Source organism: Momordica charantia, assembly GCF_013281855.1.
Source record: "Momordica charantia cultivar OHB3-1 chromosome 8 unlocalized genomic scaffold, Mcharantia_2.0 BLBB01000008.1, whole genome shotgun sequence".
NCBI lineage: Eukaryota > Viridiplantae > Streptophyta > Magnoliopsida > Cucurbitales > Cucurbitaceae > Momordica > Momordica charantia.
The window spans coordinates 34,312,461-34,424,917 of NW_028275166.1; the positions used below are offsets into that span (position 1 = coordinate 34,312,461).

Below are 112,457 nucleotides of genomic sequence, written 5' to 3' on the forward strand. Positions count from 1 at the left end.
AGTATATCACTGAATTATGCCATGTTGGCACATAAATAAAATTGACATAAACCCTATAGTTTTAGACAAAATAGATGTAGTAAATTCAAGCTCTTCCTCTCTATCCAATAGCTTCCTTGTTCACACTGCCAATTTGGCCAACAGATGGGCAGCTCCATTCCTTGCTTTTTTGCACATGGAGATACTCTTTCATGTTGCTATATTGTTGGACAGTTTATAATGCCATATATTTATGTTATGTTAACAAGTTTTTTTTCTAAGATATACTATATATGTAATCTAGTTAGGAATTACAACAACTTGGAACTAATAATAATAATTTGGACAAATCAATGAATAAGGGATTACATTGTCCGCTTTGAACATAATCCCCACGACTTTGCTTTTGAGATCTCTCTCTACTTGAATGTTGAAAAGAAAAATTACAATTTGTACACTAATGGTAAATTTCAAACACATCAAAGAAAACATGAAAAAAGAAAGCTATTCCTATTTTCTTTTAAAACTTCCTGTAGAAGTATTTTCTAAACATGGCTTAATAAAATGAATGTCCAGCCAATCGATTAAGATCTACAATTTGTTTTGAGACCTCAAAGAAATAATTCGGAATGCAAAAAAATTAGAATATCAATTTAAATGAAAGAAATCCAAGTCACTCTTCCAGCTAAACTTACCAATGTGACAATATTTTGAGCATAAATTGGATTAGCAATGCCATCAAACTAATGATACCTCTGACCCAGCTTGTTTATTGGGTTAAAAAGAGGCTTGCATTAAAGCCAATAATAATCTCACTTTTTGATCCCATTCCACTAGCACCAAAACAGTGCCCTGCCAACAAAGTTTCAGAAACCCCAACTTATTCACATCCAAATTGACAATGACAATTCAGACGTAGAGAAAGGAAAATTTTCTTTTACTTTTTCTCGATTCCCAAACAGAGGTTAAAGATAATATACAAGCCATACCTACTTCAGAGTAAACTTTTTTTTTTTTGTTCCAAGTTTAAAAATGAACACTTAAGTCGTGGAAAATAACATGCTAATTAGACTTCGATGGCAGGACAAATTTATATTAGGGAGCAAAAATATATTAATAATTATTGTTGTTGAATGAATTCCTGACGTGGCTATCTCCTTCATCTCCCTCCCTCCTTTCTCTTTTTTCCTTCCTATTCTCTCCTCCAACAAACATTGCCACCCGCTCTCTGGGAGAACTAGATTTGGGACGAAAGTATCAGTTCCAAATCCATAAGACACAAAGGTGACTAGGAGCAGAACCTGTTGTGCACAACAGGGGCAAGCAATGACAACGTTTGCCGAAGACGAGGAATGAGATAGCCACGTCAACGATCCAACAAAAATAACATAAAATATATTTTTGCTACATCATCAAAGTCAAAGTCCACTATGCTAGTCTCTAAAACATATTCATTTTGAAACTTTAGATAGTCGCAAACTTAAACCTGAGAGAGCAAGTAAATCCAGAAACCAAAACTTACGCACATTGAAATTGACGATGACAATTCAAGGTCAGAAAAAAAGAAAAATTTTCCTTTCCTTTTTCTCATCTTCCAACCAAAAGTTACAGAAAATGCAAAAAAGATATACAAATCTTAACCGTTGGAGTAAAATTTTTTCCATCAATTTCCAAACAAATTAAATATTTTCCGATCTGCTCTGAGACAAGAAGAGCCAGCAGCGCGTGATTGCAGAGTAACCGACCAGGCTGAGAAAGCATGCACAATATATAGTATAGCATTCTCGGGCAGAGGAAGCATAATAGATAGGGGCTAATTACAATCAGATGAACTTTTTTTCTTTCCATGTTTCTTAATTAGTAGAAGGGAATGAGAGAACATATGTATAGACATATATATCTGATATTTGAAAGCAGAGTTTGGCACAAACCATGGACATAGCCGGAAGCATATGCTGAGACGTTTGGCTTGGCAGCTTATATGCTATGATCAGCTGAAATATGGTCCAGAATCCTAAAGTTGCTGCCAATTTTGGGCCTCCACTCTGTTCTTCCTCTCACAATCTCAGCCCCATTCTCGAATCGAAGCAAGTGACTGCACTCGACATCGCCAGCAGTTGCCAAAGTGCCAACATCCGTGCCAGTGACAGCGGTTAGGGACTGAATCACACTGTCCTTCCCGCATTCCCTCCGGTACTCCAAAGTGATGGAAGAAAGTTCGTGACTCTCTAAAATTGGCGGTGGAGCACTCTTTTGACCACAAGTTTAGAGATAACCAAGCTTTAGAAGAATAGTTGCAGCAAAAAAAATTTGGAGAAATATACTAGAGAAGATAAAAATACAAATGTGAAAAAGATAAACATTAATTTTGCCCACGGTAATAGATGAGAGGAAACTACGGATCATAGTAACTCAAAAGCCAAAGATAAAGAAATGTTAGTTAATCTACCTCAAGGATCCAGCCAATGTACTTCACATTATTAACATGCTGGTTGACATCTAAATCACTCCATTTTGGCTGCAGGTTAGAAATGAAAGTACCATGAGATGCAACTTCTAAGCAGATATAAGAACCACAAAAATTATAATTGAACCAAATGATAAGCATAACAACCAAACCCGCAGAATCATCCAGTGACACCTTTATTTTCTCAAACGTTTTAAAGCGAAAATGAAATAACTTACGGTCAAACCCATTCGAGCATTATCAGCTGTATCATCATCAACTTTTGAAAGTTTCCTGCCATCTTCCTCAATAACAGGAGGAGAATTCATAAAATAAGGCTCTATTTCTCTTCTCACTTCCTCAGGAATCTTTGACAACTTTCTTGTCTGTTTATTCATCATAACCCAGATACTTCATATTGCAAAGAGAAACTATATCAGTCAAATATGGTCAATAAATATGTTGTGACTTATAATAGAAAAAAGATTGCATGATCCACAACAGGTACGGGGAAAAAGGAAACCATATATTTCATCAGAAAAGGGGGAAACCTACCTGGAAGCTCTAGTCAAAGTGTCCCCAGTTTTGCAATCATACACAAGCCAATCTCGGCGCATACCATTCTTTCCCGAAGCACTGACCCAAGTGTCTACTTGAACAGCATCACCCCTATAAGCATAACAATCTCCAACATCTCATCCATGTAGTCAATAAAAGACATAAACAGAGGTCAGCTAGAACAGAAGGCACACAACTTGCCAGGCTTCAAGAATTTCAACATCAAAAAGAAAAAAGAAAAAAAAAAATTGGATAAGAAACCTTTTATAGAACATCAAAAAGAAAAATGTAAATCAAAGACCACTTCAGTGACTTGTTGAATTGTGAAAAGTCAAATATTTTTTTTATTACTTATTGTTGGAAGTGGGTAAATTTGAGGTGGATAGGTTATGTAGTTGCAACAAACAGTGTAAATACCACAAAAGTAACTTCAGGGGATAAGACAGAAAATGTAAAGTATTGAATTAAATTAAATAATGATCTCATTCTGCAAAGTAGAATCATAGGTGTTATAATGAATTCCTCTTTAAAAGAGTTTACCAAGTAGGGTAACGGTCTACCATAATCTGCATCTTGGTAACTACCCATATCAGGTTCTTTTTGCACATTTCTGGCGTAGAACCAAATCCATCACCTAGTAGCCCGGCAGTCTTAACATGATTAAGGGCAGTTTCCTGCAGTCAAATCCATAGAGTGGAAGGACTTAACTCAGTTTCATAAGCATACATAGTATTACAACTCATAGTTATTCACAGTAACAAAAGAATCCACCTCCAAAATCTTATAGTACCTGTAAATGATTCATTAAAGTCTCTATAGAAGCTGTACGATCAGCACCTATTTCGTATGATCTAATAGAGAAATTCTGGGTAAACACAAGACCATCCTGAACAATCCTTCCTAAACCAAATGGATCCATAAGCATGTCAGGCCGCCTAGGTTTCCAGTCGAGCATCATCCATTGCTTCTCCGCAGCTAAAAAGATAGTGGTAATAGCAGCAAGAAGCATGCTCCAATCAGGCAGCTGGTTAATAAAAGTTCGTGGGTGAGATGATGAGAGGTCATCCCCAGCCTTGACACCACCTACCGGTGTTGACAAACCAGCGGAACTTCCATTTATTTTGGGAGGGGCTTGGGCATTTGTCTTCACCTGAAGACTTCCAGAAGACAAAGGTTTTGACTTGATCCCCCCCAAATTCCCAGAGCCACCTCCAATTTTGGTGTTCTTTGCTCCAGAGTCAGAAGATGGAGAAGCAGTAGGATAAAATGCGGACGTAGCAGCAGTTGCTACCATTGTGAACTTCAAACAACAAAATCAGACATTTCAGTAACCAATAAATAGCTTGCACGCAATATTCACTGCTTATCAATGAAAGATTAAAAACAACAGAACCGAATTGCAGATCTTCAGCTTCAGTGTAATATAACATACAGAAAATATACCAAGTGAAAATAGCACCTAATCAGAAAAATTGAAGTGTAACAAAATACAGGACCAATTAAAAGTCCTTATGATTGAAAGATCCAGAAAATGGGCCAATTGCAAGAAGACTACATAAATGAACCGTGCCCTAAATTTGTAAACCTACTCTGTACAACTAATTTACCAAAGAAGGCAAATAAAAGCAGAAAAAAGTCATTCCAAGTGAAGAATAGTACAAAAGTTACTAGAACGAACAAAGACATGAAATAAATCATTTCATCAGAACCATGTGAGAATCTTACAGTGACTTATAAATGTAACTTCACTCTAGAGAAAATAAACTATACCTAAATACGTCGACAATAATTAAATAGTTTCAGTTGCAGCAAAAGTACGCCAGAAAAGGTTTGGAGCAGATGTTGAAAACAAAATTTTAAACCACAACACGATCATAGCCAAGAATTCCAATACACTCGTACCATCCCACTTCGCCCACTAATCCCGCGAAAAATACAACGAATACAAAGTAAATCAGCGACGAATGAAGACAAAATGAACAGATATTGCCGAAAATGAAGACACAGCGAGAACAAATTCAACTAAAAAACCAAAAGAAAAAACAACAGAAACATCACAATTCCAGAATATATCCAGTTCCATGACGACATTACTCAAAACCAAATGAACGCTACGCCACATCCTTGCATTTTATCATCCAAACAATAGAAGAAGATGCGAGTCCGTACCTGGAACAAGACGAGCAAATACTCAAAGCGATGCTCGTAACGGTGGCGGTGGAATCCAAACCAAATCCACAGCAACGCAACGCAACAAAAGAATGCAGGAAAACGACTACTGCAACATCCCGGATCCGCAAACAAACCGCTCTCCGTCGTCGATTTTAGGGTTTGCGATCGTTTTGGTCTCCGCGTGCTCCGCCGCTTTTCCCTCTTTTGAGGAGCTCCGATATTCGTTTTCCGAAAAGCAAAAATACGATTCCAGAGAGATGGTGTGTGCGACCGTATTGGCTGAGCCCAGGTCCCGCGACTTGATATATAGCAACCACCTGTCCTGGTCCCGCCCCGCCATTCTTTCAAATTTCCGAATTCGGCCACCTAGTTTCTCTTATTTACCATTTTGCCCCCCTCCTTCGTCCTTTTCCTTCAACGTTCCTTCCCGCATCCTCCAGCTCCCATCCTTCATTATTATTATTATTATTGCGCTCGCATTTATCGTTGCAAATTCCAAATTGGAAACATTTCTCTCTTTCCACGTATACCTATACTAGTAACGTACAATATTCACATAAATATATTTCTAACGTAAATACAAATAATTACCATTTATGACTAATTTAACCCATCAAATAAATTACAAATTTAGTTGGGTCAACTTTTATGTTCTTATCTAATATCTCTCAGGTAAAATATATTTTTGGTCTTTTGTTTTTTATTTGATCTTTAAAATTTAAATTTAATTTCTATTTGATCCTTGATATTTAACTTTTGAGCATTGAAGAAGTTCTTAAACTTCAGGGTGTCTAATAGATTTTTGAACTTTTAATTTTAGGCCTAATAGCATATTTGGTATTTTTAAATTAATCGATATGAATTGTATTACTCTTCAACATCAACACACACAGTGAGAGAAATCTCTAAAGAAGTTTGGACCCTGTTCAATGAGAAATTTCAACTAATTACTAAATGTCACGTCACAAAATTAAAATTACATTTAGGACTAACGATAAAATTACACGTATCCTAAATCAATTTTATAATCGACGAATCTAATCATGTCACGTGTCTCTCCTATAGCCGTCCGATGAAATCAACTAATTGATCAAAACCCATAAAGAGATTGGGCCCAAACCCACGGCCCATAAAAGTCCATGGCCCATACAAGACCCACCAAACTCTATAAATAGAGGGTCACCTATCATTTTCAATAGAAAGAGTTTTCTCTTAAATTTAATTATGATGCAACGTGGTTTGATGTTAGAAATCTGAGTGGCCTTGAATTGATTCTTCGTGATTCAAATGGAGGTGAACAATTGTGTGAGAATCAAGAGAACAAAAGGAGTTGGGAAGCAATAGTGATACTCTCCAGCCTTAAAAATATTCAAAATCCAGAGGAAAAAGTTGTTTACGTCGAATCTAATCCATGACGGTGAAGAAAATGTTGAAGGATGAAGAAGCAAACATTACTAAAATTAAATTTGTTGGATTGTGGATGAAATTCGGGCTCTTATGCATCAGAAATCGGTGGTCTCCGTCTGATTTATCAAGCGAGAAGCAAATTTGCTAGGTGACGAAATTGCACAGCGGATGGGGAAGATTTTTGTTGGGGTCACGGTTCTTCGAAGATCCCCGGTTGCAAACTTCAGTTTATTTCAGTGAAGTTTCTTTTCGTTTCAAAAAAAAAAAATCTGAATTTTATTTCTAAAAATATTTTCAATTTTCAATTTTGTATCTAATAAATTCATGAATATTAAAAAATATCCATCAGGTCAATTACTCTATTACATAAAAAATTAAACCTATTAACACAAAATTTGTAAGTTTGTAACCTGTTAGACATTTTTTTTAAGTTTAGATATTTATTATACATTTTTTTAAATTTTGGGTTGAGGAATCTATTTCACACAAATTTAAAATTTCATATACTAAACATATAATTTAACTAAAGAATATTTATTCATCAATTTTTTTTATTAACTTTCTTCTTTTCACCATTCTTGTAAAAATATTTAATATCTTCTCAACAATTCTATAAAAGTATTTTTTTTTTCGAAACACTATAAAAGTACTTATGTGTGTTTGTGAATGGTGATTGGGATATTTTATTATAAATCCAATTTTGTGTCGTGCCATTTAATATCTTAAAAAATCTACTTTATGTAGTGTAACAATTTGGGCATTATTTCACAACTATTTTTTTTTATTTTATATTTTTAAAACTATCTGTATTTACTCACAATTTTTTTGGATATGCTTTGGAAAAATATATTTTAGTTCAAAGTCAAACTTAAAATTTAAAAAAAAAATTAAATATATATATATATATATATATATATATTATTTTTAAGTTTTCAAAAATTTTATTATTTTGAAAACATTTAAAAAACTAGATAATAAAATAATTAAACACATTAGTGTAAGTAGAGTTTATAAACTTAATTTTAAAAAAAACATAATATCGAACAAAAAAAAATAAACAATTAAGGTCGATTATTAAGTCAAGTGATGATTATAAGTTAATAGAGTGTAACCTACTCACGTGAAAGTTTAATAAGACGTGTCATGTTATCTTTTTCATTAATTTTTGGGCAAAAAATTTTAAGATGTAAAAAATATAATAATAATAAAAATAAAAAAGAAACATCCTTTGCCAATCAAGTATTTAAATCCTTAAAAGAAAACTTATTTCAAATAACATTTTTCGTTCTTTTGTTTGTAAGTGAGAATTCTTTATGATAAGTTTCAATTATTAGTAAAGTAATGGCCAAAACCAACCACTATTTTTAATTCATATAAAAAAAATACCTACTTCTTTCATTTTCGGAAGGAAACCATCAACTATTTTTATTAATTTATTATATTTTAATTATGTGTCTCCGACAGTTAGAAACTACTTTTATTTTTTTAGGCAAGAAACTACTTTTATTAAATCTGTATCATTAACATTATTAATTTTGAAATGCTGACGCAGCGTGTTCATTATCAATATAATTGTTTTACTGTAAACCACATTAGCTTAAATTTATCCTTCTAATTAGATATGCTCCACCAACGTTCTATTACTAATGTATACCATATAAGTTAAAAGAAATGTAACCCAAAATTTAGAGACACACTTAAAATATTTTAAACGTTAAAAATCACATTTTGTCCCTGTACTTTAACTAAAGTAACGATTTAGTCCCCAAACTTTCAAAAGTAACAATTTAATCCTTGAACTTTAAGATTAGTTACAATTTAGTCCTTGTCGTTAGGTATTAGGTTAAATTTAACAGAACTTTGAGATTGCTGTCATTTATGGGTCGGTTTAAGATTGGTTTGGTTTAATTTGGGTTGGTTTAAGAATTAAAAAGAAAGGAAAAAATTAAACCCCTTCCCCACCATTTTACACGCCTCTCTACAGAATTTCAGGAACTTTCTTGCCGAATTTCAGAGGGTCGGGAACGACAAAAAGAAAACTGAACAGGATCGAGAGTTCTTTCAAAGTGTAATGAGGACCGACTCGATTTTTCTTCCATCTTCACCATCTTCCTCTTCGACTCCACAGATGGAGCTTGTTTATGCAAAGATGTGCACAACAGTGTGTTCCAGATTGCAGCTCGAACTCGGCCTCCGGACCGACCTGAACGCTTGGGCGGACCTGCACAAAAAGGTGAGCACTCCGACGATCAAGTCAGTATGGGTCGGATTCCCAGTTTAGTTCGAGGCCAGAAATCATCGTACCTGATCGTGGAGTGAAGTCCTCTACTTATGGGTGGTAGTCCCGCTAATCTTGCGACGGTTACATTCGGTAATCTCGGGGCCGTCGGTTACACCCGGTAATCTCGGGACCGACGGTTACGCCCGATAAGCACGCCGCAGATAGTTGCTCACATCGGCCCCTACCGAGCTCCCCGGTAGGTCAGACCTGGGCCAGGTTCACCTCGGCCCTCATACTTAACATTTGTCGACGTTTAGTGGTGGCCATCTCGGCTATCCGAGCTGGGCATGACTCATGAGCCATCTTGGAGCACCAATAGAGGTCCTCCACGTGTCCAGGGTATTCCCTTCCCCAAACATTGGCCCCCTCTGTCTGGTCCGATCTCGACCTGGCAGAGAAGTTCATTCGACTTGCTTTGGACACGTGGCGACTTCCTATTCGTGGGAAAATACAACCGTCGCGGAAGATTTATCGTCGGAATATTCAAATATTCCGACGCTTCGGATCTCAGGGAGGATCCTAGCCGCTCGTGGACTACACGTGTACGGTGGGGAAATTCTTCCGACGGGCTATAAATGCCCCCAATCCTTCAGGTCATACCTTACGTTCCCTGAATTCTTGGAGTTCGATCTGAAGGCAGCTCGAACCCTTGATAGGTCGGTCTCTTCCCTCTCTCTTTCGAACGTAGTTGCCATGTCGTCCTCTTTTAGCAGCAACTTAGGATTCGATTTAGCTCGTAGGTTAGAGTCCGAGCTCGAGGAGGTAGAAAACTTTAGACTCTCCGATGACGGGGAAGATAGTGACGCCTCCACTTCAGGTCATGGTTTGGAATACCCTTCTAGGATACCTGAGCACTACCTCGGATCCCTTCGTAGGGGGTTCGCTATCCCTGAGAACATCCTCCTCAGGCTTCCGGAGGAGGGGGAGAGAGCTGACAATCCTCCAGAGGGATGGGTCACTCTCTACTTCAAAGTGTTTGAGTACGGCCTCAGACTTCCCCTTCACCCTTTTGTCCAAGAATTTCTCTTCCGGACTGGGTTGGCTCCGGCTCAAGTGGCCCCCAATGGGTGGGGTGTCATTTTCGCTTTGGCCATCCTCTTTTGGCTACGAGCTCGGGATAGTGAGGAGGCCGAGCTGTTGGACGTAAACCAGCTTCTCGCGTGCTTCGAAGCGAAAAGGATAGCTAAGAAGCCTGGTCGGTTCTATATGTGCGCAAGGAAAGGCGCAGGCGGTATAGTTAAGGGACCGACCTCCATCAAGGGATGGGTGAGGAAGTGGTTCTACGCTTCCGGGGAATGGCTCGCAAAGGACGAGTCAGATCGTTCCTTCTTTGACGTCCCCACTAGGTTTGGGAACCTAGGTACGGAGTAGTTCTTGCTTTTCGTAATTTTCTTTTCTGTCATTCAGGTCTAACTCGGATTTTGCCTTCGTGCAGTTTCAATCCGACTAGTCCCCGAGCTTACGCAAGCCTCCTTCGACACGCTGAAATATTACAAGGAGCGCTTTCCGAGGGGTAGGAAGGTCGGAACCCTGGTGACCGACGAGCTGCTGCTTGAGTCCGGGCTGCTAGATTACAACCCCGCAGTTCGTCTCATTGAATCCTCAAGGCCGAACTCTGAACTTGGTATGCCGAGCTTGCCTCACCCCTTTTTCCTCTAACCTTGTGATGACCCCCACTTTTATTTTGCAGTCATGGTTTGCGGGTTTGCAAGCAGCGTGAAGCGCAAGTCCAAGGGCCGAGCCCATGCTCTTGAGGCCGCCCAGAGTTCGAAACCTGCCACCCCTGCCGTGGCAGGGCCTGCCTCGGAAGATGCAGCCCCAGTGATCGAGCTGGAGTCTTCTGGGGTCCCTCGAGGGAGAAGCGCCCCAGGGATCAGACCGAGGCGGTGGACGCCCAGACCGAGGCGGTGGACGCCACGCTTTTGGGCGAGGAGGTGAGGGAGGAAGCCCCTCTGAAGCGAAGAAGGAAGAAAAAGAAGGCGATCTCCCCCTCGGAGGTCGGAGCTTGCTGGGTCTTGCCTGCAGTTTTGCAGATCGGGTGGACGATCCTGCGGCCAGGATGGGCGGGACGTCCGACGTGACGGCACGGTTCAGAGTTGAGCCGTCAAGTTCCGGAGTGAGGGACCAGGTGTCCCGCATCTCAGCTGCAAGTTTGGACCGCTGCCTAAGGAGGGCGTCCAAATTTGTGAGCGACCCTGGGTCCGTTCTGCAGAGGACCATCGATTACGCCGCCGAGGTAAGACTAGTGTCCCCATTTTTTGCTTAATTTCGCCCAACAGGTAGTTCGGTCTAACTTTTTCCTTGTACCGTTTCTCAGGCGTTCGTTGCTTCCATTCAATCGGCCCTGGCTGTAAAGGCCGAGCTGGATGGGAGGGAAGTTCTGGCAGCGAGGGAGAAAGAAGAGTTCTCTGCTGCCTTGGAGGATGCTTCCTCCACCATAAAGGATGAGCTGCTGAAGGCTCACTCTGAGGTGGAGACTTTGAAGGTCGAGGTGGAGTCTCAGGCCGAGCTGCTGAAGAAGGAAGAGGACAGGCGCAAGGCCCAACTCCGAGCTGCCCACGCTATCACCAGGGGCTTGGAGAAGGAGAAGGACGACATGCTCCAGGCGCTTGAAGCGAAGGATAAGGAGCTGGAGCATGCGACTGCCGAGCTGGAGACGGCGAAGGAGCGCCTCAGCAATGGAGTCCTATTGGAGGAATCGTTTAGGCAACATCCTGACTTCGATGGATTTGCCAAAGACTTTTCTGACGCGGGCTTCAAGTTCCTCATGAAGGGCATTGCTTCCGACATGCCCGACCTTCAGATCGATCTCAGCAGTCTGAAAAGGAGGTATGCCGAGAAGTGGGCGTCTGGGCCTGGCGGCACCCCTGGCCCCCAAGCGTTGGTGGATCAGTATGTCAGGGATCTGGACTCTGACTACTCCGATCCCGAAGAGGACCAGGTCGGCTCCACTCAAGAGGGCGCTCTTCAAGCAGGCTCTTAGGCGGCCACCCTTCACAAGGCTTTTCGCTGTTCTTCCTCCCTTTTCTTTTTTTTTTGTAAGTGTCAGGGCAGAGCTGCAAAGTCTATAAGCCTTGGCTCTGTTCTTCATTCAATAAAGAGGCTCCTATTTGTTTCTACTTTGTTGTTGGCAACCTCTTTTCTTTGCTTTTCCTTTGAACTGCAGCTAATGTCACCTCGCACCTCTTACTTTTGAGGTCGCGCCTTCAGTTAAAATAGTTGTAAGTTTGAGTTTGAATCTCTTAATGTTCAATACATTGCACCAACTCTTTAACATTTCACCCTTAACTTAAAAAAGGTTAAAAGGCTAAAATCCTAAGTCCGTAGCTATTCTTCATATCGTTCCTCGTACCTCCAAGTTCGGAGACTTGATCATTTCGAACTTTTCACATCGCCCCTTTGCCTTGAAGGTTCGAATTTTAAGTTCGTCAGTGGTTTTGGCATCGCACCTCGTACCCTTAGGCTTCAGAGGATTGAATTTGAACCAACTGCTGGAATGTGATCGCGTGGGAGTCCGTGGCCCCCATTTAATTTCTGGTCGAACTCGGAAGCATGAAATTAAATCATCACATTTATTTATTCCGATCATAATTCTTTTGGAACAGTCGTTACAGATTCATTGAAAATCCTTTTGGCATTTCAAGGATAATAACGCTTCAGGTGTTCCGCGTTCCACGGGTGCGCGAGGACATCTCCTTTCAGATCGGCCAATGTGTACGTCTCAGGTCGGACTATGCCCTTGATCTCAAATGGGCCCTCCCAGGCCGGATCAAGGGCACCCACATGCGTTTGGACCCTCCTTAAGACCAGATGTCCGACATGAAAGGCCCGAGGTCGAACGCGGGCATTGTAATGTCTGGCCATTCTGCCCTGATATTCCGCCAGGCGTAGCTGGGCCATTGCTCTTCTTTCTTCCAACAAGTCGAGGTTGAGGAGTAGTTCATCCTCATTTGTCGTAGGCTCGTAATGCTCTACTCTGTCGGATGGCATGTCGATCTCAACCGGGACTACAGCTTCGGAGCCGAAGGCCAGGGAGAACGGGGTCTCACCCGTCGACTCTCGTTGGGTGGTCCGGTACGACCATAGAACCTCTGGTATCTCCTCGGCCCACCTGCCTTTCTTGGAGTCCAGTCTAAGTTTGATGCCTCGGTTGATGATCTTGTTGACTGCCTCCACCTGCCCATTTGCTTGCGGATGTGCGGGGGACGAGCTAAGATGACTTATGCCAAGTTTGCCGCAAAAGTCTTTGAACTTGGCGTTGTCAAACTGCTTCCCATTGTCTGTCACTATGGCCTGCGGTATACCAAAGCGACATATGATATTCGTCCATACGAAGGACGTGACCCTGGATTCCGTTATATGGGAGAGCGCTTCGGCCTCGGCCCACTTGGTGAAGTAATCCACAGCAACCACAGCGAACTTGGTCTGGCCCTTGCCCAAAGGGAAAGGACCAATGATATCTACCTCCCACTGCGCGAATGGCCACGAGGCCGAGATGGGGGTGAGCAGCTTGGGAGGTTGGTGGATTATGGTTCCGTAGCGTTGGCAATTGTCGCAAGTTATAACGAACTTCTTGGCGTCCTGGCTGAGGGTCGGCCAATAGTATCCTTGTCGGATCACTTTGGCTGACAGCGACCGGGCGCCTGAGTGATTGCCGCATACTCCTTCGTGGATCTCTCTGAGGACGTACAGGCCCTCTTCAGGGGTTAGGCATCTCAATAGAGGCAGGGAAAAGCCACGTCGGTACAATGCCCCATCTCGGACCACGAACCGAGCTGCCCGCCTTGCCAACTTTATGCGCTCCTTGGGATCTTGTGGTGAGTCGCCCCTAATGAAGTCCGCGATCGGGTCCATCCATGAGGATTCTGGAGCGCCGATCTCCATCAGATCTGGCTCTAAGATCGAGGGATTATCTGGGATCTCGACGGGGACCGACCTAGCCAGGTCGGTCTCGTACGCCGATGCTAACTTGGCCAAGGCGTCAGCATTAGAATTTTCTGCCCGCGGAATCCGGCTTACTTCGTTAGTTCGAAACTGGGCGAGGTACGATCTGACCTTGCCCAAATACTTCTCCATTCGGGTTTCTTTGGCTTGGTACTCGTCCTTGATCTGGCTCACAACCAGCTGGGAGTCACTGAAGACCTTAACACAAGAGGCCCCCAATGCTCGAGCGATTCGCAGGCCGGCAATAAATGCTTCATACTCAGCCTCGTTGTTAGAAGTCCGGAAGCCGAACCGCAAGGCATACTCAAATCGCTCGCCCCCTGGTCCGAGCAAGAGGACCCCGGCTCCGCACCCCTTCTCATTGGAGGATCCGTCGACATAGACTGTCCAAGGTAGGTCGGACTCGCTCAGCTCGGAAGGTGGTGTGAGCTCGGCTATGAAATCTGTCGCTGCTTGTCCTTTCAACGCAGTTCTGGGTTCGAACTGGATGTCGTACTCACTTAGCTCTATCGCCCACTTCATTAGGCGTCCAGAAGCTTCCGGCTTATGGAAGATGCTTTTTAGGGGCAAGTTAGTGAGCACCACCACCGTATGGGCTCGAAAGTATGGTCTGAGCCGTCGGGCCGAGGTGACCAAAGCGAGAGCCAACTTCTCCATCTGAGGGTACCTAGTCTCGGCTTCGGTCATAGCCTTGCTTGTGTAGTAGACCGGGTTTTGCCGCGCTTCCTCTTGCCTGATTAGGGCCGAGATGACGGCACTGTCAGACACTGCTAAGTACAATTGGAGCTTGTCCCCCGGCATGGGCTTGGCGAGCAGAGGTGCCGAACAGAGGTAGCTCTTCAATTGCTGAAACGCTTGCTCGCACTCCGCTGTCCATTCAAACGGCCCTTTCTTTCGTAAGACTTTGAAGAAATGAAGGCACTTATCTGTCGACCTTGAAACAAACCGGTTCAGGGCCGCAATCCTGCCATTGAGGCACTGAAGCTGCTTCAGCGTTTTAGGTGCCTCCATCTCGATCACGGCTTTAATCTTTTCGGGGTTGGCCTCGATTCCCCGGTTGTTCACCATGAAGCCAAGGAATTTTCCCGAAGAGACTCCAAAGGCACATTTAGCCGGGTTGAGCTTCATTTGATATGCCCTCAAGACCTCGAAGGCTTCGGCCAGGTCGGAGAGATGCGACTTAGACTGCTTGCTCTTGACAAGTATGTCGTCCACATACACTTCCATATTCCGGCCGATCTGCTTGGCGAACATTTTGTTCACCATTCTCTGGTAGGTCGCTCCTGCGTTCTTTAACCCGAAGGGCATGACCTTGTAGCAGTACAGACCTTGGTCTGTTATGAAAGCGGTATGACCTTCATCTGGGACATGCATCTTGATTTGGTTGTACCCAGAGTAGGCGTCCATGAAGGTGAGCAGTTCGTGCCCGGCTGTGGCGTCTACGAGCTGATCAATCCTCGGCAGTGGGAAGCAATCTTTCGGGCATGCCTTATTTAAGTTCGTAAAATCTACGCACATTCTCCACTTGCCGTTAGATTTTTTAACTAATACAACATTGGAGAGCCACTCGGATACGAAATTTCTCTTATGTATTCAGCTTTCAAAAGTTTATTAACTTCCTCAACAATTACATCACTCCTCTCCTTGTTTATAGGTCTTCTCTTTTGTTTCACAGGTCGGAATGATGGATCTATGCTGAGGCGATGCGTCATAATTCGCGGGTCAATGCCAGGCATGTCCTCATGGGACCACGCAAAGACGTCCGAGTTGGATATGAGGAAGTGGATTAGCTCCTCCCTGTCGGTGGCCCCCAGCTTGGTTCCTATGCTTACCTGCTTCTCGGGACTAAGGAAAGGAACAAGCTCGAGCTCCTCAGTGGGTGCGGCAAACTCCTTCCTCGGCAGGTCGGCCTCGAACTCGAGCGGCCCATCCCTGCCGGCGAGAGTTTCGAGGGCGCAGACCGATGAGCATTTGAGTGCGGAGGCATAACACTCCCTCGAAGCGACCTGTTCTCCTCGGACCGTGCCCACGCCATTGGGGGTGGGATACTTCAAAACTTGATGAAGTGTTGAGGGAATGGCCCGAAATGAGTGGATGATGGGTCGCCCAAAGATGGCGTTATAGGCCGATCTACCGTCAATTACCACGAACTCGGCCATTTGAGTGACCCGAGTTTGGTCCTGCCCCAGCGTGACCGGCAAGTCGATGCAACCCTCTGGGATGACCGATTCTCCAGAGAACCCAACCAGCGGTGTCGGGCTTCTTTTCAATTGCGACCTCGTCCATCCCAAGGCGAGGTAGGTCGGTAAGGACAGGATGTTAGCGGATGCGCCCCCGTCTACCAGCACTCTCCTGACCACCACATGATCAATCAAGGGAGCAATCACAAGTGCATCATTGTGGGGCAGGTGGACCTCCTCCAAGTCTGCACCGTCGAAGGTGATTGGGCAGGTCGGCCCCTGCTCCCTGATGATGCACACCTCGCGCCTGGCTGCACGGGCTAACTCCTTTCTTTTATATCCGGACTGACCCCCGCTTGGCCCTCCAAAAATGGTATTGATGACCGCAGGTCGGTCGGTGCGCCGGGGTGGCGTCCTTGAACGCTTTCGCTCTTTCTTTTTCTCTGCTGAGCTGGTCCTGGGCTTTCCCACAAACTTCTTGAAGTAGCCGTCTTGAATTAGATCCTCAATTTGGCGCTTCAACTCCCAGCAGTCCGACGTGTTGTGGCCGTGCTCCCGATGGAAGCGGCAATACTTGTCCTTGCTGCGCCTCTCCGGGGCTCCCCGAAGTTTCTCAGGACGCTTGAGTAGTTTTTCCATTCCAGACTCCTCGATGTTCATTAGGATCTCGGAAATTGGAATCGTGGTCGGGGTGAAGCGCTCGTAAGGTCGGCTCCTGGTAGGTCCGTTCTCCGCCCTTCGAGACTCAGCTCGGCCGCTGGAAAAAGATCCCTTGTCCTTGGACTTGGGATCTGCCCTTTCTATATCTTTTCCACTTCTGCCCCGGCCGATCTTTCGCTCTGGTCGATCGGTTTTGGTTCGGAGGAGCTCCTGTCCATCGATGACTTTCTTCGCCTTCTGAAGCACCTCGGCGAAGGTGGTCGGGGCCTCCTCTCCAAGTTTCACCGTGAGGGCTTCGTCGGCTAGACCGGTGAGGAAATAGCACATGGCCGAGTCATCGGAGCAGTGTGCAACCTTCAACTGCTCCTCCTGGAATCTGGTGACATACTCCCGCAGCGTCTCACCCTCCTTTTGCCTGATGGTGGCGAGATGGGTCGCTGTATTTTTGTCATAGTGCCGAGAAGAGAACTGGGCGAGGAACTCCCTTCTCAGCTGAGAGTAGGTCGAGATCGACCTGGCTGGCAGTCTCCGATACCACAATCGCGCGCTGCCAGTAAGCGCGATCTGAAAGGCGCGGCATTTGATTGCGTCTGATGCCGCTTGGAAGTCCATGAGGCCTTCAAAGACCTCAACATAGTCCTTGGGGTCCTTCGTCCCATCATAAGGCTTCACGGTAGGAGCTTTGAACTTCGGAGGGATTGGTGCTTCCAAAACGTCCGAGGTGAAAGGCGATTCTCCCAAGTCGCCATCGTTCAGTGAATCGTCTTTCTGCTCACATTTGGCCTTTAAGGCCTCCACCTGAGCATCGAGCTCCCCCCTCAGCTGGTCGAACTCCTCCCTTGTGATTATCCCTGCGGGATCGTGAGAGGATTCAGCCTGCTGGTTGGAGCTCCTGTGTGAGCGGGATGGTGACTGCCCTTTTCGGAGAGACGAGCCTCTCTTTCTGTTGAGATGCTCACGGAGGTCTCCCCTCTGGCGAGTGTACCCCTCGCTCTCGTTGTCTTCGGGACGTTCCTCCTCGGCTGGGCCGAGGTGGGAACCCCTTTGCTCGCGTACGTCCACGCGCGTCACTCGATTTTCAGATTGGGACCCTGCGCCTGCAGCTAGCATCATTTCGTTATACATTTCCTCCATGGAGCGCATTTGTGTGCGCATTGCCTCCATCTCTCTCTTGAGCGCATCAAAGTTCTCGCTTGTTGGAGCCGGGACTGGACCCCGGGCGCCCTTCTTAGAGGTCCCACCTCGGCCACGGGTGGCCTTGGACGTTCTCGGGTGCGCAGGCGGTAGGGCAGGCGCGGTGATCCGTGCCGACCTGCGGAGGGGTTCCGCTGCTAGGCCGTCGTGACCTTGCCCCTCTACCGCTGCTGCTCCGACCTCCCTCTGGTGGGCATCGCTGGCAGCTAGAGTCCTTCGATCTGTCGTATTGGTCGAGTTCGCTGGTTGAACCATGTTCGCTCGCGTGTTGGTTTAAAAGAATTAGGATGACTTAGATTGGCGTCTCCCCACAGACGGCGCCAAATGTTTATGCAAAGATGTGCACAACAGTGTGTTCTAGATTGCAGCTCGAACTCGGCCTCCGGACCGACCTGAACGCTTGGGCGGACCTGCACAAAAAGGTGAGCACTCCGACGATCAAGTCAGTATGGGTCGAATTCCCAGTTTAGTTCGAGGCCAGAAATCATCGTACCTGATCGTGGAGTGAAGTCCTCTACTTATGGGTGGTAGTCCCGCTAATCTCGCGACGGTTACATTCGGTAATCTCGGGGCCGTCGGTTACACCCGGTAATCTCGGGACCGACGGTTACGCCCGATAAGCACGCCGCAGATAGTTGCTCACATCGGCCCCTACCGAGCTCCCCGGTAGGTCAGACCTGGGCCAGGTTCACCTCGGCCCTCATACTTAACATTTGTCGACGTTTAGTGGCGGCCATCCCGGCTATCCGAGCTGGGCATGACTCATGAGCCATCTTGGAGCACCAATAGGGGTCCTCCACGTGTCCAGAGTATTCCCTTCCCCAAACAGAGCTTTTGCTCATTTTCCTCCTCCGTAACTTGGGATTCAGCAATTGCGGTGACTCTTCCACTGGCTGATGCCAGTGTTCCAAGAAAAGGTCCTCTCTCTCATTGATTTTAATTATAAAAAAAATTGTTTTAAAAATAAAATAAAATCATAACTGAAGGTAATTTGGGCTCTGGAACTTTGGGGGAACCGTCTTCTTTCCCATCTCTACCTTCATCGTTGAACTCCATAACTTGAACCAATTTCAAGGGCCAGAGACACATCAACAGGCCATCAATAGAGGTAAAACCGTACCACTACAAATGATACAGAAATTGGGGAAAGAACCTCAATTTGTATAATTCAACTGAAAAGCTAAAATAGCAAGGGAAAAAACCCCAAAACTCAAAAACCCAATGGGGGAAATGAACAATTTCTTTGACAGAGATGAGAAAACGATAAAAGGCTAAGGATGGTGGGTCAAAGAAGCAAAATCCTGAAAGAGGAAAGGGGAAAAGGGAAGCAAAAGAATCCATTTTAAATTGACTGTGAGAGTCCTGAAATTTTGCGGAGAGGCGTCGAAAATGGTGGGGAAGGGGTCTAATTTTCCATTTCTTTTTTAATTCTTAAACCAACTCAAATTTAAACCAAACCAATCTTAAACCAACCCATAAATGACAGCAATCTCAAAGTTCTGTTAAATTTAACCTAATAGTTAACGACAATGACTAAATTGTAACCAATTTTAAAGTTCAGGGACTAAATTGTTACTTTTGAAAGTTGAAGGACTAAATTGTTACTTTAGTTAAAGTACAGGGACCATATTTAATTTATAACTTAATCAATAATTTACTACTATGAGTAATTATCCACAAAATTATTAACCTTGAAAGATACATAAACGATTTTTTAGCCACAAGAGCAACCAGCTTAAATTTTAAATTTATCTTTATATCTTATGAGATCAAAATTTGGTATTGGTCATTATATTTATCACTTTGATTCTTATACTTTGACATTAATTTTAGTCTGACATTAAATAGTTACGAAAGTTGATATGATATGATGTCATATTCATTTTAATGTGTATATAAATTTTGGACATGGTGCCCATGTTAAGGGAGAGGTTGACATTGTATTGTATATATGCATTAAAATTTGGTCCATAGCTCATAATTTGCACACCATCACCCTTCAACTACTATATATTGAAATGGGACACATAAGCCATTGTAATTAGTTTAAAAAACTATTTAACTAGACCGCATCTTTAGTTATTTATATATAAGTTCAAACGAGACAGATTTATCACAGACACCAAAGAAATATATCATGTTATTAGTTAATGATTCATCTTGATGTGGTGGTGCATGTTGCTTAAGGCATCTCAAGCTTGAATTTGAGTCTTGTTAAAATATTTTTTTTATAGAATTAATTTGCTAAATATATAAAGAAAAAGTTATTTAAAGTAAATTTATTATATTTTTCTTTAAAGAATCATATTGTATACAAAATGTGAAATAATAAGTAATATTATATATTATATATATTTTTCTTAATTTTTATTTAAATTTAATTTTCAATTTAAAATATAAATTGTAATTAATAAAAATAGTTTTAAATTTTAATAATTGTTTTCTAAAATACTGATCGCATGAAAAGAAATCGTAATTCTTTTTATTGTATATTTATTTGAAAAATTAGTCATGCACAAGCCCTCTTATATAAAGTTATAGACATCTGCAACAATTTTCTAACAAAAAAAAAATTGTAGATGAGAATTATGGTGTATAAATTAATAATTTAATTAATTTATGAATTTTGAGATGACCAACTTTTAAATTATTACTACTAAATTTTAAGTGGAGCCCTCCTAAATGAATTCTCGACCCCACCATGAATTTTAGACTTAATTCGAGAATTTAAGATTTAAGAAATAATTTAATTCGAGATCTCTAAATTTATAGTTATTCTTTCAGAAGAAAAAAATTAAATTTAAGTTTGACACCAGTATTTGCAATCATGCAGTTCGATAAATTAAAGGAGGAGCAATTATAAATATGACAAAAAAATTTTAGTAAAATTAACAAAATAACGACTATATTTAGTTGTTTGAAAATATAGCACTTTTAAAAAAATGGAGGTCCAATTTTAAAGTGACAACTTTACTGATATACATTTGTAGTATATCTGTAATGTATCTAATTATTGATATATATATGATATATTGTTGATATGAATCTAATATATTACTGATATGAATGTCTCTGCAATATATATCTGATATACATCTAACATACTATTCATATGAGTGTCTACTACTGGTATACTACTGACTTGAGTATTTGATATACTACTGATATAAATCAAAATTTTTACTATATTTGAAAATTAAAAAAACGTGTGACATATTTTGAAATACATACAAGATTTTTACTGCAGATTACAATTTTTCTTTAAAGAATACACCCATGTCATCATCTTGACGCGACATCTACCTAATATAGAGGAAAAAGTAGGTAAAAAATTAAGATAACAAATAAATATCAATTTTTTATTCTTTTTTTGAGTACTAATAAATGCCAAGTTAATTAGCTAGGAAAAGTACTTACATTAATTGTAGAGAGAGGTGGTTCAATTTTACCATTTATGAGAACCATTTTAATGTAATTAATTATTTATAGGTATTCGCTAATAAATTAGGTTTGTACAAGTTGAGATTAAGAAATTAAGCATATGTTTTATTAGTAGATGTTTTTATTATCCCGACCTAAATTATCGATTTGATGACTCGTATTTTATATTGCATATTATCTATTATTGATTATAAACTAAATATTGAATATCTAACTTAAATATATGCAACTCAATTTTTACCAATCACATAATACATATTCTCATATTTTGTCGATCTTCCACTCCATATTTATTGAACTAAAAATTATCTTTATATTCAAAATTTCCAACATTATAGAATTAGATTGGTACATAATTTAGAGTTAAGAAATTGAATCTAGGTAGATTTGCTTATTTCAAACCATGAATTTGTTAATCCACTCGCTACGACATTAACTCAAACTCATGACCTGATTTTATACTATATATTAGCTTGTACAAAATTCTGAACCAACCTTTTTTTTTTTCACCAAACTGAGTTATATATATTGCCGTTTTTCATGACTCTTTTTCAAAATAATTATAAATATTATTTTTCAGATTTTCCCCGACCTCTCAAGTCTGCGTAACTTGAGGTTGAGAAGTTGAGCATGTTTTATATGTGAGTTTGTTTATACAAAACTCCTAATTTATTTGTTATTCATCCACAGGTTAGTGTAACTTAACATTTTGGATTGAATATTAATTTTTGCTGATTATAATATTAAATTAAACAAATGAAGGTGTTTAAATACAAACTATATAAACATTGATATCTCAAACCCAAGCTTATTAGAATTGTGAGCTAAAACCTTTAAAATAACTAATTATAGCATTCTCCCTAACATACTCAAGATAATGATACATGTGTCCTCCATAGGTTATTATTTTTTCTCTCTTGGATATTTCAATTCGAATTGAACCTTTTTTTTTTTCTGGTTCTTTTTTAGTATAAATCATCATGAGTTGGTTCATTTGTTAAAGAAAGTTCATGAGAATTTAGAGGGAATGCGTTTAAACCTTATGATAGCTTGTCTTTGCAACTAACTTTGGCTATTAATTATTTCCCTTTTTTTCCTAAAGAAACATATATATAACTTTTAAGGCAAAACTATAAGGTAGGTCGAATTAATAATCTCTCTTAATTTTGAGACCTTACATAAGTTTTTAGGTTACGTTTTTGTTGAATCTTTAAACCACCAAAAAAAATACAACCACCAAAAAACAAAAAACCCAATGTCTCTATGTTTAAGCTATAAATGAACAATAACAAAGGGAGGTTCAAGTTTGAAAATTTTATTCCTGTTTTAAAAATTAAAATTATCATTCTTTGAGATTAACCAAGAATTGAATCTTTGTCACTTGTGTAAAAAAATATAACATTTGAGAGATTAAATTTACTAACTTGATGTTTAGTTTAAACCGACTAAAATTCATCATTAAATAAAAACTAACCTTTTTAAAAAATAATATGATATTACAAATGTGAAAATGGAGTTTTGAATTTTCTGACCTAAAAAAAATTATTAATAGGTGTTTGGCAAAATAAAAAAGTTGGGCCATAAATATTGGTCACCAATTTGGGAGGCGACCTGTTATTTGTTATGTATTGAAAGCAAACCAACACAACCAGTTATAACGGTTTGTCTTGATGAAATTATGAAAATGAAATGACCATGAAATTATATATTTGTTTTTCTTTGTTTTCCTTAATTCTTCTCTTTGGGATTTTGCCTTCTATATATGTAATCATTCAAATGGAAAAATGCTTTTGCTTAGTATTGGAAACTTGTGGTGGAGCATACTTTTCTAGTCAATATCCAAATAGATGTGATTGTGAATGATTGATCTAGAATATTTGACTTTTTATTGTTGTTTTATTTTATTTTTATTTTTAAGTTCAATGAGGTGAAGAAACTTCGAATTTTTTACCTTTTGATTAAAGATATATATGTCTTGATTAGTTGAGAATATGACTTGATTTTTGTACTTATAATAACAATTTTAACTTGTAAAGTTGATTTTTCTATGAGTTTACATCTTTCTACTCGTTTACATATCAAAAAACAGGATGAATGATATACTGTGTTATATCTATTTTCTATTTTCATTATTTAATGAACTTACAAGCTTGTTCTACTTTCGTCATGATACTTTTTAATAGATGTAAAAGTTTATTTTGATTTTTATTCCGGATTGCATTTAAGGAAAATTGCGTATCAAATGACTTATGTTCTAAGATAGATATGTCTAGGGATGTGAATACCGTTAATTAGAAGCTGATAAGTATGTATATATATATAAAAAAAAGAATATCATATGAAAATTAAGTTTTTTTCATAACACAAAACAAAAATCAGTGTGAAAGTTGATAAACCAAAAGATTTTAATCTAATATCATACCTAACAAGCAAATTGGCAAGAGAAGAGTTTTGTCATAATCCAAGAGGATAATACCCCATATTGCAATGTACACAAAACATTGAGAAACTTGATGAGCAACTTGAGTCTTTAACCAATTGCTCCTCTTTCCCAAAAGTCACAAAAATCATTCTCAAATCATTCCAGAAACAAAAAAAGAAACCAGCAATCCCATTATAACAGCAACCAAAAGATCTAGAAATCTTTCATCTACCAGAAATGGAGAAGAAGAAGAAGAAGTATAATCAATCATAACTGGGAACTGGCAGTTCCCATAAGAAGGATCCTCTTCAGTCACCACAGCCAAACCAGAAAAATCACAGTTCCAACTCTTCTGGCTGTTCACTTGATAGTACATATTAAAGGCATAAGAAGCATTCCCTTGGGCAGTTAGTTGATTGCAAGAAGAACCATATTCCAATGCAGTGCAATCTGATAGACTACAAGCATAATCTACATTATCAGCCAATCCTTCCCAATCATTCAAATTTGGGTTCAAAACACACCATCTTTTAACCATATACCTCACTCCTTCTACTGCTACTAACCCCTTTTCTTGCTCTGTTCCTGAGAGATCTAGTTCGTATTTCGGCTTACCGTCAAACTCGAATAGCCCCCAATGCCTCTCAAAGCTCCCTGGTTCTATGCTTTTGGCATTTTCATCAATCAGGCTGAAGAGATAGATGTCAATAATGCCTACTCTTGCTGGGGTTCCCTCTCCGCTTAGAGCGTGTCTCAATAATCCCTGGTTGAACCGTTTCGCATATTGGATGTTGGCATGTTTGTCGCCATCAGTTGGCCACCCGACTTCCCCGACTATGATCTTCATCTCAGGGTATCCTGCTTTGGTTAGTGCCGAAACAAGGGTGTCGAAATTTGCATCGAAGACATTGGTGTAAGCTAGATCTCCGTCTCTGATGGGCTTGTAGGTTCCATCAAAGAATGCAAAGTCAAGCGGAAAGTAGTCGTTGCTGTAGAGGGAAAGGAAGGGGTAGATATTGACAGTGAAAGGTGCATTGTTTGTGGATAGGAAATGTAGGATCTCGATCGTCAAGTCTCGGACGTCGGAGCGGAATTCGCCTGCAGATGGAACCGGGTTTGAGTCCGGGGAGTTGTAAATATCAGCATTGAAAGGAATAGTAGCTTTGACCTTTGATCCAAGCCCTGCATCATTTAAGGCTTGCTGGATATTCCTCAGGGCTGGCAGTGTGAACTGAAGATAGGTGCCATTGTAGGACTTAAGGAAGGGCTCATTGCCTACAGCAACATACCTGCAAAATCAGTTTTCAAGGGAATTTTATCGGAGAAATCCAATATGATTGTTAAGCTAATTTAACGTTCATAAAAATCTAATGTTTGAACTTTTCGAAATGCATTAACAAACAAATCTAAACTAAGAGTAGCATTTTGTTACTTCCTCATGGTTTTGGATTCTCATTTTCAGAATAAAAGAGATAAATTACTTGCATTGAAACTAGTAACCATCAAGAAAAGACCCATAATCAAATATTCATGGTTCATCCTAGAGTGGTCAATAAACTAAGAGTGAATTTGACAAAAACTTTCGAAAAGAGTGAGAAGTGTTTTTAGCTAATGAAAAATACTTTTCAAAAGTTTCATGTTTAGTTACATACTCAAAAGTGCTCCACCTAAAAACACCTATAGAAGTAACACATGGTGGTTTCTTCTAAAAAGTGCTTGGTAAAAACCCAATTTCACTTAAAAAGTATTGTCTTCAAAAGTCATCTCAATTCACCTAAATGCACCATTTAGAAGTGTGAAAGCACATGGTAGTTTCTTCTAAAGAGTGCTTGTAAAAAACCCAATTTCACTTGAAAAAGGTAAAATCCTCAAAAGTCACACCCGTCAGGAATAGTCCAAACGTAGGGAACTAAACAAAAGGGAAGAAAGAAACAGATTGGTATTTCCATGGGATTGAAAGAACAAATTTCCAGATAGAAATAGAAAATGGAAGCATCAGCAGCAGCTCGAAAAGAACATATTCTTCAAAACAGAGAAACCAATGAAGTGGGAAAAATCATTAGAAAATAAAAATGATGCAAAGTTAATGAGGATCCAAAAATCTTCAATACTCAACTTGATATTCACACCACCATGATAAGAGTAAGTGGTGACATTGGAATCCACCCAAGAAGCTGCAGCCTCAGGATCTTCACTCATAATCTGCAACATTGAATTGGGAATGGCCAACATAACCTCTATATCACTTCCAATTAGGGCTTCCAAAATCCTATCCTCAGCTTCAAAAAGCTTCAGTTTACGAAACCCATTTTCTTGCAGCATTTTAACCACTTTCTCTGGCGGGAGCTGGTGAGTCGCCATAGTTCCCCAGTTCACTCCAACACTTTCCCCATTGGGGAAAATCGTCGAATACAATAAAATCAATGCTGTGAATATACAGTCCCTGTGGATTTGCAATCCAGATTTTGACATTTTCCCCTCTTTTTAACTGCTCCAATCTCTGATGGGTCTCAGTCTTTTTAGAATCAGAATCTTCTGATAAAGAAGAAATCAAGAAAGAAGAAGTAGAAAATGAGAGGGGGCGAGGAAATGGACTGGTTTTGGCTTTAGAGAAGCCTAAAGGGGAAGAGGGAAAATGGGGTTTTACAGAGGAAAAAAGAAGGAATGGAAGAAGATTCGTTACTTAATTCAGTTATTCAGTTATGGTGCGCACAGCTGCAATCCCACGTTGGCTCCTTTTTATTTCTTTGAAGCTGCTTCATACGAAGAAATTCAAATACTTAAAAAAATTGGAACACAAATGTGGGTTGAACTTACGTTATCACCATTTTCGTTACTATACCCTATGCTTTGAGATTTATTTATTCATTTATTGCTTACCATTGTCTTGAATTTTTTAGTTTTTAATACTATAAATGAGGGTGAAGATTTGAACCTATAATTTTTAAAAGGGGTTACGATACTTTAATTAATGAAGATATGTTCAAGTCTAATATTTTTTTAGTTCAATGATGTAGGCAACTCAAAGGAACGTCTTAAGGATATATAAACCACCACTCAATCTAAAAACTTAAGCTATTAGGTCGGATAAATTTAATTCATTTATATGGATATATAACACGACTGAAGTTTGACGCAGAATTTTTTAGTTGTTAAGTTATAGCAGCAGCAACATATCCAACCGCTTCAATTTTACTAGTTTCTACTAAAGCGTCTCAAGTAGTCCTCAAAGAATCTGTTTATTCTCTCTTTCTTTACTGTCAAAGATATATTGATTGTAGGTACTTACCATTAGATACTGGACAGTTGTCTAAGAATGGAGATCAAACCATCTTAGTATATTCGAATTAGCAAGTTGGAATATAGTTTTGAGTAAAAAGGAAAAAAGAATGTTATTTGACAGAAAGGGTATCCAAAAAGCTCTTTACAAAGTGGAAATAAAGGTGTGGTTTTTAGGCTAATGCCAGAGATATATTCATTCTTCATTACAAAAGATGGCAGAATCTTTGGAATATTTATTGACATTCATTTCCATCTCATGAGCTTTTGAATTGAATTATATAAAGAAGTTGGTTATAATATAACTCATGCTAGCTCCACGACTAATAACAAATCACACATTTCCTTACAAACCTAGTCTAAACTTTAAAAAATGTAAATTGATTTTGATTCTAATATCATAATTAAATGATAAAATGACATGTTTATTTGATAAACTATTGGCATGATACGATATAAAGAAATGGACAACTAGACAATATCAACTTTCCAACTTTCTTCTATGGTGAAGATATTTAAAATTATTTCAAAAAGCATATCTTTGATTACGTTTTAAAAGAAAAAGCATATGTTTGATGATTATCTCGTTACGTGGTTTCCAAGCTATGTTCGATGTTTGAAGCGATTTTCAAGATTCAAGTTGGGGTGAAACATTTTTTTTGAAGTGATCATAATGCAAATTCTGTTGATAAAATGTGGAAAAGGAAGTACTTTTTAAAGATCTCAATGAGGACCTCATTGACTGCTTTTTGGAGAGGGAGTTGAAAAAGAAGGCTTCAAATTGGCAACTTTCCAGCCAAAGTCTACGTGTAATGTTTTCATCTAATCTCTCGTGCTTTCTTTCTGTTGGTCTCTTTCCCAAAGTTCGTCTCTTTATCGTTGAAAAAAGAGGCAGAACAACAATAGTGCAATCTGAATATAAAGGAAAATAATGGATATATCAAAACCGAAAAGAGATTGCTATCTTCTCAAAAAGTTAAGCCATAGCAAAATTTATTAGAAAAATATTATTTCTTCCAAAAGAGGGAAATATATTGCTCTCTCAAGAGACGTGATTGACTAAAGTTGACGCCTCACAGTTAAAAAAACATGACACATTTATGCAAAACAAACATGACTATCTATCTAATCAAGCATAGGAAGATGTCAATTATCTATATTATTGAAGAAAAAAAAACGTCCCTCAAGACAATGTTTTTAACTCTTTTATGAATAGTACCATATTTTCCTTGTATCATGCGATTGAGAGTAACTATTTTTCAGCGGATTAAGACAGATCCCCCTTCTCACAATGTTTCCGAACTTGCTAAAGAATCAAAGTGTGAATGGCACTGTTTTGTTTAGTTAGGATTGACAATTGCCAAATATTTATGTTAGAATCTCAAAAGTCTTCGAATGATACTCCATCATATTCTATCATGCCAACTTTTGTTACAGTTTAATTCGACAACATTGGAGACTGAATCGATATATTCACAAATGTACAAGACGAAACAAATACGAATACGAAGATGAAACCTTTGAATTGTAATCTAACAAAAAATCAAAAGGATTGGTAGATCTTGACCTTTTCTTACCTGGATATAAAGTTCTCAGTGAAAGATTACAAATCTTCCGCTTCAGGTAACAGAATTTTTCTCGACCAGCAAAAAAGTTGGGCAAACATTTTGATACTAAAGAAGAATGGAAAAGCACTTTTTGCAAAATAAGACTAGAGATTCTCTTCATCATGGCACATGCTACACATTTTAAGGGGCATATTGTTACAGCTTATGGCATTAGACATTGCTTTTTCTACAAAATCAAGTGATCACTAATGAATTGTACCAAGCCAATCTGGGAGATTTTCCAAGCATATTTCACAGCCAAACACCAATCTCAACAGTAAAACCGAGACACCTAGAAGCAGACCTACTGTATCATATAGCTAGCTTGTACATCTCACGAACGACTATGAATTACAATGTCAGAACTAAGAAAACTCTGCATGAACGAATTGGAAAAATTAGGTTTTGCTCAGTAAGAACCGCTGCAACAGATATCGTTTTACTTGACTCAGCTAGTCATGTCTCGTTGAAGCATTGTTCTGGGAGCCTAAAGCTTAAACAATACATCGCCTGCCCAAACAAACAGACAGACAAAAAAAGCCACGGCGTTAAGAACAAATTATGGCCATGTGTGATACCCCCAACCCCCAAAACAGCAAAAACACAGAGAGAGCTAATACCTTGTTTGGTGCAACATCTCTGACCCTATGAAAAACTGGGTCTTGTATTTTACCATTCAAGGCAGACTCAGCCTCCTGGATTAAACAGTTAAAAGATACCATGAGAAAAAACATGACTTTGCGAGACAAATATCGAAGTAGATGAGTGGAGAAGATTGAAAGACAATTACAAAAAAGAAGACTAAGAGCACAGACAAATACAATATGGAAATAGATACATCTAAAAGACGATGGTGTTATCTGATTCTAAAGTATGAACGTACCGAAATGATAAAATCTTGATTCTCATTTGCTCGCATGAAGCAATAGCAGTGAATCCAAGGAAGGGAGCCCTTCCAGTACTTCCTCCGAATTGAGCCCCTAAATGCATCTGGCAAGCAAATACCAAAATATACTTCAGTGATTAAGCAAACAAATTATAGTTACGGATGCTGAACGAGAGCATGAAATGTAGAAAAGGGCAGCTTATCAATATAAGTTCTCAATCCTTTAAATTTCCACCCATGCACTCTCTTCTTATATATACCTAATATCTCTATCCCCATCCCTTTCCTTTCTTTTCTGTTTTTTTCCCCTTGTAGAGAAATATTCTTAAACAACCGCAATAAGGGAAATGGAATAAACAAAAAAGTGTCCATACCGAGAAATTGTAAAGCAGAGGCAGGGAGGTTCATAATCACATGATCAACATGCTCCCATGTCCTAGCATGACATATATTGGACCCCTTCATCCTCTTGTTAGCGTTTCTTTTTTTCCTACCAGCTACAGAGATGGAAGCATCATCAACAATTCCATCGTCTGCAAAGCAAATTATAGGAAGAAATGGTCTTTTATTGTTCAATCACAAGATATGGTGATGAGCAACATGCTACAAATTATCAACGTTCAGTTTCTTTATACCTTCCGACTTCCTTAATTACATTAAGAAATTTATGTATCTCGCTCCACCAGAAATATGTGGATATATATAATAAAAACATAAGAAAGCCGTATTCAGTTCCTACAATTGATTTTTTTCAGAGCCTCCTGCTTGGCTGTGATCAGTATGTTACCTTTCTCACAACTTTCTGAGGATCTTTTAAGAACAGAAACGGATATATCGGCACTCCTTGAATGTTCTACAGTTTCATCACTAATTTTACTATTTTCTTGGACTTCTTCCACCTGAACTGAAGCAAGAAAGAAAATTAAGATCATCTCACACAATCTCTTAAAGAAGATATGAAAACTTCTTTCAATGATAAAACCAGTCAGCATACCATTTGCCGATGGTGATTCTTGATTGGACCCTCCAATGCCTTTATCGCAAGCTTTTAGTACTGAGGTGACAGATTCTGAATTACTTTCATTATCCGGAACTATCATCAATTGAGAGATGAACTTCCTAGCATCCAAATTATATACATGAACACGATCACTAACTTTATTGATTTCTGCATTAACCTTCAGATATTGAACACTGTCCGGATTCAAGTCATTGCCATATACTATACATTCTTTCTGAGCAGCTGGAATAGCAAAAGGACCAATACCGGCAAACATGTCACAAATGATCTCTCCTGGTTGAAACAATGAAACCAGCCGTACGTGTTCATGTTCCAATCTTGAGTTCCAGTAGACCAAACCATAGTCAAGCTTAAAAGTTGCTCCATATTGCTTCACTTCTGTTACCATATCATGCTCTCCCATCAGAATTTCAAACTTTGGAACCCGAAACTTGTTTGTTATGGTCCCCACTTTATTTACCACTGTTTTAATTCTCGGATAATTTTTCTGCAATTGGATTCAAAAAGGAAATAGTTACAGAAGAGTTACTTTAGGGAAAATGGGGGGAAAGGACGAAAAATGGCACACAGAAATCCAATTCTTGTTAAACTGAAGTCCTAAAAAATTGAGATACCCGAAAAAGGTGCCCCCCAACACTACACAAGGAAAAGAGAGAAAAAGTAGGATAAAATTATGCACAAAATGAAATAACAGTGATCATCATATCACAATTTACTTTTCGAAGTCATTGGAAAAATGAGTAAATGGATATTGATGACATACATCATAAATAACCTTCGCAATGACATCCTTATAAGGAAGCAATTCATCATGTATATTCAGGTGAGCAATGTGACCTGTAAAATCACATAACAAAATTACCTCACTGTCAATAGTTATACAAGATCAAACAAGGTTAGGAGCACATGCACATAAAACCTATATAGAGCAACAAACGAATGCACATAAAAGCCATATAGAGCATAAAGAAATGTAAGGTAAAAAGGAAAAAAGTAGGTGAAAAATGTCAGTCTAGAGTACTTAACTATTGTTTCAAAAGATGAAGGCACTTCCACTCTAGGAGGCAGAATCTGCTTCAGTATATGATCTACAGAGGAACCACACAGTAAGTTAGTCGAATATGCAAAATGAAAACATCAAATAACAGGTAAAAGCACCATAATAGTTTAAACCATCTTTCAGAAATTGAACATCGCACATATTATAGCAATTGCCGAAAGTAGACAGGTGACAGGTCACATGTATTTCTCAGATATCAAATAGGAGTAAAAGACAACCGAGTCCATCAGTCCATGTACAATCACTATGTAGACAATCATTGGAACATAACTCCCATTAGTGTAGACAAAAAAAATAAAATGGATGATGTACTAATGGAGTCCAGCACAAACATATAAGGACAGTACATTATTATCAACGATGTATTGAACTCTCACCCTTCTCCTGTTTGTAAACACAACACAACACAACATTCTGCCTCCACATACTTTAATACTCAGTGCATACTTGAATACTGAGATCATTTCATGTGGTCCTAGAAATACCTTACCAAATATTATCACTTGTAATTTTGCAAATGTATTCATAAAATTAAAAGCCAGAATAAGTAATAGTCTACGTTCAACAGGAATACTGAGATTAAGTAAAATGTGCACAATGTGTGAAATAAAAGATAAAACTATTGAAAATACCTGCTCCCCAATAAGAATATCCAAGAGTTAGTGAATAGGGAACTAGTTCAATCTCGCATAAACCTTTCAATTCTTCAAGCTTGGCCTCTGGAATTTGAGATAACTCTGAGCCATTCAAAAAATCAAATCAAAAGATAGAAAAAGGTGTCATCAAAGGACGTGATCAAGGAAAATTCCATCTGGAAAATAAGACAAAAAAAAAGGGAACCTAGTTACTCAGGGTTACTGAGTTGCTTTTACGCCCATGTTCAGGTACTTTTTATCTGGATTTTAAGTGATACATTGGTCCGTTTGGGAAAATCTTTTTTTGGACGAATGGAAGCAATAAAGGACTAAATCTCAGTAGATCGTGGCAAATAATTTTATCAGTCATTCAAGTTAACAGTTAAACCTAATAAAAGTAAAACTTTGGGATTAAAAATCTCAGTGGATCGTGGAAGGGTGGACAAGGTTAGGAACTTTGAAGAGCTTGTATGAATAACATGAAATTGTCATCTAACTATATAATGAACTCAAAAAATCAAGACAGTAAACATATCATCTACTTCCACATCACAAATGCAACGACAGAGATTGTTACCAGGAGCTTGAACTTTTTCAGATAATATAACATAACGATTCTTATCACATGTTGGATCTTCTGTCACGGGTTTGACACGGGCCCTATCAATTAAGTACCTAGAAATTTTGTAAAAGAAACCATTTGATGAAATACAGAAGATCGAACTCGGATAAGTAAGATGAACAGTTCAACAAGAATAATGTAAGAGTAATACTAATACTAAATTCTAAACCCAAATGATTGGGACATTGAAGTCGAACACAATTATCACAAAGCATAATTAAGAAACAAAACAACACAAAAAACACCGCGTACCCGTTCAGTATTTTAATGGCGGCTTTGCAAAGTTCCCTGGGAATTCGCAGCGCCCAGAGCTTCAAATGCACATCGAATTTGCTTTCGTCCAACATTGGTCGATTTAAAAGTTCGATTATCCTCAATATTCGATAACAGAACAAAAATTACAACAAGCTGAATAAAAAATTCAACTCAGAAGAAAATAATTATCACAGCCCAGGCAATAAAAGATTGAAAAAAAAAAAAAAGATGAAACGGCTCGAAAATTTTCACTGCGAAGTATTAAAAATCATGCGCGAAGTTCATTAGAATTAGTGGAAGACTGATAACGAGAACCAGTCGCCGGCGACTGAGTGAACACCGGCGGTGACAGGACTAGGGTTTAAGATTAAACGATGAGTCCTCTACATCATTACACGACGTCGTTTATAACTAAAATAACATTGGGCTGGGCTGCGGATTCCCGATAGCAGTTAAGTTGGGTTGGGCTAATCAGGGTTAAGCTAAATATATGTATGTTTTTTTCGATATAATTTTTTTTTCTTATTTTCTCCTTTTGTTTTTGTTCTTTTAGCATATCGTAAAATATCTATGATGATACAAAGAAAAAAAAAATGAACACCGTGCTGCAAATAAATTGAAAAAGTTTGATTTTATGTGTTTTTTTTTTTTAATATTTGAGTCACCAAGTTTTAATTTTGTAGGGTATTAAATTATTTATGTTTTCTATGAAGTTTCTAGTTTATATTAAAATATTATATTATTAATAACATACTTGCAAAATATTAAATGCATAATAGTAAAGGATACTCTCATTTAATTTCTCGTGAATACCTAAACAAGAAATTTTAATTCGTTTAATTTCTCGTGAATATCCAAACAAGAAATTTTAATTTCAATGATTTATAATCGATTTGGTTCCAAGTGTAATTAGGAATTCAAAATCATTTCTTCCCCTAAAAAAATTCAAAATAATTTCAATTATTTAAAATCTTGTAATTTAAAATCATTTCTTACCCATTCTAAATCAGCCAAAGCTTAAACCACTTATACATTCATTGAAAATCAATTATCGTAAAAAAAAGAAGTAATAATAATAATAATAATATTATTATTATTATTATTATTATTATGTCAATAAAAAATTACCGCCAGTTAATACAATTAAGTTTATGGACTTATAATTTAACGTTGAAATTCTTACACGAAGACTCTCATACCACATGATTCAATTTGTTAAAATGTTATTCTAAAAAATGGTTAGAATGTTAAAAAGCTTAAAAAGTAAGAACCACAAATTTCAATTTCCACCCTGGTCCCTACAAGATTAATGGTGCACCCTAGATTGTGGTGCAACTAATGCTTAATTAATATTTTCTGTTAAATTATAAATTTTGTCTTTGAGTTTTTAGTGCTTCTGTACTAATTTTGTAAATTTTTAATTGGGTTTAATAAGTATTCGACATATTCAACAATTTTATTAATTCAGAAATTAATGGTTTTCTGGTTCGGTTTTCAATCCACCAGAGTAGATTCAGATGGGACAGGGCATCCCAAAGTTCATAATTTATACCATAAATCGAATTCCAATTGCAAATAATACAGATCTTCAACAACAAAAATCCCAATGCAGCAAATTGTAAATTTCTAATCATATTTCTATTTTCTACTATCGAACATTTTTTCTTGCACGGTTTCAATTCTGTATCTAATCGTCAAACAAAACAGAAATTATAATTCTGATATTTACAAACCAAACCGATCAAAGAACTAAGCTCTTGATTATATGTTTCAACGATGCCTCTTCATTGGATGAAATCAAACTCACAAATAAAATTCAATTCATCATTCTTGAAGCCAGAACCAAATTGAAAGAGAGAAGGGAAAAAAAAAAAAAAAAAGTAAACCTAATTTGATCAATAGTTTATATACATGTATCCCGATTCAAGATTCCAGTATACATTTGTTAAACGAAAAAATTGAAAGTCTAAAGAGACCTCGCTATTATTGCCTTCCCTGCCGAGGAGAAATCTGCTCCGGCGGACGAACCACAGCGCTACCGCCGGTGAGAAACCGTACCTCCAATCCTACCATACCTAAAAATTCCTCCAATCCGTCCAGAATCGGAGGTCGATTCCGATCGGAGGCTGTCGCGGACGAATCAGGAAGTTGATCTGTCGCGCTCGGAGGGGAAAAACAACGATCGACGGTGGATTTAAGCGGATTAATCGGTGATATCGTGGTCGTGCCAGCAGAGGAGCATGGAGATGCAACGTCCGAGGATGTAGAATCTGGTTTTCTGCTGCTTGATCATCCGCAAGCACCGCTTCCGAAAACTGATTTTCCGGCGAGTTCTGAGGCGGAGTTGCGCTGACTGAGAAGAGTGAGCGGCGGGCATTAGGGCGGAGACCGATCGCCGGAGGAAGCAGAGGAGAGAGAGAGAGAGAGAGAGAAAATCAATTTGTGAAGGAAGACGGAATTGGGGGAATTGAAGGCTGTGGGAATGGCCAATGGCGTATATATAGAGTAGCCATTTGGGCCAGAAGTTTCCGTTGTCGCCACTCGTTCCATTTAATTGCCTTTTTACTTAATGTAGTCCCCATATTGACGTCACCTTGTGGACTGAAATAGTGTTCGCTAATTTACATTATTACCCTTCTTTTTTTATTCTTTTTAATTTCATTATTTTTAGCACTGTTAAATTATGGATAAATTACCATACACGCACTATAAATGGTAACAAAATGACTTCTAATTCATTTATTAAATAGTATCATCTCTAATATTTGTGACAAAATGACTTCTAATTTAAAATAATAAAATCAAAAAGGGAAAAAAGGTGGCATCATATTAGAGGATTTTTTTAATATTACTAAAATTAAAACAAAATTTTTAAAATATTCTAAAATCCAAATTATTTCGCTTTTGAAAATCTCCCCTATATTTTGCCTCACTCTCTCTTTTGACTGCAACAATGACAGAAAATTGAAACTCTTATCTTCATCTCATCAGCTGTTTTATTTTAAAAATATTCTAAAACTTAAATTATTTTCAAAAGTAATGCATCTAAAATATCCCGTACCCCATCCTTTCTTCGACAACAATGACAAAAAATACAAAATATTTATCTTCTCATCCATTGCAAGATAATAAACTCACTAAGAGTTTCAAATTCCTTTCTCTGATTGATCTATCACTTTGATTCTCAAATTATAGGTACAAAAATTAACTTCATCCTTTTTTATTGTAATTTTGATCTTGTTTTGTTTTCCTCAAATTGAAATTGAATTATGGATTCAAAATAATATGATCAGATACATTAAAAACTGGTCTAGAATTAAAGCAACAACCAACTTAAAATGCATTGCTAAATCTATGATCTATAAAGCAACAATAAAGGCAATTTTATCATAGCACCCCTTTCATTACTTCTTTCATGAACAGAGAACCACGTTTGCATCACACTTTCGAGTAGAAAGTTTCTAAACCTCATTTTAAGAAATACAATTGATATCATAATCAACTGGAGAAGAGTTGAGAGGTAGCAACTCCTCTCCCGAAAGAGAGCAAAAATTTGCTAAAGACTTAAAAAGTTGAGAATATCATGTGAAGGAAATTTGAGTTCTGTAATCTAGGGAGTAGATTTTTTTTTTTTTTTAACTTTGAAATCATAATAATTATAGCCGCTTTTGAGAGATGGCATCTTCTCCAAAGTTTGATAAAATAAAGGTGCATTCGCATCTAATAAGTTGTAGTTGAATAAATTATTTGAAATATGTGAAACGAAAGACCAAAAAAGGAAGGAAGAATAAGCCAAAATGCAGGCTCTATCTTGCCAATAGACATGTGGAGAAACTTTAAAAGCATAATTAATTTTTAATAATATATATTCTTTGAAAAAAAAGCTTCATTTTGGAGAGCAAAGGGGCAATTTGGACCTAAGGAGAACAAAAAGTGTGGTAAAAAAGGAACCAGAAAAAGGAACCGTGTAGGAAGGTAACATCGAGAAGTGGGGCCCATCTCAGAAGCTTTTCGCTATCATCCGACGTGGCACTTGACTTTATAAAACCACGTGGGTTTTCTTCTACTCTGTTGTCGGCTTCTAAGTTCTAAGTGCCGCCTTCACTACAAGAAAAGAAATGCAGATTCGTCGCCGGTAAATGCATCGCTTATGCTTATCCCCTCGCAGCTGGGTGGGTCGAATCAGCGTGGGGTCACAAACCAAGAGTTGTCAAAAACTCTCTTTCCTTGCCCCTGCCCTCTATATATATATTTTTAAATATCTACGAGTGTTTAATTTATATCAATTTATTCACATCTTAATTTTTTAGATCAAATAATAATTCGACCTTATAATATTTGACTGTAGAAAAATCACAAAATGTTCATATCTTTATGAATAAATACTCAAAGCAAACTCAAAAGAATGTAGAAAATAAGACCAAATCTCACTTGGATTAAATAAGGAGAAGATTGTAGATACATAAGTATGAGACGATATCTCTATTGGTCTAAAATCTCTTAGGTAAAATCAAAAGCAAAACTAGGTTCGATAGTATTTTGTTAGAGTGAAGGATTGTTGAAAATGCGACCAAAGTCTCACGCTAGATAAAGAAAAGATCATGAGCATATAAAGATAAGATAATATCTCTATTTGTACGAAGACTTTTGTGTACAAACAAAAACCATAAGAATTATGTCGAAATCAAAAAATATTATACTATTGTAAAATGCCGAAGGTCCATTGTCTCTAATAAATAAGGAAGGTTGACTTTATGTTTATGAGATAAATAAAAACGATTTAGTTTACCTCCTTCATCTTTTAAACTTAAATTTTTTGTATATATACAGAGTTAAAAATATAAAATTGCGCTACTCAATAAATATTATGTGGCCACCTTAGTCCTAATGTTAAAAATGAAATTGAAATGTACTCAAAAATAAATAAATAAATAAAAATTAATTTGAAATTACTTCTACAAGTATTATTTTATCTTAAAAAAATATTAATCGAGTATTTACTCCTAAGTTATGAGGACTTAAAAGTGACACTAACTTTTTTTTTTAATTTTACTTTTAGAAAAAGTCTAAAGGTATTTTATGAGTACCATTTTAAATTTTAATCCCTAAGGTTTCAAAAAATATTTTTATTCAATTCTTAAGTTTTGAAATCTTGAAATGTAAAGAAACAAAGAGGACCTAACAAATATGCTATAAATTATTTCTTCCACATCACATAAAAAGAAAAGAAATATAAAATTGGTAAATCAATATCACATAAATTTAAAATAGTATAAAATTAATTATAAAGACCACATGTCAGCTTTCTAATACTATAGCTAATAAAAAAGATTTAACAATATAAACTATTTTAAAAGCCTCAAAGCTTATATAGTGAGATTTTGGGATTTAAAAACAGAAGGAAAATTTTATAATATCTTAAAAAAAGAAAAAGAAAAGGACCACTTGGGGTTGGGGTTGGGGTTAAAGTTGCCCCCACAAATTCCAAAGGGATGGAGGAAATTCTCTCCCACCTCAAGCTGCAAGGGGTTGATGATATGACTGCTAGTCAAATTTTTTCTTTTCTTTTTTTTTTTGTAAATTTAGTCAAATCTATTCACCCACATTTCTAACAACCATCCACCATCAACATCAAGCAGTCCCTCAATGTTTGTTGGGCCCACACTGATTATGTGAAGAGATACCACTTTAAATCACCATATCATATGATGGGACTTTGTACAGATCATAAATGATTTCTCCAAATGTGATGCTATCCAATTTAATTATTTAACGCATTCATATTTCAACTAAAATAAGAATATTTTGTTTTATTAAACTCAAAATCTTTAAATTTAAGAAATCCCCTTATTTGTAAGGGTAGGATGAAATTTTCCCTGGACCTAAGCAGAGACAGAGATGAAAGTGTTCTCCACTTCTGCTATTTATTTATTATTATATAAACATAAACATTTGTATGTAAAATTTACAAGATATTATTGTGATGTTTACCTTTTTAATTGTGAAATTTAAATTTTAAAATATTGCTTTTTTAATAAACTATGTGACATTCTTAAGAAATTTAAGATGGTTCCTTTTAAATGGAAATTCCAATGAAATTTTGACAATTTGGATGACCACAAAGCATTTAACATTTAATTGATAATCTATTTAAAAAATAATAATAATAAACGATTGAACTAAAAATAAATTAAAAAGAATAAAAAAAAAGAATAATTCTCTATGAAGAACCCTATCCCTACAAGTTCCCCATAAGAAATCCTTGCTCCAATTTTCACAAAACTTCGTAGAAGATGGGGAATGAAATACGGAGCCAGTTTTTCTTATACTCTACCTCCTTTAATTTTTAGATTGAAAATATTGTAGTAATATAAAAAAATATATAGAAGGTAATTTTGTCTCCCATATAAATTTTGTAATTCCAATTTTTACTCTAATGTCATGTAAAATTATTATTAAATAAAAAAAATTTTAAGCTAACGAATTAGGAAATATTTTATCCTTGAAAATTATTCTTAACAATTTCATAAAATTCTAACCAAAAAAAAAAAAAAGGCTGTGGTTGAGCATTCTAGAAGAAGCCAAAAAGTCTTATATTTAAAATTCCAAACAAAAGGGTTTTGTCCTGTCTAAGCTTGGCGGCTAACGGATTAGGTTGGGAGTTTAATATGATTTTGCCTTTTTCTTCGATTTTATATTCCTCATTCTGTCGTCAATTATCAGCCTACATATCTTGAAAGGGAGTTCTCTCTCTCTCTCTCTCTCTCTCTCTCTCTCTCTCTCTCTCTCTCTCTCTCTCTCTCTCTTATATTAAAAAAAACGTGCAGAAACATATTTTATTATTATTTATATTTACGTTTTAAAATTGAAAGGAAATTAAAAATGTGGGGTACCTTCACAATAACAGCTGCTGAAAAGAGAAACAGAAGCACTGTGGTTCCCTATGGCTTCAGGTGGTAATATTTGTCGAGCAGTTTTTCAGAGTACTCTCCAAATGTTAGGGCACAATTTGAGGCTATTATCTGTGAGAAAAAGACAGAAAATTAGATTAAAAGTTGAAATCAAACTTGAACTCAAATATTATAAAACACATGAAGAAAAGTCAATTTAATGCTTTATTTAAAAAAAAATAGAACTTTGTGGTATTTAAAGATATAGTTTTTAAATTTGTGCAATATAGTATAATTTCTCAAACAGAAGATAGTGAAAGAAAATGCATAGATAGAAAGATACAAAGCAAAGAAGGTGTGGAGGGAGAGGTTAATGAGAGCATATAAGTAGGAGAAAGTGTGTACAAGAAAAAAATAATAAATCTCAACAATCAAAATATAAATGTGAGAATATATTTTAGAAGAAATGGAGATGAGAAAATTTATGTAAAAAAAAAATTCAAGTATTTATGCTTTTTTTAATATTTGAAAATTATTTATACCCAACCATAAATATTTTCCTATCATTTGAGGGTTTGATATGATCGGTCAAGTAACTTTAAACAATCTTTTGAATCCCAAAGGAACTGAAAATTTGTGACTTTAGAGTTTGAACAATATACCTCTTTATGAATATGAACCTCCTCGGGAAAATTGAGCTTCTGATCCCTGGAAAACAAAGAAAAGGGAGGATAAACAGAGCAAACCCGCAATATAGCTAATTCTCCTGTAATTTTTATAACTATCAGAGAAAATTAACAAATTTTAAGTTTTTAACATGGTTCGTTTCATCTTTGATTCTTGAGTAAGAAATCATACCAATCAGGTTGCATGAACAGTGCAAATGTGGATCGTTCAAGATTAAAAGCCTCCTCCCCTTGAGGTGCCTAACAGAATAGGAACAAAAAAAAAAAACCATCGAAATTTACATTTATTAGCAAAGGTGAATTTGAATTTTGCAAATTCTTTCATTTAAAATCATTTCTCGTTTGAAAGTTTTTGGAAGAAACGCTAATTAAGCGCTTTAATGTTTCTATAATTTTAAAAATCATATTTATCGAACTAAAGGCACTTTTAACCCTTTCAAAAATTATCTCAAACTCCCTCTGAATAGCTTAGATCATGAAGAAAAATTATGCCCCATGAGAAACGTTGATTGACAAACAAAGCAGAAAGAACCAAAACGAGTAAATACAAGAACAATAATCTACCTTGCAAAAGTTGAACAAAAATAATTACTATATTGAGAAAAAATAAACAAGTATTTTATGATGCAAAAGCTCATCCAACTATAGAATAAATGGCTAGGTAGAGATTAGAGAATACCCGAACACAATGTGGTGTTGCACACAGATAACCTCTGGACAGAATCTCAGTAGTTTCACCAATTTGATATGCTATTTCATCCTCTCCATAAGAAACCTACAAACAATAATGTGAAAACATTATGAAATGATTAAAAGAAAATGACAGATGGTATACCACAATTTTTAGTTTTGTTCTATATAATTTTCATGTCTTAGTCTGTTATGTAAATACCTCTATACTCTTCCTTATAGTTCACAACTTATATAAAAAAACCCATAACAAGTAACTTAATGCAAGGAAAATAAGTATTTTAGACTCCTAAATACTTGCACTAAAATGCCCCTCCAATGCCAAGGCAGTTGAAATTTAGGTCAAAGGAAAGTATGCATTTAATTTGACTGATGAATGTGAGTGAAAATGCCTATTCATATTGATAATGACATGCCAGCAAAGACAGAACGATATTTTACTTTAACAATTTCATCAGCTCTTGTCCTAATGTAAAGGCCAGCAGCACTATCAGGGCAAGGTATCTCCACACCGTCTCTTGTAAACATTGCACAGGTCAGGCCTGCAAATAGAATTGAAGAAAAATTAAGGTATAGATAAAAATAGTAACACAATGGTAAAAGACCGAACTGCCACTGCCTCTCTCTTCTCTCCCAATATGTGGTTTTACAACTTATTGAGGATTTCTTCCAAGATGTTTTTGATAAGACATACATATAATGTATAACATACTAAAAAGATAAGCAACTAAAACCAACTACCTGTTAGTGAACCATGATCTGTATGCCATCCACACCAAGAAGACAGATTATTCCTATCTTCAGCACAAGTGCTGCAAGTCATACTTCAAAAGGTAAGTTATAAGGTAAGGAATTTCCAAGCAAAATTATTTTATCCAGAACCCATTTTTACCACTATGTTCCTATATTTGTATGCAGTGGGTTGGGGTTCTTCAAATACCACCAATGTATAAAACTAGTCAGTTAGCAAGCAAATTTTAGATTTACATCTTCACAGATATTGATAGCTTGGAGAACAGCCGACATAATTAGTAACGGGTAGTTTGTAACATGAAAATAACATTGATGGTATATAACCTCTGCTGTGCTGGAAAATAGTAAAGCAAACGCCCTTTATGACACCGGGAGTTAAGAAGCGTCTTTTCAAGGGCTTCATCCTCATGCAGTTTCATCATTTTAGAAGCTGCCCAACAACACATCAGAGATGGAAAGTGTAACTGCAAAGATCATACTAAGTACAGATAGCAATCTTTTGCAGCGATTTTAATAACGTTTGTGCAAGGTGGTACAAACCGAAGGCCTCGAGCTACACGGCTAGGATCAAGTTAAAAATAACTCTTTAGATGAAACCTTATACTCCAAGATTTCTTTTTATTTAAGGCGTTGATATTTTACTACAAAAGAAGTAACATATAAACATAATGGAGCATATCTTTCTCAAACAAAATACAGGGAATGAAACTACTTCCATCTGGATTACCCATCCAGTTAATCATGAAGAAGCCTCTTAAAATTTAAGGAACTATGCAATTGGCTGTTATGGGGAAAAATTATGCTTCAGAAAACAACTGCATTCAATTGAATAGTTCCTTTGTTCGAGAATCTAAATTTTCAAAGAGAGAATGTACCATATTGGTCGCAATGATAGGCCAACATCAAACCAACATCAAGAATCAGCTTTCCAAGAGCTTTGAAGGCTACAAATAAATTGTCAATCCTCAGTGATTAATAAAATTCAATACATCTCAACACAACAATTGAACAATAATTAAAATTTAATGAGCTTTGCTGGTATGTTCCGATTGAATCCCGGTCATGGATTTCAAATTTAAACATGCCTTTTTCAATTGAAATGTACTTAAAAACAAGTGGATAAAGCAACAATTTCCAGAAGTATTCACACTGCATAAAACAACAGCATATCCTAAAATCAACTTTTATCACCTAATATATGGCTATAACAACTGAAACATCATGTGTTATATTAGTATAGACACGAGTGTACACAAAATCAGAAATCAAATAGATGATAATCTGTACTCAAATTGTACAAAATCATATAAAGACCACGGAATTTTCTTATAATAAATCCAGAATAATAGCATAGAGGCAAGGTCAAGCAACCAATTAAATGTGTCCATGTTACACAACAAATAAGTCTCGATTTTAAAGCAAATAAATTCATATAATTTATTTAGTACATACCTAATTCAAGTTCTGGAAGTTCTCTAGAAGGCCAAATATTTGAACCACAATATGATGGATACCTGAAGAAGTAGATGGTGAATGATAATATACTAATATTTATAAAATCAAATCTGTATCTAGATGATTCAGTTTTGCCCAGAAAAAATGAAAAAAGAGTAGTAAAATCTGTGGAGATATTAGCCATTACAAGGTCATCAATATAATATACAAATATTTTCGTTTACCACTACCACTTTTGAGCTAAATGTCAACAAAGACAGTAAATAGGATTCAAATTTGGCAATGAAGAAATAGAGATTAAATCAAGGCAAGAAAATGATGTACAAAAATGGGCTTAACTATAAAAGCTACTTTTACCTTTTAATTAAAGATGCATCTGTTGTTGGACTATCCAATGTTGGATTAGCATAGAATGAGCCTTTCAACAAATCTGCACAATTGAAACACGAATTACAGATAAATTTTACACAGGGTCAGCTCAATCTAGTTGTAAAATTAAGCTGTACGAAAGTGAAGGTTCATATTCTCAAATATAATACACATAAACTACCAGTATACCATCAATCATATAATACAATCTCGGCAATGTTCTTCTCCCCTAGTTACCAACACCTCTAGTGCAAATTTAAGATGCAATGTGGACAAAACGGGATAAACAATGTAGCTATGATATTAAAAGCTTTCCAGAACCATAATTACTGCTTGTCGCTGGCTTAGACAGTGTATAGAGACAGATAAAAGTTATATACCAGGCTTCCCAGATTCAAGTTTCTCTTTCCCATGACTCCATCCAAAATTATACCTTGACAAAAATGAAGAGAAATAGAAGGTCACGGCAGATTAAAATAAATTGTGACAATACATCATCAAAAGTTTCTTTGACACAATATCTCCTATGTATAAATGTTCACCGGGTTAAAAGAAATTCATAGAGCCTTAATACTATGGGTTGTGGATTCTTGAGCAGTAAATACATAATAATGCATTGCCACCAGAAATATGACATATGTTGGACTCTAAACAATTCTAAACACTCGATTAGGGATTCACTAAATTTACTAAAATTTACAATGAAGGATTTGGTAGGATGGGCAAATTTTCTAATAATCATACCCATCATTAAGTGGATTAAACTTCAAAGCATATCAAAGTGATTGATAATAAACAAATTGAATTTTTTTAGAGATGAGTTGCTTCAAAAGCATCATAAGAACTACCTACTATGAGGGTCTTCGAGCTCCTTCTTCGTCTCTTCTGGTAGCCTCGCTAATCTAAAATTTCACAAGAGGATGCATAAACTATTAGCTAAATTACAATAAATTGTAAAGCGATCAAGGATAGCTTGCAGTTCCAGTTACCAACTTATACCTCGATGAAAGACGTAGAAGATCATGCCGCAACGATGGAAATCCAGGGACCTACAATTTTATACCCATCATAAGACAAAACTCCGAAAGTTATTCATTACGTTAGAAGAATAAATCGTATGATCAATTACTTCTTGAAAACATATATTTCCAAAGGAAAATAGCAAAAGATTCCAGTTAACTTGGGAGAATAGAGGGGTAAACACAATGATAAATAAAATTATAGGGAAAGTAAAATTACATAATATAGTATCAGAAAGAAGAATAAAAAGATCAAGGACAATAAAATAAATAGAAACAGACAATAGATGACTGCGTACGAGTAACATACATCAGTAACCGATAGAATTCCGAGCCCCTTGGGTCCAAACCCTTCTTCAATCTTCGTCGACAAGTCAACACTCCTGTCCTGTGTTCATAAAATTCCACCAAAAACAGAAAACATTTGAATATTACTTGTTACGAATTTGTATAGGATCGCCATAACAAACAAACCACTCATCTAGAATCCTACATCTAATTAAACCACGTTTATGCCAATAAAATAGCAATAAGAACTGAAAATGATGCGTGAAAGTGAACTTCAATGACACTGTCTAATTTTCTCGATTAGCAAACGGTGCCTGAGATTGACTTACTTGGAGCTCCGAGTACGATATTGTGACGGTTCTGATCGCCGGAAAAGGGGACTGAAACGGGGAAGACATTTTTTTGTGGAGGAAATCCGGCGGGAAAAAGGATAATTGATGAACGACGGAGAAGGAAGAAGAAGCGGGAGGAAATGAAATTTGGCAGGTCGTCGCCTTTTATAGGAAAACGGAGCCTACGAGGTGGGAATTTGTGCGCGTGATCAGCCAATTTAAAATTTTAAAATTATACGGGACAAATGAAATGGATATATGTTTCAAAAAAAAAAAAGAATGGAATGAAACGCAAATTCAACTTATTGAATGTGGATAGAAATATCAACAAAAATATATTTATAAAAATTATTAAAATTAATAAGTATTTTACCTAAATGTTTAGTTATTAATATTTTGTTGATATTTTGAGTTAAAATTATTAAAATTGATTAAAATTTAATAACTTAGAATAATGTAAATAGAAATTGAAGTTTTTCCATTACACAAATTGAGTAGTCTATTTATTTTTACAAGTTCGAGAGGTCAATAAATTTGATATTAAAAAATCGTAGTTTTTAATATGGATTGCTTCTACTACGTTGGCTATTGGGTTATTTATTCATCTACCATTGCAGTTTTTTATTTTTTATTTTTTACTTGTTTTCTAAACGTAAAATATGTTGTCAATGCTCTTTTAAAAAAAAATACTTAATTTAAATCGTTTTACAACATATTTCTAGATTTATTGACTAAGCAAAATTGCCCATATCTTACTTTTCGAAGTTGTAAACTTTTATTTTACTCTATGTATCGAGGACAACACTAACAACATTAAACTAAAAAGGAAAATTTAGGATAAATTGGAAAAATGTCTCTCACACTCTAACTCGCGTGCAAATCTCAAGCCAGCCTATAACGTCACCAAAATTGATACCCGAATACTGAGGTTTGATCACCACAATTATCTCCCTTTTTTAATCATCATTAATAGTGTATATACTAAGGAAACCATAGTCCCATCTACATTTTATTTCCACGCCTATAACTTTATTCCAAAAAGAAAAAGAAGTTTTTAAAAGGGGGCCCAGAAAAAGGTAAAAATATTCAAAGAGAAGTCGTGGGAACTTATTCGCACGTTCAAATATTTATCAAATTCTACAAATTCTCCAATAATTTTCGTGGACAGTTAAGTACACAAGTAATAAAGAACCTGCACGGTTTTTTGCTGCTCCCTGCAATTCCATAAACATCTTCTTCTTCATCTTCATCTACGGTTCTTGCCAAAGTTCTGGCAGTTATTGATTGAAACTGGTTTTTCTTTTATGTAATTCACACTTCCAATTCAGCCACTGGACTTAGTGGTTCGTAGAGGGAGTCTACTTCTCTGTCATCAACATCCTCCAAGTTTGAAGGATTCCACTTCGGATTCTGCCAGATCGAAAGATCAAATAGATTATAAATGCAAATTTAAGTTCTAAAAATACGAGATTATTCGCTATTGATCAATAATCTTTAATGACAGAGCCTAGAGTGGGAAGATTTGGACTCCGGGAGGGAGCACTTGAACTTCTAATTATTAGAAACGTTAGAGGTTGTTTCTAAACTGTTTTTTCAAAGATTTATTTTTGTTTCTTAGAGAAAAAATTTGGTGAAAATTTGTAATGATAATTGTTCAGTGAAATTAAAGTATGATAATTCTCAGTTGTGTTCTAATAGGTATCTTTTAACTCTAAACAGTTTATAATATCTCTGAACTTTGTTGTTGTGTTTAATAGATCAACTTTAATCGGTATCTAATAGGTCCTTAAAACCCCAATTCTATAGACACAAAATTGAAAAGTCGGGACTTGTTAGACAATGTTAAGTTCAACCTCGTAGATTTATTAGACCTTTTAAAGTGTAGGGTTTTATTAGACATTTTTAAAGTTTGAGAGGAGATTGAAGAGAGCCTAACCTGATCCTTGTCCACCAAAACTGCTCGAACTCCCTCTGCAAAATCATGGCGCAGGGAAGACCTCAAGGCAATGCGATACTCGGTTCTCATAACACCATTAAGCTGCAAACCGTCCAGATAGAAAGGAAGTGCATTACTATGGAAACTCTGTCGAGGTATTCGAGCAATTTTCACGAAAGAATACAAAAGCGTGCGAACTAAAAATCTTCCAGCTCACCGTGGATAGTTCGTCGTTACTCTTTCCATGTGCTGCAGCAACTTTGGAGAAATACTTTTGTGTCAATGCTAGTGAAAATGGAGCGCCTTTTCCAATTCCTTGAAGAGACTCTTTAGCCCACTCCACCACTGCATGTAGAAAATATGGCCTATTAGTGAGCATTCCTCAGTTTGCCTTAGATTGTGTGTGTGTGTGTTTCAAAAGGTTAGAATGAAAGTATTCCTCGTCCAGTTTCTAGTTTCTAAGGAGTATGCAATGATTTCTATAAATTTCATTATCATAATTAGAGTGAGTTTAGGATCACTTTTGGAAGGATAAAATTACTTTTTTAAAAGCCCTTTCAAATTTTCTACTATTTGGTTTGATAATCAAAATAGATTTTGAAAACTTTAAAAATACTACAAAACACATAGTGCTTGGACACTTAACTAGTACTTCTTCCAGAAAGTGCAATAAAAGAAGCGGTTTCACTTGCAAACAAGTTTTTAAGAAGCCACGTACCTGAAGAATTTGTATCAAGTTGGTGCTTCTTTAGTTCTTCAACCGTCTCCTTAACAGGCTTGTTGGCGCCAAAAGATGAAGTTATCTGAGGTAAGAGCGATTTCAATGATGGTGGAGACTCAGGGTCACTACCGTATTTTGCCAGGAGAGTTTTGATATCCTGATGAGGATCCTCGGAACTGCAAGAAAAGAAAACCTACTACTTCAATCAACAGTCACAGACCATTACTTCAGAAGACAGAATTTCTTCTACTTGAAAAACATTGATTAACAGAATGGAAAACCAAAAGTTAAAGAAGAACAGAAATTGCACAGTTAGAATATGAAGAGGCTAACATAATATGGCTATAATAATGAGAAAAATTCGATAGAGAGAAGTTTGGGAGTTTACAAGTTTGCGGTCAAGAGCCCCTCTTTCAGTGAACCTAAGTTCCCAGATGGAACGTAATGTGTTCCAAGACCAAGATATAGCGCATCAGATGGCGTCGAAATTCTTTTACCAGTGAGTCCAAGGTATGCACCTACCAAGTGATCGAGAATTAAAGATGCAGGAACGTTAAATTCTTCCTAATCTCAAGGAAGTTTTGCCTACACCAAAGCCAACTTTAGGAAACAACTTGCTTTTTAAAGCCTCGTTTAATAACTATTTCGTTTTTGGTTTTCTATTTTAAAAAGTAAGCTTGTAAACGTACTTTCACCTCTGTATTTTTTTGCTTTGCATATGCTTTATGAAAACTAAAAAAGCCGTTTTCAAAAACTTGATACTGACTTTGAAATTTGGCTGAGAGTTCAAAATGTGTTTTCAAGAAAGGTTAAAACATACTAAGAAATTGTGAGCAAAAAAAACATAATTTTCAAAAACTAAAAATCAAATTGTTATCAAATGGGTGGTTGGACCCGAGATTTTGAAGACAGGGTTATAGGGGGCGCTTTAGCCCATGATCTTTAGCATGAAGTGGCTTTTTATCACTGTGCTCAACCTTCAGTGACCAGAATAAGAAGAGAAAAAAAGGCTTAAGATAAAGAACGCATACCGACTGATCCTTCTCCTGGACCTTGTGCTGCTATGAATGAAAACCCAACATCTGGGAACAAACCAATTCCATTTTCTGGCATCGCAAGAAGGGTCCTCTGAATTACAACTGAATCATATCAGCATATAATAAGAAAAGACACGTGTCAGCATAACAGGGAAGATATCATATATATATACCTCTGTGATGATCCTGTAACGGCCATGACCCGATAGGCCTATACCGAAACCCATTGTTATGCCATCCATGAAGGACAAGTAGGGTTTCTTGTAACCATAAATTTTGCATATTAAAGAATACTCTGCTGTAAATACCTGACAGAGACAAAAATCATAGTAATTTCAAATGCATCAAAGTTGATTGCCACAAAATCAGAAAGAAAAAGAAAAAATTACATTTTATTCGAATGACAAATTTATAGTCATCATTTGCACTCAAAACAAATGATAAATTAAAGAGATTGTTTGCTTTCGATGCAGACTTCTAACTTGGAAAAGCATAAAACTATCCAAAAGTTGGAGGACATAAAATTGGCAACAAGGTTCACTCAGAAAGTAATATTTCTCCATCATATTATAGCTAGAAGCTGCCCCTCGTCATTTCAAATTTCAGCAAAAGCATTAACATGAAAGGCAAGAAAATGAAAACACATAAAACATGTAAATACTAGTGCGGAAATATAAGACTATCAAAATATGGCATGGAGTTTGGAGCAATCAATTTTTATTTTATTTTGTTACAATTGTGGGAGCCCGAGTAGCTATTATGCAGCTAAGCTAATCTCATAGTAAAACCGTCCTAATTCTTCAACATTTGGGATTAGCAATTAGCAAATGTTTGGTAATCAAAATATTATTTTACTAATAGTGAGCATAAGAGGGTGCCAAAGCACCTTATAGGCACAGCCGCACAGCCTAGCAAATTCGAGAGCGCTAGCTACACTCCTCACTCAATCCTCAACAAAATACACTACCTCTTGTGCATGTACTAACTAAATCTTAGGGGAGAAATTTTCCTTTTTTCCCCTCCTAGAATATACATTTACTATAACTGCAAGCTCAGACGATATCCTAGATAGGTGGATGCCATTGTCTTCCATTATTAACAAAATAATTTCAAAAAGCATGAAAGCACAAAGAAGACCTCAATCATATCTGGTAATTTGTTTTTGGTCGTGATCTGCTTCACATCACCACCTGTGAATAAACTAATACTTAAGTAATTAATAACCAATGCTTCAACTAACTAATCGTACAATGCAACACGAAAGTGAAACAGAGAAACCAAAGAACCACAGAGAGAAACCAAATGTCAATAGAGAATTCAGTAAATTACAAAGATGACCAGTACATAACTAAGAATCAAACTAGCAAAGAACTCTTTTAATACAAAACAAGAATCATACGAAAGAAAACAAATAAAATATAATAAATAATAATAAACCTTCTGCACAAGAGTAGTGTTTTTGTCCTTTTGAATTTCAGCAACAACCCCTTTAATATCCATTCCTGCATTGGTGATAAATGGCCACCCTCATAACCTTACCAATCACCCCAAAATGAAAAAAGAGACCCAAATGTGATAGAACTTAATCGGGCTACAATGTTTTAAAAACCCTTTTAGGCCTACACCGTCAGGCTCGCCTTCGGTGAGGCTTAATTTGTAGCCCCAAAGTTTGTGCCTTCTTTGAACACACAAAGCCTTTTGAAGACATTACACCTCGTGCGAAGGTTGGAAGAATAATATTGATTTGCTATCTATTCTTCAAAAATATGAAAGCTTGAGGTGATTTAATCCATTGCTACTTTGACCACCAAAGGTTAAAAAACATTTAAGATTAAAAATAAAATTAGAAAACTTATTCCAATATTTATCAAATAAAAAGTGACATTCGATGTAGGTAAACTTTTTCTTGTACTTCTATAAACACCATGCTAGGCAATACCTGATCATATGTTTTCATGGTTTTAATTTAAATCAAGGCGTAGGCCTCATACCGCCTAAAATCTTTAAGAAAAAAAGCTTTGGGGGCTGTTTTTAGCCTTTTAAAACATTGTTAGGCTTGATCCCTCGTGAATTTGAAAGACCTTTTTTATAATCTCTTACCTGCACAAAAGGCACGAGATGAGCTGCTCTCAACAAGGACGCATTTGACCTTTGGATCTTGCTCCCATTCGTCAAGATACCTTTTGTACTGTATGTCCATATCTGCATCATTGAGAAACTTTACAACAGAAAGCAAAGCATAAACATACCAAACCTATTGAACTGTATGTCCAAAATCAAACCAAACCAACACGATATCAGACTACTATCAGGAAACAAATTCCAAATCTTGAAGTTAATTCAAAAGCTACCCAATAAGGCATCAATTATCATCCCAAAGTTCGATGATTCCCACCAACAATTGTTGAATTCAAATAAAATAAAATAAGATCTCCATAAAACTCATGCTTATAAGTTTGGCATGATTTTCGAAATAGTGAATATAGCAGCCAATTAAAAAGTACTTATCAAAGTAAAATTATATTTATAATTCGTTACATGGTAAAAATGATTTTGAAATTTTTTTAAATACTTAAGTTTAGTAAAAAGGCTTAGCCCATTAGAAGAATCACTCAATCACTTAATTAATGTTATAGAAAAGTACTCCAATTAGAAGCACTACCTTCAAAATCATCCAAACTCAGTACTCAATAGTTAAATACAAATACTCCCAAAATCGACACAAACTCACTATTAATAGTTAATCCAACTATTCTCAAAATCACCCAATAGTTAATACAACCAGATACGTTGATTTATGTTCTGGAAACTTTTAAAAACATAACATACTAATTCCACAACAACTACAGAGTAAATCTTAACCTCAACTCGAATCGGCATAAATTATTAGAACGAATCGACATTGTGTCCCAAATTTCACACTAAAGGTAAACAAACTAGAGTCACACTGATATGTTACTCAACTTGATCGCTAAATTCACAAACATTCAGAGGCAATAGGATAAAATTATGAAAGAAATGAACCTAAGTTCATGGCATTGAGAGCTCGGGGGCGATCAAGAGTGATGACGGCTAGGCCATTCGGATGAACGCTGCCCTTAACAAACTCGTCTGCGCCAGCCATGGCCACAAAACTTCGGCCGGAGACGGGGAGCTGAGAGGAATTGATCTGGAAGAAGCTGAGTGAAGGAAGGGTCCGAGAGAGAGAAATCGTGGAGGAATTGATCAGGACCTGTGAAGCTCTGAATCCGAGCAAAGTCTGCATGTTTTTATTGCTCTTTTTACCCATTGGCGGGTGGGTGAGCGGACGAAAGAGACCAGTACAGGGGAGAACTGAGAAGGAGCAGGCCTTCTGGATGACCGTCAAAACGACGACGTTTTCTTCTTAAGATTGGAAATAGGATTGGTAGTGTGATCAAGATGAACGATTGGAAACTTGGAAGCAAACAAAATTAAATCAGAAAACTTTAGTGTCTTTTTTTTTTTTAAAGTCTTTATCTTTTTAGTTGAATAAAAAGTAATGAAATTAAATTATCACTAACTTGATGATATTTCTTTCAGCGTTAACCATTTCAAAATGGCACTTGTTTTTTTATATATAATTTTCACCTATACCTGTATATTAGATACTCATATTAATAGTACATCAAATATATATATATATATATATTTTGTTAAACGGGTCTAATTTTTATTGAGATAATTACAAGAATAATACAAAAGTAAAAATAAAATTTATATTTTTATATATTCACATTAAGTTTAAAATTTTACAAAAGTAGACGGTGAGAACTAGAACTCAACCTTATGACATTAAAAAAAAGTAATAATATTTTTATAAGTACAATACTCATTTTATGCAATTTAGTACAATTTTCCTTTTTTTTTGTTGAATAAAAAGTAATGAAATTAATTATCACTCACGTGATGATATTCTTTTAAATTTACTTAATTACATATCATTTAGTTGAAATTTAATAATTTTTATAAAATTATTTGAGTATAATTGAAAGTTTATGCTCTCTCAATTTGAGTTTTATAAAGTCCATTGAATAAGAGAATTTGTTATTTTACAATTAATGCAAACAAGTCTATAGAACATCAAAATAATCGAACTGGAACAAAATTATTGTCCGATATTTTAGAGCCTAATATTTTGGTTTATTCTTCTCCCACGAATCAACCCAATCATTTCCAACTAAAAAATAATATATCAAATCATATCAACCATGGTAAAAAGAAATTATTGGTACTACAAGTAGCTCATTGTACAGATATCTAAAAACGAGTTCATCGCAGAAAAATCCATGAATGTCAATATCTAAGTTTATTTGGAAAAGAAATCGCCAGAAGTAAAAAATCAAGTCTATGTTAAATTGTGAAGTCATATGTGAACATAATTAATAAAAATAAATTTTTGGTACTACAAAATAATACCAATAGATTTATTAATCTCAATTTTTTTAAAAAATTGCAGATGACAAAGAATAGATTAAGAGCACGCCATAGATCATAGAAGAGCTCTGCATTTTCTTCAACCTTCGATCAACAAAACTTATACCATGCAGTCGACCAACAAATTGACTCTGAGAACCAACACATCATTTTATCAACAAAAAATGATCAACAAATCGACTCTCGGAGGGAGTCATAGCTAATTGAATAAATTCCAATGCTGTAATTTTATGGTAAATAAAAGAAATAATTTTAAAATTAAAAATAAATTCAGATAGATATACTTCAACCCAAATTTATTTCAAGTGAACCTTTGACACACTCAATTAATAAAATCTTTATTTATTTAAACCAAAGTTAAACTCAAACAAGTTTATAATCCAATTCAAATTGTATGAGTTAGATTGGATTCATCGAGACATCGAGTTTTGTTTTTTTTAACAGGATAGAGAGACAGGCAGAGATTGACAATTGCATTGAGGAAGAAACAGAGAAAGATATTGACAATGAATAGAGAAAGAAACAGAGAACAAAAGCTGCCATGTGGTAGAATCAAGATCACTATTATGTACTCCCTTGAATTAAAGGCAACGATCAAACAGATTGTAAATAATATATATATCCTCCATGATTAAATTATAATGTTTCAAATGCAATTGGAGTCTTTGAGAAATAAACAAATGCCTCCAAGCATTACCTCCAATCACCTGGATCGCTTCTACGAATGCCGATCGATGCAATCGGAGAATTTTCCCACGGCATAATCCCATAGGGAGAAAAATACCTGCACAAGAATGGCAAACAATAGGAGGTCAATGTAAATTGAGAAACTTTTACAATGTGGCCAACAGCAATCATCTACGTTAGAAGGCGATGCGCTTATTCCGTCCCTACTAGAATACTTCTGCAGAATCAGCTTCGCAGCCTCTTGCAGGAAATGATATCAGAAAATGAATCCACCAACTGTCCAGCCAGGCTGCTAGGATCGTCGATGAGAGTTTGAATGAAGGAGTTAACTACGCGTCGTTCGCGCTCGGTTGATCTTAAGCTGTACCAAGTTAGCAATTTCAACCTGAATTCCTGCTTTATGTAGCCTTCACATTCTAGCCATCGGATTATCTTTACACAATATTCAAAATTCTCATCCAAGCAACAAGAACCATTGGAATTTCGGAATGGAGATCCATTTATCAGAGTGCTATCACAGTCATGAATCTCTTCATTTGAGCTGGTACCCCTTTTTCTGCACAATGCCACCCCAGAATCGACAGCAGACGCATCCCCTCTTCTCCCGCCCGTCCACGTTTGAGAGTCGCCGCTACCATGTGATCTCACCAAACCATCCTTCTCCTTGTCATGGGAAGCAGCATCATCATCTGCCTCAACAACCTGCTGCAGAGTGCATCCATCATCCTCATCCCTCGACGACTCGAACGGAGGAGTTACTTCTTCATTTAAGTCAGGCACCGAGACCACGTTCAAGTCAAGATTGCGTGAAAGATGAGGCAACTGTTCTTCTGGGGTTTCAGGTTTGATCACCTTGCCTACTCCACAGCATTTTTCTGCATCAGCACTGCAAAACCCTTCATTATAGCCCTGATCTTGATCACAAGGAAGATGCAGGATCTTTTCAAGATCTCGAACCTTGAACTGAGATGGCGAACCAACAACTTTGGTGTTGTCAGGCCCCATTTTGCTACAAGAACTTCCTTCAATGTGAGGATGCTCTCGTTTGCAATTTGAACTGGCTGCCAAATTCGAATTTTTGGGAATTATCTCCACACTCTTAGTAAAGCACCTTGCTTCAGAGTGACCCAAGTCGCCATTATCAGTATATGAGATAATTCTAAAGGTGTATTCTGTGCATGGTTTCAGATTGGATATCATGATTCGGCGTTGCGATCTTGGAAATACACAAATGGGGTCTTTCGAGTGCGTCTCTTCTCTAGTTTTTCCATACCAAAGTTTGTATCCTTTAACATTGTTTGATGATGCACTAGACAGCTCAACAAGAATAATTACAACTGATGAAGATGTTGTCTCTTCAAACAAAAACTTGCAAGCAGCCGGAAGAGAGTCCTCTGCCGAAATGAACACAAAAAACTGTTAATTAGAGGTCTAAACAGATTAGCAGAAAAGAAATAGAAGTTAAGTATATGAGTTAACCTCTGTAATTAGGATTCACATTAGAAGCAGTGGCCAGCCATTTATCTGCCTTTTCAATCGCCAGTGAGCAAAGTGATTGTACATCGCCCGCCACCGAGAGTCTACTGACTATACCACGGGCCATCTTGGCTGAAATTCCATTCAACGGACCAACTTCCGCTTCTAATCTGGTTTTTGCATCCTTTATAACTTCGTGCATTTCTTTGAACCTTGAAGTCTCATCGAGGAGCCTGTAACTCATGTAGATCCTATAGCAAAGTACGTCTACCCGACGGGCATCCCTTGCTATTGTCAGCTGCTTCTTCCAACATCTGTTGCCATTGCATTCATATTAGCATAAACCACAGAGCAATTGTTATATATAAAGCCATGATGAATGATGAGAAAAAAAGAAGCTAAAACCAAAAGTAACAAAAATGACTGCAAAAAGGAGACCTTCATGGTTCCCCAGTTGCATCAACCAACGATGGGTTCAATATAAGCAGCTTTCTTAGGAATCAACTAATATTTGAAGTAACAAAAAAGAAAAATGTGGATTGAAAGGCAAGGAAATGGAACCTTACGTACCCAAGTATCCCGGTGACTTTACCACAAGAAGCACAACAATAACTGCCATCAAGTTGCATCAATTGCCCAAGATCAACAACCCCAACCTTTTCACGTTGAATGGCACACTCAATGTGACAAGATAACCCACATGAATCTCCTTCACCAGATTCAGTCGTGCATACCAGCCATAGACTAGGGTCCTTGTTGTCGTCGTACAAGTGACAGATACAGCAAGAGCATCTCTTGCAAAAAGTGTCATCAATTGAAAGAACAGCTTTGCAAGCAGAATTCTTACAGATCCAGGAATTAGGATGCCCAGAATCCGAAGACTGGTCGGTAACTATTGGTAGACGAGAAGGATTTTCTGCCTTTCTGAGTTGCTTTCTAGATGAAGACTGATTGTTGAGGCTAGATGCAGCCTTTTTCGTATCTTGCTTCTTAATTGTCTTATTATTTATCCTCCGAAGTTCAGTCATTTTGTTTTTCGCGGATACCAAAATTTTCTTCTCTTTGTCAGCAAGGGTTCGAAGAAGCTCCTTTTTGGGACACGATTTCAGGAACTCTTGGAGAAGTTCTGGACTTCTAGTAACATCATCGGAATGCCCATTTTTCTCCGGAGTGCTTTGCACGCTTGAAGAAAGGCTTTGAACACCAGAAACTGAACAAAAACGACAGGACATCACAACTATAAACGTGGTAGGACCAAATCAAGTTGAATACTCAAGTAGAGAGCGGTAACCAGAAACGGGCAGAGAAAAAATCGTGATATACATGCATGCATACATAACACATTATACATGTGCATGGCAATCGAAGCAAGCTACTTGGTTTTTGCAGTGAGCAAATTCTTTTTTTCTGCTCACTTTGTCAATTCACCATAGAAAAATCTGTCAGTACTCCAACAAGCACTTGAATACACGTCACTTTCAGCTACCCTTCAACCCTTCTAACTTACAGCTAAACAATCTCAGAATCTTAATCCAGCAAATATATTCCTGAATTACCATCTCAAGGTGAATAGGGATTTTTTTTTCACCACACGAAAATATCCGCAGATATATGCTTCTGTTATAAATTAATTCAAAATAAGAAATTATATTACCTCATTAACTTGTTGGATTAGGACTTGTTCACCCTTAAATAAATTAATCACATTACTTGAATCTTCCCAGTTTGAAAGAGAGAAAGTGGAGATGGAATCTATAAGGTTGAGCTACGGGTGAGAGCCACCATTGAAAGAAGCACCTTTGCACAAGATGTTCCGGTAACCTCTGAAACTTTGACGAGCATTGAAAAAAAAAACAGAAATATAGTAAGAAGGTAGACATGCATTACAAATCGAAGAAATACTACTCAAACCCAGAGAAAAGCCAAATTGAGCAATCGGCAGCAACCAAACAAGCATGAAAAGGAAGGAAGAGGATCCTTTAGGTATTAATCATCAAATAATCATAATTGCAAGAAAACCTAGGGAAAAATTACACCAATAGGGCTCAAAAAATAAATTCTCATATCTCATCCGTATCCTTATCACTTTGATTCTTTTTGGAACTTTGTTCTCTACTTGGTGCTGAAACCATAGGAAATTATTTTGTAACTACAATTTAACAATCTCTCCTGAATTAGGTCTTTGGGACGGGTTCCCTAGAGGATGTTCTGGTCTTTTATGATTAATACATACTAGTTTCTTATTAAAAAAAACATAAATGTAATCCCTTGTTACCAAGAAATGTAACAAGCTCGTTAAGCACGATATATCACAATTTACGTCATGATGATTTTAATAAAATATGAAACTCAAGCAAATTTGACATTTCCACCCCACGTGCAACTTTTATAAAAGTCAAATCGGATGGGATCCCAACTAAAAACGTCATAATCAAGTAATCTTGCTCTCCCATTCTTATTAAAATGCCATGAGAAGAGACGCTCGAACAACAGAAACATGAAGGCACAAATCTTTCTTAACTGAAAGGAAACTAGGCGATAAGAAATATTATATACCTCTAGCCGTAAACTTTTCTTCTAAATCCATATTTCACAATTCAAAGTCACATACAAGAAGTGAAATTCTACGCCCTGTAACAACAAAAATGTGAAATTCAGGATTGACACAGAATTCGAAAACATTGGTGACCGGGAGTGAAATTCATTAGTTTCCATTTGCATGAAACTGCTCTTTTTCATGAAGAAAATGATGAGAGGAGGTCAATTCTGGGACAGATGAAGGGGAAGGCACTACGATACTAACTTAGCTTTCGACTCTTCAGCTGGCACAAAATCACTGAGGACCATAGATTGAATCCGTTCAGTTTTTCTCTTACATTTTGAATGAAAGCTCGACTCTTAGCTAATCTTTTCAATTGTCTCGTTTACTTTCTATCTATCAATATTTCATCCATAAATAGCTAAAGAAAACACGAAAGAACAACAATGTAGCATCTCAGAGCTCTCAAATCAAACATTTCATTGAAAAAAAAATCATATTTCCGGAGAAAAGCAAAACTTCGCCTGGAAAAGAAAAGAAAGCTGAAACTTCAAAGATTAAACAACCCGTCAAAGAATTGAAAGCAAGAGATTTCGGATGCAGAAATTTTCAACAGAGAGAAACAGAAGAACTTCCAGAAATTCCGAACAAACAAAAACGTAAACAAGGAAGATAGCGGGTGAAGAACAAGATAATGCTGGAAAGCAAAACCGAGAGCGGATCTGGGGGCAGAAACGTGCCAAGACTAGAAAAACAATACAACTGTTCGTAGAACACCGAGATTTATCTCAAAGAAAAACCAGAGAGAAATGGCGACAAACCTAGGGTTTTGAGATACCGAAGCCGAAGTTCTTCAGAGAAAGGCGCGAGCGCGAATCCGAAGAGAGAGAGAGAGAGAGAGAAGCTGTTCGTAGTTGTTAGTTAATATTGTGAGAAAAAATGATTCCGCGGAGTTGCTCCGCGTTTCAGAGACGGAGGAGCCGATGCAACACACGCGCGAGGAAGGCGCGTGAGCGTAGACTGTTCTGCTTCGATGTGGGGTTGGTTCTGACTCCTGAGAGAAGAGCAGAATGTGTCCAGGAACCAAGAATTGTACTCCCATTGGTCCGTTTGATTCACACGTGCCGTACGCGCGTGGAATGTTCTTTCTTTTTTTTTTTTTAATAAATCTCGAATTTAAGTTCAGAACAATTGACCATCAAGCAATCGCAGTCCCACAGAGCCGTAGTATCTAATGAGATAACGTACGAATCTAAACCGTCCGATCAAATTTTGTGAATCTTTAATTCCGAAATTATTGCCGTATTTTTCAAAACGATTAAAAAAAGATAGTGACTGATAGTGGTACTGACTATATATATGATATATATTCTTTTTAAATCAAAATTTTAAAAATAAATTAAGAATATTTTATCCACTACTCGCATTCAAAAGTAGATATTTCTTAATTACTGAGCCACACATATTAACAGAACATTAAATTTAGGATTTTTTTAGTTTAGTAAAATTGAAGACACGAGATAGAACTTCTAACATCTACAAAAGTTAACAAAATGTCTTAACTGTAAAATTAAGTTCATTGAAAAAAGTTAATTTAATTAAACTATGTTTCCACCAACGTTAAATTTAAATCATTTTCTATTTTTTCATTAATTTTAAAAATCTTAATTCTAATCCTCAAAATTTTTGTATAATCCATGTTGTAAATTTGATAATGTGTTTTGTATTTTGATAGTGAATAATGGTGACTCGTTATTTACATTGGAAAAAATATAGGATAATAGATAGTAAATGAATAATAGAGTAAGAATAAAATTGTCAAAATATAAGGTGAATGAGTGGACAAATTATTTTTCTAAAAAATAATCAGTGATAATATAAAAGTAGATATAAATTCATGGACCAATACCAAATTTTAATTTTTAATATTTTTGTTTCTATATTTTGACAGGTAAAGCTATGTACCTTTTATGGAATGGAATGGGGATTGCGCGTAAAAATATAAATAGATAAATGAATATGAGACAATAAAAAGCATGAAAGGAAAGTTAGACAATAGGTATATTCTAAATTGATTTGGGTGGTGATTTTTTGCTTTGTAATTGACGCAAAATCAACTCCAAAATTTTATCCTAATATTATTATTTTGTAAGATACCAAAATTGTCCCCTTGATTTAAGAGGATAAAATGAAATTTTACCAACCAAATAAATAGAGTCTATTTAGTAACGAGAAATATATTTATAATTGCGTATCGACACTCATGAATTATAAGGCTATATTTTTATTTATATTTTGGAACAAATAGCAAACAAAAACAAAAAAATTAAGAAGCTTGTTTTGGTTCTTTCCAAAATTTATGTATAATTTTTATAAAAAAAACAAGAAACAATTAAAATAAATAGTTGTTAACTAATCAGGTCTCTTAATAAATTTGAAAACAATAAACAATATAAACGATAACATTGTCAAATAGATCCATAAAACTTAATAAATTATGGTTGCTTCATATTCTTTATGTAAATAAACTATGTCATGTCTCTTTTTAAGGAGGAAAATTTTATCTCAATTATGTTGTATTCACCTCATTTGAGATTAACAAATAAATAAACTTCAAGAACCAAGAGTGTAAATTGTCTTTAATTTGGATTTTGACATTTTTCGATGTTTTTAGTATTATGTGCTTTTTCTTCGTGAAAACGCTCATTTCGTACTCAACGTTTGATTAGCGAACAAATAAATATACATGTCGAGAAATGTTACAATGAGTTTATTTATAAGTTCAAGGTCGTACAGTACTAATTATTAGATTACAATATTGTAAATCATTTGCAACCTAATTAGCATAATTTATTTGTTAAACTATCTTTACTTGTAAGTTCTAAACTCTATCTTTGTGATGTTATATAAGTTATTGTCAACATAAATTTATCATTTCTTTATGAGGTAATATCTGTTGTTGTTTCATAAATGCACACGTGGTACTTTTAATTTGTTACTATTTTGTGCAACGCCACGTGGCACTTTTTTTTTTTAATTAATGTGGTGCTTTAACGTAGAATTGCACTTTCATTGTTCACCGACCCATTGGTTGGAAATGGCCGTGACATTGACCCATCTGTACGCGGCCTCAGAAAAAACAACAGTTCTAATTCAATTATGGTTGAAAATAGTCACTTTTCTCAACTTTGAATAAAAGCTCTTTTGAAATAGAATAATCTTATAAATATACATTTTTTGTTTTATTTTCTAACATGTAAAAGAATGGCGTGCATTAAACATTAAAATTCATGCCATTTAAATAAAATAACTCCAAATCTGAAACAACAACCAAATAAATAAATACCTTATGTTTATATTATATTCTTTCAGTCCAACCATGGATTATAGACCATTGTTATCATAGTATTCATCAATTTTAACGTATTATCCTAATTCGATGATACATGTTAGTGTATACATTTAAAACTAATTTAATGTTAGGTCGCTCTTATTTTATTAAATTAACATAATTCAACCCTTATATGAAAAAAAAACATTTAAAAGAGATGGGGTAAAATCAACATGAAAAAGTTGGGAACATAATTATTTATTTTTATTTTTTTAATAACTAATTAAATTATTTAAAATGCATAAATTAAATAGACCCATTATGAAAACTGAAACACTATATCGTAATTTAAAAATGTAAAATAATAATAAATTTGTCCATTTCCCAAAGAAACAGAAATGGGCGGGATATGATTCTGTGTGGCACGCTTACGTCCAATCGGCTACAAGAAAAAGGCAACGTGCTGCCCAATCATCCACTTCTCGACCTTTCAGCGCCCCTGAAAAGTGCACAACTTTTCGCCCTTTACTTTGCTGCCCAATTAATCCAACTTTAAAAATTATATATATTGATATATATATCCGATTAATATATATATAATGATTGCTTTTTACGAAATTTTGCACGTAGCCAATCAGAGTGGGCAAAGAAATATCAATAATTTGAAATTGGATAATTTCAGATTTTACCATGATAGTATTTCAAATTTCGACCTTTTTCTTTTTACAAGGAAAACATAAACAAAACACAATTAAAATAAAACATACAGTCAAAGCATCCGAGATTTTCGATGGCCATTCTTTCATACAAATATGCCGTTCTTCACGTTGAAGGGCTCTTCGCGCCAAAAGGTGAGCCACCTTATTTCCGCTTCTCTTCGTGAATTTGAACATTGCATGCAAACCTTCAGGTTGTTTTTACCTAGGAAATAATCGAACCAGTTTCTGACAGATCTTCCTCCTCATTTCTTAGTAGATTGAACACCCGAAGCGAATCAATTTCAACTTTTTTTTTTAAATATAGGAGTGTTTAGACCCGAGTTTCTTACTTGAAAAAACAAAGATAAGATAGATATAGGAATATGAGAATTCAAGATGTCTTTCTAGATCTATGCAATTTTTTTTTGTTTTTGTTGTGTATCCTTAAATTATAACAAATATATCTGCCAAAGCGAGTATAGTTCAGCGGTAATTGACATATACGAATAAGAATTGTATATTTATATATAAAAAAGAATAAAACGAAATAGCGGACTAAAATTTCCTAAACCCTGCCAAAACTCACAAAATCTATTATCCTATTTTTTCTTAATTACGTTGCACTATTAGAATATTAAGTGTGAGACTTGAAAGATTGGTAAAGTCTAGATGGCAGTAAGAGTCAACATAGGTATAATTTAACATTAAAAACATATGTTTACTATTGTAAGATAGGAAGTTCAAATTTACCCCAATAAAACATTGATTGTATAATAAAGCTCCAGTGATATGCAAGGAAAATTTTAATCAAATAGCATTCAAGAAAGAACAAAAAAGTTTAATAATTGAAGTTTATGCATAAAATAAATGACAAAATCGAATATTAACCCCACGCATGGTACTAAAAAATGTAGTAGGGAAAAATAAATTAAAATTGGAAATAACTCATTAATAAAAAAATTATATAGATAAAGTAAAAACAACGAATGGGAGACGACAGACAAGGGTAATGGTCCGGTCCCCATTTGGCATTTGTAAACAATAGGTCAACTTGATTGTATAAATACAATTTAATATGCTTTTTTTCTTTTTTTAAACTACAATTTAACATGCCTTGAAATGGGAATTTATTTATTATTGTTATTATTATTATTATTTTGAACTTTAATCTGGAAAAATAACTGTTTCAGGATTCCAATAACTCTGCACTTTTCACTTTAGAAATGCTCTGCAGAACTTCAAAAGGAAACACATCTCCAGTAACAACCACCATCCTCCTTTCCAAATCCACCTTATAAGACTCCACACCTGAAATAGTATAATAAAAAGAGAAAAACAATAAATATAAACTTTATATTATTATTATTTTATATTTTTTTAGAATATGTATTATTGATTTAATTTAATTTATATTTTGGTTAAATTATACAAAATGTTCCTAAATTGACTATAATTTATAAAATGTTTAAAGTTATAGTTTTGTCAAACTGCCAAATTTATTTTATTTTTACTTTGATGAATAAACTTTTAAAATAAAATACATATTTTAATTCACAAACAAAATAATATTTTTATCCTTCTCATTATTTTAATATCAATCCGCCTCAGCTAGGCCTAACTATGTAGTTTCAACAAGTATTTAAAACAACAATACATATCGTCATTAAATTGTTAGCAGTCAAAATAGAGAAACCAAGTAGTTATCGTCATCAAATCACTTTTTGTCATTGTCAAAATCACTCTCATGTCACTTATATGTTTGACAAATTAAAATTATTTGATTTTATGAAAGTTTAAAATCACCCTATATTGATTTTTAAGATATTTCTTGGACAATGATTTTGAAAAATCAATTATACTTTAATATTTTTATTTTTAAAATCACTCTTTCTACCCTCATTTTCAAACCTCACCCTTACTTTTGTTTTTAATTTAAAAACTTTAATATGTGCCAAGAACACAACTCAACTAGATCATCAAAAGATCTCATACGTCCGATTTCATCTCTACACGTGGTTGTACCGAAGAAAAGTAAAATATAGATTAAAAAAAATAAAAATAGGAGTGAAGAGCTGGAAACTTTAAATTCAACGAACGCATTTAAGAAAAAAGAAAAATGACAAGTTTTTAAAAAGTAAATAAATATTCTATAATAAAGGAGGGGGAGGTGAGAGCTGACCTTGGGGGTGAAATGAAGAGGGAGTTGATGATCGTGGAGTGTGAGAAGGTGAGATAATTTTGTTGTTTGTTTTGGTATTAATAATGGCTGTTTTTTCTGATCAGAAGTGTCTTCAATTTTGAGGCAGAAGCACGATCTGGAACCTCTCCTATTTGAGAAGCACGAAAAAGCTTTCCCAATGCTCACCAGCTTTCCCATTCCCAACGCTCTCTCTCCCTCCCTCCGCTGTCTTCTGTCCTTCAGAGAGACAAACAATATTCACAAGCCAACCAGTAATACCGAGACAGAGAGAGAGTGTATAACAACGAATAGAGTTTATATTTGATAATATGAGAGAGCGAGACTAAGTAGATGTATAGCTATATATAGTGAGAGTGAGAGTGAGACTGAGAGAGTGAGACTGAGAGAGTGATATACAATGACGTGAGAAAAATAATGGACAAAATTAAAGAATAACAATGAATATATATATATATATAAGCGCTCGATTATGATCTATCTTAAGAATGGTACACAGATCTGGTATGGTTGAGCTATTCGAAGCTAGTTATGTGAGAAAATAGTTGCATAAAGGAAACAAATATATACTACGACGTTAAAGTTAGTAAGGTTTGATCTAAGCTCTCAAGCAGATAAATCATATTTCGTACTTGAATTGAGAATGATGATTCTATTTATATGGTAAGAGGTAGAAGAGTCACACATAACGGTTATACATTACGGAGTTTGTTACACAATTACATACACTTTGGCATTTGGCATCTTAGTACCTTGGCATTTGGATTTTCTCTTAGCCAATAGTAGTTTGACGTATGAGGCATCAAATCATTGTTGATCGAGCTACAGGTTGGCAACTAAATGTTTTCGAGATAGTGAGAAAGGGTCTGGTCATCTAACCCTTCCTAACTCTCTCCACGTGGCATATCGTATTTTTTCTTCCAACAATATATATGAAAAATACTTAGATGTTTGTTGGTCCGTCTTGTGACAACTACTATTAAGTTTTTTCTTTATTTTTCAAAAAAAATTGTCAAATTTTTATTAACAGACCGTACGAAAATAAATACTGACCGATAAACACCTCAACAACGTTAAATATGTATTTAGTGTAAGAGAGAAAAATAGTACAAGCAGGTAGGGTGGAGTTGGAGACGTACTTTTTTGTATCCTCATCTCTACGATGGTTTTTTAATCTCTAACCTTGTCCTATCATTTCAATTGGGAACTCAAACTTAGATAAAATAAATAAATATGAGGAAAATAATTTATTTATTTGTTCTATATCGAAAAAAAAAAGATGAAGCTTTTTTTTTATATACAATATATTGGGAGATTCGAACTCACAACCTTGTGGTTTGAGGTATATGTCAATTATCGTTGAACTATGTTCAATTTGACCGAAAAAAGGAAAGAAAGAATATCCTTTCACGCGAATACACGATGATAATATTAATTAATAATCAAAGGAACTCAATTAGGATTAAGAATATTAAATTTGATTTATTTGAAAAACTTAGATCATTGATGAAATCACATGCTAGTTTTGAGTTGACAGATCAAGTATTAAAAACTTGGAAGACTACATAACATATTTAATGCATCGCTTGATCCAATAAATGTCGGCTCTAGCTTAATGTTAAATCTGATTTGCATAATTATGATAATTTTAAAGTTTCTTCATAAATAATAATACCACTTAAAAAATAATAGTAATAATACCACTTTAAAATAAAATATTTACATCTTAAACCAGTCAAGTATAAACAATTACATATTTCGAATAATTATTCTTGGATAAATTAAATGGAAATCGTATTTTTATATGTGTAATTATTCTTTGTAGTCGATAAGTGTCTAGGATTAATAATCAACATGTTTCCCTCCAATCAATAAGTCGTGAGTTCGAATCCTCCCCGTATTTACTCAAAAGAAGAAAAGAAGTGTTTTAAGATTAATAAAAATAACCAATAACATTTCTACTATATTGTATTTATTATATGAATAACAAAACTTTAAGTACGAGTATTAATATACTTGTATAGACTTAAAAAAAACTAGTGCATATATATATTATTACTAACTATAGAAATTATTCATTGAGAATATTACTGTTTGATTAGTATAATATGAGGTAGAAATTCAAGCTCACGATTTTTTTATTGGAGAGTAATACCTCAACCAATTGAGTTATATTCAAATTAATAAAATTTTTATAATGAAATAATATCATAAATTGAATTAACAACTTTAAAGTTGAACTAAAATAATTATTTTTTAACATTTTAAAGTTTTTACATAAACCAAATGGCCCCTTGAAATGATTGTGGGGAGTTGACAAATTTACTCCAAAAACTAGCCAGAAAGATTACGGATAAAATGGTAAAAACAAGTAGTGGGGTCCAGAATTCTTTGGTTTCCCGTAACCATTGGAAGGCCGGGCCCACACCGTGTTTTGAAAGTTCATTGGAAGATTCAAAATTCCTCATTAAAAAAAAAATTATATATATATTTTTGTTGGAAGAGCAGCCAGGTTGGTCCATGTGCCAATAATATAATAATTCGAAGTCTTTACCATTTAAAAAAAATAATAAAATATTTTGGCAAGCCGTGACCCGAGAGCTTTCAAAATATTTTGGTTTACATGCCGTGTTAGTACACGTGCTGCTCACGTGAGGATAATTGCCATGCAGAGCACCATCTGAAGCTTGGTTTCATTAGCTTGAACTTGTTTAGGACAAATTTTGCACACTAGAATTTAACAATTGTATTTGGCTGGACCTCGTACTGAATATGTACAAAATATTCTTATTTGTAAATCCTTCCTCAGCTGTTCATAAAAAAAAATCCTTCAAGAAACATTTTAAATTGTGAAATAAATTTTCATTTTTATTGTGCATGTAAAAGTATATGAAGCCAATATAAATTTAGCCTGGTGATAATTGACACACGTATCTGACCAATAAATCATTAGTTCGAATACTCAAAATACATACAGTTAGTATGCACTTTCAAAATAATCATAACATCATAAATAAACGTGCAAATCAAAAATGGGGAAAGTCTAAAAATTATATACACATCTAACTTACTCCAATATATTAATGCATAGATTTTTATAGATCATTCTAACGAGTAGTTAAAGTATAATCTCTTATTATATAAGTGACTACGTGTGCAACAACACCAAATATGGGTGATGGATTTTAGAGTTTTATAAACAAGTTTGTAATCAAATTTTTTTTATAGAGAGCGATTATTTTGAGGTGGAATAAAGTCGAAGCGATTACACGATAATTAATATATATTTATTTATAACTAAAATATTGTGAGTTTGATTCTCCACCCCACGTGTTATATTAAAAAATGACGATCTAGTAGATAAAGTTCAATTCATTGAAGCTTTAAATGTAACACAAGGAAAAATACAAATAAAACGTTCAAACAAATTTATCATTTCAATTACACAAGTACCAAAATTACCTCCATCTTAATTTACTTTATGCATGCTCGATGATCAATAATAGATCTCACTTTCCATCTTTGAAATTCTCCACTAAATTTTGCGGAGATCGGATTCTCCAGGACAAAGTTTTCTTCATTTATTTTGTATGTTTTAAATTATTTGTCAATAAATATTTTTTTAAATAAATTTTTATTTAAAAAAAAAATTGTTACAAGATTTGTCCAAATCCTATATTTTTTGTATTAAATAAATTTAACCGTTTCGCATTCTTCATAAATGCCGCCCCTCAAAACAATTAAGTTGTCTCGCTCATTTACCATAAGAATAGATGACCACATGCCCATAATAGGTCATTTAATAATTTTATTCCATATAAATATAATAATAACAAATTTACTACTATATTTAAAATACTATGATATAACAATTATAGAAGATGCCAAACCGAGCTCAAATGGTTAAGGCACCTATCTCTGACCAGAAGGTCATGAGTTTGAACCCCACCCCCACAATGTTTTTTGATAGAAGATATCTTCAAAAAAAATTAAAAAACAAAAAAAAAAAACAATTATAGAAGAAACTTATTTTTTTTAATCTATAATTTTCAAACATTATTACAATATTTATAAAAAAAAACACTATTACAAGAAAAAAAATTCTATAAGCAGTGTTTAATTCTTAGGGATGTTCTCGAATTTAAATTTTATATATCCAAAAAAAGTACTAAAACTGAATTAAATGGGAAGTGGGATGGGAACAGAGAAGCCTTCTCCGTCCTCACCCCGTTCCAATCTGCACCATATAATGTACCATTTTAAAAATGACTTTCAATAAGCTAAAAGGTAATTTTCACAATTGAAAAAGTCGCTCAAATATTAAAATATTTTCGACAGAAATGTTTAAAACGACCTTAGGTACATGAACTGCCGATGCCTTTCTCAAGTATGTTCTCAGATCTCGGGTTCACTTGCACTACCGAGCTCAAGTAAACTTTGCAAAAAAATATTTATTATTATTATTATTATTATTTTTTTTTTGAGATAATACATATTGGATAGAGAAATAACTTATTTTGCTTTGTTTTTTTAGTTTAATGAATAACTTTCGAACAAGTGTACAAATGAAATCAATCACCCGAGAGGACGAGTTAGAGCGATGCTATTCTTGAAACAAGCTAAACCACCCGACCCGAGCCCACGCTTAATGGGCTTCAAGTGTCAGGCATTTGGGCCTGAAGTTTCATACTGGGCCTCAGTTTCCCCTCAACCAGACACTCAGCCGACTTGTAGGCTTAAAACTATTCCGACAAGTCGACTCGTTAAGTCTCCTTCTTTCTTTAATTTAGGAATCAGAGAGCTAAAAGCGCCGCACTAATGGCTAATATCGTAATTAAAGCAGAAATGGAGGGGCAAATAATGAGACGACAGTTGCCAATGGGATGACCGAGAGCGAGGAAAGCCGTGGACTGTCACAGCAAAACTTCGGAAAAAAAAAAGGAAAAGAAAAAGAAAAAAGAGACCAACAGTCCAAGCGCCATCGAACTCGGGCGTGCGACGAATGCTGGGACAGGATAATTACGGTGCGCCCGAGAACAGCGTAAAATATCCCAGATCCATCCCCTCTCTCTCTCTCTAAAAAATTTGTAGGCAAAAGCAGGAGTTTGGTTAAGCTCTTAGCTGTACAATACAAAGGCCGTAGTTACCGATACTGAAGAAGAAAAAGATCTGCAACTCTCTCTCTCTCTCTCTCTCTCTCTCTCTCTTCTTCTTCTTCTTCTTTTTTTTTCTCTGTTTCTCAGTCGCGCACGAAGCTCTTCGCTGGTGGATCGCTTGAGCTTTTTTTGTCAGTTTGGAAGGCTGCTCAGCAAGAAGTCATCGCGTTTCGTCTGCTGATTTCGGTCCGTTTCGGTTTTCGTTTCAATTCCTCTACTTATCTAGGGTTCTACGGACGTTTCTTTTTCATTCTACTCGCGTTCTTCAACTTAGGAGAGGTTTTTCTTCTTCAGATCCGCTGTTTGGATTCTTGGACTTTTTTTCGTTTGTTAAATTGAGGTTTTGTTTGATTGCTGAAAGGAAATGTGCGGACGATGTATAATTGAGATCTTTGATTGTTGACTTCTTCAACTGTGTATTGGAATTTCCACTAGTTTCTTTTCGACGTATTATACTAGCAATTGGTTCATCTCTTGAAGTGAACAGTGGATAGAACGTCGTGTTCATGTTTTATTTACATGTTTCGTGAAGCTTATTGGATGGATAGACAATAATTTTGATGTTGATATTCCATTTGAGCTTATCTGTTCGGAGTTTATCGTTGCTTAGTTTCGCATAACATTGATCTTCATTGAAGTAGGTTGGCATACATGGCGAGTCGAGTGAAGGAGGATGAGAAGAACGAACGGATTATTCGCGGTCTTCTGAAACTTCAGGAGAATCGCCGGTGCATCAACTGCAACAGTCTGGTACACTATTACTACCTTTCTTGCTGTGTCATGTTTCTTTTCGTCGAATTTGCTTGAACTACATATCATTCAGTTGAATTAAATGAAGTTTAGCATTCATTTTGCTACAAAGAATTCCGTTCATTCATATTTGACCACTTCTAGATTTTGTTTCTTGAAATCGTGAATCCATGAGAAGAAGTTAGAATGATCATTAGAAGTTACAAGGCCTTTAGTTTTTATTTTCACGTGAAATTCAATCAGTTTTCTTGGAACACATGCAGGGACCACAGTACGTTTGCACAAATTTCTGGACGTTTGTTTGCACAACCTGTAGTGGAATACAGTAAGTGTGGATCGTTCTTGTATTTGTTTAATCTCTCTTATATTTTCTACTTTTTGATAGACACGCAAATCAATGGTCACATGGTTGCATTAGTCATACTGGAGCAATACTTTCCTGTATACTGTTCATTTTAATTGATGGAACTTCTTTGATTTGACCAATCAAACAGCCGTGAGTTCACACACCGGGTAAAATCTATATCAATGGCCAAATTTACTTCTCAAGAAGTCAGCGCTCTTCAAGAAGGGGGAAATCAGGTAGGCTTCACATGCATGCATGCCTTTGCTTCTTAGGGACTCGCCTTTCCACCGCTAAGAATCATGATTTTCTTCAATTCACTTTTTCTTTGTTCATCCCTTTCCATGTTTATAGCGTGCAAAGGACATTTACTTCAAAGAGTTGGATCCACAGCGTCATTCTTTCCCTGACAGCAGGTCATTTTATTTTACTGTTTCTCCCATACTGTATTGTTATGTTAGTCCAAACGGATTTTGTTCTGAGACAAAATTTTCTTTCCAGTAATGTTATGAGACTCAGAGACTTTATTAAGCATGTTTATGTGGATAGAAGATATAGTGGTGATAGGAACTTTGACAAGCCGCCTAGGGGAAAAACAGTGAGATGCCACAAACTCTTATTATCTTGCTTGAATTTTTAAGTTCAGTAATGTTTCATTTTCTTGTGGTTTTGCACAACCGAATCTTAATAGAATACCCGTGTGATGCCCTTTACAGGGTGAGAAAGAGGAATCTTATGAAACCAGGAGAACAGATACATATCAAGGCGGTTCTAGAAGCCCACCATATGAAGACCGCCGTTACAATGAAAAGTCTAGTCCTGGTGGCAGAAGCTTTGTTGATGAGCGAAGAAGTCCAGGATCCGATCAAGAAAATCGGCAGTATGGTGATTTTAGGAGGAGTCCTGCTCGTCCTGAGGTTGTGAATGATTGGCGTCGAGAAGATAGATTTGGAAATGGAAAAAGAGTCGAAGATGGAAGATTATCTGATGGAGATTCAAAAATTGGAGGCAGGTCACCAGAGCGACCAAATGATTTGGATTCTTCCAGTCCTCCCACAATTCGACCTGTTAGGGATATTCTGGGAGAGAGCATATCTCCTCTATGTGTAATTGAACCGCCAAAAAGCAGTGGTAGCAAGGTTACTGATAGCTCCGTGCATAAACAGGTGGGGTTTTCTTTCACGAGCTTTTATATTCATAGCAGTTTTATGGATGCTTCAATTGATATCCTTGTCCAGTTACCCCTTCTCCTCTTGCACGTGTATCAACAATTCCCTTGTTAATACCCTTATCTGGTATTTGTCCATTTTTTTTAGCTGCCGCGTTTTGAAATTTATCTCATTTAGTATGTTTCTTGTTGTCTTAGCAAGAGCCATATTTATGACTAGTTGTGAAGTTCATATGTTGATATATCTATCATTAAAATCTGATTAAAATATTTGACTTGGTTGTAATGTTCCCAGGTTGAAATATGATTAAATCTGCGAGATTTAAGTTTACTATCTTACAAAGAATAGTAGAATGGTTTGAGATTTATGCTTAATAAATCAATTCCCATGGAGATAATTCTGATTGGCTCATCCTTTTGTGAAAATGATTTATATTTATCCTCACACAGTCGGTTTCATGTGAGAAAGCTCTATGACTAGCCACTAATCCTCATTATCTATTGCAGCATGCTTGTTCTATATCTTATTCTTTAGCTCTTTGTTGTTAACCACCAGCCTTCATTACTTATCAATAGCAGTCTTGAAACGCTCTCTATTATCCACCCCCCCACCCCCCTCATAATGTTGAGCTACTTGTGAACCTATTGGTGTTACCACATCAATTTGCCATTCTATCTTTGAGTAATTTTTACTATTACTATTTTCCATTGAGATTACTATTGCGTTTTTCCATTGTTCCCGGAGACAATCATTTGTGAATTGACAATATGTATTAATTCAATTTCAGAGAACCGCTTCTTCCAGTAGCTTAGGATCCATCAGTGAGAATATCGTGGAAACTAAAGTGGAGCCTGCCGGAAGTTTAATTGATTTTGATGCGGAGCCTGAACCTATTGCTTCAGCAGTTCCACAGCCACCCCAAAGTTCTGCTCCGCAATCTGTAACAGACACAGTGACCACTAATAACGACAACAATTGGGCCTCATTTGATGTCACCCCGCAGGCGCCTCCTGCTCCTGCTAATGTTGGCACATTTGAGTCTGTGCTTTCCCAATTATCAGTTTCAGCTTCTGTACCTGGTGTTTCTGGATCACATGGTGCTACTGGTGCTGTACCTGCTGCACCTGTAGGCAACATGACAACGTTACCAACAGGTTTTGATCCCAATTTTGGATCAGGAGGGAACACCCATATGCCTCCTCCCTTTGCTGGTGGAGCACCTTCACATGCACCAGTGAGTGGCTTATCAACATTTCCTCCATCAGGTGCTTCAGCAGCTGGCCCTTGATTTATACTAATGTTATCAGTCCATATTGCTAACTGACTTCTCATATTTTATGGTTCAGGGCAATGGCCTAACATGCAGTCACAGGTGCATTCTTTATTTCCTGGTGGTAATTCTCAGCCTGTGGCTCAACAATTTCCATCATCGAATGACAGATCCATCAATCAGGTGGTTCATTATTGTAGACTTGCTTGCCTTTCTATTTTTTATGGTATATTGTTTAAAGAAAACTTATTCATCTTGTTTTTGCTGGTGATTTCTGGTAGCCGTGGAATGCTTCACTTCCTGCTAATTCCCAAGGACCTCTAAGTAATCCAGCTGCACATGCACCCCAAGATTTTTCAAGTCACGCGCAGCCAATAGCTTCTGGTGTGTCACATACTCCTGCACCAGAAGTAAAGTCGAGTGGGAGAACAGAACTGCCAGCTGTAATTACTTCCCATCTTCTCTTTTGTGTCCCATTATGTAATTGTCTTTGGCTTGTGTTGATCTTCCTGCATTTTATTACAATCAACAAGTTTTCCGATCATCTGCAGGATCTTTTTGCTCTTAATTACTCATCCTTCCCTGCACCAGTTCCAGGGTGGCAAACTGTTCCACCACGTGCCATGGGATATATAATGCCATATAATTCCACAATGGTACTTTTTCTCCCTGAAACTGTTAGTTTGTTGTTTGGATATTTTCACACAGATTTTCACTATCAATTGAGATATCTCTCAACCTTCCTTCACTCTACAGCCCGTGCCAAGTTTTCCACAATCTGCAACATCTACAAACCCATTTGATCTGAGCAGCGAACAATCTCAAGTATGTTGTGGTTAATTTTGACATTTGGCCTTTTGTAATTTACCAAGTTGGTTGTGTAATCATGCCATAACTGACTTAGAATGTTGAAATGCTCATTGTGCATGAATTCACAACTTTCATGATTTCTTCTGAAATGTGTCCTTTTAATTAGTTAATCCATAGAAGTGTGCTCGATTATTCTTGGTTTACTCATATTTGGTAATATATGTGCGTATTGTATATGCTCTGAGTTAATATTAAGTTGATATAATGTATCTATCCTGTTATTTATTTTCTGAATTTCTTCAACAATTTTTTCCTTCTGCTTCATAAATGTTACCCATCCATAAACGCATTCTCTTTCTACGCAGTTTCCTTCCATGGCACCGTTGCAAAATGCTTTACCAAGTGGGCAACCTACATCAAATTTAATGCATTCTTCCGGCTATGGTAATCCTACATCAACATGGATGCCACTCCAGCCACCGTCTAACTTATCGCAATTGCCTCCTCAGGCACCGTATCCATCTACAATGCCTTCAAGTAAAATAACCCTATTCTTTTCTGCTTTATATTGCTATAAAACCTTACTCCGCAGCCCGCACGGCATGCTTCTAAAATATATAGTGCTTGATGTGCTAAAATTATGCTTTTGTCTCTCAGCGCCATACATGGGACAGCAAGTAGCCAGCAATGTACAACCTTATAGGTATTATTTTTATCATAATTTATGCGTTTTCGAAAATTTATAGCATCTGAAAGGAACTTAATAGTTTCACTATAGGTAGCTTAATATTGATTTGTCTGCATCCAAACCCTTCCTGAAAAAGTGAGAATTTAGTCCCCATCAATGGGCTAGGATGGTCAAATTTCCAGCTAAATAATCCCATCATAAGTTTTTGTTGATTTCTCCATTGGAAAACTTTAGATGTTAAATTATCACAATTCATGGAGTGCAAATAATTTTGATATGTTCTATGATATATGGTTACCTAGTTTTCACCTCATGGGGCATTAAAATTTATTCCAGGCATCCTGGACTTGGCAACTATGGTAACCAGGGGGCCGCTCATGGGTACACTGATATGGGTCAGCAGACAGCCAGTAGATTCACGGCACCTGCTACTCCGAACCCCTTCTCGTCCATGGGAGGTAACCCATTTGGATAATGAGAGAATGGAAATGATGTCCCTCACCCAGTTAGCCCTGGCATTGTCTTATTGCTCACCACCAAATCCCTCGGTGAAGAGGTTTTGGTTATATACCATCCATTGCAAATGCTTATCATATTCTGTTTTATCAGTGAGATTGAAGAGTCAAATTATCTGGTTGGCACTGTACATTTTGTTTGATGGTCCGGTCCGGGGGGAGGTCTAAAGAGAGAAGTCAGAATTATAGGTTCAACCAAGATTTGCTTCAATGGAGGCGTAGATTATTTTTCTAGGCCACGGTGGTGAATTTAGGAGTTAGTAAAGAGTTCCATCGGGTTTATTTGTGCGTTCATTTGCCTTTTCCTCTTAAAGTTGTATCATTTGTTTCTGTTTGTATCTTTTTTACTCTCTTTTTGCCAATTACATAATTTGTTTATTGTTGTGAGTTATTATTATATATTGTTATCTCGTCTGAAAAAATTTGTAGCAGACAGATCAAATTTGCAGGCTTTGCAGCAACGGTTCAGTGAAACTCTGTTTGCATACTAAAGATGTTGAAAAAAATCATGTATGATCTCTCTCTCTCTTACCTGAACCTTCTTAATCTTTTAGGTATATTCCTTAATTCTTGTATAACCCGAGCATAATGGTTTTAGATCCAGATGCTTAAATCTTGTATATATTTATCTGAGCAAATTGATTTTAGATGCCATGGAAATCAGTCAGATCTAACAAAAGCGTAATTGGTAAGCTTAGACTTTCAAGCGTCCTACTATTTTGAATCTTCTATTTTTTTGTAATAATAATTTGGGTCCTGAAGGTTGATAAGCTACGTATTTACAGATGGGGCAATGCCTTTTTTTGTGGCATTAAGAAATGGAACAAATCCAATAATCAAAACTAAATAAATAGGCTTTTGGAAATTACATGAGCTGAATTTTGCAGTGGCTCCAGATCGCATCAGCAAAGAATAGAATATTGGAGGAATTTGGAGCCGCTCGTTGAATGAATGTTTTGAGGTGTTACTGCTCAGCTCTCATACTGATCCTACCATCTGCCTGTTCTTCCATATCACTGGAGCCATCAGCATCCATACTGCAACACACACAGATCCTCTTTCAGAAGTATTTTCTATTTCTTGGGGGTGTTTGGACATAGCCTTCAAAATGGTTTTCCATTCTTGAAAAAAAAGTCGGGTCTTTTTAGGATAATTTTTAAAAGCAAAAATAGAAAATAGAGTCTTCGTATGTTTCCTAAAGTCTGCTAAAGTACTGCTTAAATGTTTTTGATAAACTGCGTTTAAGTTTTCAGTGTTTGGAAAATACATGTAGACATGTTTTCCTGTTCTCTCAAAATTTTAAAATTATATATTTTAAACTTTATCATTCATTTATATTTACAAAATATTAGAGATAGAGGGAAAAAAATATATAAAAGAGTAAAATTTAGAGTATTTTTTAAAAATATAATCTTCAAATGACTTTCGAAAAATAGACATTTGATTTTTTGAGAGAAAATAGTTTATTTGGGGTTTAACATGAATTACGACATAAAAGCATTTTTTTTTTAAAAATGAAAATGGAATGAATGGTAGCATAATTAGTTTAGGTTTTTTCTTTACAAAAAGCAAAAGTTGGTTTTTGAAAAATAGAAAATGTTTTCTGTTTCTTTTATGAAAAACAATATTTGAGAAGAAAATTTTTACAAAAATCAAATATGTATTTTAAAATTTCATAAGTATGTTATATTTTAAAACTTTTTTATTAAAATTTATATTTAAAAATTATTAATTATTGGAGAGGGGAAGAAAGTTAATAAAGAGAACGTTAGAAGACGGAGAATTAGAGAAAAGGGAGGGTAGAAAGAGAAAATTTAAAAAGGAGTAAAGGGAGATATTAGAGAGAAAAGTTAGAGATAAGTTGGACAGATGGGAGAATTATTTGTAAATTGTAAAGATGAAAAATAGACCTTAAAATATCTTGAAAAATAGACCAAAATTTGATCATTATATCATTTTTAAAATTAGGCCTTCAATTTTTTTTGTTTTTTTGAAAAAAATAAATTCAATTTTTTTGGTTAGGGAAAATATAAAAACGTATATTTTTTCTTTTCACTTTTTAGTTTTAATAAAAAACGACTGGCAATTTTCTAAATTGAAAACATAGATTATTAAAAAAAAAAGAAATAATCATCCAATGACACCTATATTTTTTAGGAAATAAATTTGCAGAAGCAATTTTTAAAAACAAAACTGCACTAAGAAATGGTAGTAGAGGATAAAGCACTTGTTACCATTCAAAAAATAGATGATAAGAAACTTGTAAACTTACAGTAAACACAGACAGCGAGCCATTCATTCACAATCCGAACCCAAGTGCTTGTCCATCCGACGTCAATTGTCCACCTGCAGAGTTTTAAAGCAACCGACCATTAGACAAAAATCAAATCAAATCAAATCAACTTTTGATATTCCTCATTCCTCAGCATAAAACCATAATAAAATCCAGAATTATAGCAATTGATTAATCTGTTTGTTGGAATCTGAGACGATGTCGAGTCTAAAAGGATCGAGTCAAAGGTAAAGAGATGGAACTTGAACAGACAGATTCCAGAACTCAATTTCTAGTTATGAAATCAGAAAGATTTGGCTTCCCCAATTTTAAAGTTGGGTTTGGTCATGAAAGCATTAAATATACAGACGTGACTTAGTGGATTCTGTGTCAGTTTATAGTCACCTTCTTACAATCTTTTAAATATCCTGGTTAGAGAATATTTGTTTGATAAAGTTATTTTAAAGAATGATAAGTTCTCGTGCTAGCCATTAATAAAACTATGACATAGTTTTTTTTTTTAAAAAAATATTTCTCTATATTTCTTTTTGATACTTGTAAAAAATTTAATTGACCAACAAACACCTAAATATTTTTATATTCTAAACCATCAAATACATCCTAAAGATAGTTTATATTTTATATATTCAATTATTTTTTATCAAAATTTTAAAAGTTGTACGCTTGTTAAACAACTCCTCTTGACCAGTTGAAGTATTCTCAGTTGTTGTTGAGGAGCACTTATTAGGATAAAGTAAAAAAATTTCACAGACAGTTTTATAAAGTGATCCTGACAATTAAAAAGTGACAAGAAATAAAATTGAAACTGACGATTTAGATTTTTTTTAATATTTTAATAAAACCATTTCTTAAAACAAACAATTCTATTGAAAAAGTATTATATTTTGAATAATTATATTAAAATATACAATACTTTTTAAAAAGAAAATTCCACAAATTAGTGGACAAAAAAAAGAAGGTTGAAGTTGTACTCAAAAAAGGAAAAAAAAAGGTTGAAGGAGGGGGAAACGTACTTTCTGATGGGATGATGTGTATTCCAACCAATCAAAAGCATAGCAAAGTACATTGCTCCGGTGGCGAAAACTAAGTGGAAGAAACCGTAGCCATATGGGACATCATCTTCCTCGTCCTGTTTGTCATCCTTCCTGAACTGCACCTTTTTTCAGTTAACAATTATTTTATTTTTTTCTTTCCCTTTTTTGGTGGGGAAGTGATGATAAATGAAATAACGCTTTTTGGGAGTGCAGAACGCACCTGGAAACATTTGGAGTCTATGCCGGTGGAGAATGTTGCGATAACCATTGCGAGTACGGCAACGATAAAGCTCTGTCACACACGTCATGATTGTTGTAACTTGCAATAGTTGGAGAAAAATGGGAATGATATATATAAAAAAAAAAAAATTGTGTCATCTGAGCTTTTATTAGGAAGAGAGAAATTTTGGAAACTGATTTCCAAACAATTTTCTGTTTTCGCTTCTAATTTTAAGATTAGTACTCAAACGACCTCGTGAAATCATTTGTAAATAAAGAAATGATACGTGGGGCTAGATTAATGATAATGATTAAAGTGGGATTTTAAACAAAATTTTAGTAGTTTAAACTATGAGTAAAAGTACAGTATTTAAAAAGCAATTTACGAACAGACGCTTATTATGCTATTGTTTGGTCTACCTAATAATGCAATTCCACAAGTAACTAGATCTTGAAATTGATTCAAGGAAAAGGGAAAATCTTACTATAATGGTTAGCCAGTCCGTTTTGTTTGAGGTCTCTGAATTTCTGACACACTTTCCTCCTCCTGGTTCACTGCAAGTTTATTATCCAAATTAGAAACGTTATTAAATGCTTATAATAAATAAGAAACAAAAAGTTTCTTAATTAATACCCATATTTGAATAAATGAGGGTATTTGTTGTAATGCAATGCTGAGAAAGTTATCCTATGGACGAAAACTTCGGGGTTTATTGCAGACAATGTTTATAATGTGTTTGAAGCATTAAAGGTGAGGCTCGAGGAATATATCACGAAACAAATCAATTACAGGAATTATTTTTGGGAATTGCAATCTATCTCCTATAATGAAATCCAAGTTGACTTCCATTTGATGATGATGAAGGCGTGAGTGATGTGAGTCTTTCACTTGCGTGAAAATAATCATGGGGACCGCTTTTGACATGAAAATAAAATTCACTCCTCACCGATAAGTAACTCTCTACTTTTTTGTGGTTTATTTTGAGTAAATTAAGTACCGAGTCTAATTTTTTTCTTAGTGTTTGACAACATAGTTAAATGTAATCACTTTTTTTTTTTTTAAAAAAAAGTATTTAAAAACACACTTAAAATCACTACTTCAACAGTCACCCACACTAACTCTAAAAATAGTAGTAAAAGAATATTATATACCTTCTAATGGCACACCAGCAAATAAATACCACATATAGCCCCATAAGACCGGGAGTCAAGATGCCAGCATTCACCTGTTGTGGTCTTCGTTAGTCATACCCCCAAGAATAATATTTAAATATTTTCACTTTACAGGACAACACTTATCTTTCTGGTAACTAACAATAAACTTTTTACAGTTTTTTGAAAAATAGAAAAATATCTATTTTTCTGTATTTCTCTTTTTTATTTGTAAAAAATTTAAAGGTGATCAGCAAAGGAGTAGCGTTGAACAGGTGATCACTAAATCATTCAATAAATAGGAAGGCAAGAATGGAGATATGAATTGAGAATGGAACTTACTTTTGGATGAAGAGAGACACTGGTCATGAGTTGGAGTAGTACCAGTGTCCACGTAATGAAGAAAATGTTGAGGAGGCAAGTTGGCTGAGGCACATACCAAATGTACATCGAAATGATCCCAACTAAACAGATCACATATGCAGTTGTTGCAAGTAACATGATATGTATTTGACTGCAAAAAAAATTTGATTACATTTAGAAAAGTAACAGTGTGTAAGACCAGAGCCTATTGCTCACATGCAATGCTATCTTTAACAATCGTCTCAATAGATCAGGAGTATTGGTCATAAATACTCGAAACAACAGTTCAGGCCTATAAGAAACAATATCTGTTTACTGCTATGGCTTCCAAGTGATGGGGCAGAAACGAAATAATCACACAAAAAACTCAGGTACTAATTTTGTCAAACCGTCGAGATCTAATGCTCGTTATATTTCAAGATCCGTCTTGTTATAAAGAAAAGAGTTTCTTTTTAAATTCATACTGGCAAAGAATACTGCAGAGCTAAATCAAAACTGTAAAAAGAAAATTTTCTGAAGATTGAGTACTAAGAGGGTTTGGTAAACAATGAATGAGGTAAGGTAAATTACCATCTGTCTGCAGGCTTGTCGGACTGACAACAGTCATTTAACCATGTTATAAAACTTATCACGCTTACAAGCTGAATCAGAAGAAAGACCCTGAAAATGGTAAATACTTTTAACGTTATGTTAAGCAATCGAAAGCTTCTAGTTGAATGCAAAATATATTACACCAGATTTTGATAACAAAATTTGAAAGTTCTGGTAAACTTTGAAGTAATGTACATGGATGAAAAAGGAAATACCCGGCACCAAAATGTGCAACGTCCCCTGCAAAATATGCATCAGAAAATAGCTTAGTTACTTTTAAACTCACTCTCTATTTTTGTGGAGGGGTGGTAAGACTGACCATATAGCCGAATAATGGTGGCAGGAAGCACAAAAGGAATGATTGTGAAGGCAATCCATAAGATAATCTTCACAGACCACCATCCAGAATGCCAAGTACTTCTGTGTCCTCGCATCTTCGACGTGCCAGTTGTAGAAAGAAACATGGTGAAATAAAATGTCTGACATAGATGTTAATTAAGGACTAGCTTGACGTTAGCTTGAAATTAAACTAATAATGCAAAGTCTGAGTTGACTCAGTGAAGTAGATATTCTGTAGCGACCTCAATTATGTGAAGGATACAAAGCAACCCAAGCTTACACGAAGAACTCCTTCAGCACCTAGACAGTCACGCGCCCCGCGGCATCCTTTTAATCCTATGTCCATTCTCAACATGTGTTAGATTCCCACAGTTAGTTGTAGAAAATAGTTGAAAAAGGTTGTTGAGATAATGCCATGTATAAATTAATTTTTAGAATGCAATGCATTGCTGACTCTAATCCGCAGGCTCATTCCTAAATTTTTTTTTGCTTCCTAATGCTTCCAATTTCTATAAATGCAAAATGTTACGAGTGGTTAAAAACAGTACTACTTCAGATGACAATCAAACAAACGATAATTTTCCCTCCCTAGCTACCTACTCTTAATTAACAGCTTCATAGAGAAAAATGCCATAAAATGAAATGTGAAAGAAACGTGTTTCCCTCTCGGCCAGAGTTCTATAATAAAAAAAATGGTTAGGAAGAAAGTAGTCCTTACTTTCCATCTCCGTCAAGGCGCCACGGCCATAATCCCGGACAGCCCACGCCAACAAATTCGAAATTAGAAACATCAAAGCGTAAATATATCTTGCCATCCAAGGATTGGACCCATTACGGAATTGGCTACACCATGTATCGGCCTTGAATATGCGGCGCCCCTCATCGGAGCTTCCTCCACCGCTAGTCTCCATGTCTACTTAACCCAGGCTACATTTCGTCCATTGCTCGTTGGTACGTACGGTATAATCAAACTGGTTTTTCAGTCCTGCTGACTTTTGTTAGAATCTCTCTCTTCCCTGAAGCAATTAGAAAGAGTTGGAGGGGGTGCGGTTAGAAATCTCAATGACTAAGCGTAAAAAAGCTAAATTAAATGCGTGGGTTAGAAAACTGAAAATTACAGTTAGAAATTTGCAATTGAAGTTACCAAATTAACTTATTACTGCACACTTATATCTTTTACTTTTCGCTCTCGAGATCTGTTGCGTATTCATGTTAAATCTATTCAGAAGTTTGTGATGGATCAAATCAACACCATCAGATGCATGTTTAGACGTTTTGTGTTAATTTCAATTTTCAACACAGATCCTGTGCCGCTGCCGTACCCCTCCCTGAAAAAAAATTAATTAATAAATACTGGGACCCCTTCCTCCCGGCACGGCATCACATGCGCCTTTCGGCGATCAGCCAACAACCCGAAATTTCAACTCCAGATTCCAGAAAAGCTGGCTCGTCGGGATACGTGCGAGCATCAATCATCATCAAGTTTGGGCACAAAAGAAGGGACTTTTTCAATTTTCTTGAAGTGTAAGTCCGCTGCAGGGGAATAACTTCTACCAAACCCCTTCTATGACGATTATACCCCTCGGTTTAGTTTAAATTATGACTAGAATAAAATATTCATTCATACTTTAACTGTCAGCTTGGTAATTGCATCTGTGTGGGCTCGGCTCTGGAATCCTATAGGCTATACGCTAGACCAAGTTTCGCTACACAGTACTGTAGAGGCAGGGAAAAGCAAGCACTGCAGAAGACCAAAATTGAAGCAAAATGATTCTTCCTTTATCAGTTTCCCAGCGGATAGCATTTCTTTACTTCAATTATTTATCTCATCCAAATTAACCTCCAGAAATGCGATTTCAACATTCTCCGCGATAAGAACTCCATTACGAACAATGACTCTAGCCTACTTCATAATCCGATTGTGATTAACATAGATCGGATCGTTGTATAGCTTTCTCTGACTTCGGACTGAACCAGAAGAATGTCTAAATAGAATAGAAAGAAACATCTTCCGAAGAACCTATCCGAAGACCGGCGATGAGAAAAGAAAACAAAGAACAACAAAATTTCTCATAAAGCAAACCAACGAGGCGGAAAAATGCAGCATCGGTAAGCATTAATTTCCGATTCAATTACAAATATGATTCAGAAATCAAAATTTCAATTGCAAGGACTAAACGATCTGTTCAAAGCAGAGAAGGTCTTTACCAAACCATAACACATTCGCACTATATCCGAATACATAAATATTTCAGAGATCAGTTATAAATCTCTAAATTATCAGTAGTTACCTCGTCAGAAAGCAAAACTTAAACTACGGCGAAGAAGAAGAAAATGCTGGAGGAAGAAGAAGATGAAGAATACGTACCAGCGACGGATCCAGTTACCGAGCTCGAGATCAGAAGATTGAACAGATTGAAAACTGTTCGTGCATAAGCTAAGCTCGATCTTCCGCCTCCTTCTTCCTCCGGTAAAATTTTGCATCAATATCCCTCCGGAACGAAGAAAGGAAGCAGAGAGAGAGAGAGAGAATCTGAAATTTGTTCAAGTTTTTTTGGCAGTTGAATTTATACAGAATGGAATCTAGAGAGAGAGAGAGATTGCTTTTAAGAAGGTTTTGTTTGCGTTGTGTTGTGTGCTCTGTTTCTTTTTCCCGCCGTAAGCTTCTTCTTGTATTGGCTTCGTCACATCTCCAACTTACTTTTTATACTCACCTCCAACCAAATAATCATTTTGAAAATTTTTTTCTTTTTCCTCTCTTTGATAAAGCTACACTTTACTCAGTTATTCTTATTATTTGTGAAGTTTTCTTGAAATTTAATTTTCATATTTTAATAATAGTGTTAAATTAATTTTACCCGGTAATATGAGTTATGGTTCAATTGGTAAGTAATTACTTAAGTAGTAACCAACGCAAACACTAATTTTTAGAAGATATCATTGAAGTCTTGACGAGTTATACAAATTATGATTAGATTGACATATTATTAATATATATATCGTTGATGTGAAAATTCGATCGACTGATGTAGCAAGAAAATAATTTTCACGTGCTAGTTACCAACAAGATCGAACTCAGTAGCACTGTAGTATTCTGCTTAGTGCACCCTAAAGCTTAAATTAGTATTTAGTTTGAGAGAGCTAAGAAGGAGAGTTAGATGTTGGGTACAAGATATTGAGTACCTTTAATAAGAGTTTTAGCACTCTTTTTATAGGGAAGGAATGTGGGGGAGGACTTATTCCAAAAAATCTGAATCATACTATTAGACAGAGGATTCTTCACTGACTTTAAGGATGCTCTAACATGTGAGATTATACTCCCACCGAATGTAGCAGATATTCTATCGGGAGAACTCTACTTGAAAGAACGAACAAACTGAACTGAGCACCCTTCCACTTGGGCTTTCCTTCTTCGACGCATTGGGTCTAGACTAAGCCCTGATCCTCTGTGGTGTCTAGAATTTGCCCACGTGTCTTATGTCGATCGAGTCTTAGGGTACTGGGGGTACTTAGGGTACACTTGTCATTAACAAGTGATATCAGAGTCATGGTCTAAACATAACTATGTAGGTAAATTTAGGTTCGAGAGTAGATGGATGAGTGACTACGGGGAGGCTCGGTGGTACTTTATTCGAGGGGAGGATTGTTGGATTTATAAGAAGCCGTGAGAGCTATGTCCAAAAGCAGACAATATAATCATAAATCATGACAGTTTTTTTATTCACTATAACAATTAATTTTTTTTGGTTAAATTATATAAAACACCTTGCTAGTGAATAGTTATTTTAAAATAATTTCAATGGTTAATAGTTATTTTAAAATAATTTCAATGGTTAAGAGTTAAAATGAAACTTTTTAAATGATAAGGGTATAATTGAAACATATCGTATATATGTATATATTCAAAATTATGATATTCCATTGTTCAAATAGGGGAATTTAAGATTAATTTTATACACGTCAATTAGCTGACTAATTAACCGAAATGTTTTCTTTTTCCTTCTGAAAGACGTCATTCTAGCCTTAGAAGCCACTTCAACATTTTTATTGTGTACTTTTTCAGAAAGTACATTTTGGAAAATTTGAAGTCAATTTTCCAAATTACTTCTTCAAATTATGAAACTTCATAAATATTTAGATATGATCGGTGAACGACTTTTCATGAATAATAATGGGTCTAATTACCTTGGTTCAGTTTTTTTTAGTACAACATGTGGGGTGGAAGATAGAACTCACAACCTCTTGGTTTGAGATATATATCAATTACGATTAAGATATGCTCGTTTTGGCCCTTTGTTCAGTTTTATTTATCAAGATAACTGTCTTGAAGACATTTCAATAAACGAAGATCAATTTATTAAAATAATAATAATAATAAACGAAAATATTTTAGTTTAAAATATCTATTAAGAAGAAAAAACACACAGTTAATTTTTCTTCATTAATCATAAATTAAATAAAATTTATATGAAGAGATTATTTAGAAAAAGTCGAGTTGAAATGCTAATTTTGGTCATGCTCAAATTTGAGATAAAATCGTTTTTGAAATTTTTTTTCTTTCTATTTTCTCCTCAATAATGAGTTCATGAATAATAATTTCAATAAAAACTCAACATTTATAAGTCGTACACCCTCAAAATGTGATCACCAAATTAAATCATCGAAATTACTTTGAACGATGGTCGATGGAGATTATTTTGATGGCAACTCGAGATCCAAACCCTAGTTAGTTTACTTTGACAAGCAAAGGTAGTGGATGAATGTTTGACCCCAAAGTTAAGTTTGATGCATGTTGAAACAAAATTATGTCATTTCTATGTAATAATAGTAAGATTGAAAAGGCTAATAATGCTCTTGTTGTCAAAAGAGGTGAAAAATAAACAAGGTCAATAATGCTTGAATTTGGCATGCAATATTGCCTTTTACATATAAACAATGGAAAAGAGAAAATGGCTTTTCATAAATAATAATAATGGCTTTGAATGAAGAAAATGCATGAAAGAGAAAGAGACAAGTTGCTTTTCTTTTCTTTCTTTCCTTCTATCTTTCTTTTAATTAAAATACTTGTAATTTTAGTTCTTGTTAATTTTGGTCCCAAAATGTATATTTATGTCTTTGTATTTAAAAAAAATGACCATTTTATTTCTTTTTTGCAAAATTTTAACAAAAATTCTATACTCGATAGAAACCCTTTAATATAGAGTTATGAACTATATTTCAAGAAATATATGTTGACCGCAGTGTCGTGTTAAAATTTGGAAAAATAATATAAAAAATGAAATAAAATGACCAAAAACCATCAATTTTGAAAAGTATAACATATATTTAAAAGTACCAAAATCAAAATTTAGTGAACAAAATCTAAAACTAAAAGTATTTGGACACAAAAATAATTTTTTAATCCCATTTTTTTTAATGCTTTTGAGTTCTCTCATAATTTGAAGGTTCTTTTAAGAGTACCATTCATTTCAATTCCCATAGCTCCTTTTTTAAAGTGCCTATAAATTTTGCTACCATCACATTCATATTCTTCTTCAAGTTTCATTTATTTTGTGCAACTTGTAATAATGAGGTCTCTCTTTATCAACTTCAAATATTTATATCATTAATATAAATATGTTTTTCTTTAAAAAAAAAATCACTCATGAATAGACATGAAGTGGTAAAGTACAATTAATATTCAAGTATCTCCTCCAAAAAAAAGAAATAATAATAATAATAATAATAATATTCAAGTAGTGATTAGTTGAGAAATTTTTGAAAGAGGAATATGATAATAAGAGCTTTTTTCCCCCAACATAAACATGGAGAAAAACTTAAATGCTAATGAGGTACAGTTGAAATATTATTTACGTCAATTTTTTGCAAAAATATTGTCTATTAAAATTATTTGAAATTGAAATCTAAACCTAAAAAGATTACCATTACTATTGCAGTATTTACTCAAATTTAAAGTATAGGTGAAATCTAAAAAAATTAAGAAGAAAAGTCAAAAGCAAATAAAAAAGATAGATGAATGAGACCCACCAAGACAAATTAATGGAAATGGCATTTTCTATCCTTTTAAGTACTCTTTTTTTAAAGTGTATGAGAATTAAATGAGTTTAGTTCTCATCCTTAGTTCTCATCCTAAACATGAGTTTGTACTTTGTAGAATCAATGAGAATACTAAAAACGAATAAAAAAAGCAAGAAATTAATGTAGTTTGTTTTAGTATAAGGTGGAGATTAAAACTCATGATCTTTTGGTCGAAGACATATATTTTAAATATATAATGTTCAGGGGAAACTTATTTTTCAGATATCCCATTTAATTGTTACAAAAATAACAAATACATTACAACTACTTAAAATAATCTCTTGCCAAGAGGGCCTAAAAAATACATACAATTCTCTTTAAAAACATTAAATTAAAACATTTAAAATTTGATGAGGAACCACAATGGGTTTTCTTAGGAAGACAATTGGTCTTTTTTTATTTTCTTTTTTGGTAATTATATTAAATTGATTATTAATTGACTCGTGCAATTTGAATTATAGATGAGTTTGTATGAAAATTAGTTATTTTCTCGAGGGCTGTGACAAATTAGTGTGTGTATATATTATATTTTAAAGAAGACAATTGGTCTTAAGACTTAGATAATAATTTAATACTTAAATCATCTTACGTTCTATTTTGATTTTTTTGGTCCAAATATATATCCTAATCAATAGAATATATCTATCTATCTTAATCAATCGAATTCTATTGAGATTCACCTTCTATTTTAATAATTATATTCTTTCTTTTTTATATTTAATACCGTTGGTATGTGAATTTTTTTGACTCACCGTTACAAAATATATTGTCCTTGTATTATAAACGAATTTTTTTGACTCACCATTACAAAAATTACAAAATTTCTATTTGAGTATTCAACTAAAATCTTATGCTACCATGTGCTTGTGTCTTAAATCATATGTATCAAATTTGATATTGTGGTACATATTGAGTTTAGTTATAGGTAACCTAATATATATATTTATATGGTCAAATTACCAAAACGGTCTTTTATGATTTTGTGTTTAGTTTCAATTTCGTTTGTATAGTTTTAAAAGTTTCAAATTTAGTTCATATGATTTTGGTTTGATTTCAATTGATCTACATAGTTTTAAAAGTTTCAATTGCGGGTCCTTTAAATCTCACAACCAATTTACTCATCCCTAAATAACATCACCTATTCAATATAGCCACACATATACAATTTGTGAGGTAATGATATTTTTTTAGTACGTGAGATATGATTAAACTTTAGAGATAAATCGTTAAAGCGAGCACAGTTTAGCGATAATTGACACATATCTCCAACCAAGAGGTTGTGAGTAAAAAAAAAAAAACTTTAGAGATAAATCAAAATTATACTTAAATCATTGACACGTACCAGAATGATTAAAGGAATAATCTAGTCTTAATTCTGTTTAACTCGCTCAATTAATTAATACATGTATCTCTAACTAAAAAGTTGTATGTTCGAACCGCACTCTTATAATCGCGTTGACCATCGACAAAAATTTGATTAGTAAGCGATTAAGTATTTCTGTTTTTCTTTATGTATGAGTTAAGAATAAGATTGCTCGTAAAAGAGATGGTATAATTTCCCAACACTCTTCATTCTTGGGTTTGGTTCTTCATCATGCTTTTTTGGCCATTCTAAAAGCAAAGCAGTAAGTTACTTTGATTCAACCATCCTTGGCTTGTACAACTCTCCTTCATTAAAATGTAAATCATGTGAGTTTGTCATTCATTATATATATTTGTTTCGTCATGAACTTTTATTATATTTATTTACTTTTAGTACTTTCAATAATATATTTTATTTTATATTTTCTTAAACAGATCAGGAATTAATAATAGAGTTATTGCCTAGTATGATGTGGAATTGTGTTTTAGATCACATGTATTGAATTTTGAAAACACGTGACTTAAGAATTTATGCTGAAATCAAGTGGACTAAAATGAGTATGTATGTATAGTCTAAAGACCAGCCATTGGATATATGTTCAAAAAATCCTATGATCCAAAAAAACAAATCTACCCAACTTAACCAAAATCTATACAATTTGAGTTGAGTTTTAAACTTTTGGATTCCGTTGGATTCAAATAAATGAAAATTCTATAGATTTGGATTGGTATATAATTATATTTATTTTTGTTTTATTTCACTACCATGGCTTCTAAAACAACCTTTTTCTTTAGCTTTTGATGTATTTTTTTCACCATATAAATAAACATAAATATTAGATAATATATAAATAAATATTTAAGATATTGTCATTTATCTTTTTTTTTATACAATATTTTTAATAAATTATCAAAATAATACAAATAAACTCAACCCAAATATTTGGTTGGAACGTTGGGTTTATTATTTAATAAGGATTGTTTGGATTGAATAAATTTACAACCTAAACAATTAGGTTGGGTCTAAAAAGTACTACAATCAAGTCCAACACAACCGAGGAAGATTTCTATCAAACCATAGTGAAGTGAATCAAAAGAAAAAAATTTCAAAACTAAAATATAAGATTTAAATCTTTTTTTATTCATAAGCCAATGATTTTTTTTTTTTACTTCACTTCATTGTGCAACTTTGGACTATATTCAATAATTATAACTACAATTAGAGCTCGTTTCAAATAATCATTTATTTATATGATTCTCTCTCAAATTAAGGATTTGCATTTTTATATTTTTTATTGACTTATTCCTTCAAAATAGGCTTCTTCTTTTTTCGTAAACGATAGGTTAACATACTAAAAATGTTAAAAAAATGTTAAAATGTTAAATCCGACTTCAATCAGTAAGAATCAAGCGGTGAAGCAAAAAGTATATGATAAATATTAGAGTATAATCGATATTTTTTCTTTTTCTTTTCCTCTTTCTTTTTTAAGTTTGAGGAAAGAGTAAAATTAAAAAGATTTAAAGTAGATTTGGATAAGAAGTATGTGACTAATTAAACTAAATTCTCGTGGCTTTCATTTGTAGTGTAGAGTGATTCGGTCGTCAAAGCAAAGGAGAGAAAGAGACAAGAAAATATAACTACGGAATCCTATTCTTTTTAACTAATTTCTTTTACTTGACTATGACCCTTTCTTTTCATCTTTTCATTATTTAACTTTTGGCAAAAAAAAAAAAAAAAAAAAAACCTATGTCTTGGGCACGTGCTAGCTGTTTGGGCGATTATTTTAATATATTTGGAATGTTTAGTTTTGTATTTTTCCCCAATGGTTGAAGGCGCAATGGGATCCCATTGATCGTCAATCAAGGAGCCTTCTGCTGGTTACTTGAAACTTTAAATTATTACTATTTTGAGTGAGGCTTTTTAATACCTTTATTTTTGGAGGCTCAAGCAGAGGCGCGTTTACTTATGTTTTCTCATATGAATTTCTTGTCTTCAGCTATTGGGGATCCCATTTCTGTACCAACTCAAGATATGCTTATTGGGCTCTATGTATTAACGAGCGGGAATCGCCGAGGTATTTGTACAAATCGGTATAATCCATGTAATCGCAAAAATAATAAAAATGAAAAAATTTACAATAATAACTATAAATATACCAAAGAACCCTTTTTTTGTAATTCCTATGATGCAATTGGAGCTTATCGTTAGAAAAGAATAAATTTAGATAGTCCTTTGTGGCTCCGATGGCGACTAGATCAACGCGTTATTGCTTCAAGAGAAGCCCCTATCGAAGTTCACTATGAATCTTTGGGTACCCATCATGAGATTTATGGGTACTATCTAATAGTAAAAAGTATAAAAAAAGAAATTCTTTGTATATACATTCGAACCACTGTTGGTCATATTTCTCTTTATCGAGAAATCGAAGAGGCTATACAAGGATTTTGCCGGGCCTGCTCATATGGTACCTAATCCTCTGATATCTCACTCAGCTAAGTAATTATATGACACCGGTATGAATTTTGTTCTCTCCGGTTCAACTAGGACCATAGGTCCTTAATTTCTACGCGAATCAAGATCGAGAAAAGGAAGTTTTCCAATCATTGACTCAAACCCAATCCATTTCCTTATACTTTGATTGCACACGTGGGTAAAACATCTATTATTATTCTACAAGTCGCTGATTTGTGCTAGGTATGATCGTATCTTACTTTCAAATAAATTGCAACACAACTACGTGAGAGTAAACGGTGAGTTGTAGCCTAACTAAAACGTGATGGAGAAGATCACCTAGTCCAAAATAATGCATAACTTGAATGAAATCAGGTAATTGCAATTTTCGTTTAAAAGAGATCAAATGCTCATCTGGATAAAATCAAGAATTTCTAGCTGATCCAAATTGTCTGCCCAAACAAAAGCACCATATAGGCCATTATAATGACATACAAAGCCTAATGAGCTCAGCCCCATCCATCTAATTAGTAGGGTATAATTTGTAAACTATACACTCAAGAAAGAAATGATATTACCGTAGATCGAATACCACTTTCAACTTTGATATCATACATATTAAATCTCAAGGAATAAGTGATATTATAGAAGTTCGGACACAAAACTTTCAGTTTTGATATCATGTTAAATCATTAATCAACCTAAAAACTTAAATTTATGAAATATGAGTAGGTTTAGTATTTTAGGTCATGTTTATCTCAAGGGAATTAGAATCAAGGAATTGGGAATCATTTTTTTTTCATTCATTTGATGATGTTTACTAAATTGTAGGAATGAAATCAAATGGTGGGATCCACCCCAAATTTGGCAATCGCATTTCCTAAAAATGGCCAATCACATTCTTATTTCTTATTCCGATCTTACACATTTATTACAATTCTTTGTTTCTCATATGTTAATGAGACCCATAACTTTTGAATTAATTGTTTTATACTTTTATTATTTTCTTTTCATTTATACTGCTAATGAAAATTTATACCACTTTTATTAGCTGTTGTGATTTTATTACAAAATTTTAATTTAACTTTGTTATTATTAATTGATATCAATAAATTTTTTAAAATATAATTCATTATTATTAATGATGGTTGTTCTAATAAAAAAAATATTTTAGTTGATGAAATTTTATTTTAATTATTAATATTAAATAAATTTTTATAATAAAAAATATTTACTAGTAATAAATTAAATTAAATTTTATTACTACTAATTAAAAAAAGATTAGTACAATAATGTATTTGTAATTAGCTTGCATATACTAGTAATAATTATATATCTAATTTCGATTTCAATTCCATACAGTTTCATTAAACAACATCAAATGAATTTTGTTTTCGATTTCAAAAATTTACTAGCAAACAACATCGAATAAATAACATTCTCATCCCAATTGATTTGATTTTGATTCATTTTCATTTCGATTCCTGGTAAACAAACACGACGTGAGAAATACAGACCCATTTGAGTTTGAGTTTGAGTTTGAGTTTGAATTTGAATTTTGAATATATATATTAAATAGAAAGATGGTAGAAATTAAAGAGGTTAAGCCGAAAAATAAGTGGGAGACAACTCAACTTTGGAACAAACACATCAATCATGAACACAACAACGTATTATCAAATATTCGTACCGATTGTCGCATCTCTTTTCCACTTTCTTATGCAATTGTCGGACTGTTCCGATCTGATTGTAGTCCGGAGTGCCCGACAATAGAGCTGGCGATTGATTTCAATCCCCAGATTTCCTCCGCTATTCTTTTCTACCACGTTTTCGTTACTCGAGATTTGACACTCTCTCCCTTTTGCTGAATACAAATAAGTTACCGAATAAGTTTCGGTCAGTACTCTGTAAATTATATTAGGGTCATGTGTGAGTGAAGTAGGGTTAAAAAATTAGGGTCATTTGAAAATTTCGGCTGATCCAATTCAAATAACATAATAAAAGAAAATAAAAATTATATTAGGTTGTGCCAACATGAACCTAGTTTAAATGAACAAGATATTACTTATCTTTTCATACCTTAACTTTACAAAATAGATTCGTGAATGTCACAACTGATAACTTATGTATTATTAGAAACTATATTGCAACGTGAAATTGTGGAGTTTGAATGCTTCAACACTTTTTGAAAAAAAACATTACAGATTAGAAATATTTTATAGATTAAATCAATTTATGTATTTTTTCTATTTGTTGAATGTACATGTCAATTTCTGTTATGCTCATTTGACTTGTAGTTGAATGTACTAAAAATCCAATTTCATTTTCACATGGACTCTCAATTTCATTTTCACATGGACTCTCCGGATTCAAGAACGAATATAGAGGATAGAGGGGTTTTCTTTTTCCTTTTCAGTTTTAATTAATGTAAATCTATTTATCTTAAGATAATATTAAAAAAATTAGTCTAATTCATTGAAGAAACATATTTTGCACTTTTCAAACTCAATTCTTTCCTGGGTATTTTTCCAAATCTAATCAATATTTATGCTAATTTATGTAACAAGCCTATAAATCAATGCATGTTATTGGGCTCTGAATTGGGCTATTAGGCATTTTCGATCAAAGCCCAATCCAGTGATCTGCTTAAGAGCATATCCGCATCAACGGCCCAAATACTTCTGATAGTGTAGGCCCATATATCAGATTCAAAATATCATCTAAATTCCGTTCTCAAGACCCCGTTTTTTTGCTTTCTTTCTTTCTTCTTATTATTATTATTTCAATTAGATTGTCTAATAAAAAATCGTTTATTTTCGGTAGTTTTTTAAAATATAGTTTCTAAAGATTAAAAAAAAAGGACTAAAATATTGTAACGGTCTTACAGGAGTAAATAAAACTACTTCCTTGTTACGTGGATGTGACGGGGATGTGATCACTTTCTTTTAATTGGCTTATTCTAAGAATGGTTGAAGTATATATCTTCCCCAAAAGATTATACGTTTGAATCTCCAACCCAACATATTATTTTTAATTTAAAAAATGTTTATTCTATATTTAATAAATAAATTTTATTGATTTTTTATCTATTTTTTAATATAAACATAATTCAACTCGTCACTACATTATTGTACCCCTACCCCTCTAATAGTTGAGGTTCAAATATCACCCGCCAAGTGTTAACTCAAAAAGGAAAAACTCCTTATGAATAGAGAGGTCGGCTTTCTCAATTTTAAAGAGTGAAAATGAAACAACAAAATGTGAACCAAGATGACTACCTCTCCATAACATACTAAATATCTTACAATTTCACGTGTGACACGAAAACCGTGAGTGCAATCGTGCAAGTAGGCAAATATTATTATTTCCCGACCAGAATAGACTCGTTAATAAATAAATCCTTTTGAATTTCATCTTTTTAAAAAAATCATCGGGTCAACAATATTTTCATTATAAGCCCTCTGGTCCCGTATTGATCGATATCGAGATTTTCATCAACAAAATCCGATCATGGAGTAGAGATTCATTGACCAAAGATGGTTGTGCCCAAGTTGTCTGATATCTTTAAAACATTCACATTATGTTGAAAAGGAACAACTACAACAACCTGGATATATTATAAAGTGGTGGTTCTTACTTGGTACATCAAAAGATTAGTAGTTGTTCACAATCGCAACTGCTCAATTATTTAGATCCCATGCAACCCTATATATTAATTGGACGGTTCTCTTTTTGTTGGATTTATATATGTGACAATTTTGCATACCTAACAACTTTAGGCCTTATTAATACTTTAATAATATAATTGCTCAAAAAATAAATAAATACATATGATTTCATATAATAAGCTAGACATCGACCGACGACCACAACGTTAACTATATATAGTTGTGAAAAAAGTCGGATTTAATGAAGTGGTTAAAAATCCCAATCTTTAGATTTTGTCTTGTGGATACATATTGTATGAGTTTTGTTAAATTTTGTTTTTGGTTATAAAGTTTGTTCAATATGAAATGAGATATAACAATGAGCATAACAATTTTTAAAATTTACTTGATTACTATATAAAGTCTAGCGAGGGTGAAGATTATTTAATGATTGAGAGCATAAAATGTGGATTCATATACATTTTAATGATTTGACTTATAAAAATATGTTCATAGCTTCCTCGCACATGATAATTATTTGAGACTTTCAACCTTGAAAAACAAAATGCATCTCTCTAAATCACTAATTGAAAATATAAAAATGCATAATGTGAAGCTTATAATAAAAAAAATCATATTTTAAGGAAACAAAAAGATTGATAACTTGTTTGGATAACTATTTTAAATAATAATAAGGTGTGTTTGAGTTTTTTTTAGGTATTTACATAAACAGCCTAAAATATATGTATTTATAAATATAGTAAATAGTTTCTAATAAAAGAAAAGCTTAAATGTAATAGAGACCATGTTAAGAAAAGTCAATTTAAGTTATACTCGAAAAAAAATGAAAAGTTGTGACATTTTTAAAAATACATATTAATTTTATGTTATGGAGTGAAATTTCTCCTATTTTTCTTTTTTTTCTACAATTTTATTTCTTAACAAAATCTTATTTTAGACCATCCGAAATGGTAACTCTCTCCAAGCTTATCTAAAACATAATTATGAAACAAATGCAAAAACATATTGAACTATTTTGAAACAATCTCTCAAAATGAAGTAAAAGAAAAAAAAAACCACAAATTTTCTTATGATAAGATTTTTTTTTTAAATATAACATGTTGGGTGGGGTTTCGAACTCACAATCTCTTGCTTGTACATATATTTCGATTATCGCTGAGTTATGTTCGCTTTGAAAATGAAAATTGTATAAATTTGAAAGGAATATAATGATTAAATGGAAGTTAAGAGTTGGAAATGAGGGATGGTGTAATGGGTAATGGGAAATGAAGTCAACCAAACAAACCAACCACCAAAGTAAGTGAAGGCCAAAAGAGAAAACAGGCCATGTGAAATACTCATTCATGGAGGTCCCATTTGCATTTAAAATCAAACCCTTTTTCCTTTGGTGGGGAATGCCTTTGCATTCTTACTTTTATTAACCATGCAACCACAACTACAACTCTCTCTTTTTCCGCTTCTTTTTTTTCCTAAACTTTCAAATTTATTTTATTTTAGTTTCTTAAGATTTTCAAAACTATTTTAGTGTTTGAATTTTTAAAAAATAACAAATTTTGTTCATGAAGTTTTCACGTCTGTTATAAATATTTTTTAGGCTTTTTTAGGCTGGATTGTTCGTATGAGTTTGTTGAGCTTTGATACTATATTAAAATTCATATAGTTTCATCGCAAAACCAATTGATAATGAGATGATTAGTCCATATATATTATAAACTTTGTTCGGTCTCTTGATCTTTTTGACGTGAGATCCTTAGCAAGAGTTAAATAACTAGTTTGAAAGTTTAAGGACAAAAATGGAACAAAGTGGGTATAAACTTTTTTTCCAAGTTTTTCCTTAATGATATAGCTGCAAGGTTAGAACTTCCAACTTTAAAAGGTTCATTGAACTATGTTCATGTCAGTCATTTTTAACTACTTTTTAGAATAATATAAATTTTAAATCAACAAGCCTCTATAATTAAATAAAACTCTTCGGTAATATATTTTCTAATAATGGAAATTTCAATGAACAAGGATAGAGTAAATAATGAGCTCATCTTTTAGGTATAGTAAAAAAATGGATAGGGTAGATAATGATGTCTCTTGTTTTCTCAAATTTTACTTTTCGGAATAATAGAACTTTTAATGAGAGTAAATAATTATCTCTCTCATCCCCATTTTCATAATCAAATATTGTTTTGGAATGCTAATAGAAATTTTCAATAATCAAATATTGTTTTGGAATGATAGAGAGTTTAATGGACAACACCATTGAATGAATAAATAATGATCTCTCTCATATATATATATTTTTTCAATTATCAAATATTGTTTTGGAATAATTGAAATTTTAATGAAGTAGCATAGAGCAAATAATGATGTTTATGAATAACATATATTTATAGTTTAATAATGAATGATAACAATGGAGTAGTTGCCAAGCATAATAATGGCATTGATTAATGCCCCCTATTATAACATTTGACCCACATGAATAATAAATATATAATTTTGCTGCAAATGTATCAAAGGGATTCTCTTTTATATATAGTTATTTCCATTATATTTCTTTACTTTTTTTTTTTTGTAGTTTTAGAAAGTGTTCTCTATTGGTTTCAAAGAATGTTTTTTCTATTTGTTTAATATAAAAAATATAGTAAAAACATACTTAGATAATTGTTTTTCGAAAAGTTTTTTTTTTCTATATAATATTTTTCCGCGAGTGAATTGTCTTTTCTTTTAGAAAAATTCTTTAAAAATCACGAATGTTATCCTTCAAGAAAGAAAAAGAAAAAGAAAAAGAAAAATCATGGATGTGTATAACTTAAATTTGTAAAGTCACCTGGTTCTCTCAAAAACAAAATTTGAAAATTGAAATAGAAACTCATTTCCCGATCACATAATTCAAGATTTTTAAATATTCTCGAAAAAACTGGTCTAAATAAAGTAGTTTTCTTTCTTCTTTCTCCTGTCTTCTCCTTTTTCATTTTCTTTACCTATTATAGATAATAATTTTGTTCCATTTTTAGTTTTTCAAAAATATGTTAATATATTCTTAAATATACCTTTCAGAAATATTTCTACAACTAACATACTAAAACCTTGCTAGATTTTAAACTAAAAAAATTATTATTATTAATAAAATTGGTTATAGGAATTGTAGGTTCAAATTCTTTCCTCACACTTATTGTAGTAAAAAGAATCTCAACTTTTTATTGAAATGACACTTTTTTTTAATTACTTATCCAATTGAGCGAGAGAAAAAAAAACCCTTGAATTGAAAAGATCGTAACTTAATCAGAACCGTCCAATTAGATCCGAACGGCTACTAAAATCATCTTCTTCTTTATTTTTCTTTAAAACCTCCAATTTCAGTGAAATTAAATGAAATTTATGAGTTTAAAATTTCTCATAAAGTGGAACGTCTTTTTATGCTCGAAGAAACACTCAACATCTGAAAATGGAGGGAAAAAGAGGAAAGGAAACCGAGTCCTGAGAGATATCTAATTCTAATACTGTAGCTTTTTGCATACCAGACGATGCAGAAATTGAATTTCTCTGTCTGGCACTTGAAAACGACGAGACCCAAGATTGGATAAACAAAAAGAGGGAATTGCGGCAATTAATTTCTCAGATCTGTCGGTTCCTTTCTTTCATCGATTCAATTCAAGTTGCAGAGAAATCGTAGGCCCATGGAATACGATCATCGCTTGTTTTGATAGAGCCTGTTCCATCAGAATCTAAACGAAGCTGCAGTGAACTAGATTTTTTTCTCGTTGTGGTCGCAAGTTGTTCGACAAAATGATCGACCGAATTAGGTTGATTTTTGTGTCGGCTGGCGAGTTCCCGACGCGAGCAGCGGATTGCGTATTTAGAGAGGGAAATCAGATGCCGGCGCCGGCAGCGATGAATGGATCTGGATATTCTCTATGGGCGGAAGGTGTTCGACGAAATTACCGAACGAAATTTGTTGATTTTGCCGTGCTCGCCGGTGAGTGGAACCAGCAGCATTGAATGGATCCTATGGAGTAGACTTGGGTGACGGTGAGATTTGGCGTACACGTCACTCTTTTCTTCCTCTCTCTCTCTCTAAATGGAAGGTAACATCTTTCTCTCTCTACCCATTCCTCAAAAAGTGAGAGTAAATTGAGAAAACAGCAAAAAATTCCACCAATCAAGGGGGAGTTAAAAATGATGCATTCTTGGTGAAAAGTTCGAAATGTTTGTTGCTTAGTGTGAACAAAGTTAAGCTGCCAACTTGCGCGTAGGACCAAAATTTTTCAAAAGCTCTGGACGAACGTGACAAAAAAAAAAAAGAACAGTTCAAATTTTCCCAAAAAGCCTGATGTAGTGGAAAACAGCGGCCAAATTCAAACATTAGAAGCTAGAAATTGGACTGCACATGGAAAGCCAATTCCTAAACATCATCTTCAACCATGGAATAAACCCTGCCAATTCTTTTTTGATTTAACCCCTCTAGAAAGACTTGAGAAATTTTAGGGGTAGGAAAATTCGGTTTGAGGGTAGAGAAAATGAGGGATTTTTCCATTATGTGATGATGATGAATGAGTTGAACTTTTTTGAGATGGAAAAGTTCTGCTTGGTCTACATCAAATTTCCAGAGTTTGTTCGAGGGTAGAAAAACCGGAGCTTTGCCTGTAACTTTGTGATGGTGAGGTGTAACTTTTTTTTTCTGGGCAAGAAAATTTCTAGTTTCTCGTGATCCAAACAGATTTCCATGGCAGATGGGGGTAGTGAAAAGGTGTAGTTTGATGGGAGAGCCTAATGAAAAAGATTCGCCCCAATTCACAAACTGGAACACAGAAATATGAAGATAAAGGGAAAAAAAACAGACAACAACAACATTGGACATGATATAATCTGAATTCAGACACTCTGATACAAGTAAATTGTTCATGATTATACTATTAAATTGGAAAACAAAAGTATAATAAAGAAAAAAATAACAGAAAAAATAGAAGGAAAAAAAAAAACCCACAAACCAGAAAGCAGCAAGCAGCAGAAACTGCTGCTTTCCCATTGTCGCTCTGAATTATAGTTCTTCAATTCATCCCTATACATACAATTTTTTTTTCTTCTTTGCTGAAAACATAAACATTCTCTGCACTTCTACTCTCTCTGCCATTTATTTCACAAATTCAAATATCCATAACAATTCAAACAAATAAGAGAAGAGAATTTCCCTCTTACCTTACACTCTCTGTGTATGCATAATAAAATGCCTTCTTTCTTTCTTTTTTTTTTCTTTTTTTTTCCAATTCTTTAAACAAGTAATGACGCTTTGTAAGAGAGAACAACATGGACATGGCCGCTTCTAACTTGCAGAAATAAATATAATCCTTAAAAGTCTTATTATTCTTCCTCAAAGAGCGATGAGCATTGCCCAAGGAGAAAAAATAATGGAGATTGGGAAATTTCAGTACATTGAAGAAGATAAAAGAGGCACGGTGTAAATTTCTCCTTCTGTGGGTTGAGGTAAGGTTAGAGGAGGAAAATTTCTCAAAAGAATCAATAGAAGGGTGGAGGTGGAGGAGAGGCATACGGAATTCCATAGATTGGTGGCAATGGGCCTTCGTATACAGGGGATGGTGGTGGGGATGCAGGCGGCGGCGGCGGTGGTGACTGCAACGGAGGAGGAGGTGAGTGATAAACTGGGGGAGGTGGTGGTGAAGGCGACGGCGGAGGTAGGTACTGGATGGGCGGCGGAGGTGACGGTGATGGTGGCGGTGGGGGTTCATGATACTCTATACATGGCGGCGGGGGAGGTGGGGGAGGCTCTATACACGGCGGCGGTGGGGGCGGTGAATAGACTGGTGGAGGAGGGGAATAGACAGGCGGAGGAGGCGGTGGAGATAGGTAAGGATAGATTGGCGGTGGAGGTGAATTTGGCGGAGGAGGTGGCGAGTGCGGCGGTGGTGGGGGAGAGTACAATGGTGGCGGTGGTGGAGAGTTTGGAGGCGGCGGTGAATTGTAGTAGTAAACAGGTGGGGGCGGAGAGAACAAGGGAGGGGGAGGTGGGGGAGAGTTTGGTGGTGGCGGTGGTGGTGAGGGTCGGACGCAATACACCGGCGCCGGTGGCGGTGGAGATGGAGGGGGAGGTGATGGCGGTGGGGGAGATGGTGGGGGTGGGGGCGGCGAGTAAACCGGCGGTGGTGGCGGTGGGGGAGATGGTGGTGGTGGTGACGGTGGAGGTGGGGGTGGAGAGTAAACGGGCGGTGGAGGGGAAGGCGGTGGTGGGGAAGGCGGTGGAGGGGGCGGCGGAGAAGGCGGTGGTGGAGATGGAGGAGGCGGCGGCGGAGAGTAAACTGGTGGTGGAGGGGGAGATGGTGCAGGTGGCGGCGGAGGGCGGGGTCGGTAAACGGGGTGTGAAGAGGAAATAGGTGGGGGAGGAGAGTAAACAGGTGGCGGCGGCGACGGCGACGGAACAACAACAGGCGGCGGAGAGGGCACCACCACAGGTGGGGACGGAGCAGCAAAACTAGGACATCCAAAAGAACTGCAATCCACAGGCTTAGACAAGAACGACTTACATTGTTTCTCCGACCTTTGAACCGGCCTCTCCGGAAAGCAGTTCCTCCGGTCATTGAAGTCCGGCAACGCCAGGCACGACGGCGGCTCTCCGGTGAAGAAGTTATACGAGTAAGTAAAGTTCTGAAGATTCGGCAATTTACAGATACTCTCTGGAATCTTCCCGGACAAGAAATTATGCGCCACATTCAGCTGCTCCAAGCTCACCATTCCGCCGATCGTCTCCGGCAGAGGGCCGAGGAACTCGTTGAAGCTCACATCAAACACCGTCAGATTCTTCAGAAACCCAATCTCCGACGGCAAACACGACCGGAACCCATTATTCATCAGAATAATCTCGTTCAACCTCGTCATATTCCCAATGCTCCCCGGAACACAGCCGTGGAATTTGTTGTTCGCCAGAACTATGACGGAAACCGGCGAGTTCCCGAAATTACCCGGCAAGTCAAACCGGAATCTGTTGTGGTTGATGAAAATGGCGTCCAAATCCTTGTCGAACAGCTCCTTAGGGACAGTTCCCTCGAACTCATTGAACCTCAGATCCAAAAACTTCAGCGCCGGAAGATCAAGAACCACCCGGGGAAACTTCCCGGCGAACCGATTGTTGCTCAGATCCAACTCGAAGAGGAGCTTCAAGTTCTTAAACTTGTGAGGAACAGTGCCGCAGAACCGATTGGAGTTTATATGGAACAATGCAAGATCTACAAGAAGACCGAGCTCCTCCGGCAAGTAACCGGCAATGTCGCCATGGTTGAGGTCGATTCCGGCGACGGTACGGATCGAGGAGTTATCCGGCGCCGGAGCGCAGAAAACCCCTTTGTAGCTACAGACATCAGATCCAACCCAATTTAGAGTGAGATTGAAAGGGTCAGAGAGAATCGCTTTCTTCCAAGCCTGTAATGCTATATAAGCATTTCTGATTCTGTCGTTCTCGAAGACGAGGGAAGGATCGACGGTGACCTCCTCGCCGCGGTCGCCGAATTCGTCTCTGTAATAGAGGAGCTGGCGCTGGCGGATGAAGTGGGCTTCTGCGTCAGTGAGGGCGCCGCCATGGCTGGAAATTTGAAGCTCTTCAGAAGCTGAAGAGAGGCACAGAAAAGTGCCGAGGAAGAAGACAATGCGGAGCAGACGACGGAAGTCGAAATGGGTCTCTCTCTTCATCTCACATGAGACATCTGATTCCAGAAATGCCACTTTATATTGCTTGCTTTCCACTTTCTTCTTCTTCGTCTTCTTCTTCTTTCTCTCGGAAGCTGATTTTGCAGAAAATGCTCAAAATCCCTTTGAGATCTAAGCTTCAAAATGTAGAGAGAGAGAAGAAGGGATAAAAGGGTTTGAGAGTGGAGCGGAGAGATAAAGGGAAGGAAGGGTTTGTTCTAGGGATTTTAGAGATGTGTGAGGGAGAAATAATACGGGAAAAAAGGGCCAGCTATATTACAGCTCAAAGCCCACCAGATTCTTTTTCTTTTTCCTTTTCTTTTATTCATTTATTTATTTTCCAATTATTCCTTTTTTCCCTTCTTAGAATTTATTCTCTTTTTCCCTCCTTTTATTTAATCTCTTCAACTAGTATATTTATTTTATTTTCATGCTTAAATTATTAAAAAAAATTCGTAATTTATCAACTTTTACTTTAAAATTCATTTCAATTTTTTTTGAGGTAAATTTCAATTAAAAAAATTCATTTCATTTCAATTATTATATCACTCATTTTTAAATAAATATTTAATAAGAATTTGATATAGACACAATTTTGTTTAAATTATTATTAATTGATGTTCAATTTCTTTATACTGGCCCATAATTACCACAACCAATAAATATTTTATTGAAAATTAAGAATCTAATTTTCAATTTTATTTAAATTATTATAAAATTAATGTGGTAGGAATTCAAAATAATTTTTATTACAATACCGTGTTAACTTTCATTGAGATAGGTTTAAAGGTTATTATTAAATTAGTGGTAATAAGTTATAATATTTTTCATATAAAGCTCATGGTGGAAATAATTTTATTTTTTTAATATCTGTTAGTGTCTTGACCAACTTATAGCACACCTCGACTAATTTTACGAGACAACTAATTGATTTTTTTTTTTGTTTGAATTGGTATACAATACGGTATGTTATAGTTGTGTTCTTATTCCTATTCCTCGTTCAACTTGATAAGCCAACGCTTGGAATAAACCATCAATGAAATTACAAAACTGCCCACATCATCTTAGGAAATTCAAGTTATGGCGTAGCATTACGAAAACTCTATTAATTAAACGAGAGTCGGTGGTGGTGCCGTCAGCCGGCGCGGAGTTGACCGGGAAAAAGACGTGTCCGGCGAGTTCCCCCGGCAGGCCGGCAATATCACGAGAAGTTGGTGTGATTTATCATGAGATATTAAGTTGTGGAGGAAATTTGTTCATATGTAGAGAGTAGAGAGTAGAGAGAGAGAGAGAGAGAGGGAGGGGCAGGAAGTAAATGAGGTGGGCGTCACGTTGGGTAAGGAATTTATATGAAAATACAAAAAATAATAAGAATAAAAGATAAAATAATAATAATAAATAAATAAATTATTCAAAACTGCTTTTTCCGAATACCGATGCTCACGGGAGGCTACCGTGTGTTTTTCAAAAGACTTCATGCCGTTCATGTCCTTTTTTATTTTATTTTGAATTTAAACTTTTCTAAAACTCTAAAAGAAAATTGTAATAGTTTTGTTTTTACCAAACTGCCCATTCGTTCAAATAAACTTAAGGCTCAACATTTTCATCATTGCCCTAAAGTTATGGATGGTGGGCATTAGAAGACTACTGTTTTTTTTTTAATTACAGTAAAGATTTCAAAGCTTTTTAGTTAATTATAAGCTATGTTGTAGTTGAAATTACATCTTTAATATCTCTAATCAATTGAAATACAAATATAAAAGAAATATATACATACATGTATACCTATATTATTAAAAGTGTTTAATTTATATCTCGATGGTATTTTGTTAAAGGGACTCTCCTGGCCTAATTGTGGTGTGAGCTTGTGTGGTCAATTTGAGAATTATGTTAATGGTTTTGACTAAAAATATTAAGCATAAGAATTTATAGGGCATCTTGCTAACATAAGTATAATTCAATGGTTAAGTCATCTTGCTTATTCCTTTAAGGTTGGGGATTCAAATCTTCACCCTTACCTTTGTTGTATTAAAAAAAAAAGGCTTTGCTAGGGTCAAGGAGATATGCACTTCATAATTTATAATGTATAGATGACATTCAAGTCGATGGCGAATCAAGAATTTTATGTCAATAGAGGCACAAATTCATTCAACTATAATTTTTAATACATTTATTATAAATATTCAGACTTTTTTAGTACAATAAATTGGGTAAATGAAGGTTTGAACCTCTGACCTCAAAGGGAGGAGTAGATGCACATTTAAGTAAATATTAAAAACAAAGTTATAATGAATTATTGAAATATTCTCATTTTGCCCTAAGTTGTTATCAATTTGGTTTCTCAACTTTTACCAGATGCAATTTAGTCCATCAATTTTGAGAAATAAGTTTCAATGGTCCATCCACCAACAAAAAAATTGTTGTTGTTGAAGTGAACATGGGTGTGACCAATAAGAAGAGATATAAACTATTTCTTTTTATTTTTTTATTTTTAAATGATTAAGCTTGTCACTCAGCTCTATTTAAAGTTTAATATTTTTTTTTAGAGACAATTATATTTTAACATATCTCTCAAAACTCGCAGACTAAAATGTATATTTTAAAAACGTACGACAATTTATTAGTCATTAAAAAGAAAAGCAACATAATTTCCCATAAATCATTAGGAATGAAAAATATTTAGTATAAAGATTAAAATGTATTCTAAACTAAGTATTGAAAATCATAACTTTATATATAGACATAATTTAATATTAGTGAAAATATGAATATAATAGAAATATAATGAAACATAAAATATTTAGTAAAATATTTAATATAATTAAATTTAGTTTTGATATATGTAGTGTAAAAGAGAAACCAAAACAAAAACTACAATACTATATATTTATTATTATTTTATATTTATATCGGGACGATTTTGAATTCATTAAATAACATATATGTTATAATATAAATTTATTGTAAATAATTTTATTTACTTTAAATAAAATAATAATAATGTTTAATTAATTTTTTTTAACAAAAAATACTAAAAACACGAAAACATACCACAGAGTAACTTTATATACTCATGAATACAATTATACCTACAATTATTTATCTAAAGTCAATTTAAACATAACTTAATTGGTTAACGTATGTATTTTTGTCAAGATGTCGTGAGTTCGAATCTTCACCTCTACATATTGTACTATATATATCCTACTCCTACGTAGATTCGCCCCTGCACCCAACCAAGGTACCAAGGTGGTTGAGACGTGTCTCAATTTATCTATCATTTGTGCAATGTATTATTTCCTCTTTTTTTTCCTCAACAAATGTGAATAAAAAGAAATCGTCAATTTTGTAAAAAGAGCACATATAGAGTCTATTAAACTATATTTGAATTGACATGCAATGTATGGTATTCAACGAGCACATTAGAAATAACTGTCTCCAAATACAAAATACAAAATTATTTTGCTAAAAAAACAAAAAAAATATTTATTGTTATTGTTATTATTGATTTTAAGAAAATTGAAAGGGTAATTTAGACATTATGATGCTAGCGGGCTTACAGCAGAAAGGACAGGTTAACGTAATCAACGAATTAAGACATGCGCTACATTCATAAATCCCGAAACAACCCTACATTTATTACCGAGTCAAACATCGTCGCTGCATTTCGATCTGCTGCTCGCATCCACATTAGCGCTGATGCTGATCACCCTCCCGATGCCGTAAATTCAACGGCGATCATCCACAATCCAACGGTGGGAAACCGACGCCAGGTCAGATCATATCAACGATCAACGCCCCACGCTAAGAAAGCGACAATCAATAGCCAGTTTGGAAGTGGGTCCCACGCGGTCCTTCGGCTGGATCGTCGGCGCTGATGGGGGCCCCATGTTAGTGTGGTGCACCGCGTCCGCATTCTTGTCAACGCGCCCAATTTTTTTTTCCTTTCATATTTTTATTTAAAATAAAGAAAAGTGAGATAAAATAATAAAATAATAATAATAATAGAAATAATAAAACTGGCCGTGAGAGACGCGTTTTTGGCTATACTTAATGGACACGTCAGGCTACAGAGGGACTTTTTACAGTGGGGACAGCCATTTTTGTTCCGTTGGATCAAAGTTGGATTTTGATTCTTTTTTCCAATTTTGTTATTATAAGATTGAAAACACCCCTAAATTGCTCGGTCTCTATTTTAAGGAAATTACAACTTTGAATTTCTGTGTCTTCCTTTTGTATTCTTTTGGATAAGTTATACCTTTTGCCAATGTTTAGGCAAAGTTGGTTTAAGTCAATTTTTGACAATAATTAAACCCACGGCCTAACAAAATTAATCATACAAGTATTGAGCTAGACCAATCAAATCTAGAACTCTATTCAAACCAAACGAATCGATTATTTTTTCCCGTTATATATACTTTAGAAAACAGAATCTATAGTTTGAGTCCTAAACCTTATATTAATTTTACGATTGGCTCAACTATCATTTTCTTAAAAGATTTTTTTTTCCTCTTGAATTCTTTGTATCAAATTTGAATAATTTGATCTATATCATATATTAATTGGAATAAAAATCTATATTAATTAAAAATACATTTATTTTTAAAAAAATTATTCGAATATAGTCTTGTAGTTACTTGCAACTCTAAATATAATAATTGTATAATCGAATATATAATATCCATACATATCTACGTGGGGGGAGCCAAGCAAAGTTGTTATTTATTTAAAATAAAAAATAAAATTTGTTGTAACTTATTTTTTTATTTTAAAATTGTAAATTGATCTTCTTTTTTTTTTTTAAAGATAGAAATTTAAGTTTACCTATTAATCATTTATCTATCACATCAAATGAGACAATGATTTTACTGTTTTAGCCGCAAGTAACCCAAAAATGCATATTTCATGTTGCAAAAAGGTCATCCAAATCGCCGGCTTCATTTATATTTTTCATTGTTTTTTCTCAATTTTTTTTATTTTGGACTAATTAAAAAATAAGTTTAGAGTTTTATTTTACAACATAAATTTAAAATATTGAAAATAAATCAAAATAAATAGTTTTTCAAAAGACAGTCTACTCAATGATTATTTGTTTAAAATTGTCTATTTTATAAATACTTCTCACAAAAGATTTTTTAGAGAGTTAATTTACCAATCTCGTAATTTTTGTTTTATTTTATTATTTATCAAGAATACAATAAATTGTGGAAATAAAAAAATTAATTAGAACCATAATTTTATGAAATCAATATAAAGCTTTGTATATTGTTTTTATGACAACTAAAAATTTAAATAGTTGAATATGGTTGGAAGCTCAAATCAACATACTACATATTTGTTGCAAAAAAAAAACTAACAAATTTATTTTATGGCAAAAAAAAAGGCTTAAATAAAAATGAAATTTTAATTAAAACAATAATCTATCACAAAAACAGAGATGAATAAATAAATATATTATATTACTAAAAGAAAAAAGAGATTTGACTGTGGCCGACAATCGAGTACGGATATAGGAAAAGTGGCATGCGTTTTGTTGTGCTTTGCAATGCCTAAACTATTCTTTTACCCATTTTCAAAAGGCTTCTCCAAGCAATTTTCGTATTGGATGAAGAAACGAATTTAAACTAATTTTTTTCTTTTTTCTCCAATGGAATTTCAACTATTCTCAAAATATGTTTATTTTGCTTTCTTTTTAAAATTAAAGTCAACACTTTAGAATCAAACTAGGGTAAATTAAATAAATAGAATGATAATAATAGGCTCTTTCGAAGTTTAATTGAGTTTAAATCTATCAATACTTACTTGTATTATTATTAAAATAAATCTGAATACTTTATCTATGAAAATAGTTAGTGAGAAAATTTTGGAGAAGAAAAAACTTTATAATTTCTACTCTTTTCTTTATAGTAAAAATGGTGATAAAAAATATGTTGATTAAGAAATAAGGAAATAAAATCAGAAATAAAAAATTACAATAGCAAATGAAAATATCAATTGGAGCATAGTTCAATTGGTTAAGGCACATATTTCTGATCAAAATGTCGTGAGTTCGAATTTGCACCTTGTTATATATATATTTTTGATAAGTTCTTTATTTAATATAATTTTTGAAACCACCCAAAAATGACTAAAAATAAGCATTGCCATAAATTTGCCATGTGGATAACATCGAATAAAGATTAGGATTTAGGACCCAATATGCCATGTGGAAGAGTAAAGCCAAGTGAGTGGGACAAAGTGCTGAGGTAGAATCCTATGTGGTGCTTACTTGTCATAAGCAATTTTCGATCATCGTTTTGTTTATTCCATTTATTATTAATTTGACTTTAAAGAAATTTCGAATATTATTGTATTAGTCATATTTATATTTAGTCACATCCTCGCTTAATTTACTATTTTGATGTGCGGATGCTGCATCTTAGTATTTATTTTTTTAAATCGTTGATGATATTGACGTACCATTTGAAAGAATTATTTTTAAGTGAATCACTTGTTATTGGAGTATTTTCAAAATAAATTAAGGTGTGTTTAGAAGTGATTTTAGTATCGAAAAATCACTTCTATTTTCATTGATCATATTTGACAAATTAAAAATTTAGTAGTGATTTTGGAAAGTCAAATTTTCTTAAATTTTTTTTTTCCAAAATCACTCCCTTAATTAAATATTATTTATAAAGCCTTTTAACCAAACACTACCATTTTAAAAAAATACTTTTAATCATCTATAAACATTTTCAAAAGTCATGTCAAATGCACTCAGTTCGCTAGGAAAATAAGAAAAAAATATACAAAAATACGTTCAAATAAAAGTTTATAAGTTGTTTTTCTCTTTTCTTCGAAGTTGTTCATATTTTTTTAAATACTCTTTTAATAAAATTACTATTTTTCAAATTAAAAATTATAATAAACACTTTATATTTTATATTTAAGTGAACTTTTTTAATTGCATTTATCATTGATATATATTGACATTGTTTTTTACTTAATAAGAAGGAGAACACAGTGAAAGTGTGGTTGAAAACTAAAAATTGCCATAAGTTTCCATTCTTGGCCCTATGTTTTCGGAAGGTAGTATGGTTATATAAATAAATTAGTCAATGAATATAAATAAATGTACCAATTCAGTTGAACAATTCAAGATAAATTATTTTTTAGTTATCCAATAAATATGAATAGTTTTATGGATATTAGTCATATTTAATTGATAAGATTACTAAACCTCCCCACTAAAATTCAACTTTCCCACATGGTTTTTTAGGATGGGAGAGGTTGGTTGAAACATGAATATAATAAATAATTGTAGGGGTCATCGATTCTGTACCATCAAAAATAACATTTCCTCAACCATCGTCATATTTTTTATTGATCATAATTTTTTCCAGAGAGTCGAGACGAGCTCTACTTCAGAACACTATAGTCTTTCCTCCTCGTCCTCGAGATGTCCAAGGTAGCCCAGATACACGTGCCTCAATTGGAGAGGACCACGTATTTCTAAATGAATTCATAATTTAGAAGAAGTTGGACAATATTTTTAAAATATCAAAAAAATCAAAATAAGAAAATTACAATATTGTGGTTTGTAATTATTCTTAAAATAGATATATATTTATTCATTAAAAAGTAAAATAATTTGGATGGGTTATTCCAATGGACATATAATTCAATGTAACCATTCAAATTATGTAGAATTAATTATGATGAATAAATATCAATAGATTACATTATTGATAGAGTTTTATAAAGTGTCGAAATTTTCAAAATAAAAACAAAACGGCACTTTTATAACTCTAGAGGGGGGTTAGAAGCATGCTCCAACCAATTCATGGGAAATCTCTCTCTAGTTTATTATTAATTTTTTTTTTCAAAATTTGTAATTTTGAGTTATTTTATGAAGACGAGCACGAAAAGAATAAAGAGAGAGAGAGAGAGAAAAAAAAAAAGAAAAAAAAAAGCAAAGGAAAAACGCGTAGGAAAAAAGAAAAGGATAAAGAAAAGAAAAGGCACGGGACTATAGTCTATTAAGCTATTTAGTTTAGGAACGCAAATTACGGAGCCAAAATTTGAAATTTATAGCGCCACCCTCATTTTTAACTTTCCGTAGTCAGCTTAAATTCACTTTATTTTATTTTTATTAATTCGAACTACTTTTTTCTAGGTAACGTGGTTTCTTATAAAATTAATATCCAACCATATTGTTTTTTTATTAATTAAACCTGCGGTAGAGATTTAAAATTCTTAACCGATTCAACCCTACTCAAATTGACATATTTGATTATATTTATTGTTGAAATGAAAAGTTTTTAAAAATTTTATTATGTAGAAGTAATGTTTTAGAGAGAAATTATATAATTATGATTTCTTCTGTATCTCCTTATTCTAATGGTAATTACCATGTAATACAGTTTTTAAATCTAAATTTGTTCTATAACCATACTTAAATTAACAAACTTAAGTTTGCCAGTTGAAATTGAAAAATTCAACCAATTGATTTGAATGCCAAATGTCGATTTCTATTTAGTTCAAAGAAAAAAAAAACTAAAAAGTAGTCTATCCATTAGTTTTGCTAGATTTTTGTCAATTATGTCATGTTCATCGATTTTGTTTAGGTTGAGTAATCATATCACTTTGGTACGATAGTTTGAATCTCCAACCTCAAATACAAAAGAAAACTACAAAAATATAAATCACTCTACCATTAAATTTTAGATAATCACATTTCTCGCCCGTTATTTTAAAAATGAATTTTAAAGCAATAAAAATTTTTAAAATGTTATTTATTTATTATCATAGTGAACTTTTTAGAAAATGCTCAAACCATATTAAAAAATACACTACAAATTCCTAATTATTCAAGTGGGTTAGAGAAAAATAGTTTTATTTTATTAAGTCATCTCAATTGCAGTATTAGTCTATTACACTCTTACTACATGCACTTGAACACAATTTTCCAATTTTCCAACTCTTAAGTTGTACCTTTTTTATATTTAAAAAACCAACCTCTATTTGAAAAAAACCTGAAAATAAAAAAAAATATTTTGGAGTAAAAACTAAAAGTACCTCGGTTAATATTTTCATTTCTGGTTTTTTCCTTATTTTTAATAAAAACATAGAATTATACAAACCCGAACATCATAAATTTATAAATGATAATACAGTATATGTATTTATTTATTAGAATAAATTGAAAATATAAACAATAAACAAGAAACTTGTTTTTGTTATTTTCAAAAATTTTATGCAGTTTTGAAAATATTTCTAAAATATGAGAAACAAAAATGTAAATACTTATCAAAATCATGAATTTTTTAATAAAATTGGAAACAAGAAATAAAAAACAAGAATATATTGGTTCCAAAATTTTAATGGAGTGAAAATAAATAAATCATAATATTACCATATTTATCGATGCATTTACTGTCGTACTCTAATTGTGGTTTTATCAATTTAGAGTATGGTGGGAGTCAATTTCATTCAATACGCCCACCGAACTTTCACGTTATACACAAATAACATTAAATCTTATAAGAAAAATGTTACCTTTTTTTTTTGGTAATTTCTTCATTTCTTCATTTATTTTTATTTTTATTTTTTGTGGCCGATCGCCAGCAAAACGGTGAAGCACTGAATGTGGGGCCCGCAACCCATGTTGTGGGGACAACCTTAATTGGACTTCACAAAATTCTTGCATAGTGGGATTCATGTTTGGTCCTTCGCCACCGCATTATTAATTCAATTCAAATATAACATCATTATTATTATTATTATTATCAATGAAAGTCTAAATTAAGCAGCTCAAGTAAAATTAACTATTTAAAAGAAAAATAAAACTATAGTAGTGTTTGTTGGAGGATTCACCTCCAAAAACAAAAGTCAAATAAAATAATTCCAAAGCCGGCCAATTTTTCTAATTC

At 34.5% G+C, this 112,457-nt stretch overlaps 11 protein-coding genes across 22 annotated transcripts; 1 reads left to right on the forward strand and 10 right to left on the reverse strand.

Annotated features, from left to right (window-relative positions):
- Nucleotides 1–1,478: 1,478 nt before the first annotated feature.
- On the reverse strand, nucleotides 1,479–5,447 carry LOC111025297 (palmitoyl-acyl carrier protein thioesterase, chloroplastic). The gene is made up of 7 exons (XM_022303141.2): nucleotides 5,153–5,447; nucleotides 3,774–4,283; nucleotides 3,524–3,657; nucleotides 2,981–3,094; nucleotides 2,665–2,836; nucleotides 2,429–2,497; nucleotides 1,479–2,229 (listed from the first exon to the last, which is right to left on the reverse strand). Exons 2-7 carry the CDS (start codon nucleotides 4,275–4,277, stop codon nucleotides 1,957–1,959), a joined length of 1,266 nt encoding a protein of 421 aa, XP_022158833.1. The 5' UTR covers nucleotides 4,278–4,283; nucleotides 5,153–5,447; the 3' UTR covers nucleotides 1,479–1,956.
- An 18,249-nt stretch (nucleotides 5,448–23,696) lies between these two features.
- LOC111024222 (O-Glycosyl hydrolases family 17 protein) lies at nucleotides 23,697–26,494 on the reverse strand. The gene is made up of 2 exons (XM_022301865.2): nucleotides 25,801–26,494; nucleotides 23,697–24,973 (listed from the first exon to the last, which is right to left on the reverse strand). The coding sequence occupies exons 1-2, from the start codon at nucleotides 26,154–26,156 to the stop codon at nucleotides 23,836–23,838; spliced, it is 1,494 nt and encodes a 497-aa protein (XP_022157557.1). The 5' UTR covers nucleotides 26,157–26,494; the 3' UTR covers nucleotides 23,697–23,835.
- Nucleotides 26,495–28,628: 2,134 nt separating this feature from the next.
- Nucleotides 28,629–33,428, reverse strand: LOC111024249 (S-adenosyl-L-methionine-dependent methyltransferases superfamily protein). 2 transcript variants are annotated; one of them, XM_022301901.2, is made up of 11 exons: nucleotides 33,047–33,428; nucleotides 32,750–32,847; nucleotides 32,170–32,274; nucleotides 31,503–31,565; nucleotides 31,241–31,314; nucleotides 30,451–30,964; nucleotides 30,244–30,360; nucleotides 29,831–29,953; nucleotides 29,454–29,560; nucleotides 29,191–29,265; nucleotides 28,629–29,080 (listed from the first exon to the last, which is right to left on the reverse strand). In XM_022301901.2, the coding sequence occupies exons 1-11, from the start codon at nucleotides 33,139–33,141 to the stop codon at nucleotides 29,027–29,029; spliced, it is 1,425 nt and encodes a 474-aa protein (XP_022157593.1). In that variant the 5' UTR covers nucleotides 33,142–33,428; the 3' UTR covers nucleotides 28,629–29,026. The 2 variants fall into 2 exon arrangements, with proteins under 2 accessions (XP_022157593.1, XP_022157592.1); XM_022301900.2 differs by having other exon boundaries at nucleotides 29,831–29,989; nucleotides 33,047–33,427.
- Nucleotides 33,429–34,836: 1,408 nt separating this feature from the next.
- On the reverse strand, nucleotides 34,837–35,532 carry LOC148209943 (small polypeptide DEVIL 10-like). The gene has a single exon (XM_088128135.1). It carries the CDS (start codon nucleotides 35,424–35,426, stop codon nucleotides 35,253–35,255), a length of 174 nt encoding a protein of 57 aa, XP_087984261.1. The 5' UTR covers nucleotides 35,427–35,532; the 3' UTR covers nucleotides 34,837–35,252.
- Nucleotides 35,533–36,873: 1,341 nt separating this feature from the next.
- Nucleotides 36,874–45,733, reverse strand: LOC111024250 (2-oxoglutarate (2OG) and Fe(II)-dependent oxygenase superfamily protein). Of its 5 annotated transcripts, none has more exons than XM_022301903.2 (16): nucleotides 45,529–45,731; nucleotides 45,222–45,299; nucleotides 44,892–44,941; nucleotides 44,741–44,794; nucleotides 44,273–44,325; nucleotides 43,881–43,953; nucleotides 43,521–43,582; nucleotides 42,944–43,012; nucleotides 42,393–42,498; nucleotides 42,057–42,127; nucleotides 41,757–41,857; nucleotides 41,305–41,400; nucleotides 40,798–40,865; nucleotides 40,602–40,647; nucleotides 39,943–40,071; nucleotides 36,874–37,153 (listed from the first exon to the last, which is right to left on the reverse strand). In XM_022301903.2, exons 1-15 carry the CDS (start codon nucleotides 45,595–45,597, stop codon nucleotides 39,991–39,993), a joined length of 1,077 nt encoding a protein of 358 aa, XP_022157595.1. In that variant the 5' UTR covers nucleotides 45,598–45,731; the 3' UTR covers nucleotides 36,874–37,153; nucleotides 39,943–39,990. The 5 variants fall into 5 exon arrangements, with proteins under 5 accessions (XP_022157595.1, XP_022157597.1, XP_022157594.1 ...); XM_022301905.2 differs by having other exon boundaries at nucleotides 36,874–37,289; XM_022301902.2 differs by lacking the exon at nucleotides 36,874–37,153 and having other exon boundaries at nucleotides 39,872–40,071; nucleotides 45,529–45,730.
- An 881-nt stretch (nucleotides 45,734–46,614) lies between these two features.
- Nucleotides 46,615–52,585, reverse strand: LOC111024235 (3-hydroxyisobutyryl-CoA hydrolase-like protein 3, mitochondrial). Of its 3 annotated transcripts, XM_088128064.1 has the most exons (11): nucleotides 52,250–52,585; nucleotides 51,326–51,427; nucleotides 50,635–50,727; nucleotides 50,363–50,415; nucleotides 49,399–49,533; nucleotides 49,220–49,316; nucleotides 48,577–48,706; nucleotides 48,186–48,364; nucleotides 47,685–47,812; nucleotides 47,468–47,569; nucleotides 46,615–46,941 (listed from the first exon to the last, which is right to left on the reverse strand). In XM_088128064.1, the coding sequence occupies exons 1-11, from the start codon at nucleotides 52,512–52,514 to the stop codon at nucleotides 46,843–46,845; spliced, it is 1,383 nt and encodes a 460-aa protein (XP_087984190.1). In that variant the 5' UTR covers nucleotides 52,515–52,585; the 3' UTR covers nucleotides 46,615–46,842. The 3 variants fall into 3 exon arrangements, with proteins under 3 accessions (XP_087984190.1, XP_022157576.1, XP_022157574.1); XM_022301884.2 differs by lacking the exon at nucleotides 50,635–50,727 and having other exon boundaries at nucleotides 52,250–52,584; XM_022301882.2 differs by lacking the exon at nucleotides 50,363–50,415 and having other exon boundaries at nucleotides 50,663–50,727; nucleotides 52,250–52,581.
- Nucleotides 52,586–54,224: 1,639 nt separating this feature from the next.
- LOC111024227 (VIN3-like protein 1) lies at nucleotides 54,225–59,294 on the reverse strand. Of its 2 annotated transcripts, none has more exons than XM_088127926.1 (4): nucleotides 59,204–59,294; nucleotides 56,414–57,053; nucleotides 55,847–56,157; nucleotides 54,225–55,761 (listed from the first exon to the last, which is right to left on the reverse strand). In XM_088127926.1, the coding sequence occupies exons 2-4, from the start codon at nucleotides 56,869–56,871 to the stop codon at nucleotides 54,593–54,595; spliced, it is 1,938 nt and encodes a 645-aa protein (XP_087984052.1). In that variant the 5' UTR covers nucleotides 56,872–57,053; nucleotides 59,204–59,294; the 3' UTR covers nucleotides 54,225–54,592. The 2 variants fall into 2 exon arrangements, with proteins under 2 accessions (XP_087984052.1, XP_087984051.1); XM_088127925.1 differs by lacking the exon at nucleotides 59,204–59,294 and adding an exon at nucleotides 57,498–59,197.
- Nucleotides 59,295–63,548: 4,254 nt separating this feature from the next.
- Nucleotides 63,549–64,884, reverse strand: LOC148209944 (uncharacterized). The gene is made up of 2 exons (XM_088127032.1): nucleotides 64,591–64,884; nucleotides 63,549–63,702 (listed from the first exon to the last, which is right to left on the reverse strand). The coding sequence occupies exons 1-2, from the start codon at nucleotides 64,786–64,788 to the stop codon at nucleotides 63,598–63,600; spliced, it is 303 nt and encodes a 100-aa protein (XP_087983158.1). The 5' UTR covers nucleotides 64,789–64,884; the 3' UTR covers nucleotides 63,549–63,597.
- Nucleotides 64,885–69,720: 4,836 nt separating this feature from the next.
- On the forward strand, nucleotides 69,721–75,840 carry NIG (NSP (nuclear shuttle protein)-interacting GTPase). 2 transcript variants are annotated; one of them, XM_088127469.1, is made up of 15 exons: nucleotides 69,721–69,950; nucleotides 70,403–70,514; nucleotides 70,778–70,839; nucleotides 71,009–71,096; nucleotides 71,212–71,273; nucleotides 71,359–71,455; nucleotides 71,574–72,023; nucleotides 72,814–73,291; nucleotides 73,373–73,479; nucleotides 73,578–73,739; nucleotides 73,848–73,952; nucleotides 74,053–74,121; nucleotides 74,472–74,643; nucleotides 74,764–74,809; nucleotides 75,131–75,840. In XM_088127469.1, the coding sequence occupies exons 2-15, from the start codon at nucleotides 70,416–70,418 to the stop codon at nucleotides 75,267–75,269; spliced, it is 2,136 nt and encodes a 711-aa protein (XP_087983595.1). In that variant the 5' UTR covers nucleotides 69,721–69,950; nucleotides 70,403–70,415; the 3' UTR covers nucleotides 75,270–75,840. The 2 variants fall into 2 exon arrangements, with proteins under 2 accessions (XP_087983595.1, XP_022157559.1); XM_022301867.2 differs by having other exon boundaries at nucleotides 70,406–70,514.
- Nucleotides 75,841–75,991: 151 nt separating this feature from the next.
- LOC111024225 (uncharacterized) lies at nucleotides 75,992–83,963 on the reverse strand. Of its 3 annotated transcripts, none has more exons than XM_022301870.2 (13): nucleotides 83,669–83,963; nucleotides 82,019–82,316; nucleotides 81,563–81,636; nucleotides 81,281–81,440; nucleotides 81,177–81,201; nucleotides 80,941–81,030; nucleotides 80,350–80,521; nucleotides 80,008–80,081; nucleotides 79,341–79,410; nucleotides 78,857–78,928; nucleotides 78,616–78,752; nucleotides 77,582–77,655; nucleotides 75,992–76,346 (listed from the first exon to the last, which is right to left on the reverse strand). In XM_022301870.2, exons 2-13 carry the CDS (start codon nucleotides 82,209–82,211, stop codon nucleotides 76,288–76,290), a joined length of 1,200 nt encoding a protein of 399 aa, XP_022157562.1. In that variant the 5' UTR covers nucleotides 82,212–82,316; nucleotides 83,669–83,963; the 3' UTR covers nucleotides 75,992–76,287. The 3 variants fall into 3 exon arrangements, with proteins under 3 accessions (XP_022157562.1, XP_022157560.1, XP_022157561.1); XM_022301868.2 differs by having other exon boundaries at nucleotides 78,616–78,758; XM_022301869.2 differs by lacking the exon at nucleotides 83,669–83,963 and adding an exon at nucleotides 82,445–82,754 and having other exon boundaries at nucleotides 78,616–78,758.
- Nucleotides 83,964–99,691: 15,728 nt separating this feature from the next.
- On the reverse strand, nucleotides 99,692–102,819 carry LOC111024215 (leucine-rich repeat extensin-like protein 4). The gene has a single exon (XM_022301857.2). It carries the CDS (start codon nucleotides 102,547–102,549, stop codon nucleotides 100,369–100,371), a length of 2,181 nt encoding a protein of 726 aa, XP_022157549.2. The 5' UTR covers nucleotides 102,550–102,819; the 3' UTR covers nucleotides 99,692–100,368.
- Nucleotides 102,820–112,457: the final 9,638 nt, after the last annotated feature.

Bases quoted from the DNA above. Each gene is read 5' to 3' on its own strand.
- LOC111025297 (XM_022303141.2), bottom strand. From the start codon at position 4,277: ATGGTAGCAACTGCTGCTACGTCCGCATTTTATCCTACTGCTTCTCCA. The intron at 3,095-3,523 runs GTAAACTCTTTT...TTATGCTTATAG, and splicing joins GTAGACCGTTACCCTACTTG to GGGTGATGCTGTTCAAGTAG. The intron at 2,498-2,664 runs GTAAGTTATTTC...TCTAACCTGCAG, and splicing joins ATGCTCGAATGGGTTTGACC to CCAAAATGGAGTGATTTAGA.
- LOC111024222 (XM_022301865.2), bottom strand. From the start codon at position 26,156: ATGTCAAAATCTGGATTGCAAATCCACAGGGACTGTATATTCACAGCA. The intron at 24,974-25,800 runs GTTGAGTATTGA...CTGATTTTGCAG, and splicing joins CATGGTGGTGTGAATATCAA to GTATGTTGCTGTAGGCAATG.
- LOC111024249 (XM_022301900.2), bottom strand. From the start codon at position 33,141: ATGTTGGACGAAAGCAAATTCGATGTGCATTTGAAGCTCTGGGCGCTG. The intron at 32,275-32,749 runs GTAACAATCTCT...TGAATGGCTCAG, and splicing joins TGAAAAAGTTCAAGCTCCTG to AGTTATCTCAAATTCCAGAG. The intron at 31,566-32,169 runs GTATTTTCAATA...GTTCCTCTGTAG, and splicing joins ATATTCTTATTGGGGAGCAG to ATCATATACTGAAGCAGATT.
- LOC148209943 (XM_088128135.1), bottom strand. From the start codon at position 35,426: ATGCCCGCCGCTCACTCTTCTCAGTCAGCGCAACTCCGCCTCAGAACT.
- LOC111024250 (XM_022301903.2), bottom strand. From the start codon at position 45,597: ATGTCTTCCCCGTTTCAGTCCCCTTTTCCGGCGATCAGAACCGTCACA. The intron at 43,954-44,272 runs GTATATAACTTT...TCAATTGTGCAG, and splicing joins ACTTGAATCTGGGAAGCCTG to ATTTGTTGAAAGGCTCATTC. The intron at 42,499-42,943 runs GTACATTCTCTC...GTTGTTGGGCAG, and splicing joins CTATCATTGCGACCAATATG to CTTCTAAAATGATGAAACTG.
- LOC111024235 (XM_088128064.1), bottom strand. From the start codon at position 52,514: ATGGGTAAAAAGAGCAATAAAAACATGCAGACTTTGCTCGGATTCAGA. The intron at 49,534-50,362 runs GTCTTCTTTGTG...TGTCTCTGTCAG, and splicing joins AATTACCAGATATGATTGAG to GTATTTACAGCAGAGTATTC. The intron at 47,813-48,185 runs GTACGTGGCTTC...TTCTACATGCAG, and splicing joins ACTTGATACAAATTCTTCAG to TGGTGGAGTGGGCTAAAGAG.
- LOC111024227 (XM_088127926.1), bottom strand. From the start codon at position 56,871: ATGACTGAACTTCGGAGGATAAATAATAAGACAATTAAGAAGCAAGAT. The intron at 56,158-56,413 runs GTACGTAAGGTT...CAATGGCAACAG, and splicing joins AAAGTCACCGGGATACTTGG to ATGTTGGAAGAAGCAGCTGA. The intron at 55,762-55,846 runs GTTAACTCATAT...TCATTTCGGCAG, and splicing joins TGTGAATCCTAATTACAGAG to AGGACTCTCTTCCGGCTGCT.
- LOC148209944 (XM_088127032.1), bottom strand. From the start codon at position 64,788: ATGGGAAAGCTGGTGAGCATTGGGAAAGCTTTTTCGTGCTTCTCAAAT. The intron at 63,703-64,590 runs GTCAGCTCTCAC...GAGTCTTATAAG, and splicing joins CTCTTCATTTCACCCCCAAG to GTGGATTTGGAAAGGAGGAT.
- NIG (XM_088127469.1), top strand. From the start codon at position 70,416: ATGGCGAGTCGAGTGAAGGAGGATGAGAAGAACGAACGGATTATTCGC. The intron at 73,480-73,577 runs GTGGTTCATTAT...GATTTCTGGTAG, and splicing joins ATGACAGATCCATCAATCAG to CCGTGGAATGCTTCACTTCC. The intron at 74,644-74,763 runs GTAAAATAACCC...TTTGTCTCTCAG, and splicing joins TCCATCTACAATGCCTTCAA to CGCCATACATGGGACAGCAA.
- LOC111024225 (XM_022301868.2), bottom strand. From the start codon at position 82,211: ATGGAGACTAGCGGTGGAGGAAGCTCCGATGAGGGGCGCCGCATATTC. The intron at 80,082-80,349 runs GTAAGTTCCATT...AGACCACAACAG, and splicing joins GTGTCTCTCTTCATCCAAAA to GTGAATGCTGGCATCTTGAC. The intron at 79,411-80,007 runs GTATATAATATT...ATAAACTTGCAG, and splicing joins TGCTGGTGTGCCATTAGAAG to TGAACCAGGAGGAGGAAAGT.
- LOC111024215 (XM_022301857.2), bottom strand. From the start codon at position 102,549: ATGAAGAGAGAGACCCATTTCGACTTCCGTCGTCTGCTCCGCATTGTC.